This window comes from Mytilus edulis, chromosome 4 (assembly GCF_963676685.1).
Source record: "Mytilus edulis chromosome 4, xbMytEdul2.2, whole genome shotgun sequence".
Taxonomy (NCBI): Eukaryota; Metazoa; Mollusca; class Bivalvia; order Mytilida; family Mytilidae; genus Mytilus; species Mytilus edulis.
In genome coordinates this window covers 64,940,284-65,084,462 of record NC_092347.1, presented here as the reverse complement: position 1 = coordinate 65,084,462, position 144,179 = coordinate 64,940,284, and the positions used below count along the sequence as shown (strand labels likewise).

Sequence of the window (144,179 nt, the reverse complement as noted above, 5' to 3'; positions counted from 1 at the left end):
GATGATTATTTTTCGATCACGTTTATTAATAACACAGCGTACATGAATTACGTTTTGAAATAAGAATTGAAACAAAGCTTGAATGAAATGCATTGGTTTTTCAGGAAATTATAACAAACAAAAAAAGATTGTAAAGTAATTGGGCGCAGATGGTTTAATAATCTCAAAATAAGAGATTTTTTTTTTTATCGTAGATGAAATACTTGCAAGGAATGTAAAATTGCATTTTCAGTTTAACAAATACATGTTATCAAATTTCTCTTGGGTTTCAATCATTCCAGCGTTAATATGATTGAGTTAGTATGATCCAGATCTGCAATGACCTCTTGTCGATTATATCACTTCTTCAATTTTTAGTATTTATTTATTCCACTAAAGTCAAAATATTGGACACTTCATAAGCATCTAACCTTTGCACGTTTTTTTCCCCCAATCTGTAATGAATAATATCCTAAACTATGGGAACATATTCATTTAAAAACGTACTTAACATATACACACTGTGTACATTGTAAATAAATTTGAAATTGTTATGGCCAAACCGGTTCTTGTGGTGAACACTCAATTTTCCAAAAAATCTGAAGTCCTGCGAGACGACTTAATTTGTTTCAAATTGGTATGGACGAGTACTGCTATATCTAATGCAGGACAAGCTCATGTTGATTTTTCAGAAAATGTATTGATTTTCAAGTTTCGGTTAATTTCATGTATCCAGGTGAACGAATATCGAACGTACAATACAGAAATTGGACAAATATGCCATTAAACATATGTATGGGACAAATCAACATGAGCTTACCCTGTATTACATGTAACAGTATTAGTCCATACCATTTTTAAGCAACATAAGTCGGCTCGCAGGCCTCCAAAAAAAAAAACAAGAACCGATTTGGTCACAACATAACATTTCTAAGTTTATTTACAGTTTACACAGTCTGTATATGTTAAGTATGTTTAAACGAACATCTGTTCTCATAGTTTATGACTTTATTCATTATAGATTGAAACATACAGGCAAAATATAGATGTTTATGAAGTGTCCTATATTTTGACTTTAGTGGAACATTAGAGCGAATGTTGTACTAGTATTGAAACAGGAAAAGAGATAGAACACCAAAAGACATAATAAAAAAATATTGCCAAAATGCATTTGATGAGTGTTGATTGGATCGCAATTGCATCAATAAAAAGGGAGCTACAAGTTAATTAAATATGAATACTAGTATCGAATTGTTAAAAACCCTGATTCCGACAATATATGAGAAGTATTCCTTAATGTAAATTACGTACATCAACAGAAGGTTCAGACACGTTTATTACATATTTCAAAATTCAATTTAGAAAATAATAAGTATCTAAATATATTCTTTATGTTATTCCATTCCGAACTTTATAACAAATTAATCAAGATGTATAAATGTATATAGCATGCGTTTTAATTCTGAGTTGCTACAAATAAATATAATTACCTTAAATCAATCACAAAGTTTAAACTTAATATCTTCTTTTTAAATAAAACTTGTATTGCTTTGGTAAATAGTAAATTCAAACAAATCAAAAAGTAATGTTTTCTAGTAAATAACATAACGATTGTAAGATGGTAACCTTTATAAATTGAGTTCATTTGTCAAACTTTAATGTTCGAATACCAGTTCTATCTATTGTAAAGTACTTTCTTGTAGTTATTTTCATACATACATGATTTGTTGTTTTTGAAAAGAATAAAATGAAGAGTTATTTAGAAATAAGAAACGAAGTACAAATATCTGTTCAATTCTTTTTAACTTCAATTAATACTTTATAAATTTGTTGTATACGAAACGCTTTTATGGATTTACATTCATAAAGAACGCTCATACCAAAACAATGAAAGTCATGGATATTTTACTACGTGTACGTAGGACTATACGATTAATAGGGGATTAAGATGACATAAATCCATCAAAGGTCAAATTTGCCTGAGTAACAAAATCAATCTTATTCAACTTTTGATAACAATTGTACGGTGTTAATAACGTTGTTTGTTCCTGCTGAATTTATATGAGGATCGTTACATAGCCAGACTTCTTCAAGATGTTCCACTTGCCTGTGATATCATTAGATTCAAGCATCAATAGTTTATTAAAGTCTTACCACTTGTATAACATTATACATTCCAATATACATATAAAACATTGCGTATAACATGAAATATTGGAAAACATATATAAAACATATTGTATATTAAAACTAACAGTAAAATACCGTTAGCTTATAAATACTAAAACATATACAAGTGCCATTCTATTAAGAATTATGAGAGACTAATATTAAAGGATTGATTATATACAATATTTTACATAATTTGAAAACTATATATATCTAAGATTTGAAATACATCATTAACTATATACAAATAAAAAATTTGTTCTTCTTCATAAAATATTAAAGCAGGTTTTAGCAACTACCTGACATAGTTCTTTATTACTGAATAAAAATATAAGTTTTTCGTCAATAGACAAGTTATAAAATTGATCGTTATGTTTTACTGCTTCATTATACAATATATTTCGAAGGTCTGCATATAAAGGACATAAAGTAACTACATGTTTCTAATCTTCAATTTCGTTTTTACACATAAAACAGCATCTTTCATTTATTGGCTCTTTCTCATATCGTCCTGTTTCTATTTTAAGTGGCGCAACGCCACATCTAAATTTTGCATAATACCCCAGTCCCACTAGGCCACGATCTCACTACGATCTGTGAAAAAAATGTAAATTTTGATGATCGTAGTGCGATCGTGTAGATCGCAGTAAGGTCGTATCGCGGTCGTGGTGAGGTCTTCAAGATCGTGAAGAGCGTGGCCAACTTTGAACATGTTCAAAAAAATCGTGGTGCGGTCGTGGCGAAATCAGGTCGTAGTAGAAGCGTAGTGAGAGCGCACTAAGATCGTAGTAAGATCGCAAAGGTCGCTGTACGATCGTAGCGAGAGCGTAGCGAAAGCGTGATTCTATTCGGAGAGACTGCGCTACGATCGCAGAGCAACGTTATCACGACCTCGCTACGACCATCACGTTCTCAATGCGACCCAACTACGCTTCCACAACGACTATACCACGCTGTTCACGACCATAGTACGATTCTAGCACGCCATTGCCGTCCTCATCACGCTCTTCTTACGACCTGACTACGTTCACACTACGACCATCATTCTCATTGTCATTTTCACATAAAATATATAAAAAAGCTCCCTAGATTTCGTTTGTTTGAATGTAATTATCCATTTCCTCTAACGGCTCAACCATGCTTCTCGTTTTTATATAGATTAGACCGTTGGTTTTCCCGTTTAAATGGTTTAACACTGGTAATATTTTGGGTCCTTTATAGCGTGCTGATTGATGTGAGCCAAGGCTCCGTGTTGAAGGCCGTACCTTGGCCTATAATGGTTTACTTTTATAAATTGTTACTTGGATGGAGAGTTGTCTCATTGGCACTCATATTACATCTTCCTATGTATATTAATACATCTATGTCATATCTGCTATCGTTCACTTAAATATCGTCATTGAGCTTTATGGACCAGCAATAGGTTGTAATTTAGGTTGGATTGGTCGGTCCGACATCTCTGCTTGACCAGGATTCGTTACTTTGCTCCCTCTGCCTCTACATCAACTCATACCCACGTGTTCTGGTAGATTTTGGTAGCATGACGGTATTGTTTCCGAGAAATCTACGATTTAATCAGAAATAGATGGAATTGAACTGTATTGATATAGAACACGATATTGACGTTATTGCTGAGGACGTAGTAAGATCGTGCTATGAAGATCTATGAACGTAGTATAATCGTGGTAAGAATGTGTTATAATCGCAGTAAGCTCGTGTTGCAATCGGATAACTCGTGGTATGGTCGTAGTGAGAACGCGAAAAGCGTAGAAAGATCTTGATAAGCGTAGTGAGGTCGCAGAATAAGTGCTCACCATATATTTTATTTTAATTTTAATAAATTTATTTTAATCGCAGTGAGCGTGGTGCGATCGTAGTCAAGTGGGACTGGGGCTTAAGCAGTTCTAAATTTAATAGATATATTTTGTTTTAAATTTAACTCTGTTCAATATTGTGATTTATATAGCTTATAAGTACGAAGCTTGTTACCATTACTCTGTCACAAAATTTTCGTTTGCCATTCTGCAATATATTTATTAAATAAAACATTTTCAGTTTGTAGAACAAAATTCTTATGCAGCACACTATCAATACTAGTATACAAATCAAAGTTACAATCTTTAAGTTTTTTCATGACTCTATTACACCAGTTTTTCTTATTATTTACAGCATTTTCATGTGACCATTTGAAAACTTTATAATTTAATCTGTCATTGAATGAGGATTCTCACACAATCAATGTAAAAACTAGATATGGAGCTAAAGTTACTATAAAATTGACACAATATCAATTGATTCGGCTTTTCTTAACTTTTAAGTATTATTGCTAATTTTAGATTGAAAGGCAGCCTACAAATTTTAATTAAACTTTATCAGTCTGCAGGAATTGTAAACGTAACGTACAATTTTGGTTGGTATTAGACGTGGGAATTTGATCAAAATTACATGTTCTAGGTCGAATAACAAAATATCGGATATGTTCCTTACGTCGTAGATACAATCCCCTTCCCTTTCATGAATGTGACCTACCGAATTAGACTGTTTACCGGATTTGTTATCGCATGGGCAACACGACGGGTGCCACATGTGGAGCAGGATCTGCTTACCCTTCCGGAGCACCTGAGATCACCCCTAATTTTTGGTGGGGTTCGTGTTGTTTATTCTTTAGTTTTCTATGTTGTGTCATGTGTGCTGTTGTTTGTCTGTTTGTCTTTTTCATTTTTGGCCATGTCGTTGTCAGTTTATATTTCTGAGTTTAACTGTCCCTTTGGTATCTTTTGTCACTCTTTTCTGGAATTAAAAATATTAAAACGCAAAAAATATTGTCATTCCAATTTGAGAAAAGTGTTTCGATGGACTTTTTTTTTTAAAGCGAGACGCACCTTTTGTATTCATATTACTTACATTAAGCTCATTTGAATGAACAAGTGTTGACGGTCACCAATAACGGTAATTGCAATAATTTAAAACCAAATTTTCTGAAAGGTTGTTTCACTTACAATGTTGACATTCTTTTCTTTTAAAAACTGTACACACCTACTTCGTGCGTAACCCATCTTTAGCTAAAGGGTTCAAAGTTAATACAATTTTAGTAGTCAGCATTCTGTGTTGACATGAATAATATTGATACGATCATAGTTGTAAACTCTTAACAAAACTTTGGATTTCCAAAAAGTTTTTTTTTACCCTAGGAATAGATTATTTCAGATCTATTTGGCAAAGAGATCATGCTATTTGGTCCCTTAAATCTCGTCAGTTTCGCAATTTATTAGGCGTTCAATATTAATTTTTTATTTGGGACGGAGCGATGAGTATTATGTAGACGAAACGCATGTCTGACATACAAAAGTAAGGTATCTATGCAAAGTTTATTTGTAAGAAACGACATTTTATTCAGCATAGTATGATACATTCGGAGACGTAAACGTCAACCAGTGACTAGAACAAGTTATTGGTTGTAAAGGTAATAATCCTAAAATACTAGATTTTTAGTACAAGTATTGGATTTTAGTACGCTAGCTACAGTGGAAAAGAAATTCCGTTGAAAAGGGGACATTTAAATGCTGTTGCTATTATACGTTCAAGTACAGAAATTGTTACATTATTTATAATTCAAAAGTTGCTAAAACTTCCATAATTTTGAGACAATTACTTGAAGTGCTTATTTTTAAAAATAAACAAAAGTTACATGTTCCAATTCAAGGTGCCAATAAAAGATTAAAGCAAGAAAAACGAAAACAACCATGACGACATAGTAACGGGTAACTAATTAAAAAAATGAACGACACAAATCAGAGCAAAACACAGGGGCTGACACAAGTGTTTCAGTAGGGTTGTCTCTTACTAAAACTATATGGTATACATTCCTTCTGTTATCTGGTTAAAGTTACTGGGTTTTCTGATAATTCAATCTTCATTTGTAATGCCGCTATTAACTTAATAAAAATAACATTCATGAGTTCAGAAGGAAACATTATATTTGAAAAAGATTTTTTTCGATACGGATTCTTGAAGGAAAAATACAATTTTAGATTATGAAATATGTTTATGACAAAATACAATTTTAGATTATAAAATGTGTTTATGACAACATGTAACAAGTGAGTAATCTAGGTTAAGAATGCTATATCGGAAAACTCTGTGGAATTTCTGTTAACATAATTGGCTTGAATTTCCTCAAATTTACATTTTCTGTCAAGTACAAAGATACTGTTTTTTGGAAACTTTTTGGAATTTTGGGTCATCAATGCTCTAACTTTATACTTGTTTTGGCTTTCTGACTATTTAGATCTGATTGTAACTGATGAGTCTTGTGTAGATGAAACGCGTGTTTGACGTGTTGGTACCTTTGATAAATATAAGCATGTCGAAATGTACTTTTGCATTGTTTATTTATTTGTGTATTTCTTTGTTGCTTGCATTTATTTGTACTGTAGTCATGTGATGTAAATTAATGTTGTCCTTTTAATGTTATATTTATCATTGCCATAAAAGAGCGAATTTTGGATAGCCACAAAACCTGGTTCAACCCACCATTTTTCTTTAAATGTTATGTACCAAGTCAGGAAAATGGCAGTTGTTATCTAACAATTCGTTTCTGTGTGTCGTTTTTTTTTTTTTATACACTTAAGTGTTTCTGTTGTTTTGTTGTTTTCCTCTTAACGGTGATGTGTTTCCCTCAGTTTTAGTTTGTAACCCGGATTTGTTTTCTCTCAATCGATTTATGACTTTCGAACAGCGATATGCTACTGTTGCCTTTACTTTTTGCTGTGAACAACGTTTCCTTTTGATATATGTACAAAATGTCATGTCTCTTGTATGCAAAATGTTTGCTGTGTGTGTTTTGTGATATAATTACACCTGGAAAATTTCGGAAAACACAACCTTCAGAGAGGTTCATAAACCTTAAGTAAATTGTTATGGGTTAATCAAATTTAAATATAACTCACAGTTTAATATTCTGTTATCATTTACATTAGATGACGCAAAATGATATGATAATCTGTAGTGGACAATTGATCTGTTACACGGTGTGAAATTAAAACAAAACCTGTTATATAATCCAGGTAGGAATGCCGTCATCTGAATTAATATTGCTTTGGATTAAATTAAAATGGAATCGTATTGCCTTTGATCTTCTTTTTTATGAAATCTAGAGATATAGAGCAAAGAAAATAATATATAAAAATCGTTTTTGTATTTTTTCTCGAAGGATATATCAAACGCTTGTACCAATTGATCTTTTATTGTGTAAGCTTCTTTTATTCACCAAAGCCATCACAGATGTGCTATAATGACTGAAAATACCAATACCATTTATAGTATTTTGTGTCATATGGTTTTTCTAGAAAGCAGTTTATTTCCGTTTTCCAATCTAAATGTTAATAAAATATTGTGGTATAATCCTTCCACTGGAATCATTGTCTCACCCTTGTACCCTTGGCATCAATCATTTAAATCTTTCCAGGCAAATAGTAACTTCTGTATTGAACTTTTCTATTAATGTATATACAGTGTAAATTACTTTTTTGCCTTATATTGTCTAGCTGTCGAAATTAAACGGAAACCATTACTATTTTATGGAGCTTCAAGAGTTTTGGATGACAGTGGCATACATATGACTTCTTTATATCTTGATTCATGATAAATATATATACCTTGCTAAAGTTAGAAAAATAGGCGTCCAATTTGGTGTATCTTTTATTCTTTTTTTTGTTGGCATATAATTGTTAGCATTTTTAGGTTCTCTATTTGTGTATCATCATATAACAGACTTCTGGGCTTACATCTGTAATTTGGCTTTTAAATCTTGAAGAATATGGTCTCATTTAGAATATGTCGACATCAATCTAGTAGACATATAATGATGTTGACGTAAATAAGACATCAAGTTACAAAAAACAGAAAAAAATGAAGAATATGCCGACCTCATCATGTAAATCGGAGTTTTTCCCGACATACATCTATGTTAATGATTTGTACTGCTTGTATACAAGTTAAACACATTAAAGTAGATGGTAGATCTAACATTATTTTTAACACTTTCAACCAGGAAATTTCAGTAAGTGTTTGCTATTTGTATCAATGATAAATAACACTTTAAACAAGAAATGGTTGGAATGGGATACTCAAAAACAAAGTCCCAATAACTATAAATCCTAAGGATTATAAACCCTATTAATTATTCAATTTATCTGAAGATCCCATGATCATTACTGCAGATTTCATGTTTCTATCAATTACTGTTCTCAAGTAAAAGTATCTTTTGAAAATAAAAAAAATGAATAACATAGGGTTCTATGGTAAACACCTCCCTTATTTTGATCCCGCAAGTATCCATCTATAAACCCCATTGATTTCACCACTAGACATGAAAGTCTAACATATTGCGGAAGCCTAGGTAAATCTGACTAGAAGATTTAAAATTTGAATGACTGAACAATTTGTTGAGATTAATGACAGCCCAATATACTATACATACAAACCGAGTATTATTACTTGATAACTTCTGATGAAATCTTGTGTACACTTGCAAAAACGATGGTCAACATAAAATTGATATGATACCTTTAATTGCATTATCAATTTCATAGAAAACTGAAATGAAGGGAAAATTATTTAGGTAGTATAAATGTAAAGTTTATTTTCGAAATCAGAAACATTAAAAAAGTGAAATAATTGAACAGATTCTGATGTTCAGATTAAATCCAGGTTCATCAAGATCTCATTGTATTAACAAAAGAGGATTAATCAAAACCTAAGAGTCTACTAAAATACATGCAAGATTGTTATGCTTTTACTTTTCTACACTGGTTAGAGGTATAGGGGGAGGGTTGAGATCTCACAAACATGTTTAACCCCGCCGCATTTTTTGCGCCTGTCCCAAGTCAGGAGCCTCTGGCCTTTGTTAGTCTTGTACTATTTAAATTTTAGTTTCTTGTGTACAATTTGGAAATTAGTATGGCGTTCATTATCACTGAACTAGTATATATTTGTTTAGGGGCCAGCTGAAGGACGCCTCCGGGTGCGGGAATTTCTCGCTACATTGAAGACCTGTTGGTGACCTTCTGCTGTTGTGTTTTTTTATTTTGGTCGGGTTGTTGTCTCTTTGACACATTCCCCATTTCCATTCTCAATTTTAAGAGTAGGACTCATAAAAGTGCTATTGAAGGGACACATCTCTATCCATGAGGAGTGCTAATCTCCCCTGCAAATAAGAGTGAGAATGACTCAACACATGTTTCAGGTTAGTTGCCCAGAACTTATTTACCACTGTGACATTTTATTCGTAGCGATTGGGCTTAGTCTTGATGAATTTTAATAATTTCATCCTTCTTGTCTTGTTCGATGTTTTTTTTCTGATGACTTGATATGATTTTTTTTTCAATAATGCTTAAATCATCCTTTAGTTATTACAATTCATGCCTTTTGAGACATTATTCGTTTCCCTAATTTTTCCTGTCACATTACTAGTATATGTTCCGTCGTTAAGAGCCATATTTATTCACACGTAAACATAATTTAATGGATTTTTCGTACTTGATGTTAAGTAACATGGAATTCCACGAAATAAGGTAATCAGGTATAAATCTCTAGTGGTTACTAGTTTTCAGGCAAGACTAATTTGACAAGGAAGTTCAGGCCACTAATTTTCTTTATCAGCAAGTCAGCAACTTTGTAATCTTTCACTAAAGATAACATTAATTTTTCATATGTTTTACTTAAATCGTTTAACCATTTGAAGCAAAACTAGGTTTAAATAAATTATTTAACTTTTTGCCTTACAAAATGTTACTTTTACATCTGACGTGTAACATTGTTCAACATGCATTTCACGATTCAAATATTTCACATAGAACATGAACCAAACGGATGAAAAAATCGGGTCAAAATCAAAATTGGACATGCAACTGAAAAAAAAGGTCACTTAACATTAAATTGCAAGATATTGTGACTGAAACGTCATGGTAAACAACCTGCACCAGAAACATGATCTGTTATTATCTTCTATTACATTACTTTGGTCAGTGAACCGTATTAACAGTCATTTTTGATATTTTACAGAAAAGTTCACATCATAATAGATATGTATCTAGTGTAAAGTGATGTGACCACACTTAAATGGTAAATTACCATAACAAAATCCTTAACATAATACATGATGAAATAACTAACACACATACTGTTGTCGGGGAACAAATTTAAAAAAAAAGTAAATAGCAAAAATTACAACACTCCTAGGAATGTTCAAAACGGAGAGTCCTTTATCAAATGGAAGAATCAAAAGCTCAAGCACATCAAACAGACGGATAACAACTGTCATATTCTTGACTTGGTACAGACATTTGATTATTTTGAACATGTTGGTTTTAATCTGTTTTTTTAGCTACCTCTCACTGATGTGACAGTCGCATACATTTTCATTACATTGAAAACAATGTGTGAACAAAACAAACAGACATAATATGTTAAATGCAAAAATTGGTATACATCAGTCAAAATTGTGAACACGTCCTCCAAACGTACACAATAAGTTGTCAATCGGGGAATTAAGCATTTTGACAACATTTATGTTTGAATCAGAGTGTTTTTATTTTTTCAAAGTATGATAAGTCAATGGTTTAATACTATTGCAAGAGGAAAGAGTCTGGCATTTGTATAAACTCTAACTTATCTGTGGAATGTTTAAAGATTCTTAGATTAATTTAGACCGCCTTTAGTGATGTTTATTTCACAGTAACTATGAAGTCCGGCTCTGATTTCTGATACAATTGATGTGGAGCAGGATCTGCTTACCCTTCCGGAGCACGTGAGATCACCCCTAGTTTTTGGTGGGGTTCGTGTTGTTTATTCTTTAGTTTTCTATGTTGTGTCATGTGTACTATTGTTTTTCGGTTTGTCTTTTTCATTTTTAGCCATGGCGTTGTCAGTTTGTTTTAGATTTATGAGTTTGACTGTCCCTTTGGTATCTTTCGTCCCTCTTTTAGAAAAAGGTTAGTTCAGCACTTGAAAAACCCAATTATATAACATTTACTAAAAAAATCAATTTTAGTCTGAAACGATAATTTTGGTCTTAACAGCATCTGAAAAGTCTAAACAGTTATTTTTTAAGTCATATTCATTCTCTTGGTCAATGGTAAAATTCACTACTGTTTGGATGATTCGCTTGCAGTCAAATCAGTACAGAACTGAATTTATCTCCGAAAATAAGTGTGAAAATTTACTGGAAAATTGCAAATGACGTAATCATGTATTTGCCAGATGTTTAAGTATTGTTCAGTTCAAAATGACCGTTTTAGACCAAAAGTTGGTCACTAGTGATATGTAGCTTCAAAAACACTTATTTAATTTTGTTATCAATAAAAATTGTGAACAATCTAGTTTTTATTCTTTGATTGAAATTCAAATGCTATATACAACTAGCATATAAGTATTTCGGATTTCCTCTTTACAACTGCAAAATATTGTTGGAGGTACATGTTGAGTTCACAGTTAAATTGTCAATACCTTAATCCTTTAATGAGCAGTTTTTGTATAATGATTTACCCTAAAACGATGTTGTTTAGGCTTTGGGTTTTATCTGTGGGGACAACAACACATTTGCCATGTAGGTAGGCATGGTGCTCAGGAACATCTTTATCTGTAAAGATCGATGTAGCATGTTCATTTATAGACCCATTCAGTTTTAATTATGTTTATATCAACAATCTCGTTGCTTTCGCCGATTCGGAAAAGTATCTATGTCTATTCTTTGCGTTTAGCGAATTTACTAACAAAAACCTCAATTGAGTCCATCAGTACTTCGCAGTTTCCAAAATAAAACATAATCTGAAGAAGGAAAAAATTGTCAATTTGATGCTTAAATTTTACTGATCATGCGCCTTATGGGATGTCTTCAGATTTTACAGACATGACAAACAAATTAAACAGAGCAAAGTGAAAGATCCGATTTGGATCAAGACTGTTTCTGATAAGAAGTTTAAACTTGTCACTGTAAATTTTACCAATTCTGCAGCAATATTGTCAGTAATTGTATACATCATGCATCGAAATAGCTGGTAATAGTTCGATGCAAGTTTTTGTTTCTCGAAATATTTTGTTGTAACTTCTCCGATCTCAATTCCTATACAATAAAACCTGTCATTGTCAGAAACAAGAGAATCTGGAGATTAAAGCATCATAGTTACATTGAATATAAATGATCCAAAGCGTGTATAGTACTGTTCCATAAAAAACACCAGTGGTGTTTGTTACACAACAATGACTTTTTTCATTATTAATATACACTTTACTGTTATTTTAAAGAACCTTTTGTCATTATTCTATGATTTTTAATTACTCCTTATGGGATGTCTACAGATATTACATTAGTGACAAATAAATTAAACGGAGCAAAGTGAAAGATCCGACTGCAATCAAGACTGTTTCCGATAAGAAGTTTAAACTTGTCACTTGAAATTTTACCAAATCTGCAGCAATATTGTCATTAATTGTATATATCATGCATCGCAATAGATGGTAATTAAGTTATGTAATAGATGCAATTTTTTTTCCTCAAAAGATGTTCTCGTCATTTCTCCAATCTTAATTCCTATTCCATAAAACCTGTCACTGTCAGGTCGTCTCATCAATGAAAAATCTGTAAAGAAACAAGAGAATCAGGGGATTTCAGCTTCATAGTTCAAGACTGTTTCTGATAAGAAGTTTAAATTTGACATTGTAAATTTTACCAAATCTGCAGCAATATTTTCAGTAATTGTAAACATCATGCATCGCAATAGCTGATAATTTAGTTATGTAATAGATGCATGTTTTTTTTTCTCGAAAGATTTTCTCGCCACTTCTCCCATCTCATTTCCAATACCATAAAACCTGTCACTGTCAGGTCGTCTCACCAATGAAACAGCTGTAAAGAAACAAGAGAATCAGGGGATTAATGCATCATAGTAACAATGAAGTATAAATGATCCAAAGCTTGTATAGTACTGTTCCATAGAAAACACAAGTCATGTTTGTTACACAACAATGACTATTTTCATTATTAATACAAACTTGACTGTTATTTAAGAAACTTTTGTCATTATTCTATGATTTTTAATGGCCCCTTATGGGATGTCTACAGATATAACATAAGTGACAAATAAATTGAACGGAGCAAAGTGAAAGATCCAATTTGGATCAAGACTGTTGCTGATAAGTTTGAACCTGTCAATGTAAATTTTACCAAATCTGCAGCAATATTTTCAGTAAATGTATACATCATCCACCGCAATAGCCGGTAATTCAGTTATGTAATAGATGTATGTTGTTGTTTCTCGAAAGATTGTCTCGTCACTTCTTCCATCTCAATTCCAATACCATAAAAACCTGTCACTGTCCGATCGTCTCTTCAATTAAAAATCTGTAAAGAAACAAGAGAATCAGGGGATTTAAGCTTCATAGTTACAATGACGTATAAATGATCCAAAGCTTGTACAGTACTGTTCCATACAAAACACAAGTATGTTTGTTTCACAACAATGACTTTTATCATTATTTATATACACTTTACTGTTATTTCAAAGAACCTTTTGTCATTATTTTATGATTTCTCATGACTAAGAGAATAACAACGATTACGGATACTTCTATTGATTTTATCTAATGATGTTTTCAAAACGAATTGTTAGACTCATCATTCATAATAAATTACTAAATTATCATAATTCTCGCCCTCAATCAGTTTTAAGCACTAAAAATGTACGATTATAGTATATTTTTTTTTAAACTGAACGGTATCCTTGTTTTAGTTTATAAATTCATGATTTAAGAATTAACGTTGATGCATGCCATTTCAGTTCTTGTCCAGTATATGTCTCGACGTTATAATACATAATGCCATTCACTTGTTTTTATTTTTATACAAACTATCTTTAATATGTTCATACAATGATTTGTGTATATTGATTGATTGATCCTTGCTTAACATCCATTGGCAAATGTTTCGTGCATTTTCAGGACCAGAACAAATTGAAAATTAATATGAAATGTACGTGTAGTTTTAGGAAAGTGGGCCGACCGAGACATTATGGCATGTTGGATATTGGCAGATGTTTTACCGGCAATTGACCATCTACTGACCCCACAACAAATTGCTATAAGAGTTTTAAAGTGCACAGACTATGTCACTCTTCCTAAATGAAACATAGAATTTAACACGGAAATCGTAATGCATTTAAACACTATTCAATACTATTATTCTTTATATGAAAAAAATAATACGTTAGCGGTTAAAGTCTTTTTGAAAACTTTTTTAATGTAGTGATTACACGGGCTTTAATGTCTGCGTTAACATGTCCACTTGTAATTTGTTTACAAGAACTTATTTGACATAGTATTACCAATGATTTATATATACACTTATAGTAAATATTCGTCAAAATGAATTCCTATACAAGAATCTCTTGGGTATTAATAATTTACAACTATTCAGTTGCTAACAAGAAACAAGGGACGCAAATTTGACTTTTAGATGACAAAATAATGTTATCGTTTAATCATAATAAACTCATCATAGATACCAGGATTAAAATTTTATATTAACGCCAGACGCGCGTTTCGTCTACAAAAGACTCATATTTCCCGTGGTCGTCATTTAATATCGACAAATGTTAGACTATTCACATAAAAGATCAAACAAAAGATATTTAGATATACAATTTTAAATATTTAATTAGTCTCGGCATCAGCGTTGTTCCAGTAAACGGTATGAAGTGCTGTTTCACTTTAGAAGGCCATAGACATTATACTGTACTTTGGAACAAGATCATTTCAGAAAATTATATGCATGCATTTGTGAGGAAATAAAATCCCAATCCCTCTAAGCAAAGTTTTGCGCAGAGAAGTCGCAACCTCTATTTCATTTGAATACAATGTTTAAATGTTTACTTATAAAGAATAAATATTTAAGTAAAATTCATTTATAATTGAAATCCATGTCACAAAAACTGGCTTTTCCCTGGTAATAATCATGTCTTTAGAGTAAATTTTTTGACGAAATGTCAGTCACAGAGACTAGAAGTTGACCACCTTCGATTTGTATTTTTTGCAAATAGCATTCTGTCTTCAGAAGATAATTTCCTTACCCTAGCGACCCATGCATTTTTACCTTCGTTCGACTATTAGTTTTCACAAATATCCTCCGTACGTTGTATATATTGTAAATATTGTCTGCATGTATGTCTTATGTTTGTACTTAAACTAATTAGCGTTAAAGAGAATTCCTTAATGTCCGAGTTGTCAATAAAAGGGATTAACTTTCCTTAATTTGAGTTGGTCTATAACACTTGAGGAGCATGTCTAATTATGGTATGGCGATAGCAAATGAAAGTTCGATTTTCTCCCCCGATAATGAAGTACAAGGATGCAGAAATATCAGGGTTATATATCTTTCTTTATTATCTACCCTCGTTAAACCTTAAAGCCATCTGAAATCTTAATATACGCCACTTAAAATATACAAGAATGCGGAAGTATATCTTGCTTAACTATCTAGTCTTTAAACCTCTAAGCAATGCACAATCGAAATAAACGCCATTCAAATAATTAGCTCCTTAAAGCCAACTTATAAACTTTAAACCACAATCCTAGATTAGGGAAGGTTTAACAATATTACAAAGTTACCATGTGAAACACCTCTACACCTTTTATCTGACTGTCCTAATTCTGTTGTTGAAAATTGTTGGTCTATTAGATATGTGAGTGTTTTTCGTTTTTTGTTTTATCTTTAACCATGATACTTTGATTTTCCCTTTTAAATTCTTTCATATTTTGTAAAGTTTATATACGCTATGAAATTTGCTCATTGTTAAAGCCAATAGAGTGACCCGTAGTTGTTCACATTCTTGTCTTTAAGTTTTTGGTGGATTTGTGTAACACTATCATATTGACAATCATACCACATTTTTGACTATTTTATTTTTTACATTAAAAAAATCTAAGCCTAAAACATGGAATATTTTAGAGATTCTTGCAATATTACATTATGAATATTATCAACATACTTTTTCATAAATTGAAATTACGTTTGCGTTAAAACCAATTAATTTTTCGAAACCTTGCGTTAAAACTAATTCAGTTTTCAGAAAAAAAGTATAATATTTATCTGATCACATCCTTGAAGATCCATGGACGCTTACAGCAAATATTGTTGTATGTTTCAAATTTAATGAGTAAGATATAAACAACACAATTCCCAATTTTACTTTATTATTTTAAAACTAAAATCATTTAATACAAGTGTACACTTTGTTGAACGATATATGGATCACAGACTAGCATTATCCGTTCAACGAAGTTTAATTCAATTGTTTCCAGTCAAACTCAACTTGAACATTCAAAGAATAAAGGTTTAATCAATCACATTGGTAGCTTTTTCAATTCGCTTGGGTCATCCAATGCAAAAACTTCCTTCTACATAATACATGATTGAGTTGAAACATAAATTTCAATTTACACTTCCATACAATACAACCTAAAAGTAAAAAATATAAAACTACGAAAGAATAACGGATTCCATTAATTTTGTGTCACAACAATTTTGGATGATATTCCATGAAGTATTTGCATGATTATGTAAAGCAGTTTAATTTTATAGTAAAAAGCCATTTATATATTGTATGAAATAGAAAGATTAGATTAATGGATTAAATATATTCATTAAATAATGTGTTTCTTAAAGGGGCACTAGCTGTCAAATTCGTGGTCACCGATTTGACTCAAATTCTCATATTTATTTATAACAATGTAAACCATTTTTCCAAACTATCAAAAGTCTAAAATAAACAATTTACAGGACATTAGCTCGATAAGATAATTTATGTAACTTAGTTTCGTGTGTATTTTAGTCTAGTCGCCATCTAATTAACTACCGAGTTGACCTCTAATTACCATATAAGCGATGAAAACATAATTATAGAAATAAATAGATTTAGCAACTCGTGCAATTTGATTTTTATAGGTCTGTTTAATTTGATATTATAGAATTGAAATATATGTTTCTCATCGTTTTCACCTATAAAAGAATGATTTTTTTGTGGATCGAATCAGTCAATCAAATGAGTTACCTTTGTTTCACTTTCAATGTTGACATTCTGTTTCTTTAAATTCGTTTCTTTAAATAACCAGTACAAGAACAAGGCATAAATACGGATTTAATGAGGTCGAATTAATCCCTTGCAAGTGAATAATTCATCATCAATGTTTCTTAGTTTAATTTGACAAAATTAAACCATTTTGGCTGCTTAAAGCAAATTATTATTTTACTATTTCATTCATTAATTGCTGAACGAAAAATATTATACTTTAGATTTTTTATATATCTCGTAGCTAGTGCCCCTTTAAATGGCATTATAAATTGCAACTCGTGAAAATAAAACAAATGTTGCTTCGAAATAGATTAAATCAATCAAATTTCCTTTCGGCATCTCATATCAACTTGTAAGTACACACACACTTTCGGCATCTTATATCAATTTGTTGTGTAAGTACACACACACTTTCGGCATCTTATATCAATGTGTTGTGTAAGTACACACACACTTTCGGCATCTTATATCAATTTGTTGTGTAAGTACACACACACTTTCGGCATCTTATATCAATTTGTTGTGTAAGTTCACACACACTTTCGTTATCCGTTGCATAAAGACTGTATTTATCTTAATAGGTTAGCAATTTATATATATTTACTCTCACATCTACAGATAAAATTTCAAAGTGCATTAGTGACAATTGATCAACTCTAACACGCACTGCATCGATCATCTTGATCCTTTATTTTCTGTTTAAAACTTTTACTTTTACAATGCTTCAGTTTTTAATTACAAGGCTTTAATTGATTACAAGCATTAAGGAGTTGACACATATATGACAAAAGACGTATTAGCTCATCCAGCAGTTTATTCATTTTATACAGAACTAATCTATTCCGTGTTTTGCCAAACTGAAGTCGTTAAGTGGAGACACAATTGTATATCATCAGACACATTGTAAATGAATAAAATCATCTAACCTGCACACGATCAAATAACATGTGGATCTAGTATACTAATTAGGGTGACTATTGTCCAAGTATGTACATGTTATATTTGTCGATCGACATTCAGCCTCAACACTTAAATCATCCATGATACATTGTATATATAAAGGTTCACAAGTTAATATGATCATAAATATAAGGAGGAATTTGTGTTCAATGTCAACGATTATTTGCATGTATTAATCAAGACGAGACCGTTTTATGTGTTATGAAGTAGAACTTTCGTTTTACTAGTCCAGAACGCTGTGCTGGCATTGTTTACGTTCCTGTTCACAAGAAAGAAAAAATAGGCCGCAGACAGACACATCATCGTTTCAGAATAAACATCCCGACATAGAAACTCCCAATCTTTGTTCATATTCTCGGACGATCGCCATCACATACTTGAGGCGTGCACACCACGAAGAGACCAATTAGACAGTCAAGATATTGCGTTTATTTAAAAAAGAAAAAAAGAAACAAAGCAAAGCTGGCCAGATAAGTTTGAACTTCAAGTGAAACAAATGTCTAACCTGCCTCCACACTGTCCCATATAGTCCTGGATAGTAAGAACATCAATATAATATTTTTTCTCTAAACGTTAAGCACCAACCGTTGAACCAATAATTGAAAACATTACATTAATGTGCACATGCAAAGGCCAATATTAAAACAACACTCACGAATAGTGTACGTCAGACACAAAGGACAAAATGATAAAACTATCGTATGATACGCTTATTATTTTAAAACAGAACTAAAATTGATTCAAAATCACAGTGACAGTTTAACAGTTATCAGTTTCTGTATACACTGATTTTTTTCATAATGGTTAAAATTGAGAATGGAAATTGGGAATGTGTCAAAGAGACAACAACACGACCATAGAGCAGACAACAGTCGAAGACCACCAATGGGTCTTCAACGAAGCAAGAAACTCCAGCACTCGGAGTTCATTGATAATGGATGTCATACTAATCTCCGAATTATTCTCAAGAAACTAAAATTAAAAATCATACAAGACTAACAAAGGCCAGAGGGTCCTGACTTGGGACAGGCACAATAATGCGGCGGGGTTAAACATCTTTTTTCACATCTCGAACCTCCTCCTATACCTGTAGCAAATGTAAAAAAAAAAACCCACACACTTTTACAGTTCAACAAATACTAATTGTATATTATATGTGAAAGTAGCATATTGATAAAGTTTGAATATTGCAAATTCAAGTACAAATAGAAAATAAAACATTTCAGTGAAAACGTTCACCTATCAAGATGTCCAAACTGAGCAGATTTTGCTATCATCCATGTTATAAATCCATCATCTTTGATAGATTAAAATCTACTATAATGTTAAGTGTGAATACAAAGATATAGTCAAATCAAGCAATAAAGTTAAATGGACTAAATTCATGAAATTTCACTTTTACTATCACCTAATTCGTCAGTTAATTGCACAATCACATTAAATGGACAAAATGTATCGTAGATTGTTGCAAAATATTGAATTCCATAAACATTCCTAACATGATCAAATCATGAAAATTGGTAAATGAACTGTTCCATTGTTACATTTAACATGCATCATGAAAGTTGAAAAGTGGAAATACCTAAACCGTATTCAGCAGAACTGTTACAATTGATGCTTTGTGAAGTGACATTGATATATGGGTTGCTTAATTTGCCTTCTGGGCTCATGTAAATATTCAAAGTAATAAAATTTGCTATAAAGGAAGCAAATATTATTAAAACGTTAGTTATTGTTAGATTTCGATTAATCGAGGTTTTGTGGCGTGCCATGATTCATATTGAAATCTTTCTTTTATTTTGCAGTGAGCGCAATAAAAGAATATCAATGAGGAATTTTAATACACTTGCTAAATAGCGTTGCACGTAATACATAACTCTTACTTTTTTGTATTTGGCACATGCATTGTTAATGGAAATATTAAACGAATGAAGCATGTTGGTAAATGTCAAACAGAAAGAAATAAATAACAACACGAACAAGTGTTGATAATATTGAAAGGCAAATAACAGAGAGAGATCGAAAATCCCACTCACGAGAAACTTTACAACTGTCTAAATTTCAACTTATTAATGGATTCAGTCAGGAAATAAGTAGAACATAATGAATTACTTCATTACAATATTAAGAAAGACATGCTATCTTGTAGTTTTGGTGAATCACTGTAATTGTAAGACACTATTCTCCACCTCCTCTTGTTAGAAGTATTTACATGTATGTTTGTGACATGCTTTCGTTATTGTTTAATATATGCAAGAATTACAAAGAACTTTACAGAAATTCCCACACATCTTAAATGTTTGAAAACCGTTCAGACTAAAACGAAAGTTTTCAGTATGAATTAAATGTTAAATTTGGACAAATGTTTATATAATAAAAGAGAGGGATATTTTTTACCCTGTTAACCTGTCTGTAAATAAAAAGTTAAGGCAACAGCTAACCGATGTTAAAAGACATATGAAACACTGGGGAAGTCGTAGGAATTCAAAAATAGATAAGACTGCGAAAATCGACAGGATTCCGTGTAATTAAGAATGAAAGTCAATTCTACATTCTCGTATTTCACATTTTTTTTTTTAAATTCTAGAAAAAAGTAAAATCACAAAAATATTGAACTCCCAGGAAAATTCAAAACGGAAAGTCCCAACTCAATAGTAAAATCAAGGGATAAAACACATCAAACGAATGGACAACAACTGTCATAATCCTGACTTGGTACAGGCATTTTCAAATGTAGAAAATGGTGGATTGAACCCGGTTTCATAACGCTAAACCTCTCACTTGTACAACAGTCGCATCAAATTTAATAATATTGATATAAATGATGCGTGAACAAAACAAACAGAGACAATAGGTAAACATGTCACAAATAAAGGTAAAAAGTAAAATTCGGTATGTCGTTAAACATATTTATTCCGTGCCTTTGCCACAATTATCAAAGCTCAAACGGCATCGCACAGCTTTGAAAAGGCCGGCAAAGCAGTAAAGTGTCGTGGTGTCAAATAAATACCACATGGAAGTTCTTCAGAATAACACATATTTTCTTGAATGTTTCAATCAAGCAATGCAACGTATAAGTGGTGTTTTCTTTTAATCTTACTTGTAACTGACACAAACAACTATAAATTTATTAAACAAATCCTTTTTTTCGTATACTTGATTACTCGTTTGACAAAAATTATAACATGGGACCTTTCTACAAAACAGTACATACATTGTACTTTACTACAAAATTATGTTCATTTACCTGTGAATATCATTGTATATGCGACTTTTTGTTCAAGGCTATTGTTGTTTTTATTAGAACTTTTTTAACATCTCACAGCCGTATACTACTGTGGCTTTTATTTATTCACCCCTTATTTGATTGATTTTGCATTTACATTGTATCATAGATCAAATTTATTCATGCAGTGTATGTTTTCTTGTGTCTTTGTATAGAGTTAATATAATAAATGTGTTCTGATATTGCCAATAAGACAACTATCCACACGAGACCAAAAAACACAGAATTCACCACAACTATATGTCTTCGTACGGCATTCAACGATGAGCAAAGCCCATACCGCATAGTCAGCTATAAAAGGCCTCGAATGGACAAATATTTTTGTTTGTGTTTTTTCTCCTCATTTTGGCAGCTTTTACAGAGTTCTGAAACACATGACTAAGTACAACATGTTAATAACTTTGCAATCAGTGATTATATATTAAACATGAATTAACATTACTGTGAAGTAAAAACAAAAAATCTGAAGAATAATCTGATACTCGTTTGTTACACAATTGTTTTATATTGATTTATTGTCTTAATCGACTGATTAAAAATAAGTTAATGGAATTTAAAGATATACAACATCTGGAATGAACATGATGTATAATTGTTTTGTCGAACCAAATTAAATTTGTCTTTTTGTCATTGAATCAACTTTCTGTTGCCTTAAATCATTCATAGTTAAGACATTTTTAGATAGGATTAGATTTGTTATCGACATTCTGTTCAAGAATACACTTTCTGTCTTTTTTTTAATGTGTTACATATTTGTTTTTTCGTTCTTTTTTGTACATAAATAATGCCGTTCGTTTTCTCGTTTAAAATGTGTTACATTGTCATTTCGTGGATTTTAATAGCTGACTATGCGGTATGGGCTTTGCTCGTTGTTAAAGGCCGTACGGTGACAAATTTAAAACAATTCAGACTAGAAAACTAACAGCCTGATTTATGTACAATAAATGAAAGAAAATCAAATATGTAACACATAAAGAAAAACTACCACTAGTTTACGTGCTCCTGACTTGGAACAGACACATACATAAAGAATCTGGCGGGGTTAAACATGTAAGCGGGATCCGAGACCTCCAACTAACATGGGACAGTGGTGTCACAGTACAAAATTAGATCGAACTATACAAAATATTTGGAAAAGACTAATTCATCAGAAGGATACAAATAGAAATACATCTAACAAAAACACAAAGTACACGTGGCTAACAACTAGTTTATACCAAGCAAAAAAAACCCACTAAGTAGAGATTTGAGACTACACGCATCTACTGACAACTAGTTCAAAGCCAATAACAACTACTAAAAAATAATCATGTATCTAAGACTAAATTATCAATCAATACACATCCAACATGTGTTGTTTTGTTCACACATCGTTGTCAATATAATAGATTCCTATGCGACTGTTATACAAGTGAGAGGTTTAACTAGCTATAAAAGCAAGTTTTATCTGCCATTTTCTAAATCTAAAAAAAATGCCAGTACCAAGTCAGGGATATGACAGTTGCTGTCCATTCGTTTGGTGTGTTTTAAGCTTTTTATTTTGCCATTGATAAGGTATTTATCGTTTGAATTTTCATCGCGGATCAGTGGTTTTATTTTTTTCAATTTGTTGATTGAAACTATCATGTCTATTCAGCAATTATATATAAATATAAGAAGATGTGATATGAGTGCCAATAAGACAACTCTCCATCGAAGTCACAATTTGTAAAAGAAAAACCATTATAAGTAAAAGTTATATACCCTACTTAAACACAATTTTGTTTACATTTATTTCTCAAATATTTGATGTGCTTATAGGTTTTTTTTAATTTTGCAGTATTTCTTTATTTTACAATGACGTTATTCATATATATTCCTCTTCTAGTGAGGATTATTGTCTATAGTTTATCAGATTGCACGGAATTACTGATTTTTTTCATACGATTGTAACACGTATTTTTACTGTTTGCAAAAATATGAATTATTTTAAATAATAAGGATGGCAGACAACCTTAGCCGTATAAGCCAAACTTTTTGGAACTTTTGGTCCTCAATGCTCTTCAACTTTGTACTTGTTTTGGCTTTCGAACTTTTTTGATCTGAGCGTCACTGATTAGTTTTGTGTAGACAAAACGCGCGTCTGGCGTATTAAATTATAAACCTCATACCTGTTGATAGCTATTATTCGTGTGTTTCTCTGTCCTATATGGTCTCCCATTTATTTTTATTGTAGTCCTGTCATGTAAAGTTGTAATTTTAATGTTATATTTAACATTGCCATAAAAGAGGGAGGTTTGTCTAGCCACAAAACCAGGTTCAACCCACAACTTTTTTCTTTAAATGTCCTGTACCAAGCCAGGAACATTGCCATTGTTGTATTATAGTTTGTTTCTGTGCGTGTTAAATTTTAGTGTTGTGTTTCTGTTCTGTCGTGGTTCTCCTCTTAAATTTGATGTGTTTCCCTCAGTGTTACTTTGTAACCCGGATTTGGTTTTTTCTCAATCGATTTATGAATTTCAAACAGCGGTGTTCTACTGTTGCCTGCATTTACCATCGGAACATGATAGACATAAACATAAAAAAAACATATGTATAAAGCTTGTGCATAATGCTTTACATTATGTCACAATGTAGTGTGCTTCAGATGGTATAAAGAAGGGGTAAGAGAGTAATATTTGCTTTTAACTTCTATTCGACTGGAAAAAGTATTTCTAATTTCAATTTAGATATTTTATAATCTTTTGCTGGATTGCTATTTTCTATATAAAACATATAATATTACATAATTTGAATTCGGAATTTGAACTTGTGTACATAATTGCTAGGACTAATATTGTATAATGCATTTACACAATATCTGTCAGCAATTTCAGTTTATATTTATGAATTCATTAAACATTCAATCAAATTTACTCCTCCTGTCTCAACCTTTAATTTCATCGTTCAATTTCAATATCACTAAATTCCATGACAATAAAAGTTATAAAACGGAACAATGGAAAACCTTGCTCTATTTATCTTTCCATTATGAAAGATTCAGGGTCATATGTGGTTTACATTTTACTGGTCCTAACCTCTTTCAGAAATATCTTTTAGTTACAATCATACTTTTCGGTTGTATATGTATATATAGGAGGCTATCCGTATGCATTATTTTTAGGTGATAACCGAGAAAAAGGGCTTAAACATGTGTGGTTCGCTTTTGAAATTTACAATGTTATTGCTGAATTGATATGTTTACACATAATAGATTGAACAATTTGAAGAAAACACCGACATATACAAAAAATTAATATCGGTTCTTGCAATCAGAAAGGTAGTTAGAATCTAAATCTTGATAATCTATTTTATGTTGTTATACAGTTAAATGTGTTGTTAAACAGTTAAATATTTTGTTATAGAGTTAAATAAGTTGTTATACAGTTAAATATGTTGTTATACAGTTAAATATGGTGTTTTACAGTTAAATATGATGTTATACAGTTAAATATGTTGTTTTGACAAAAAGGGTTAATGATTACCTTGCGTTTCTTTATCTGCACGTATAGTTTATACTAGAACACACCCGTGATATCACGGGTCAGTGATTGAATTAAAGTATATAACTATGCGCAAGCCTTATTTTAGTATTAGTATTGTCATCTGTTAAAGTCATTTAACAGTTTTTCTCTGCTTTCAAGTCTTTCTGTTTGAACCAGTCGAACTGGAACTTATCAATTATTGGTAATATTAATTATTTGGAAAACAAAAGGTCCTGGAATGGAGTATTTTTTAATCAACAGCATTGTCCTATAATTGTACCATTGAGGAAAATAGTACATTGAGGGTACTATTTTCCTCAATGAATTGAATTCTATGAAATTTCTTTGGATTATTGTTTTATATATAAAACTATTCAAAAATTAAAAGATGAACTTGTCTGAAAAATAACTATGAATAATATTGTATAATGATCCGTCACTAACCTTAACGATATAGAAAGAAATCAAATGTAAAATGTACTGTCCCAGTACTAGTCTTAAACTTAAATTTCATCTTTCAATTTCAATATCTGTTATTTTCGTGACAACTTACTGTTAAAAACTGAACAATGGAATATCTTGCTTTATTTACCGTTCCGTTATCAAAGAGTCCAATTCATCATTTATAACATAAATAGTAAACTTGTTAGGTCGTTGCCTCTTTCAATCATTTTTAGTATTAATATTACATTTCGGCTGTATATCATTTGCTTGTGTTACAACACATACCAAAGTCTTTTCTCCTTTTCTCAAAAAAAGATCGTGAGGAAACTTGTTTAAAGTAAACGGTAGAGAATAATCGAGATAAAGTTATTAAAAGAATGATTTTATTTTGTTTGCTATCTATTGAATTGTACAATTATGTCTTTGAATTCTAGAACTATGTCAGTACTGAATGAATATGGTATACATAAACACAACGTAGAACAAGTTAAAGAAAACACCAGTTAAAGAAAGAAGACAATAACATGTCTGCAATCAAAAGGTAATTAGAATTGAACATTTAATAATCTCCTTAATGTTGTTCTATAATGAAACATTTGAACTTAAAATCCAAACATCATCATCCTAGACTGTTTCCTGAGTCAATTAAGATGGCCAAAACATGCGTAGGAATAAAGTGTCAATTTCTTATGTTAACAACACGATTCTATATCAGACCAGATCGATGTCGAAGTATTTTCTTGGAATCGACTTTGCGATGGAAAACAAAACTGTCTAATTATACACTGCAGATACAAAAAAGAACCTTGGTAACTTTCTGGTCATAAATCTAGAACAGTAATCTTGTTTGTCACAACAATGGTTCTAATAAGAATATGGTTTAAAGAATATACCTCGTAGACAGAATCAGTTATCTAAAAAGCATTCCTTTTGGGAATATTGGTCAGCTCTTTAGCCCGAAATTGAATGTAACAAAAATACAAAATTAATCTTGCCAAGAGAAAAATTGGTAACGGCAGACAGTATGGTTCATTGTATGAATGCTTTATGTATTGAGACTTCTAAGGTAATTTTATTGTTCAGAAATATTCTCCCAAAGAAGTTCCTATTTCAGGTCATTTGGAAGGATTGATTGTCATAGAGAAAACTCGATAAATAAAGATGAGAAGTGTCTCAAAATGTTTGAAACACAAAGTTACTCGAAAAAGTGAACTTTATAATAGATGATAATTATAAAAAAGAAGATGTGGTAAGATTACAAATGAGACAATCTTTCACAAGAGACCAAAAGACACATAAATTAACAGCTATAGGTAACCGTACGATCTTCAACAATAAGCAAAGTCCATACCGCATAGTCTGCTATAAAAGGTCCAGAAATCACAAATGAAGTTCTTTATCAGGACATTCATGTACGACACATGAAAACACAAAGAGAGATACAAACAATCAAAACGACTAATATATCTCAGAAATTTGATAACTTATGTATCCCTGATTGATTCTAAAAGGAAAACGAGGCTTCTGTTTTTTTAATCTGATAACAAAGTAAGTATCAAGTCAACAGTAGTCAGTGATGACACAAACGTTTGTTGTCCTTAGGCAAAAGTTGATAATGAAATGCTCATGTGTGGATAACTTTAGATATATCACTTGCTAAGATACCAGATCTAAGAAGAGACTCCCTTTTCCACCTGAAACTTAAAATCACTTGCACACTCTTTGACAAGTACTACCCTATTTTCTTTGAATGATTTACACTGTTCAATGCTTATTTGAATAGGAAAAAGACATCCATTGTCATCACGATTTGATTGCATACAAACTTATGACATACTTATAAGTAAATTATGTCTGTTTGTTTTTGATTGTTTAAATGATTTGAACAGTATATTATTTAATGGAAAAAGGTCGTCACGTATATTATCCACCTTTGTAGTTTCTAAAGGTTGATTTGAGGTATGAGACATATTCAACATTTACAATGTATATGACTGCGTTCTTGTAGGTTGTTATTTTGACAAAACGCTTTAATTTTACCTTTTGTTTTTTTTATCGTTTGAATCTGCACCTATAAGGTACGTTGCTCACCTACAGTGATACTTTACCTTTCAGTACTGAGATTTTAACCCTTTTAGTATAATTATTGCAATTATTATACGGTTGTTTTACAATATGTTTCATGGCTTTTACATTTTGTCATTGATCCCAAAAATAAGTTAAAAGTACAACAGGCAATCTATTTATCTTCTGAAATTACTCTTAAATCAGACAGTTATTTACATCTTAATTTTGATACTAGTGTCAATTTTCGGAAAATCCATTTGACATATCAGTCTTATTTAAAGAAAATCTGAAAAGTACTTAAAACTAAGATTTCGTTGAAACAATTATATAACACTGGATGTTTGACAAACATGTACTTTCTTCGCCTAATTCTTGTCGAAGTAGAATAGTCAGTCCCAACTGATAATTTGTAATTGCACAGTTTCATAGAAATCGAATTAACTCATTAAACTATCATACGAATAAGTTACCCCCTATTGCTGAAAAAATTAGTACGAAGTTGCATTCAAGTTATCAAGTACTATTTTCATTTATTCTCGTGTGAAGCCAAAAACTATTTATTCAAGTTATCACTGCTTTCATTAATCTTTCATGAATTTAATTTTACGCCATCGTTTATTACCTCATTTGTTCGTTATGCCTGTTGTGTACTATTGGTAATGCAATATCATGTAGATATTACAAATTAAAACAGAATATGTCATTAAGTAAAGTAACTGAAATACTGGCTTGCCGAAAAAAGTATTGGGAAATCCTTTCTTATAGACAACAACATGTATAAACGCGTGTGTCAGTTCTATTTTTTTTGTAACGTCATCAAATAGCTATATAGAGCCTTTGAATATGAATATAAATTAACTCATCATAGATACCGGGACTAAATTTTGTATATACGCCAGACGCGCGTTTCGTCTACAAAAGACTCCTCAGTGACGCTCGAATCCAAAAAAGTTAAAAAGGCCAAATAGAGTACGACGTTGAAGAGCATTGAGGACCAAAATTCCTAAAAGTTTTGCCAAATACAGCTAAGGTAATCTATGCCTGAGGTAGAAAAGCCTAAGTATTTCAAAAAATTCTAAATTTTGTAAGGATTGAATATGAAGTATCAATAAACCAGGAACTAAACGACACAAGCTGAACTAATAATGAAAAAGTTCATTAATGAATTGTTCCGTCTACAAATGTTACACCCTCAATCACAAATAACCTTTCACTCGTTTTAATGTACATGTGTATTTTATGTCATCCATGGTTGCTCATGTAGGAACCAAGTACGCACTTTGCAATTTTTCATATCGGGTCTTTTTAAAGCTTGAGGACCAGCGTGTTTTGTCATTATTGCTAGTCGTAGGATAAACTATCGTTGCTCAATGTGCCGCATTTGGTATAAGAGTTATCAGGTACCAGGATTAATATTTAATACGCCAGACGCGTGTTTTGTTTACATAGACTGATCAGTGACGCTCATATCAAAATATTATAAAGCCAAACAAGTACAAAGTTGAAGAGCATTGAGGATCCGAAATTCCAAAAAGTTGTGCCAAATACGGCTAAGGTTATCTACGCCTGGGACAAGAAAATCCTTAGTTTTTCGAAAATTCAAAGTTTTGTAAACGGGAAATTAAAAAAACAATTACCACCTATTTGATATTCATGTCAACACCGAAGTGCTGACTACTGAGCTGGTGAATCCCGCGGGAACGAAACGTCCACCAGCGATGGCATCGACCCAGTGGTGTAAAAATGTATTTCTGATTGGCAATCCTTCAACATATCTTATTTTAATATTGGTTTATGGCTAAGCGAAGTTTCATACTTGATCACATTTTTTACTCATACTTGAAATTTGCTTTTTCATGCTATGATATTATACAGTAATTGGCATGCATCCAGAAATTAAAACAACTATTCAATAATTATGTTTAAATGATTTTTAAAGGCTAATATGCATTGTTTTTAATTCAAATTGCTTCAGGTGTAAGGACTATTGTTGTAAGCGAGATCGAGGTGAAATAGTTGGCGAACAGTTCCCCGAGACTACTTATTAGTATTTGGGCTGATAAATGATCTGATGGCGGTCAAAATAGAAAATCGTTTCTGACACAGGAACCCAACAGAGATAAGTATCAAAATGTTTAGTTTCAAGACACATTTCACAATTATTGACTCAAATCAGTTCAGTAAGGGAGATGCCAGATGATTATTAAGTCCGATTCAAATGGAGAAATTAAATGATGTCAATCCTCTACCAATGTATTCACTCTAAACTACTCACTTAATGAAATATTCATTCCGATTTATAAGATTTTTCTTCCTAGAGTTTTTCTTCAACGTAGCTTCTTCAACCTCAAAATCTCTTTTCTCACCTGACATTAGCAGCACGATGGGGTTGTATGACGAAGTGTCTTTGCAGTTAATGGAACGTAATATACTATTTTATTAAGTTAAAATTGCATTTTGTTGGTCATTAACAACACGATAACTGTCTCAAAGTTCTCTTAAAACAGCCAAGTCATTTATATCTCATCTCATTCGTAATGAAATAAAATTATTCAGCATATAGTGGGCAAATAAATGTTAAAATAATCAAAAATATTGTGCAATGGCTAAATATTTCCGCAGTTTTATACCATAAAATTAGATATGACAAAAGACAATGTATTGCTAGCGCGTTAATGTCATGACCATTCAAAGATTTTTCGAGACATTTATTGTATCTTTTAACGACCAATTCATTGCATTTTTATCTTAGTACGAATCGGTACTCACAATGCTAAGAATCACGCGATCATTGTTATTCATTAAATGTGTTTAACTAATAGCCGTTACATAACTGATCCCTTAGCAAACTCTGATAAATATTTGAGGCATCATCGCATTTTGTTGTAACTTATTATCCTTTGTATTGAAATTATACGTACATGTAGAATACTAATATCTAAAAGAATTTTGATAAGCTTAATAAGTAATTAGAAGGAACTGTAATTTATACTATTCTAAATGTTAATGAATTGCGAATGACGTATCCAGGAACGAGTTTAAGGTTTAATAAATATAAATGGAATTTGACATTTAAACTATAACCACGAGGGATTTTAAAGTGTGGAAATTTCCTCATCGAGATACCTTTTTTCCACTTTTTAACCTTTGTAACATGTTTTCTCTTATCTCCTATAGATTTATAGTGATATGCTTGGTTAAAGGACTACACGTGGTGACTATGTGTATTTGACATAGGGTGTCCTGGAAAATATATAGGGTTAGTTACCATACATGGTAAGTTACTATATAGGGTAAGTAAGAAGTTACTTCCTTTTCAAAACAAAAAAGATGCAACAACCCTTTATAAAACAGCACGGTGTCGAGGAAAAATCTGAAAGGCTTTAACAGACGAGGAAATTGATGATGAAAGGTTGAAAAAAGTTCATAAAATACAACTAAAGCTAACTAGTTGTTATTGTTGGCATAACGAAGTTACATCACTTTCAAAACAAAAAAGAATTCTAAAAGGATTCAACAGACGAAGAAATTGATACATGCAATGAACGATTGACATAAATTCATAAAACAAATTTAAAGCTAAAACGTTGTTATTGTTGGCATTTGTTTTCTGTATAGACAAATGGAAGAAGGATCTTAATTATAAGTATTAAAAACATGATCACTTTGATAGGACGCTACTCTAAATACCACATGAGAAGATAGTTGGTAAGATACCTAATACGATATATATAGGGTCAGTAAATTCCATATGGGGATTCGAGATTCGCTCTCACTGACCCCATACATATATCGTGTTAGGTCTCTATATATAGCTAACACACCATGTAACTAATTATATGCTAAAGGGTATCTATATATACAGGTAGCCCCGACACACACTTAGCGTAGTCATCAGACAATAAACATAAAGCAGACTTTTTTCTTTGTATAACGAATCGAATTAATTAACAATTAAGAAAATAATAAAAAGAAAATTAGATTGATAGATTGGTTTTAACGCCACTTTACTACTGTGCCCGGGGAGAATCCACTGACCTTCCGACAGAAAACTGAAATCCTTGAAAATTAAAGGTAACAGTATTGATATCAGTGATAGAACAGAAACTTTACTGTATCTCAAGCTTAACCCATATGAGAAGAAAGATTGCTCATCCTTCCGAATCACATGACATCACACATAAGTTTTAGTCTGGTTGGTGAATATTCAGTCTTTAGTTTTAATGTTGCGTTGTGCATACTTAACTTCTTTGTCTTTGTCTTTTTTGTTTTGTATTGTATTATTGGCATTGTCAGTTTTATTTCGACTGATGATTGTCCCTTTGGTATCTCCCTGTAAATAAATGAGGTTAATATAAGATATTAACCTTTTCGCATGTGTCGCTAAAATCTTTTGGATTGTTACAATGTATTTCATCGGTCATCTGACATTATCTTTTTCACAAGTTTTTCTTCCATGCAATTATTATTCTCTATGTACAGTGTAACATGTCTAGTTGGAGTTGTTAGAACTATGATTTGTTCCAATAACATTGCTTTCATTCTAAACAAAAAAAGACCTCAGGAATTAGTTCAAAATTGGATTATAATAGTCGTTTTAATTTTTGTTCTTAAATTTTGACTTTTTTGTTAACTTATTCAGTCTAGATCGTTATCAGGACCAAAATATTATGGTATTCATAAAAGTAAAATATACAAAATCCCGATTACATCATGTATATTATTTTTGACATTGAGATGACAAATTTAGAAGACATCGAAGATTATATAATACTTAGAACTCTTCTACGTAATTGACATTAATATAACTGTTCTAGTTCATCATTTATCTTTCATGTTTTGTTTTTTCTTCTTAATTAAGTGTGTTTTTCTCTATAATATCGTTTGAAACACTGATCTTAGGACTTTGTATCCTTTACGATATTAGGATTTGTATCAAACATATTTTTTCTTCTAGTTTAATGAATAGAAACCACTGAAGGCATTAAAGATCTAAGATCTCCATCCGACCAAAATGCAAAATAAGTTTAATATGTTTGTCTTTGCATATTTATTTTCTATTGATTGTCAATAATGAGAACACGAAGACGATGACAAATACGGTATTAGAAACTTTATATGTAATACCTTTTTAAGTAGATTGGATTACTTCATATACACTGTAGATATATATAACATTGTTGGTTAAATATACGTGAACTTGTCTTCATACTAGAAGGATTGGAAGTTCTTAAATACATTGAGTAGCTAGGATTATCTTTTATACAATGCAGGCAGAAATCACTGTAACAGACTTGGTGGAATATACAGAAACTAGTCTTCGAAACTATACAACATGCAAAAAATGCGAAATGTGACCGAAAAAGGAAACACATATCAAATTAAAACATAGTTGCTTATGATAATATGAACATTTAATTGTTTAATTGCCTTTTGAAATGAAAGCTTTTATTGGTTATTGATGGCATGTTTGATTAATTGTTTTTATTTCGTAATTTTTCTACAATTTTTAAAAAATTATATATAATTGGTGAAATAGGATGCAAAATAGATAACAAATAGGAATATTTTACGTCTTACAATCTGGTTGATCGTTTAAAGTGGTATCAGTAATATTGTCTTTAAATGTTGACAGTATGGATTGACACTTCAATTTATGGTTTGAAATGATCAGATTTAGTCAATTATGAGTTTTAACATTTACTATAAACAGTTATACTCTTTCGACAAACAGGAATTAAGATTTGTTCAGACTAATATTTATAGCTGTTTTTCAACCATTGGTTTTCGATGTATCGATATATATTGCATTGGTTTTGATAGAATTTAAAAACAAATTATTTGTTATGCCCTTCAAATGTGTTATACAGAAATGGGAACATCTTATGTTTTGTTCTAAAATTTAAAAGGTTGAATAAAATTTAGATATTGGGTCTTATCACGTCAAATATTTATAATTTTCTGAATTGCCTTATTAAGTATTATGCATTGCAAATGTTGTCTGGCTGGCGACACGATGGTTTAGAGACTTCTTTTGTGTAATTGAAATCGTCCTAAACATTTACATTCATTTGACATATTATTTATGTAAATTGTCGCTCATGTTGTTAAGAATTTATATTGCTACACAATAATACAGAACTCTCTCGTGAAAAAAAATCCATACGCCATAAACTGATTGCGTAAATTAGCACTGTAAACAAAGACAAAATATTTGAACGACATTATAATCTGTGATACATTTTGTATCTAACAAGTGACTTTTATCGTTTTCACTACATTTTCCAGTTAAATGATGTTAATATTTTAAGTAACCTTATAACAGGTTAGTAGCCTAATGAAATAATATATTTATCGACTTATTTTTGATATCAGTTCTAAAAAGTAAAATCACAAAATACTGAACTCAGAGGAAAATCTAATCGGAAAGCCCGTAATCACATGGCAAAATCAAATGACAAAACACATAAAAACGAATGGACAAGAACTGTCATATTCCTGAAATAGCAATAATGTACAGCAAAGTAAAACTACTGGGATATATTCATAGGTTCTTTAGATAGAGATAATTGTAAGCAGCAAGAATTTTCAGTAAGGTAAGATCTACAAACTCATCAACATCACCAAAACACAATTTTGTCATGAATCCATCTGTGTGATTTGTTTATGATATGCGCATAGACCAAAGTGAGCGACACAGGTCTCTTTGGAGCCTCTAGTTATATTTTAACAAACTTTACATAGAGAAAAAACTGAAAAGAAAAAGATTAAAAAGATTTTTGTCATCAATTCTATTTTAGATAACAATGATGCATATCTGCAATTGTGGACGAAACACATATATCTAGATAAGCGACCCGTGCTATTTATAACCAGTATTTTTTTGTATTAACCACCAGATTAAATCAGATTTTCAATAAATATAAACATGTTCCCTAGTAACGGTAAAAACAAGGAAGCACACGTTTTCGTACTGAGCATACCCCCATTCGTAGTTCAAAGTATCGACAAACGGGTAACTGACACAAGTTATAACTGAACACAAATCAGCTGCTGACCAGATAAAAACAAAACAGTTTGTGACATTGATCTTACTGTACCAAGTCAGGAAAATGGCAGTTGTTATCTTATAGTTCGTTTCTGTGTGTGTGTGTGTGTGTGTGTGTGTGTGTGTAACATGGTCGTTTGGTGTCTTGTTGCACTTTAGTGTTTCTGTTGTTTCGTTGTTTTCCTCATAAAGGTGATGTGTTTCCGTCGGTTTTATTTTGTAATCCGGATTTGTTTTCATTCAATCAATTTATGACTTTCGAACAGCGGTATACTACTGTTGCCTTTATTTATTGTTCAATGGCACAAACGTTGAGTTATATTTACCTGGTTTGGCCTTTATAGGCTATGTTAAATTTTTGTATCATTGTCTTTCGTTTTTTGCTAATGTGCTTTGTCGATATGCCTATTTGCTTTTCTTTGTAGACATATTTGTTTGTTTGACTGCTGTATCTCTAATTTTTTTTATCAATTATGTCGGTTTGTTTTGTTCACACATCGTTATCAATTAATGTTATGGGATACAATTCGACTGTCATACCAGTGAGAGGTTTAGTTAGCTGTAAAACCATTTTTTATCCACCATTTTCTACCTAATGAAATGCATGTTCGAAGTCAGAAATATGACAGCTGTCTTCTTTTCGTTTGATGCGTTTGTGCTTTTGTTTTTCCCATTTACTTAGAGACTTTCCGTTAAATATTTTCCTTGGAGTTCTGTATTGTTGTTATTTTACTTTTTGTCGGTAAGTCTAACATTCGCGTTTATTACACCTCACCTTCCGTTACAACTATGTGCAAATGAGTTGAGTACTAAACTCTTACGAAAAAGGCAATACATTTTTACAATCTGGGGATTATTTAGAGGATAGTGTGTTTATTTTTTCAATATCTCTATTTACAATAATTGAAGGTGTTCGGCTTAGAGTTTCTAATTTTCAAAAGAAGGTAGAGATATTCCCTCCAATTGATTATATCGTTCCCACAAGTACAACTTATTTGTAACAGCCACATAAGGTCCTCTACGCATCTTTCATCAATAAATTACTTTACTAATGATGACAGTCCCTCATCAATAATTAAAATGTAGAACACTATGTTATTGGTTATAGGAAAGAGTTTTGTAATTTACAGCTTTCTTGTCGAGTTTGTCAAATGAAATGACTCATGTTATTCGAATAGCTTATTCAAACTGACAAAAAGCATTAAAGAAATGGCATATGGATTAAAATAATGCGTGTTTTATTTTCTTCAGGAAAAGTAATTGTTTGTGTTAATACATATTGTTTTATTTGTGATAACAATGTTATTGTTTGTCATGTCATAATTAACAGTTAGTGAGTAATCTGTGTTGGAATTTGTAAATTTTGTACTGGGAACTAAAAATAATGCATCTAATCTTGTAACTAGAGCTGAATTGGGGAGACTTCATATAAATTTTATATTAAAACACAAACTTTAGTATATGTAAAGAGATTTAAATGCTGTAAGTTAAATCATCTTTTGAAAAAAGCTTGCATGCTTAACAAAAATTGAGACACAGAAGGAGTATACTCCTGGTTGACATATGTAAAAAATATTATAGGTGAAAGTAATATAGATATATCACAAATACAGCAAGATACTAGTTCAGACTTAAAAAGAACTAATTCATTTAAACAATATATAAAATTAGCTCTTAAAAGTATTTTGAAAATTTGATTCATAATAAGATACAAAATATTGATGAATTTTTTTTATTTTTATATTTAAGAACTTGACAAAAATCTATTTTTTGAAGACTATTCAAGATCATCAAACTTTACTTACAGAAACTTAATAACAAAACTAAGAATTAGTGACCATTATTCAAATACAGAAAGACATTCTAATATTGCTAGAGAGCAGAGATAATGCCTAGCATGTAACATATTAGAAGATGAAAACATGTTTTATTAGTTTTTTTTTATATTAAATAGGGAACTTAGAAACAACTGTTTTGATAATTTGGAATTAAACTTCTCTTTTAAAGATTTGTCTGATGGATAAAAAGATTTATATAATCGATTCATCAACACCATTACAAGTAAATAAATTAGGTTCCTACATCAAAAAGTCATTAGAACTGAGGACAGGGGACACTGGACTATTTACTGTAATTAAATGATTGTTTATCACCAGCCCACGGCCAGTAGTCAGCACTTCTGTGTTGACTTGAGTTATCATTGATATGTTCCTACTATGTACCTGTTAACAAAACTTTGAACTTTTGAAATACAAAGGCTTTTCTACCTCAGGAATAGATTACCTTAGCTGTATTTCGCAAATTTTTGGGAATTTTTGGTCTTCATTGCTCTTCAACTTTGCTCCTGGTATCTATGATGAGTTTATTATATATATTATTATTTGAATTTTAGTTATACTATCTACTTATTTTGTATTTGTCACAAACTTAATATTGATAAAGTTTATACGGCAATAAATATTTGAAATTGATGGTCTATGTCTGTACACGTATTCAATGTTTCAAACAATATTATCGTGCAGGATTTTATTTTTAGCGACCACTGAATGTAATATCGAAATCAGAAGCTGATGGTAATGTCCGGTCAGGGCGTCATCTATTTTATTCATTTCTATATGATTGAGAGTTTATTTTCTTAGTAGCAATATGATATTTCTCACAAGATTACATATGTATTTAAAATTCTGTCGCACACAAAACGAACAAATCTATTTTTAAGAACATTCATCACAGCGGCTGCTGTGGACATCATCTAATTTTCAACTTTTAACTGTCATATTCCTTTATTATCTCTATATAAATAGATCTGAATTATATCAATTTAATCTTTAGACCGTAACTATTTCGAATGTGTTACTAAATAATTTGAAATTGTTACAATTTATACAATGGTCATCTTACATCATCTTTTTTATTTTTGCCGTTTAATCATGTAAACACCATACTCTATAAACAGTTAAACATGTTAATGGGTACGCCTTTAGGGTTTTAAGAACAGTTAGCGACTCCATTTAGAGTGGTGTTATTCGTATAATATAAAGTACATTGCAAACTGTTTAAGCTTGGATTAACTTTGTCCATTTTTTGTTCTCACAACTTTTCGTGCATCAAGCAACCTTACATCGTTAACAGGACCAACTTTCTTATTCATAAAGGCTAGAATATACAATAGTCCGATTATATCTCGAAGTGTTGAGTTTGCAATATCCTGACATAGTTAGAGAAATCGAAATTTAGATAATTCGTAGTACTCTTATACATAATTGACATCAATATAACTGTTACGAATAGTATGTATGTCTTTCTTGTGTGTCTTTTATCTCATTTCTGCGTGTTTGTTTTCTTTAATTACGTTTGATAGACGAGTATACTTACTGTACTTCGTCTACGATATAATCATTGTTATCACATAAACTATGTACTTATATTGTACTTATATTTTAATGAATTGGAACAACTGGATGCAGTTAGAATATACTGTCTGCATCCAACCAAGATGCAAATAGACTAAGTATGTTTGTCTTTACAAAAAAAATGCAATTTTTGTAATCTAATGATAGGCAATCTGAAGAAATCATTGACGTAATGATTGTCTTATATGGAAACGATAATGAGAAAACGAAGTCGATTAGACACACGGTATTGAAACTGCTATCTTTAATACCTTTTAAGTAGCTTGGATTACCTCATAAACAATGTGACAGTATTTGTGGCATATTCATGTACTCGTCTTGACACTATGACGACCCTATTCATATTACAGTTACAGTAATAGTTCGTCAGCAACAAAGACTGATTGCATGATCATGATATCTTTCTGATGCTTTCAGTGAATGATAGAAACAACTGAAAGATGATACATACATTATAGTTAAAGAAACCATCAACATTCTAATATAATCTTACCAGTAAGAAATGACACATCAAGGTTAAGCAGGGATTGTTTCGTCTTTTTCAAAGGTTCAGAAACTTAAATGTCACCTATATTTTCTTCTGTATACTTAACAATTTGAAATGTTTCATATAGTCTTATAGTTATTTCATGTAATCACTTTAATTAGTTTTGTTTTATATATTGTTTGTCTTTTCTTTGCTTCTTACTTTGTGATGTCAGTTTGTATTCGACTTATGAGGAAAAATCTCCAAGATCTAATAAAAGGATCTCTGCTAAAAATGTAAGACTGTTATACGAGCGGCTGGAATCCATTTTCTATTCAACCCATGTTAAAAAAAATAAAGACCGCCAATTTGATGTCGTTATTTACTACTTCTGGATTAATCCTTAACAGACACAGTTAAGGGTGAAGGTTTGGTACGATTATAATGTTTAAACCCGCAGCAATTGTATGAATCTGTCATAAGACAGATATTTGATGTTCAGTAGTTGTCGTTTGTTGATGTGGTTCGTAAGTGTTTCTCGTTTGTCGTTTTTTTTTATATAGATTAGACAGTTGGTTTTCCCGTTTGAATGGTTTAACACTAGTAATAATTAGGGCTCTTTAAAAGCTTGCTGTTTGTTGTGAGCAAAGGCTTCGTGTTAAAAATCGTACGTTGACCTATAATGGTTTACTTTTATAAATTGTGACTTTGAATGGAGAGTTGTCTCATTGGCACTCATATTACATCTGTCTATATCTACTCTTTGATTATTGAATTATTATGTAGTTTCAACGCATCAAAATTTAGCATGGACTGATTGAAAAAGTTACAGGATTGACATATCAAATAACGGATTTCCGTGATCAGTTTTACACCTTATGTATATTAAATGCCACAGTACTCATACAACCAATAGGAAATTAAAAAAAAAAAGTTTTGCCTTTCAATATTTTATACCGAAATGGTGAGCATGTTATGTTTTGTCCGCAAATGCATTTAGCTATTCGTTTAAGGCTTTATACATTTTGTCTTGTTGGCGACAAGAAGGTGTAAAGACTTTGCATAACGATTATTTTTTTGGTTCGATTAATATTGTTATATACATTGCTCTAAAATTTGACAAATTATTTCTGTTATTTGTTGCAAGTCTTAAGAATGGACTTTGCCACACATTTGTCCGACATTACTGAGGAACACTGTCGTGAAATAACCTTATCATAAACAACAATAGAGTCCATTAACTGATTGGGAATTCGGAAATACAAACATAGACAAAATATATGTTACAAGAAAAAATATGACCATCGTAGATATAAGTTATTTGTCGTAGGGAGATATTATTCTTGTCTTTTAAAACAAATCACTCTGATTCTGACAAAAATTTCCCTGCAACTGACATTATTTAGATGTTTGATTTCTTGATTGCACCATATTTGCATTTCATTTTGAGGAAGTGTTTTTTTAACAAACAATCATCAATACTTTGGAAATCAACTGCGGTCCTATTCCTACTGATTTATTTATAATTACTTCTGAGGCTGAGTTCATACAGGAGATTTTCTGGAAGAAAGAAAAAAAACCCCAGCGTTATCCTTTAACTTACGTTCCGCTATGTAGATGTCTCTCACAAAATGATTTAAAGTTTGGTGACAATGATGACAGCATCTACTCCTTTCAAAATTGAAAAAAGGACACCAAACAAACAGTTAATACTGCCTTAATCTAGACTTGTTTCTTAAAGTGATAACGAGGGTCGGTTGAGAACAAAATTTTACGACAAAATTGATGATTTCAGCTTCCAAATAGTGAACTTTACATCCAGCAGCGCCTGCATTCATACTATATGTCTTCGAGTTTATAAGATATACCAGAGCCTGTATTTTCTTATTACTTGAGAGAGTATTGCTGCTTACACGACAGTTATTAAAACAAGCTTTAATTCAGGTTTCCAAGTGGTTCAGTTGAAATAATCCCTTCCAAATTTCAACGGATACCAACACGAGTTAAGCGTTATTGATGGAATATATGTTTCACAGTTAACGACATCCATGTTCCGTAACACCTGAGACCTGAGAAGTTTTTGTTGGGGTTCGTGTTGCTTAGTCTTAGTGTTCTACGATGTGTCTTTTGTACTATTATTTGTCTGTTTGTCTTTTTTTTAGCCATGGCGTTGTCAGTTATTTTCGATCTATGAGTTTGACTGTCCGACACTATGGTATCTTTCGTCCCTCTTTTGAAATTATCGGGACTACATACACGTCCTCTTTTCCTACAGTATGTGACTTTTCGCCGGTTTTGTTTACACAAGCACTACAACAGAACCAAATGCAGAGCAGGATATGCGTACCTTCAGGACCACCTTAGACTATCACAATTATTTTAGGGGGATTTGGGTTGTTCAGTCTTTGTTTTCGACCTTTGAGTTTGCGTATTTATTTGGTATCTTACAGCTATACTTTTCTACTGTATAAAATATAATGAATGTTATATCTCTTTGACAGTTTAATACAGCCTTATCTATTTTTACAGATGTTTATTCGATTTAGTTATTCGATTTATGTTATTTTTTCATAAATTTCATGCATTCTATTAACCAATTAATATATCGTTGTTTCTTTTATTTCTAACTTATTTAGTCTTGTTGTTTTTATTTTAGTTCTTTAGCTCTATGAACTTGTGAGAAGAAGTTACAAAGATCATTTTCGCCTTGTAAATAGCGTTTGAAGAATTGTCTTTTTTTCTATTTCGAACCACTTTTATGGCTTCGTGGTAGCGTGTTCGCCTCATGTTGGGTAGGTTGATTTGAAATCGGCCGAGTCAAACGAAAATACTTTAAAATAGATTAATGTTCTTGGTAGGGCAAAACGTCATCCTACAGACTTAACTTTGTGAACTAAAAATGAAGCACGTTATATATGGCTTCGAGTGTTTGTCGATTAAAAAGGATTTATACCCATTTAACAATATTTTCCCGTCCTGAATGTGCACTATATTGCAGATAGACATTAAACAGCCATCCATTAATCCATTTTTAATGTCCCCCCCCCCCCCCTATACCTCGAAAACTGTAACAGATAGTCAAAAATTCTACACGTAACCATTGATCGATTGGATAACTCCAATATGCTATTATAACTGAGAAAAATATCGACACTTGATAGGAGTGACGACAAGATGGGTTAGAGAATTTATTTTGTTTGATTGTTATCGTGATATATACATTGTAGTATAAATTGACAGGTTATTTCTGTTATTTGTCTGTACGGTTAACACAGTTGTCAAGAAATGATATTTCTACATCGAAGTCGCATTACTTTGAAACATTGTCGTGAAATAACCCTATCATAAACAACCATAGAACCCATTAACTGATTGAGTAATTGGGAAATGCTAACAGGGACAAAATATTTAAATGTTATTTTAATCTTTGAAATCTCAAAAGCGATTATAATTTTCTAAACTTCATTTGAAAGTTACTGATATAAATATTATCAGTTACACAATACCAGGTTAAGACCTCCAATGATAAGTAATTTTACTTACATGTACTTAATAAAGTATGTTTTTACATCAACGTAAAACCTATCAAAAAGTGGTCTGTTTAAATATAGTCCAATTAGGGCTATTAACTAGATTTAAAGGTTCAATAAACAATGAAAGCCTTTAGGCAAGCATATAAACCCAAACATTGTGTATGTGCCTGTGTGTACCAACAAAAAACAACAAAAAAAATAAAAAAATACCGACTTCAAAGTAAAGTTCAAATATGGAAAGTTAAAAAATCTGACAAAATCAAACATCAAATAACGGAAAGAAGTAAAACAACTGTCATATTCCTGACTCTTGTGTCGTTTTTAACTCAGATTTGTATAGGGTTATTAAATACATAGGTTGAATACATTACTGTTCCATTATTTAACTAGTATATGTATGTCTTTAAAAGTAAACGAAGACAGGCGTTAAACATGTGTCCATCGAATTTATGGTAACAGAGGGGCGATAGATACCAAAGGGACAGTCAAAGTCATAGATCGAAAATAAACTGACAACGCCATGGCTAAAAATAAAAAAGACAAACAGACGAATAATAGTACACATGACACACCATAGAAAACTAAACTTAACTTTGCATTAAAAGTGCACCATTTTTCCTTGCATGACTTTTTATTTATTTAAAAATTGATGTTGATTTCCAAATTTGCTAATCAGTATGAGGCACACAATCATCTTGTATGAGTATTTTTTTTAGTTTCTTTAGTTTATCTATGTTGTTTTTGTTTTGTATACTGTTGTTGTCCTTTTGATCGTTTTTCGTTTTTTCTCATTGCATTGTCATTTTTTTTACGACTAGTGAGTTTGGATATCCATTTGTAATTTTTCGTCTCACTTTAAGCAGTGTGTATATCTGTACTAATTGTTTACTTTTGAATTGACTAAATTATCATCATGTAAATAACATAATAAACTCACAATGAAAATAACGTAAAGAAAAATCGAGTTTATGAATTTACTATTATATAAGAAAAACGTCCTCATTTTAAAATTGATGGATGAAAGCACAACTGTTAGTTTAGATATGTCATGAGTTACCAAATATGCCTAAGTGACCTGTTTTAACCCTTCTAGTTAATAAAACTGATAATGGAACAGGGAAGTGGGAAAGAGCCAGCGATCCGACCAAAGGCCACCAATTGGTTGTTAATACAGCAAGTAAATCCAAGAGGCAATATATAACCAAACATGTATGTTCGATCAGATATAAGTTACTGAAAATCAAATTGAAGCATTTATTAAAAACCTCATTAATTTGTCATTAACCCTGTTGGTATTTTCAAATTTTGTTTACACGTACCAATAATCAAAACTGTTTGCCAGGAACGAGGCATCATTACTATTAAAAAGCACAGGATAACAATTTATCTAATAGATGTGTTTTGTGTAACTCCAATAGTTCACGAAATATAATGTTTTGAGCTAGATGATTCCATTTCTATGTAGCAACATTCCAGCAGCACCTACATACGGATTATATATCTCCCAATTGATACGATATTCCTGGGCTTGTATTTCTTGTATTGATTTCCTTGATAGAGGATTGCTGCTCATAAAGAAGCTATTAAACCAAGAGTTCCAAATGGTGAAGTTGAAATCTTCTTTTTTTAAATTTTACGGACGCCATCACGAGTTGGTTGCCCGTTATGGAGTAACCGTTTCACAGATGATATCGGACATTTTCCTTATGTCGTAACTACAATACTCTTCCATTGTTTACGAATGTGACCTACCGAATTAGACTATTCACCGAATTTATAATAAAATAAGCAACACGACGGGTGCCACATGTGGAGCCGGATCTGCTTACCCCTGCGGAGAACCTAAGATCATACCCAGTTTGTGGTGGTGTTCAAGTTGCTTAGTCTTTAGTTTTCTATGTTGTGTCTTCCATTGTTTTTCTTCTCTACTATTATTTGTCTGTTTGTCTTTTTATTTTTAGCCATTGCGTTTTCAGTTTATTTTCGATCTATGAGTGTGCCTGTCCCACTGATATTTTTCGTCCTTCTTTTGCATATGCAATGATATGTGGATGTTCTCTGCGTTTCACTGTAAAGCAATAAGATTTTTTTTTCTATATACAAAAGATTGATATTTTTATTAATAAAAGGTCTCATTCGTTTTAAAATACTGTTGAATCTTCCGAAAATGAAACGCGTCTGCTGTACAAAATAATAAGAATGATATTATTGATGTTTTTTTTTTTTTTTTTTTTTTTTATAATAAACAATTTTGACAACCGACAACACCGCACAAAAAGTTTTACTTTTAATTTGTTATATTACTTCAAATCCGGATACCAATAGGATTATTTTCTAATATTCAGTAATATGTGAATTTGAATAACAGAAGAGTTACAAAAACTTGTTGGAAATAATCCATAACAACATTAAAAGCGATATTTCTTTGCTTTTTGTAATATTTTTCTTTTTTATTATTCATGTTGTATATGTACTGATTTTGTGTCATGAATAGATACACCATATACTTTGTTTTTCTATTATGTTTACTTATATTACCTGAAATCAAAAATTAAAGAATGATTTTTTTCTTCTTCTATTTGATGCAACAGGGAAACCGTTCTCAGCCTAATGTTAAGGTTACTGATTGACAAAAAAAGGAAACTCAATGCATCTATCAATGTCAAATCAAATGAAAAATAGACATAATTTCTGAATTGTGACAGGCTTTTTTCGTGAAAAAGAATTTCTGACGTCAAACTACCCACTTACATGAGAGTTATTGAGGTTTCCAAGCTATCTTATATTCAGTAGAAATGTGTTTCCTTCAATGTGTTTTATACCAAAAAAAATGTACCAAAGTTTAAACATATTGGCTCAGTACTCGGTGCTTCTGTACTGATAGGTTTATGTTTCTGTTGTTGTGTTGTCTTCTTCTTATAAAAAATTGAGTTCAGTAAATAAACTCATCATAGATACCAGGGCTAAATTTTGTTTATACGCCAGACGCGCGTAACAGCATATTGACCTGTTTATGATACCTGTTTATATACCTATTGACCTGTTTCCTTCGGTTTTGGTCTGTGACCCGAATTTGCTTTCCCCAACCCGATTTATGTCTATTATACAGTGGTATACTACTTTTTCCCTTAGATATAACTCATATTTCTAAAAACTATAAATAACGTTTTATACTGTTCATGCGTCCGACGCGATTTTTTGGGATTAACTGTCATCAGGAATGTTCAAGCCGAAAAATTTGAAAGCCAAGTATGTATATGAAACAAATCAGTTAAAGAGCTACAAGTGCATGACCAAAACATGTTGTTAAAGGCTGTACGGTGACCTATAGTTGTTAATGTCTATGTATTTTGGTCTTTTGTGAAGAGTTGTTTCATTGGCAATCATACCACATCTTCTTTTTCATATTTACAAAAAATGCCAGTTCAGCTCTTCATTCATATCGACTTTGAGTGTACTTTTTTAAGGTCAATCTAGAAAAGCGGTTTGGATGCATGAAATTTAAAACAAATCGTGATCTCCATTTCTTATTGTTCTTAATTTATATATTTCAGCTGAGATACTTAAGATACAATGATTTTTTTAACGTCAATTGAACACAACTAACATATAAAAAGTAAAATCACAGAAATACTGAACTCCCGAGAAAAATTCAAAACGGAAAGTTCCTAATCAAATGGCAAAATCAAAGGATAAAACACATCAAACGAATGGACAACAACTGTCATATTCCTGACTTGGTACAGCCATTTTCAAATGTAAACAAGAATGTGTCCCCAGTACACGAATGTCCCACTCGCACAATCATTTTCTATGTTCAATGGACCGTGCAATTAAAGTAAATGCTCTAATTTGGCATTAAAATAGGAAGATCATAGCATAAGGAACATTGTACTAAGTTTGAAGTCGATTGGACTTTAACTTCATCAAAAACTACATTGACCAAAAACTTTAACCTGAAGCGGGACAGACGGACGGATGAACGAACGGACGCACAGACCAGAAAACATAATGCCCCTCTACTATCGTAGGTGGGGCATAAAAATGGTGGATTGAACCTGGTATAAACAGACTATAGAGACAAACTCTGGTCATTTCAATTGCTATGAGAAACAGCGCTTTTCGGTCAAGTAGAAGCTAAAATTAGAGCAAATAAGCACTTGTAATACACATATCGTAGTCAGCTGTCAGTTGAAAGAATCTGCACTAACTCTAGTAATAGACATGTGGATAAATGGAGAATCAATGAGACAGAATCTTTACACTATTTGTCTTCTATTTAATCTATATTGAGTATTCTAAACCCATTTGGCATTTAAGCATGTTTTTCATTTTTGTCTCAAATTCAGACCTGTGAGTGGGAGTACTGAATTTGAATAAATGATTTTTTTTCCTTCTAGTTTTTGGTTTTAACATTTTTCTATTATTTTGCTTTCAAAGGAAATGTCGAACATGCATGTTTGAAATAAATCATTGCTTATAATCAATTGAACTAGTTTCCGTGAATTTTAAATCAAAAGATTCAACGCATTATGGACTACTAATTCGTCTTGAATTTATGGAGATTTTAGATTGAAGTTTGCATTATGTAAATGATTCCATTGACTTGAAAAACTTTAGAAGAATTGCTTTTGATCACATTATCCTTATTTTTTGTGTTACAGTCATGTGCATAATACAATAACAATCACGAGTTTATTGGAAGTAATTAGTATGTCCTATTTATCATCGTAGTTCTGCTTGGCAGATACTTTATTTATACTTTCTGCTGTGTTGTCAATAACTAAATAGGCCGAAGTGTTGTGACACTACGATCACCGGATATGTGGTATCAATACATGACACAACATCAGTATATACACAGCGAAAACCACGAAGTGAAAGACAATATACAGGCAGTAAAATTCCTTATGTTTGCCAGATCCTTGAATGCTAGGCGATTATGGCTCCAATCTTAGAACAGGCAGATGTACGACACAAAAAGTTTAAAATAGTCAGATTACTATCCTCAATGATCTGCCGTACATGATTTTTACAGAGTTCCGTGAAGCAGGAATGGGCTAGATAGGTCGATCTTGTACTCCCCTTAATAAGGAGTGTCCCTTAACATTTTTGAAACTCGGCCGAATTGTCAAATTTAATATCGTCACATGTCGTGACAGACTGTGCTGTACCGTAACAAAATCCTGCGTTTCTGAAGATTTATTCCTAGTTGATTCGCAAGAGTTGACGTTGTTATGATTCGGACATCTACTACAGCCTACCAGTGCGTATCACTTGAATAAAAAGTAAAATAACAAAAATAACGAGCTCCAAAGAAAAATTAATACGGAAACACCTTTGCTATACTAGTTTACTGAGGTTTACATAAATATAACTTCAAATAAATATTTTTCGAAATGTATGTTGTACTATATTTCTAGTTTGCTAAATGATGTCCAATTGTAAATAATTTAATTTTGGATGTAACGCGTCTTCTGATTGGCTGACATTATTTCGTTATCTGGCCATAGACATAATTTAGTCATGTGACCGTAACGTCGTCAACGTTTTTTCATGTTTTTCTACGGTTTAAAATGGAATTTAGAATTAAATTATAAGAAATGACTGTAATATTTTTTCTGTCTATTCGAAATAACATAAAAAATGTGTGCACACTGTTAAAATAACCCGCTTCGCGCGTTATTCAGTGTGCACCACATTTTTAATTCCTTAAGTGAAAAGTGAAGATACCTGTAAAATGTGTAAAATTGTTGATTTTTTTATATAAATAAGGCCGTTAGTTTTCTCGATTGAATTGTTTTACATTGTCATAGCGGGGACTTTTATAGATGACTATGCGGTATGGGCTTTGCTCGATGTTGAAGGCCGTACGGTGCCTTATAGTTGTTAATGTATGTGTCATTTTGGTCTCTTGTGGATAGTTGTTTCATTGGCAATCATACCACATCTTCTTTTTTATATTTGTTCTGTCCTACAATTGTTGAATAAGTATGTTGAATAATGATTTATTTCCACTATACTTACGTTTTAAAAAGGTTAAAAAATAATAATGATACATTTCTTTTTGTTTCTTAATGTCATCTGATCAACAAAAAAAAGCATATGTAGACTACACCTTTTTCAATTATTTATTATCAGTTTGAAACACGACATTGAAGTCGGAATCCTCAAATTCAGTAATTGCCCTTGGTCTGTCATATTTGTCTTTTCGTATTATTGTTCAATCATAATTAGGTCGTTGTCTTTCTCGTTTAAATTGCTTTACATTTTCCATGTCGGGGCCTTATTAAGCTTTCTATAAGGTATGTGTTTCACTCATTGTCTTGTAAAAAGTCGCATTGTAAATTCTAGCACATCTCATAGTTTTTATATTTTACCTTAAAGATCATTTTCTGGAAAGAACTTTGATAATCTGCCTTCAATATTTTTCTCATCAATGATAGCCAAATTACATTACAACTCTGAAATTGTATTTCACGCAAAGCTTATTACAAAATATAGAAATAAATTTCCTTATTAATATTCATTAATATTGATATTAAACATATTACTGTATTATATTCTTTTGTGATTCAAATAGATAGAAATGAGACCTATAATTGATAACATTATATAATGGAATCATGTATAGTCTATCTATTTAGCTTCCAACCAACTCGAGTTATATTTCTTTGAATCTTTTCAACAAAGTACTGTTCCTAAGTATTTAGATAATAATATCGTCATATAGTTTTGCTTGGCTACAAATATGACAAGGTCCGGGGTATTGTAGTGTTTAATGTTTTCATTCATGATCAGATTGATTATTTGTCAACACTAAAATGTTCTTTCTCTAATACAGTACCTTTTTGGTGTTTCTGACAAAGATAAATCCTAAGTACTGTGTTCATTTTAAAAAACAATTTAATGTATCTAAAAAGAAGCAAACTAAAACACGTATGACAAGATATATTAGTACAAATGAATTATAGAAACTACTGAATAATACTCTAATAATATTCTAAACATGTGACTTAATTGACATCACATTAAGTATCTAAACTGTATTCAAAATTTCAACAATGATCAAGTCGGTTACCACACAAATATGAGTAAAAAAAAATATTGTAAAGTTTTAATATCGGCTCAGATTAAAATTGCCGTTAATCTACATGATTAATGTACTTTATAAAAATCTAAATTGGTACCAGGACAATCAGTTCATTTAAAAAAATAATTCCCATCAGTCAACTTTTCCATGGTTTGTCATTATTTTGTTTAGAACATACCAGATAAAAGTTAACACGACAGGTGTCATATGTTAAGCAAAATCTGCTTACCCTTCCGGAGCACCTGAGATCCCCCCCCAGTTTTTAGTGGGGTTCGTGTTACTTAGTCTTAAGATTTCTATGTTGTGTCTTGTGTACTATTACTTGTCTGTTTTAATCTAGCAAAATAGCATTTGACCTCCATAAAATTTCAACTTGAATATACTGGTAAATCACGTTAAAGCATTATCAAGATCATCACTCTGAAATCTTTTTTTTTTAATTGATTCTGTATGTATGCTTACGGACATTAAAGATCCACATATATTTGCTTGTACTAATTGACTGTTTTGTGAATCTTTCTCCATTTATTTTGTTTAATTTCAAATAGATATCAGACTGTGTACAAAATGTTGAATCCCCAATATCATTAACAAGTTTAAAAGAATGTCCTTGAAAAAAATGTTAAGAAATAAAAAATTGTTTCTTCTGTATTTGGTTTTAAATCTAATACTCAATCCATATAATGAATGTCATTTCCAAATCGACATGAGTTTAAGGGTAAATGTTTCTAATGCAGGGTGAGGAAACATCCTTCCGGAATTCCACGGAGGATAGTTTAAAGAAAGCGACAAGAAAGTATAGTCATTGATCATCTCGTATTGGATTTAAAGAATATTGTTGGTTCACACAGATAAATTTATCTTTGTTTTCCAATTCATATGTTGAATAGGTAAGTTCGATACAAAATGTCTATTGAACACAAAATTTCAGATTCAGGTTTTATTCCATTTTTCGTCAAACTAAGAGCGTACAAGACTTTATTAGTATTCCTTACACTCTGTTATTGATTCTCAGAATCTCTATATAAATATAATTCGTTTGAATCACCGATCAACAATGTTAGATCTGTAAATTGGCGGAAGCAAATGGTTTTTTTTATTACCGGGTTTGAACTCATGCTACTTAGATACCGTGGTACAAATTCGACTTGCACTATGCGTGGCGCGCTAGACCACTTAGGCTCGACTAAAACTTCGATGGCCGGGTGTTACCTTTCCTCGTCAGTTTGTTTAATCTAGCGTCGTAGCACAGTACATACTATATATGACATGAAGATGGAATATTAGAGGTTACCTGCATTATCTGTTGTAGAGAATCTTACAAATTAATGTAGGATGCAGTCACAGAAATAATTATATTAGAATTACGTATTAATTAGTGACAACTCTACAACATATTTTATCCATCGGTTCACCAGTGATGTTGATAGAAGAATGAAACACACATTCTGTATATATAAAAGGGACGAAAGATACCAGAGGGACAGTCAAACACATAAATTGAAAATAAACTGACAACGCCATGGCTAAAAATGAAAAAGACAAATATAAAACATCTAAGTAAAAGCTCAACAATGTTAGATCTAGAAATTAACGGAAGCAAATTTTTGTTCTTCCTTGTGCGGGATTCGAACTCATGCTACTTAAATCTCGTGGCATCAATTCGCCTTGCACTATTCCAGTCCCTAGATCATTCGACCACCTAGGCTCGACTTAAAGTATTGTGGTTTTATCAACAAAGACAAAGGCCCGGAAATCTATGGGCATGTAATCTAAAAACAAGACGAGCAGATCCATTCACGGCAGAGGAAATTGATGTACCTTATGAGAAGATTATTTTTTGGTCCAGGGAAACAGTCAAATTTCTATTATATTGAATTGTAGAAGAGTATATGGGGAAATATGTGTAGTGTTAGTGTAATATAATATAGTTTTTGTCTGTTATCTACTCAATCGTCACTTAAACATTTGCTATGCTATATTACAACTTTGTACCACATGTATGAATCTATGGTAGGTAAATTAGTTCATGGAAGTACGCTTGTATATATATAATAGTTATCAAAGGTACCAGGATTATAATTGAGTACGCCAGGCGCGCGTTTTATCTACATAAGACTCATCAGTGACGCTCATATCAAAATATTTATAAAACCAAACAAGTTCAAAGCTGAAGAGCATTAAGGATCCAAAATTCCAAAAAGTTTTGTCAAATACGGCTAAAGTAATCTATGTCTGGGATGAGAAAATCCTTAGTTTTTCGAAAAAATTCAAAATTTTGTAAACGGGAAATTTATAAAAATTACCACATAATTGATTTTCATGTCAACACCGAAGTGTTAACTACTGGGCTGGAATTACCCTCGGAGACGAAACGTTTACCAGCAGTGCCATCAACCATATAAAAGTCTGTGTTGTTTATAAAGGATGTTTACAGTTACTTTATTTCAGGAAATGGCAAATCGTAGATTTGAACAGTTTAGTTGAACAACAGCCTGCATTTTGGCTTAAGGTCTCGTGAAAAAAAATTCTACACTACGATGGAATAATCTGCAGACGAAATCCACAATTGATAGGCTTCAGTATTTGGAGCACATCTAAAGGGTCACCAAGACAGACGAGAACTGGTACTGATGCCAGGGAAACAAGGGTTTTCCAAACAAAAGATGTTGCAGATCGAGGTACATACATATTTTATGTATTGTATAATGGCAGTATTCATGTTTTGATGTATGAAAATAATATTCATGAATAATGTGCTATGAATACCACATATCAATCTTTACACTGTAGATATGCAAAGGTTATATGATCTTTGTTTGTCAATTGTTAACATATTCTGCAGGGGCGGATCCAGCCATTTAAAAAGGGGGGTTCCCAACCCAGGACAAAAAGGGGGTTCCAAGTGTATGTCCCCATTCAAATGCATTGATCGTCCAAAAAAATGGAGGGTTCCAACCCCCGGACCCCCCCCCCCCCCCCCCCCAACTGGATCCGCCAATTTTCTGTATCGATGGATTTCCATTTTTACATGTTGTATGTATACAGATGATACATTCAAATGCAATACACACGTTTCATCGTTTGAGTATGCTTTCTATATATATATACCAATTCCAGAATTAAATATGCATATTTTTTTTTAGGAAATACCAGATGTTCAGTGGAAGTTTATAAGCAGTATAATAAACACTGACCTGAAGATATGTTGGAAGACGATGGTCCTTTTTACTTAGATATTAACAGGAATATAAAAGGAGCACAAACACAGAGAAGCAGAAACACATGGCAGCTAAGTGGGCACACAAATATTCAGTATATAGATTCTAATAGTGTTGCCTCACTAGAACAACAACAAGAAAAGTCCAACGTTTTGTAAACCGTTGGAACCGGTATGACCGCTGAATAAAAAAAAATGTAGATTTAGAAAACATGATGATATTAACATGAATGTAATTGTTGAATGCAAGATGGTGAGGATGAAATATTGATGTCCACTTCTTAGGAAGCAGAGTTAGATACTGTCTTAAAGGACATTACAAACTTTGATAAAACCGTAACTGATAAGTTAAATCCTGCTCAAATGTCAAATTATATTCCGGAGATTATTTATGATAATTATAAAGGGAGGGCAGTACAGATGTTTGCTAGGGCGACGGTCACAGGAAAGGGTACTATTAACTTTCCAGCATAAAAACTTATACCCACATTTTAAAAATTGTTAAAATCAAATGTGTTAAACTAGTTTAAAATAAATTTAAAACCATGACTGTATCATGACCCAATAACATAAAAATCCCATTTCATCCTTTTTCGTATCAGGCAATGAACCAAAATTTAACTGGGACATTATTAAAATATATGATAAAAAGATCATAACATGTCATTTTTCATATCAAACCCCTTATCAGCTTATGACAATATCATCTCTCGAGCCTGGCAGTCTCAGGCTGATATCATGACCTAGGGCTTATAAGTTATAAGGGGTCTGATCAAATAAAAATCCATGTAATTATATAAATATATACTGATGAGTACGTCTCAAAAGTGACAACTCTATGACAGACCCTTCCATTGGATCACAAGTCAATGGGATACATGGATAAAACACATATTATTTTCATAATTAATATAAATATCAGCACAATAATATTAAAGCCATTTTAGTTTCAAATCCTGATAATTGAAATATTTTTAAAATAATTTTCTTTAAAAAACATTTGGTCGCCATGAATAGAGTTAGTTTCAAATCCTGATGATTGAAATATTTTCGAAATATTTTTCTTTGAAAAGTTCTGTCAATATGGCTATGGCCAACAAAAGATGAAGACTAATTATTAGAATGCATCTGATGACATTTACATCCCTACCAAATTGAATCAACTGAAAAGTTTATAAATTCAATTTCACAATGAATTACTCGAGAAGTAGAATATTGTAAGTAGTTATTAGATTTAATTAGTCTTTGGTCATCTTCAGGGAAGGTACTTAGTAGGAAGTAAGGATTAAAGTTGGAAAAAATCGATTTTTATCTAATCATGACATCCATTTAGGTATATAGTAGACATGACCGTGGACTTGTAATCCAATTATTGAGTATGTATGGCGTTAGTAACAACCATCTATAAAATGAACTGGATTAGACGTCTCTATGCGGCTACATCATAAGTCATTTATTAAGACGTTATTGCAAGGTCATGTTGGTATCCAATCCAATTTTAACAAACATTTTCACAAGATATTTGATTGGAATTTTGAATTTAACAATTCAGTTTCCATAAAAAGGTTCTATCAAAAACTTATAATGTTTTGTTAGCGATTAATTCCATTTTTCCTACGCGTACACCATATCGGAATCAGAGAAAATAGTTATCAAAGGTACCAGGATTATAATTCAATACGCCAGACGTGTGTTTCGTCTACATAAGACTCATCAGTGACGCTTAGATCAAAATAGTTATAAAGCCAAACAAGTACAAAGTTGAAGAGCATTGAGGACCCGAAATTTCAAAAAGTTGTACCAAATATAGCTTAGGTAATCTATACCATCTGCATGCCTTATATATCATGTACTGTTTTTACGACGCTAGATAAAACTGACGATGAAAGGTTAAACCCGGCCACCGAAAGCTTTATTTTTGTGAAGCCAATGTAGCCGAGTGGTCTAGCGCATCGGATACAGTGCAGGCGATTTGGTGTCACGATATCTCAGTAGCATGAGTTCGAATCCCGGCGAGAACAAAACATTTGCGAAAGCAAATTAACAGATCTAACATTGTTAGGCTGATGTTTAGACGAGTTGTATATTATAATACAGAATGTACACAGCCAAGTATCACCATCAATGCTGATGATCCGATGGATAAATCTGTTGTAAAGTTGTCACTAGTTCAGACGTACTTATATATATATATAGTATATATTTGACAGTATCCTATTTTACAAATATTTTATTCTTTGAACCATACCAATGCACTAGTGACATGGACATATAATAAATTCGTCTTTCATTTCCACCTTCAATATGTGGTAACATTTGTAAATGCAAGAGCTTGGAATTAGATGCATACGGTCGTCTGAAGTTCAGAGATTTCAGACGTATTTTAATGTAAAATGCGTGTTATGCTATTCGAATTGACAATGTTGATGGGATAGATGTCAGCATAATCGAGGGAAGAATCTTTGTATTACAAGGTCGGTCCCTGGAATGATTTTCCTTTGTGTCATACACATAATGTTGCATTGTTGCAGATCCTATACAAATACTTTTTGATATTATGTCATAATTTGCTGTGCAAGGTAATGAAATATAAATCAAAGTTAATCATGTTCATCTAGCGATCTACTCAAGTACTTAATCCACGTAAGTTAGTACAGAGATACTTTTAACAAACTTAATTACATCGTGATTTACAAATGTGCGAATTGTATAGTTTAGGCCATAAAAAAGAATAGGTTTGTTTGCCCAAACCCTACCTACCCAGAAAAAAGCTGCCTACTCAAATTCTTTTATTGTCCTGATTTGAAGAATTTTTTTTTAATCAGATAGACATGAAGACTAATAAACATCCGATACGTAAATTTCTTTTAAAAAGAAAATGCCCACCTACCTAACCACTTTCTCATCCTTGGGTAGGGTTTGGGCAAACCAGAATATTTTTAATTTTGGCCTTATTGCCATGACTATATAGTATTATAGTATTAGGTAGTATGCCCTTTTTGTATGTATAACTCTTTTGTATTCGGTATGTCATGTTTTATCTAGTTGTATTCTGTCTGTATTAATATATATATATATACTGAGATATCGTGACACCAATCAGACGTACTTAAAAAGATAATTATATCTGAGACTGTATCTTTTCAATTAATTTGTAGGATCCTTTACAATAGATAATTCAGCTGATCTGTAACAATACCATCTTCATGCCTTATATATCATGTACTATTTTACGACGCTAGATAAAAACTGACAAAATTAGGTTAAACCCGGCCACCGAAAGCTTTATTTTTGTGAAGCCAATGTAGCCGAGTGGTCTAGCGCGTCGGATACAGTGCAGGCGATTTGGTGTCACGATATCTCAGCAGCATGCATGAGTTCGAATCTCGGCGAGGGAAGAACAAAACATTTGCGAAAGCAAATTTACAGATCTAACATTGCTAGGCTGATGTTTAGACGAAATGTATATATACAAAATGTACACAGCCAAGTATCACCATCAATGCTGGTGATCCGAAGTATAAATCTGTGGTAAAGTTGTCACTAGTTCAGACGTACTTATATATATAGTATATATTTGACAGTATCCTATTTTACAAATATTGTATTCTTTGAACCATACCAATGCACTAGTGACATGGAAATATAATAAATTCGTCTTAATGTATATATATATATTAAAGCATACAAATGAAAAATGATAGAATGTTGACGTATGAAAGATCTTTTTTAAGATAAGCCATGTACATGTATATTCGATGAGTTTTTACGACGACTCTGTGGTTGCACTGCTGTTGAATGTTTTGTCTTTGATGGTATCGCCAGCCTAGTATTCAGACATTAAGTATTGACATGACAAAACTTCTCATTGCCTTCTAACCGCATTTGGTACAACTTTTCTGAATCTTTTATTTTAATGGACATCTGCTTGCTTGATTTGCTTTTTTAACTTATTTTATTCAAGAGCTACAAGTGTGTTCTATCCAGATAAACGACCGCCTGACATAAAAAAAGTTTTTTTGCTATCTAAAGGTGTCATACCACCAATTACTCCCTCAAATTTAGAACGTATGTGAAAGTAGGCCTACTCGGACAAAAAATAGTGCATTTGATGTCATTGTTTACTCAAACTAACCAACAAATTGGCAGAAATGAAACTGTTGGTGAAAGAGAAATATATTAAGACCATTTTGAGCTAAAATTTACTTGTTTATGAGTTTGCATTCAAAATTGAGGATTAAAACACTCCATAGTATACTAATTTAAGATATCAAGAAAACCAGGGGTTATTTTTAGTGGTACCTCCATTCGGAAGACCTTTTCTTTTTTATATGATTTTAAACATCTGTTGAAAATTGGCATGTAGAAAGCTGATACATGTACGATTCAGGATATACCTGGTTTCTATGAAGTTAAACTTAAGGTAAAATATTTAGAAAGCTGTGAAAAATGTAAAATTTGGTTGAACAGATAGGAACTTTTATATGACACCTAAATGAACGGACAAAGCTGTAAATCATTACTTAACAGAGAAAACATTAACACATATAATGCATTGATATGTATGGATTATCCTTCGTATCTCGCAAGAAAAATTGTTATTTGCTTGAACTTGAATTCTGCTACAACAATGCTATTTCATCGACATTATTATTCCAGAAGAGATTATTTTACTGTGAAATTCCTTCTTTATACTTTGTTTTACTTTAAAGCTATCAATAACGATTAATTTCAGATTTGCATCTTGCTTAATTCCTGAGTATTTGAAATTGATTACATTCATTCACGGTAATTATTTCTTTCAATAATAAAACTCTTGTTTATATGCTATCAATGATTGGATAATATCTTTTAACCTGACAGGAAAACTCAAATTAAAGAAATAACTGATTTTTTCGATTCTGGTAATTCCTATTAGTCACAGAAAAGTTTGAAACGACAGCGAAGATTTTTTGTTCATGCGAATAGTTTATAAAACATATATATTCGAAAACTTTTCCATTTTATGTTATAATATTACACTGCATAGCGAATTTAGTCTGAACTGAAAAACACAGAACAAATGGGAATAAAAATACAATGACGTAATCACACTCTGGAAAAAATATACCAGCAGATTTGTTATTTATTTAATATACATTATTCTCAAAGGAAACGTACAGAGAGAACTAGCTTCACCATAATGCTTTATGTTTGTCTGCGCGGTGTGCGTAGCTGATAAATTCTCAAGCATTTTGTTGAGTTAATTTATTTTATTATCGCCTTATAGTCCTTTTTGTACAATGTAAAAACCAATAATCTTTGAGAGCACGCAAATGTTGTTACCTACAAGTTAGTTTTTCTTTATATTCTTAAGCTAGTAACTGACAAAACACTATCAAATAAGAAAGTGCTCATTTTGTAGTGAAATTCGTCCAAATATCTAAAATCGACAATGAAAACTTGGAATATGTCAAAGAGATAACAATCTTACTAAAGGGCAGAAAAAAGCTCAAGGCCACCAAAGGTTCTTCATTACAGCGAAAAATCCCGCACCCAGAAGAAGTTCAAAGAAAATGGACATTACATTAAACTCCAAGGAATATAAAACTAAAATGAGCTAGGACAGGTGCTAAAAAGCGACGTGGTTGAAAATGTTTTGTGAGATCTCAACCCTCTCCCTATACCTTTAGCCAATGTGGAATAAACAAACACACAGCACTCTAGAATCAAACTTTATAAAAGGATTATGGTAGGATCTTCAGACGAAATATGTTTTTTTTTTATCTAAAAACTTTAATGTTTAAGCTTCTCGTATTTGGGTAACAACTCCTATAATTTAAGGCGACAGTAGTTTCCCAATGTTCAAATCTAGTAAATCGATTAAGATATTACGAATCAAGGTAACAAACTAAACAAGCAAAACTGATGGACCTTAAAGAGAACGAGACGGGATGTGTCAACATATTCCGTCAATTCTCTTTTTAAACTTGATTTAAAAAAAATAACACCTTATTGTTTTATTCAATATACCGTTATTTATGTGTAATACCAGGCACCATTGATTTTCCCCTATTAGTCTTTGTTAAATTTGCACTTTTCAAAAAAATGTGCAGAGATCTTAGTTTCAAATAAAGAAATACTTGGCATGAGTAGTTTTATCCTGTCCAGTACTATAGAAAATATTTCACATAACATTTCATTGCATATAAGAAAATAACCATCACTGGAAATTAACCAATCAAATTTCTCCTCTCATTTAACCTGTGTACAAGATTTAGTAACCATGTAACCTCAAGTTTACAAAATATTCGAAGACGGCTTCAGAGCTCCAGATAATGCCTCTCTATCAAGTCTAAAAAATATAATAGTTATTGTCCGTTCGTTTCATTGGTTGATATAAAGTGGAGCATTTGGTTTTGTCAGCTTTTATGGACCATCTTCTTTTAAATTTTCCTTGGAGTTTTGAATTTTCGATACACGTGTTTTGAACAATGATACGTAACTGTCTGCGAATCAGGTAATCCGACGTAAAGTAAATGATGGAAGTTGTTTCATTAAACTTAGCTTGCTTCACGGCCAATGTAAATCTTCTTTTCCATTGGTATTCAGGGCGAGAACAAACTAGCAATCAATAAAAAAAGTTCGTTTTCGCAAGGTTGTAGATAGGAATGAAGGGTGAACATTATGACTGCCTCTGGAAACTGAGGTCATACTGGAAAGAGACGAGAATGCTAATGCATAACGTCATGCCGATAGTAAATACCAAAATAATCAAACTTATTAAAAATTGCATGCATTGGGTTTGCATGTTATCAATCAAATTATAAAGTTTGAGGTACAATTATGGACATGCATTGGCAATTGATGCCGATTTTGTCAGTTCTATCTAGTTGATTTGATTTTTCTTAATTTTATTTCATAATTATTACGAAGCAAAATTCCTACAGAACACTCGATCTCAAAGACAAGAAAAAACAAGCAAAGGTCTTTGATTTCACTTTGGCAAAGAATGGAAATATTGTAAACTCACGACGTTTTAATTGATTTACAGTCAGTTGTATGTGCCTCCTTGGAACACAACAACCGAGGATATTTGGTTCAGTCACCAACCTGTTGGCAAAACAAACTGGGAAATAGGATGAAAACTATGGCTTCACATGCAGAGATAATGGAAAGAAACCATTACACAAGAAGATATGTGTGTCTATATTATTACAATCTGCCAGACTCAACACGGAAGTAGCTCAACATGCATGAGGCTGGAAAAGTGTCTCGACATTAACACATCACAATGTACCGTCCGTGTGGTAACATAAATTGCCTTCTTAACTAATTTCAGAATATCTTCTTCCCGGAAATAGTGAAATCCCACTTGAGATGGTGGTAATGCTTTTAATGTCCAAAAATCTGTTGAATCTGCAAAAGTTAACACGGGTAAAACTCAAATAATATACATGTCCTTGAATAACCGATACTTCATTGTTCGTAATTGATCATTTTAATGTTGCTTTGGAGAAAAAAAACTATACCCATCAGGCTCACATTCCAAAATTACTTATACATGTATTTCAAATTTGGTTGAATACAAGTAAATGAACCAAATAACTTGTGGGGCATCCATTAATTGGAATTTAATTAATATTAACATTTGTGCATTTACATTTGTATGCATTATTATATTATTTCATGTCAATAAACATAAACATGACATATTAGAGTAACTGAGATCCTTTTCTTATTCCAATAAAACTAGAATAACACATTTTCGTCCAGTATTCGTTGGATAATTAAGTTATACATAATGGCTCTTTAAATAGACTCTGTCACCACGAATTCAATTCTATGCTTTTATGACATTAGGTCTGTTTAACCCTTTCAATTTTTATGCTTAAGAGAGGAAAAATACCAAACTGGAGAATCAAATGCATGCATCGTAGAGGGACGTGCCGCCTCGGTGGTCTCATGGTAGCATGTTTGTCTCCAGTGTGAGGGGTTAATGATTTGAACCCCGATTTGTCAAACCTAAGAATTGAAAATTGGTATTTGATAATTCACTGCTAAGCGCAGGGCATAAAAGAGTAAACACAAAGAGTCAGTGGTTGACTCAAAGTCAGAATCATTTGTCTGCATGGGTAATATGACAAGTGTTCCTGTGAATTTATAATCTAGCATGCTAAAACTCTAGCTCGGCATGTCGATCAAGTATAAAAGAGTCTTTCTATTCAACTTATGATCACCTTTCAGGATTGGGTCAGGAATACGCATTTCATTTTCCGCACTGGACATTAAACAGACATCCATCCAAACCAACAAAAAAACTTAATTAATATGGCTTCACAATTTTTGATCTCAAGTATTCCTGATCACGTTTATTCCAAAAACACGTGTCAAGCGCACTGAAATCGTTATCGCAAGGACATATAATTTACTATATATTGATTTATACTTTGTGCTTTTTGTGGCTTATCGTCAATTTTATGTGAAAGTAATGCGACAAGTTAATGAAGATTGTATGGATTTTAGTACATACTCACTTATGTGCAAAATTGTTAAGAAGGATTAGTAGTAAGAGTTCATGTACTGTCGGATTCTATTCATTTGGTTTCGATGGAAACAAAAAGTGTTTTTCACATTTTTGCTTATTTACAATGGTTGTATAATTCTTTTTTTACTGCTAACGTCTTTTGTAAAAAATACACTTGCGTGTATTTAAGATTTTCTTTTTCTTACTTGTAATTTCAGAAACAAACAAAGCACGAAATCTGTTTTCTGCTTTCATTTGAATTTACATACAAATTGAATGTAATCAATGAAAAAACAATAGAACATATATATATATTCACAGTACTTTTTACAATTAATTCAGTTAAGCCTCGGTCACACCTTACGGATAGCTGGAACGGATGCCTATAATCAACTGTTATGGCCAATTCATCCGACAAATGTACCCAGTACACATACTTAATTTTTTATCTTCTCGATCATTTGACCAATTTTGCTTTTTAAAACATAAACAAATTCGTGTTAACTTAAATAGTCAACGAAAAAGGAAGCCAATACATTATTGGAACGAAAGACTGAAAATCTACACCTTTGATTCATTGACAAAAATATAAAAAATTCAAAAAACTTGACCCATACACTTTGATATTATGATAATAGCAGATTGACAAACACTTATTTTGATCATGGAGAAGCTTAATGTTTTCCTTATTTTAGAATTTGATTAAAACGTTCAGTTGATTTTATAGAGGTAACACCTTGTAGTGTTCTGCATCGCATTATGTTAACGAAGAAAAAGATTATTCGAGCAAAGAAACTGGATATGTTAGAACAGAAACACACATAATCATAGTCAAGGTAATTTGAATCCATTAGATTAAACCTTTTCAGAATGTATCATTCAACGAGATGGAAACCGGAGATGTGTCAAGAGACAACAAGCATTCCAAAAAGCAGAAAAAAAGCCCAAGGTCACCAATGGGTCTTTAATGCAGCGAGAAAAACCCCACACTAGATGGTAGCTTCAGCTAGCCCCTAAACAATAACGTATATAGGTTCCTTTGTACATTGTATACCTCCCACAAAATTCAACTTAAAGTATGACCTACCACAATCTTCTAATTAGCATTCTAAAATAAAATACAATTCATCGCTGAATCTACAGGAAAAAATACCTGATTATTTCTTTTGATTAATTTATATTATGGAATGCAAAATCAAAACGAGTGGAACGAACACTTTCATCCTTTGATGGCGGTAGTGTCTGTTTTGCAATGGGTTCATTAAAGAAAACACTCGCTTGATACATAATGAATAAAACAGATTAAAGACGTAATACCCATGATATCAAGACATTATTCTATTTTAACGATCTATAATATCCAGAATTTTTTGTTGATACTGCTCATTCTGCGTTTTGTAATCTCATCGAAGCGAATGCAAATATATACATGTATGTTTACTTATTAGCTATATACACAGAACAATTGGCTTTTCTTACGTTTAGAATGATTTACTATTTCTGTAAGACGAATTTATAAAACGTTTCTTCTGGACAATATTAGATGTATATCAATAATATACCTTCATTAATGTGCTATGATATATAAAACAGATATTAGTTACAACATTTCGAGTCCGCTAAAGCGTTTCTTTCCCTTTCGACAAGAAAAGTCAATATTCAACTTAGTACTGAATAGAAACATTCATTTTTACCTGTCAACATTCGTTGATATTGATATCAGCGTGATTTGTCGCAGTAGATAAAAACTGTCTGGAACTTCTCATATTTGCTGAAGTAATCAAGGTAAGTTTTACTTATTTTATATAGCATGAAATGGTCAGACATTTTTAATATAGTATTTTCGTTTTAGTCTCTTATATTAAGATATTATACTATGTGCGATGGGCTGTCACAATCTCCGACAATCTTATATTTTCCATTTATTTTCTGACTAAGAAAAACTTATTTTCATTGATCCCGGTTTGACTGTTGATTTTCATTGTGTGAGTTCCTCCCCTTGTTTGGAAAGTAGTTCACAGTATACAAGGCCAATGTTTAAAAAAAAGTCATTTGCCGCTCATGATTTCCCTTCTTATTTCATTTTTATTTGTATTCAATATTTGGTTTGGTCAAATAGAAAGTCTATTTACATTTAACAAACGTAATCCATTTCAAGTGTAAAAGTGACAACCTTAGTGTATAAAATGAAAAAAAATATGTTTATATTGTACTGCTGATTTCTAACCCCCATGGTAAGCAAGTTTACATGCACTATTTCTATCCGGCAAACATCTTTTGAGGGCCCTCAGGTGGTCCAACGTACGATAAAATATACTTGTATATGTCCCTAACTAATGCCCTTTCTTTTCTTGCTTGTCTAATTTATCCCACATAGTATTGAATCAAGTGACCTACATAATGGATTTATTGTCATTTTCTTTTCGTCCAGAAAAATATATTCACTTCCCCTTTCATATAATTCATAATAAACATATTCTTTATAAAAAAAAAATCAATCAAAAAGAAACCAACAATTTCAACAATATTGATTTGATTTTGACTTTTTTTTGTATTTTGATGCCACTTTTGGGCTAATTCGTGGAGGCCAGTTTTTGTTGGTGGAGAAAGCCGGAGTGTCCGGAGAAAACCACCAACCTTCGATAGGAAAACTGACAATCCTAGTCAAATAAGATTGGAGTCGTGTACACTCGAACAAGCGGGATTCGAACTCACCACCTCAGTGTTGACTGGATATAGTGATTTCAATAGTACATGTAACTACATGTACTTAGACCACTCGGCTACCGAGGCTCCCTCAACAATATTGCGTTGTGCACGAAAAATCCAATGAAAGGTGTCCCCAGTGTTTTATATTAACTACCCGGCATTCATGATTTGTTAAGCACAACATGCACAAGCAATATGTATGGTATCTTTACTTGTATATGAATCTTTCTTTTTACTGATTTCATAAAAATATAAATCAAATTCATCCATAATTTCATTTGCATTTTTTTTTTAAAGTGAAGGCGTCTTCTTTAGTGTACAAAGGGCGACCGGAAGATAGACAATTGACCCATAATTTGTTTATTTGTCATATTAAACAAGTACAAATTGATAAAATCATAACGTCTGTGTTCATATACTGAATCTAATCCATTAGTTTGCAAACATTTGCATTACAGTGTATGACTATTTGTGATATAAAAGATATCTCTTAAAAAGTCTTGACTACCACAAAATGTTATATCAGAAATGGGTTTATTTAATGCTTTTTAATCCAGAACGGACATTTATTTTGTATAATTTAATCAGTTGCTTCGGAATGAGAACTATACATAAATGGTGGTAATACGTATTTTACAAATGTTAGAAGATAATAACACGTAGGAGTTTGTTATTTGATAAAACTAGAAATCTTTTAAAGAATTTATTGACAAATATTTTGTACTGATAAATCTGATAAAAACATTGATCTTGCTGTTTTAGAGGTCAAATCGGAGATAATCAAATAAAAAAAAATGGAAATGTGTCGCCCAGCTTTTTTGAACACGCATTCTATACATAACTATTGTAATGCTTATTTACAAAATACAGAATAACTGATGCATTTTCTCTAAACGTCTGCTTGATAAAAAGAATTTATTATATACTACTAACGGTTAACGAGGCCGGGATAAGGTACCGGTATTTGATGTATCCACTAACAAATGTGAAAAACTATCAATAAAACATGATTTACCTTAAAAAAAAAAAAAAAAAAAAAAAAAAAAAAAAAAAAAGAAATAGATTAAGTTAGGAAAAGGGTGTGATTCATTACCTATACATAACATTTCGAAGATTTGTGATCTTTTATTTTCTTTTACGAGATGAGTAAAATCGAATTTCTAATGGATCTACTGACAAAAAAAAAATATAAAAACAAATTGCTTTGTTATAGCAATAGCAACTCTTAATATTTAAGTTAATGTACAAAATATCGGCTTTTTCATTCATTAAAAGTTTTGTGTTCATTTCGTGCTGTATCGTCGGTAAAGTTGATAAAAACAGAAAAGCAATTGCTTATAGTATGCGTTATTATCGAAAAATATATCACTAAAACACACTGAAAACTACAGTAACTGATAAAATCATTAGATAAAAGATACTATTAGTTTTAATTTCTGTATTTATTCGATGAATAACTGTCATTTAAGTGGGTGTTACTATTTCAAATTATGTTATGCATCACATTAAATCCTGTACACTTTCGTTGAATGATAACATGCTAGCTATTGTGATTTAAACACTCTTAAAAAAATTGCTGTAAGAGTGTATAAAGAATATTTGAATACTCATAACAACAGGCAGACAATCAATATAACAAATTCGACCTTTGATTTAAAATTTAGTGATGATTTTGGCATGTACATGTATATGTATTATAGACATGACACTTAAAACTAACAGCGTAGCTGCATGAAAATACAAAATTAGTTAAAATTTGCCACTTTAATCACGCACAGTAAATATATTTTGACATTTATCCATAGTCATTTATAATGATTATGGTCAATTACAAAATACTATGTTTCTGTAATGTTTCAGACTGTATGATACTTATACATGTAACAACAGATGATTAAGCATGAACATATTATGTATATTGTATAGACACGGTATTAATATAACAGCATAGTGTAGCTGTATGAAAATACAAAATTGTTTGAAATCTACAACCTTAAACATTAGTAACAAAAAGTTTTCGTGAAATTTCACACTGTCCATAAAGCTACTTTAATGCATACATGTAACAACACATTATTATTGGGAGAACGTTTGTGTCTTCCGAAATATGTGTTGATAAAGTAAGACATATTACTGTCATAGTGCATCACATCGCGGCAGTTGTAAACAATGTATCAATTTAGACACAAAACTATGTGAGGAACTGTAGTTTCCTTTGATTTCGTTCGTCATAAGTATTTACTATAGATCTATTAACTTTAAGGTGGGTGTCCTCACTCAGGGTGCTATACTATATAGTTTATTGTCCTAAATTGTAATATTTACATGTCTATTGAGTATAAATATAGTTATGATGAGATCCTTCAGGCTATGTATAAAAAAAAAAGCCCGATGTCATTTAAATTTTAAAATTTAATCTTCAGATTTAGCATTTTGTCATCATCCATTGCACCCAAATAGTTTTTGTGTGTGAACATATAGATCTAATTGGTATCATCCACGTTATTTGAACTTTAGTGAATATACATGTAGCTGTCCCATTGCCAGTCATAACACATCTCCTTATTTGAATATATTTTTATATAACGACATTTATTTCCAAAATCGTTTAACCTTATGTTAGAACTTTCTTTTTAACCAATCCAGACACTGTATATTACTTTTATCTTAAAAGTTTGATTTGCTAAAGGTAATCAAAATGGAAAAAAGGATGCAGATAATCTTATATTTCATATAGTGTATATGAAATAACATGTACAACTGATTTTTTCAGTGGTCATTGATATGAATAATATGAAATATTTTGATCATTGCCTTGACACAAGGCTATCTTATATCAATTCGCCGAATCAACACTTAATAATTCGGTCATCGGAAAATCAAAAACCTTTTGGTGTACGTTTGCACAATATTACAATGAATTTATGAAATGATATAAATCTTAACTATTGTTTATCTTGGAGTATTTCAGTGTTGCCTTTGGTGTTTACTATTGTTTAATCTTGATATTTATTTTTTATCTGTCCTTCTTTTATATCCGTTGCTTCTTTTTCGTATTACACAGACATACATGTATTCCGTGGCGTTTTTACAGTTTATTTTTTTTAGGGCGCAGTATTCATCGTAGGTGTAAAGTAAATAACATTCAGTCCATAAAAATGATGTGGGCATTAGATCGGATTTTTGTTAATTTGTGCCTGTTTGATATAATTTATGAGATCATTACATACGTACTGTTCAGAAATTCGTACACCGCAAGGAGACACACGTAAGTTAAGAAATGTTTATTCTGATTGCTAAATTAAAAAAAAAGAGCACATAAGAAAAAACGAAATCGCAAAACAATGTTTTGGAACGCATATATCTGACGGCAAATTAATCAATAAGTTATGTTCTTTAAGCACTCATTCTACCAAATTTCCACGCAATGTAAAATAAATTGACATTTTTATTACGTTCACATATCGAATTGTTTTGCCTGTAGAGCAATTAAGAAGGTTCATATACAGCTGCGATACTTGAAAGAACGTCTGCCTTTCGTGTTATCGTTTGCAAGTTTGACACGTGCTATCGTCTGCTGTAGTAATTTCCCTTCTGTCCCTTTATATCGCTTTTCTTGTACATGCAAACAATTAGGAATTACAGTAACTGTTCTTGATCGCACTGACATTTACTGCAGCTTTTTGTCAGTTTAGTCCGAGATCACATAACTATGATCTAATTAGAATGAACTATATTACATAAGTATATATACAGAATATATCTGTACCATGAACGCAAAACATGTGCACTACCCATTAACCCTCTTTACTCACATATTAAAGTTAGATCTCTATCAAAAACCATATGATCAATTTTTTTAAATTGCTCTTCAAAATGAAAAAAAAAATCAAATTAATTATATATGAATATTATATATTTCTAAAGTAACATTTTACCGCAGTAAACAACAGGTAGTAATCTGTTTTAAATAAGAGAGAAAATAAATGTTTCCTTTGAGAGTACTTTAACCTGCTGTCAAGAAACATTATCACACTTCAATGACATAAACTTAAGTTATTGAAAAATTTTATTTTCATTATTATAAATGGCCACCTACCAATTTAAATGACCGACCTTATTTTATATAAATGAATCTATTTCTAATTAAACGGCTCCCCTGGAATTTGCTATGTACGTAGGTGATTTTTTTTAGGTGACATGCTCTACTAAGAGTGGTTGAATAGTGTGATTTATTTATACTTGAAATACTCAAGTGGATATCGAAGTGATGACTTTTCATAGTCTATGAACTATGATATCTCTATATTCGATAAGGTAGGTGAAGACTTGTGAATATTTTCTATGATCCTTTATCTTATCATAAATTCAAACGTGAAGATAGATTTTTAATATCATTTCAATCTCTACTCCAAAAGGTAAGCCACTTTAATATGATTTTCAAACAGTTAATAGAAAATACATACATTGTATATAACCGCATCATTTCAATCTCTACTCCAAAAGGTAAGCCACTTATGATTTTCAAACAGTTTAAACATAAAATACATATATATCCGTATTGAATATTTTCAGTTATTTCATAATATGAACATGAAGATACTAGTCAGTCTAGTATGAGCTAGACGAGGATAGTGATTGTACTTTCATACCTAAAGGCAATACGGGGATCCGAATGGAACACCACATTTCATTTGCCGTTAATTGTACATGTACATGTAATTACTTTTGTTCCTTTTATTGTTTGACCTGTGTACCCTTTTCCAATACTCGTAAATTTATTATTTATACAGTCATGTACATGTGTATGTATATTCAACTGCAAAATAAGCGACTATATCGATGAAGAATTTGTTTTGGGCAGACTACCATTGAAGGACAAATTAATATAATTAGAGTCACAGATGATAAATTTTCAAAAATTATGGTTGCAAATTTAACCATTATCATCTACTTGTGATAACGGTGCCTATGTTGTAAGTAAAGATAAATTCATAGCTTCCAATATATCCGACGAAGTGCATTTTCTCCCATAAAAATGAAAGTTATCTGATCTGAGATTCAAAAGTACGAATTGTTTTAATCTGTGAAAATATGCACTTTAAATTGGCCAATCAAAAGTTTACGCGTACGTCCCATAGCATCAATTGTCAATTGATGCCATGTAAGAAAGTGACGTTATCCAATCAAAATGAATGTTACAAACGTTGTTGCATTAGAATGTCAATTGCATGCATGGACGTCTCAAATATGTCATACAATTTACAAAGCATCATTCTGTAAAGATACCATCCTTCTCAAAATACTAAATCGGCCGTTCCTGTGTGAACTAGATGAAATGGGGCACAAATATTCAAGAATGCCACAACTTAGTAAATTTATCATTTCCAAAAAGTTCAATGCATCATGTTGAAACTAAGGTTATACTGACTATTTACACAAGACCCTTAGTTTCGTAAGACTTCGTGTAAATGTTTCGCGCAAATCAACAGATTTGTCAAATATTTGATATGCAGTGTAAGACCTTGACATGATATAGTCTAATCCCACTTTAAGATAATTTAAGGCCTTTAATTTAACAAACTTTTTTCCTTTTTAATAAAGCGAAAATAATAAATCACTGGTGACTATTTTGATAAAGGATTGAACAATGATTCTAAAGATCAAATAAATATTTGTACACAGGAAAATTATCGCTAGTTATAGACTGTCTAATCCCTACTTTCAAATCCGTATAGAAAATCACATTTCTCTTTGATACCCGTTTTATTCATTTATATATTACTGAAAGTTCATAATACTTGAACCTTGCTGCTACATAAATCATTCCTTCATATGGTAGTACTATTACATGTATACCCCTGAGTCAATTTCATACAGCAACGGTATGAACGATGCAGGCAGACAAGATTTTGTTGAATAGAATTCTAATACAGAAAAAGAAATTTAAAAAACGTGTGTGTTGTGTCCATTCTTACTTAATCTTATTGATTTTATTACCCTCTCCAATATAACTTGTATGAAAGAAAAGTTCAAATGACATTTTTAAACATTAAAAGCCAGGTGTAATCATTTCCCCCTATATTCCATCGAGTAAAAAACATAATTATTCTACAATAGAACTTTATAATTGTCAAAGTCTACACCAAATAATCTTAATGAAAAACATTTAAGTTATGAAAGTATTCGTTCATTGAAACCTGAGATCCTACAGCAACACACTCGTTTGGAACAAACTGATTTAATATGGTCATAAATATTGACACATTGCTACCTGAATCCTTATTCTTGTCTGTTGCCATATAATATTTGAGTTTTGAATCTTTCGAGCCCACGCTTAATTAAAAAAAAAGAAAATTTTAATATATTTTTTTTTTATCTTTTCTCTGCTTTTTATCATTAATTTATTAACTCTAGAAATTTTGACATCTTGTATTCAATATTATGATCCTTTATGTGAACAGACTTCTGTTACAAAATCCATAAAGTCGATATATTCAATGCATTTTCTGCTTGTTTGAAAAAAAAGTTTCGATAGATGATATTGAATAACCATCAAAAACAAAAGTTGAGTATTAAAGTAGATGCATTTATTTTAAAAGATTTTTATCCATATGCTTTCCGGTAGTACCCTCCCCCTCATATCTGCATTATTCACATCAGACATCAGACTTTTTCTACTTGAATACAGTATGACATAAGAGACGACCAACCTCTTTATAGTAAAGTTATTTATACTCTTCTGCACAATGGTCTTTGAAGATGGTAAATGGATAAATGCATTATAAATTAGCAAGATATGGATTAAACTTTCAATTTCATTTCTCGATATACAATGCAGATGCCTTAACAATAGTGTCAGACCTAATTTAATGGGTACATTATCATGCTTAATGAATCAGAAAGTACCATTTGCCATTCCCATGAGATGATACGGAGTCAAATATAACAGATTAACATTATGAAACCAATGTTTAATTATCAATTATTGAATCGTGAAGATGATAAACACGTCATGGATATCATTTTAGACTCTATAAAATGTAATAGTCATTGCAATATAATCCAATATCACTCTTGTTTACCATATAAAATAGTATGATATTGATGATTTATTTATGTAAATAGTCTTAAGGTTCGTATAAAAGAAATAAATTTACATGTCACATATATATGTTGGTTCCAAATTACAATTGTAATGATAACGTAAAAACTATTTGTTCCAACTACTTAGCTTGGCATGTCAAAAACAACCAAAGTAGTAAAAAGTAAAATCATAAAAATAGTTAACTCCGAGGAAAATTCAAAACTTAAAGACCGTAATCAAATGGCAAAATTCAAAAAGCTCAAACACATCAAACGAATGGAAAGCAACTATCATAATTCTGACTTGATACAGGTATTTTTTATATAGAAAATAGTGGATTGAACCTTGTTTTATAGCTAGGTAAACCTCTCACTTTTATGACAGTTGCATCTTATTCCATTATATTGACAAAATTACGCGAACAAAACCAACAGATATAATAAGTAAAAATGCCAAAAATTAAGTTGAAGTTGAAGAAAAAGAAAAAATTGACATTTAAGAATATGAAAAGATTTTACACTAAAATCGGGAATATTGTCAAGTGTAGTATATCATATTGCCCTAGCTTGCTGAGAGGGATACCATTTCTGAATAATAGTCATTGATTCTTTCATAATATAGTTCAAAATATTCCAGCAACATTGATCATATTTCTTCCAATTCCCGCGTCACAGATGCTTGCATTAAGGACGCAATGTACATCTTAGTATCTTGTGTTTGAGATTAAGATTTTTCCATTTTTTTGATAAAGGACTTTCTGTTTTGAATTAACCTTGAAGTTCGATATCTTTTGCTATTTTATTTTACTTTATTCCACGCGTTCTTATTCATAGTTGTCGCATATATGTCTAATTGGCATCAGACAACATGCACTTAATAAATAACTATTCAAAGGCATTTCTTGGTTGTCAGTTACGCTCAACGGAAATACAATGGCCGTTGTTAGCAACGTAATGTAGCTATATCGGCAGTTGGGGATTAACTAGTATACATGTACGTATTTTAACAGACAGTTCATGCTCAAACGAGTGCACAACTAGCTTCTTATCACAACGATTTCGTTTTAAAACATAAAATAAGAGAGAGCTGACACGTATATGTTATCTGCTTGTGACCTTCACCCAAATGTTATGTAATATTCAGCATAAACCTTCTCATATCATAACCTTTTGTCGGAAATCTATACAGTTAAGTATATACTCTGATCCTAAGTTTGCGTCGCTGTGGATACGCTATGTAAGGGAATCCCTTAACGACATAAGAGGGTTAAAATATACTAGACGGTAATGTACAGTAACTGTTCATAAAAAAAAAAGGAAATGTGATGTGATTGCATACGAGACAACTATCCAGAGTTTAAATTGTTTGTGTAATATATTTTTTTCTAATTTTATTTATTTCAGCTTTCATTCACCGGGTTTAGTTCTTTTAGGGGTTTTATCTTTTTATTTTGTCCAATAAATAATGGCAGTTGCTATTTGTCCGACTAGCCTGACGAATAGTACCAGGACTATTTGTCCGGCCAATACAATGCGCATGTCACTATTTGTGTGTGCGTGTAATATTATCGTCAGCAGCACCAGGGATAGCATATGTTTGAAATCTGTATTGTTAGGGCCCAATCTTGTTACTGGTAATTGAAATAGTTATTTTCTTCATATTACTATTATATAATAGTAATTATTATATATTCCATATTTATTACTTCATATTTGGCTTTACATTGTAAGAACATAGAAGAAATTACTTGTAAATTAAGGCAACAGTAGTATACCGCTGTTCAAACTCATAAATCCATGGACAAAAAACAAAATCGGGGTAACAAACTAAAACTGAGGGAAACGCACCAAACATAAGAGGAGAACAACGACACAACACTACAATGTAATACACACAGAAACGGACCAAGCATCAGACAAAATCCCACGAGAATAACAAATATAACATCAAAACAAACTCGGGTCATGTACATGTACTCCTACAAATTAATTTAGTGCATTTGTTTTTTAAAACAAAATTTTCTAAATTTGAGCGTGTCAACCCCGTCATGCTATTGATCGAAAACAAAGGTGAGAGATTCAAATTGTAGAATCAGTCGCTGGACGTTATAGAGTTCTATCTATTATTTAATGATAATAAAAGACTTTTGAATGTAAAAGTATGATAGAAATACCTTTAGTTTTTTGAAATTACAACTTTTTTCATCAAATGATTTTTTTGTTAAACTGCTCCAGAAATATGTTTTTAGTAATCGTCAGTCCATTGCCCTATTTCATAGCCTTTTATCAAATACCGAAAAAAAAATAAAGGAGAAAATATGGGAAGAATTAATGTTCCCATGGTTAGAATAAATGTTTTCAAGGGAAAAGGGTGTTCCCATTGGAAGAAAAATTCCCTTGGGAATTTTTTTTTTATCTACTTCAGTTCCCATGGGAAATTGTAGTTCCGATGGGAACTACTAATATTCTCTTTGGTATATTTAAACCCATGGTAAATTTACAAAAATTCCCTTGGGGAATTTAGAATTTCCCATGTGAAGAAACTATCAAGTTATGTTCCCATGGGAAATTGTAATTCCGAAGGGAACTTTAAAATTCCCATAGGAAAAGTACTTTTTCTCATGGGAACTTTTAATATTCCCACGGGTATTATTAATTTTCCCATGGGAAATGTACTTTTAATCAGCTATGGCGACAAAAGTGACAACAGTGACATGCTTTGAGATATGGAGAAATTTGTATTTTTTAATTATCTTTCTCTTGGCCAAAAACTATTTTGTTATCTTGCAAAACAACAAAGTCAGTTTTGTCCATTCTGGAATGGCAAAGGAGTAGGTCCAGTAAGACCTCTTTTTGGCCCCAAAATATGGCAGTTTTACAAAATTGTTAAAATGTAAACTTTTAGTTATGTATTGGACAGAAGAATGTTTCGGCTACATACATATGGGCTGTTTTTGACAATACCATGTACATGTATCGGGTATTATCACATATTTTGTACTGATATGTACGTTTTTGCATGGCCAATAATAGCCGGAAGTCAAGGTTGGTTATCAGCCCTCGGGGCCGATATCGATATTAGCCCTCGAATTCCATATCAAGCCACCGAGTTTAACTTCTGGTAACCTGTCAATCAAAGACTATTTGTAAACAAGTTGAACACAATGAAAAGAAATTGAGAATGTTATGAATCCGCTGTAGAAGAAAAAAGTAGAAATCAACAGTGAAAATCACAAAAATGTTCGTAAAATTTTGACTTCATAAAGAATTTAGAAAATATATGAAGCCACACTGGAATGAGTAGCGATATAGGATTCTTCTTAAGCATTTTTTAACATTTGTAATGTAACACTTTAAAGTTGTTTAATATTTGCAATTCTTAGAACTAATGTATTTATTGTTAATTATTTCTGAAACTTTTCACAAAACGTTGTTTACCTACTGTGATACGAACTTTTTTTTAACTCACAGTGATACATTTTTTTTTTTCGTTTAATTTCTTTTGATTTTTGAAGAAATATCAAACATAATTTGGTGTAAGCTATTTGTTTTCTCTTGCTTAAAAATATGTGATAAATAGATTATTACATGTCATTTTTCATATGGTCCATGGTATCAGCCCTCTGGCTTGATATGGGAGTCTAGGGCTGATACCAGGGCCATATGGAAAATGCCATGTAATAATTTATAAGTAGCACCATTAAGTCATGCTAAATTACTGAAATCTTCACAATTCTAGCATTTTATTTAATTTAAGACGGTTTCCGCGTAAAACGGAAGTGGCCGCATTCGTGTTCATCCTTAATATTGAAATGTAAGTTGTATTTGATGATAATACATAACATATAAAGGTTGAGGATGAACACGGATGCGGCCACTTTCATTTTTGACAAAAACCATCTGAAAGGTGACATTTTTCGGCATATTTGGTAGATTTTTCATATTTATCGTTTTTAATGACTAAATCAGTTAAAATCTTTCACATTAACGAATTGTATCAAATGAAATAGACACTTAAGTGTTTAAAAAGTGGTCAAAATCTTTCGTCAGATGAACCTGAAATTTGAGGCCAAAATCGGTCCTTTGTCCAGCACAGTGTTAACGCCTGTCATATTCCTGACTTGGTACAGGCAAAAGGGGCTTATCTCTGCATATTTGCTATAGAAAGCAGTCGTTCAAGTTCAAGGTAAATTCAACTATTACATATTCACCATATTTCTAATTTTTATAATGTATGTCCTTATAAAAGAAGGAAGTAATTAAGAAAATATTTAAACTCCAAGAAAACTGCTAAAACAAGACACAATTACAAGAGCAATGTCTGTGAAAGTGCACCATAATTACAGGGATTATTAATGGTATTTGAATAAAGTTTTAATGGATTGCAAATCATAAACAACACAATCATCGCATAAACAAGTAATTATATTTTTATATTTAACTAGAGGAAACAATCTTAATGCAAGTTTTACAAACCCAAAAGGCAAATATACATGGGTCTTTAATATAGATACTAACATGCGTACACTAGAAGATTATGCAGTTGTTCATTGTAACGGATACTGTTTGCAGCGTAAATATGTAAACACTAGTTTAAGTATAAACAGTTGGAGGCGGTTGGGGAGGGCCGCTGCCCTTATGGAGCTATATATATATATTTTATTGTTAATGCATAGACTTATTACAAGTCCCACTCCTTAAAATGTCTTATTCCATCCTTCCCTTTTCCAAATTTTAAATCCGCAATTTAAAGTGACTTTTTAGTCCGATAAAATAGCATATACATCAACAAGCCACCCGACTTTGAAGAAATACCAGTACCAGAGCTTTCCTAAATAGGTTATGAAACTTGTAGATACATTTTGTATATCATAGATTGATAGAGAGATAGAGTGAGAGATAATCAGTATCAGGATAAGAAAGACATTGTTTTGAAGCAACATGCGATTGTAAGCATGCATGTTTATTAAGCGGAGATAGTGATGTGCACTTTAATAAAATCTTGTATATTACAACAATAAGATGTTGTATGTTTCTTGCATCATAATGTCAGGGTTTTTATTCTGAGCCGTCATTAATCATGTTTATCAATGATAGAACCGAAAAAGTCATCATTGGGCGTAATTCTGTACGGCTTGTGTATAATTAGATTTTGTTATCGCGGACAAAGGAAAATTGCATTTCTGATCCTAAAGGAAATTTTATGACTGTCATCCTAAATAGAGTCCAATAAATCATAACCCTTTCATCTGCATCCATGCTAATAACGTACATAAAGATATCACGAAATACCAATTGTTGCCAAAAATAGTATAGACGATTTTGAAAGAAGATATTAACCAAATCAAACGATATTGAAATCTTAAACCAAATGTGAAAAGTCGTTCATGTAATGGACATTTTAGATTTACTATACATCACCGATTCCAACTAAATCCATATATAGTATTGTTATTGAGCGTGAATAAAAAAAATGTCTAGGGGAAGTTTCCCTTAAAAAATACATTCAGAGTAGAAGTTGTCAATATGAATAAAATACCAGAACCAGACCACCTTGCAGTTTTAAATCATTTAATCAAGTCTCATTGGCCTCTTGGGTAAATTAGAAACGCGTGATTTTTACCTGCTACGGTTCCAAGGGTGTATAATGTTACATTCATTTTGTACATTGCTTTATCGTTTTCAGTGTAAACAGCTAGATACGTTTGCATATCTGTAATTATTAAAATAAATGACATTATGTATAAAGTAGTTCGATGTGTTGTTAATGGGGTTTGGTTGTCCAGTAACGAGCTTGCTTTTGATGTAATATTTCTTTAATCTGAACCTAGTCTAGACTTGTTGAACTGGTAATTAGCGAATACATGTACACCGTACGGAAATTAGGTAGTAAGTTACGGAAATAGTGTACCGCGTTACGGAAATCAGGGGATTATGTTTTATCAGTCGCATTAAATGTAGTTTGTTTGGCATGTTACATTAAACTATAAAAAGATATACATGGTGTATAAGTTAGAAGGTTTTTCTTTAGCTGTTAAATTCATGTTACATGTACCGTTTGACTCAATTGTTCATGTTTGATTTATCATATTATACTAATTTAAAAACGTATATCCAAATCACAAAAAATCGAAAATTGATAATTTACAATGCATGGGCTCGTTAATATGTATTAACATTGTGTGTGTATTTTTGTATAGACGTCTTATTAACTATCAAGAAGACCTCCGAAGAATGACGACGGTTTTATAACCCGATAAAATGTATAAACATAAATATAAATACAATGTATAAACAATTGCGTCAATGTGCAATTAGATTTTTCTAGGTCTGTTTGATTTCTATATGTAGGTTGAAAATAGTTTTATCGTCGTTTTTACCTGTATAAGATTTTTTTTAATCAGTCAACTAAATGGTTTATGCTTGTTTTACTTCCTATGTTGACATTCTTTTACTTTTAATTGTGGAATACATGCAAGTCCCATCTCCAGGTAAGGAATTAAATTGAAAGTCGGATTCTATGAGGTCGAATAATGGAAATGAATAATTCATCAGCGATGTTTTGGCAAAATCGAACAAAATTGGCTGCTAAAAAAGAATTAGTATTTCACTATTTCACTTTCATTAATGATTAAACAGGAAAAACACAATCATATTGTTTTTTTTATTATCTCTTACAACATGTAGCTAATGACCTTTTAATGAGACATGCATATAGAAGGCAACATAAATTGTTCAACAATTATAGACAATTATTGTTATTTTCTTGCTAATTTTGATACCATTTGTCAGAATGATACATTTATAGCAAGCAATCTGTTCACTTACCATTGCTATGCCTCGGAATAAAAAAACATGTTTTCCTTAATTTTGACTTATAGAAACCTAGCATTTTGCGCTCAACATATACACCATCGTGTTAACACCCTCAGTTTACAGGGTATGTCCAGGAGTGGGAGCAAGAGTCCCGCTCCCAGTTATAAAAATTCTTATCTAGTAAATGTATAGATCGTTTACAAGAATCACTCCAAACGTTTGCTTGTAAGACCCCTTTTACAATCCTAAATCAACATCTAAAGTGCTGCAAATATGTATATCGTGCTCACATGAATAGGACTACACCTCTACTATTAAACCGCAAACTAACTGTTAGTGTTCATCCAATTTCAATTCAGCGGTTCACACATAATTCTCAATTATTAACATAATGCACTTAGTAATCTTTCCAGATGATGTCACTTTAGATAAAAGAGACCAAAAATATGTTTAAAGTTCTCCCACAAGCATTCCTCTTCATGGACAACCACCGATACAGTGATTAAAAGTACAAATGCATATAACTCTACAGGTCTCAGAAATATCAACAGATAACCATTACATATTTTAATTAAAATCGACATTAAAAAGCTATTTATTTAAAAACTAGTATGTTTATTTGTATGTAAAAGACGTTAATCCACTGTTTCGGATGTTACACAAAGTACAATATGATTTCTGCTCGAGTTCTTTTAATAATCGTCATGATAAGCCATTCAACTCTGTAACTACATTACAGGATCAAAGTAAAGTTGTTTTACAATAATATAATAAATTATTTTATTAAAGTGTCACAATAATAAAGATAATAAAGTACGACCACGTGACAGATAGAGAAAAGGAAAGTTTATCAATGCCAAGAAATACTACATAAAATCCATTCTGAATGAACTTTTTATATGTGTTAGAAAAGACATTCATCTTTGAAATGACACGACCTCATGTCGATTTAACAGTATAATATTAAACACTTAAATGCAGCATGTAAATGACATTTTCCAAGGCCATGTTTAATTCCAAGATTATGCATGCATGAACAATATACTGACATATCAAGTTAATTTTGGTCTTTGATGTGTATGTAAAACGTATAGTAATCTGCAAGGAGAATCATACTTGCATTCAATTCAAACATATCCAAAACTAAATACATTTTAGTATCATAATGATTTCACATATTGAAAAAAAGTTTTCACTTAATCCTAAAAAAATCTGTTCTCATATATTTGTTATTGCAAGGAGATGTAAATAGCGGTAAGTGTTGTCTTCTAGAACGTCCAAGGTTTAAGGTGTTTTTTTTATATAATATTGCAGATTCATATACTTTTGGGGACGCATAGCCAATGTACAAATTCGTTTGTTGATTGAGAAAAAAATCTATGTTTTGGATACAAGTAGATATATTTGATTTCGTGGTCGTGTCAAAGTTTGCGTGCATGTATATTGAAAATATGTACTTTGATTAACAATCAATTTCGTGGTTTTCCTTTTCTCACAAAACCCACGAAAATTTGTATATGATCACGAATACAAATGATTCCACAGAAATTAATGATAATTATATAAACAACTTCGCTGTACCTCCATGTACTAAAACAGTTGAATATGGTGTAGTATGAATTGAATCAAAAGTTAGTACCATTGTCTTGCAAAAAACTTGTAGACCGATCGACTGATTGAATGAAAATATTTGTGTTTGTTAGAGTGAAAAATATACTAAAGCTTAATTGAAATTATTTCTATTACAGATCTTTCATGAGCTTACTTCTTTGTTTAACCCGTTTCTATAATTCTTTAGTCGATTCATACTGTCCCCATGCGGTCGTATGTTTTTATACTCAATGTGTGGATTCGTTAAAATATCAGTTCTTCATCGGTCATTATGACGTCCAGTTTTCTTGCTTCTACATGTAGCTTTACACAAAACTTGCTATTGTGAAATAAAGCTACACTGCTTTTTTACAAGTTCACATGAAAAGAACTCATATTTTTAAGGGTCGTTGAAAAAGAAAGATAAAATTTGTCAACTTTTACATATCATCTGTGAAACAGATTCCATCGCCGAATCTCAAGCAAAACGATTTGTCTTAACTTTTAACTGTAACTCTTTAAAACACTCGACAAGCTTATAAAAAGTCGAGTAATATCGTATCACACACGATGCAGTGGTTTGCAGGTTCACATGAAAAGAACTCATATTTTTAAGGGTCGTTGCAAAAGAAAGATAAAATTTGTCAACTTTTACATATAATCTGTGAAACAGATTCCATCGCCGAATCTCAAACAAAACGATTTTTCTTAACTTTTAACTGTTACTCTTTAAAACACTCGGCAAGCTTATAAAAAGTCGAGTAATATCGTATCACACCCGATGCAGTGATATATTCTGTATAAATCAACAGTGGTTACAACACTTCTCACTGTAAGATGTTACTGTAAAGATAAAAAGATGTGGTATGATTGTCGATGAGACAACTCTCCACCAGAGACCAAATAACAGCGTTTCGTTGAATATTCGCAGCTTTGCAGTATTTCTATCTGGAATCGAAGGAAATGATTTATACTATTTCTTATTTAATTTCTGAGTTCATGTTATTGGAGATGGTTTTATAGGATATTTGCTCAGAGAACCTATTATAATTGATAACAATGAATATATTATATAAGGTTTTGTATTCATTTGATATAATTTTTGATAAAAGTGACGCCCTCATTCTCAAGTCTTACTTGACAAATAAGAAAGTTCAAAGAATGAATTGTCATAAATTTAAGTAGTACCAGACCCGTGATAGCAAATAGATCCATATATAATAAAATATTTGCGATAACATCATCTTGAGCAGAGTTCCCACCTTATAGTATTGTCAAAATAAAAGTTTCCACCTTCTTATATATCTTAAGTAAATAATAAATTCTATTGAATATGGAAATCTCTTCAATTAATGGTATTACTTATATATTATAGGGAATTACAATAAACATAACACATATTTCAAGGGGATTATGACAATGTATTGACTTCTTTATACTTATAAGTGGATTTCTATATGAAATTTACCTCACGTAGAATAATGTCGATTACACGCTTCTAAAACTAATATTGATCTAAACAGTATGGGATTTTTTTAAACCATGATATCTCGCTGTAGGAAATTGAAAGGAATTATGCAATTTGAAAGGTATGTGTATACATTTATTGCATTATAATATTAATAAGTATAATTGTATGCACATACTTAAGAAAGTATTATATGTTTTAGATTGAGTTGAAAAAAGATAAGCTATATAGATTACTTTATAATAATTTTTGAAAGTTTTAAATGCGTTTGATTTACAATATACCTGTAATTTAATAATAAAATTAGTTGGACCTGGTTCAGCCAGAACCAATTCCTGTACCTATCTGGTACATGTACCATCCGGTATTTTACAAGTTTGTATATCACGAAAGCATACTGAATATTTGAAAGAATCTCTTAAAGAAGATTGCCATTCTTTTGAACTTCTGTGCCTGTTTCAAGTCAGAATGCTGTAGTTTAGTGGTTGTCGTTTGTTGCTGTATTCCAATTTCGTGTTTCGTTTATTGTTTTGAACATAAACCAGGTCGTTAGTTTTCTCGTTTAAATTGTTAAAATTTGACTCATGATATTTCAAAACTTTTAATAGCTTGCTATGCGGCATGTGTCTTACTCGTTATTGAAGTTCATACAGTTTATTGCTTTGAACATAAATCAGAATCTTAAGACAGTTTCGATAAACAGGTATCCAGCTCGTTAGTTTGCTCGTTTAAGTTGTTAAAATTTGACTCATGATATTTCAAAACTTTTAATAGCTTGCTATGCGGTATGTGTCTTACTCATTGTTGAAGTTCATACAGTGACCTAAAGTTGCTTTCTCGCTATTTGGTATCTTGTTGATAGTTGTTTATTAGCAATCGTACCACATTTTCTTACTTATACCCTCATTTTCCAGTGGTAGTCCAAATTTCCCCGACCATCATCCCAGATGGTCTCTAGTATGACAAGACCTACCTATTGTATTTATTGTGAACTTGTTCTCGTCCTGAATATGCATGAAAAATTTGCCACTGGACGTTAAGCAACCAACAATCAATCAATCAATCACATTTTCTTACTTTTTATTGCTATTATTTACACGTGTCTAGAACATACTCGATCAAGACTGGATTGTACTCGACAGTATCTTTGATCAGAATTGACTAAGAACAGTTCAAATGTTGTTGTAATATTTTTATGAATGTGTCGAGTGCATTATGGGAATATTCAAGTAGAAGATAGTTTTGGTATAATTTTGATGAACATGCAAGATTGAACGAAGTGGAAAGGAAAACTTAATCATCAGGAAAAGTACCCTTAACATATTTTTATTTGTGGTTTACAATCACCTCCACTGTATGATTTATGTACAATGAATTTTATTTTCTAGATTCTAGCGCACCTTGTTTTGAAAAAAAAAAGAATTTAAGAATATTTACAAAGCTTCGAAACTTTTGTTAATTTTATATGTGATTTTGTTTTGTTTATTTAAAAAAAAACAATATCATCAAATTTTGATACACGTTTTATATCAATTCATACGGGATCATTTTGATGAAATGCTTTTAAATACTGAACGAAAATATTGCTACATTTACATAGAAGTGCATGCTGATTTAAATGTTTTAAGCGACAACATCCAAAGTAGGACAAACTAGTATCGCAGTGTTGTTCTATGTACCATATGGTATAGTTTACATATGGAATTAACTTTACTTTAATAAAACCCTTGTATTTGATAGAATGCAATTCCCTATGGCGTAGAACAGAGTACACGGATTTAATAGTAATTGTTCGATATTCATTTTAACAATTAGAATAGAGGCTGATTCTACAGTAATATTGCCGAAAGTAAAAGGTTAAAATTTTAACGATCATCTGCAATGCAATGACTTACAACCATTAAAAACACTATAATTATTTTCCATCCAGATGAGTGTTATTGAGCGCTATAAGTAAGAATAGGTTTTATTATTGCAGATCTTCATTGCTGTTGATATTGTCTATTCGTAGAACTGAGGACTAGATTATCGCTATTCTCTTTACAGTAATACCGATACTAAATAGGTGGCTACGCTCACTAATATATATAGATTAATGTCGAAATTTGGTAACTGTAGCTAGGGATATAAAGACATTGGTGTGTTTACAATACATGTATGTATATCTCTAAACCAGACAGTTACGGATGAAAACTGAATTCTAAAGTTTTGCCATCAACAACCACTGTCATGACAAAACACTTTCAGATCATAACAAAAGACACCGTTGACGAGATAATACTGCTTAAATGCAATCTAATTAAAAACCGATCTCTCATCGCTCCTGTTTCTGATATATCGCGTGGGAGATCTAACGAAACCGGCTTTGAGGTCACATGTGAGTGAACTAAAAGTTATGAATTTATAAAGATATGCAAATGAGTTGACGACCTATTAATAAGCCAATCAAAAAAGTTTATGAATTATTATAACTGACGATTTCGTCGTAAATAAAATGAGTTACATCCCTTTGCCTTACGTTAAACTTCCAAGATCGTGGAAGACTCAATTTCATTGGTCGAAAAAGACACACCTACGAGGTCACTCACATGTGACCTCAAAGCGGGTTTCGTTAGATCTCCCACGCGACATATCAGAAACAGGAGCGATGAGAGATCGGTTTTTAATTAGATTGGCTTAAATGTTCCCCAAAAATATTTGCTAAACACAATTACTATTGTCATACTGAGGATTCTGTCATATCCTTGCTGGTTTCTATCTTTCTTACGCTGTATTACAACCATAAATAGCAATAATGTTAGTAATTAAGGAAAATCATTTTACCCCTTCTGACGGAAACGAAATTAGTTTTTATAGAAACTATTAAATTACTAATATATATTATAATCTCGTGGTGTTTCGCGTAAGGCGGTCTGTTTTTATTGTATCGTTAAATTGTATAAAATTAGTTCAATTTTCTGTTCTTATTAAATGGGTATCATTATTCTACACAAAATGTTCCTATTATTAGTTTAATTCTACTATGCGATAAAGGCATTTTACAGATTTTAATTAAAATGTTTTTCCTTACAACATAGCCTTATTTGATCATGTCTTTGTGAAATATACTTATAAGCAAACAGAGGAATTTGGTTTAGGAATCATAATTCCAAAGAGAAAAGATTGGAATATCGTGTCTGAATTCAGGTGGCTAAAGAATTGGACTTCAAGAGGAAATTTGATGCCACACGGTATGATATTTGATTTAAAATCACAACAGTATAAAATTCCAATCCATCAATTAGGCCAAACATAGACATATATCGTGGATAATATAGTTTCAAAAAATGAAAAGTTTGAATGAAAATGTAAATGCTATTCTTTCTTTCTTTACTGTGCAAAGTAAAAACAATACTTGTATGCACCATACCCGCTTTTCAAAATTATTATATTTCTCGGCTTTTGAGCTTGCAACCAAATGTTGAAAATCCAAGCGGTAAAAGATAGTATATACATGTATAATAGTGACTGCTCAAGATTATCGCCGCGTATAATGATATATTAGAATTACTAGATAGAGAAAAAACACGCGCGAGCGCGACTTTAAGACTACTTGAGATGTTTATGGTGATATACAGCCTATAGGTTCGTGTTTCTCAAACTGTTTTTATGCCCTGATACATTATGTTGATATTTCTTATTAGTTTGTCATTTAGTCTTCTAATTACTAGAACTGATGAAATAACTCAGAGAAGAAAAAAACAATCTATAACACTGATGATAAAAACATTTTGCGGTGGTGTTAGGTTGTAGTATATTTTTTCGAAGGGTGCGAGTTAAGTTCTTTGTGATACGGGTGCTCCAAGAACGGAATAAATAATTCAGAGTGGTGCAAGTTTGAAAAAATGTTGCAAGTTGTAATAATAAGTAAGAGTGTTTTGAGTGGTGTGAATTAGTCGTGGGCCGAGGTGTCGGGCAGTATACGTATAGACTGTACATGGGCGAAGACAAGGATCGATCACGGTCTCAGAATATGGATCTTTTTCTAAAAATATTGTCGTTTTCTGTAGATAAATGATTGTTTCAAAGCTTATTTAGGAACCTCAAGTCTATACAAAACACTACATTGATACGTCATAAATCGGTCTTTATCTTTAGTAGTACAGATTCAAAACAAAGACACAACCATCCAACAAAGAAACCATAGAGAAAAAGTCGTCCACGCATGAGCCGAATCTGACCCCATCTTACATATGAAGGAATGCGCCAGACTATAACTTTAACATGTTCTCACAAATTTTGTTGTTTAAGATTCGTTGGACTTTGGGCAAACGTACATGTACACGTCCACAACATAAAAAACCCCAAATATGTATGGTGTTCTATTCTGACTTCATCAAAATAATTATTTTTTTATTTTTTTTAAACTACCTGAAATTACAAAAATGTACATAATATAATAGTTGATATATTTTATATTTATTCACAACTCTGTGTCCTTTAAGTGTTAGATAAATCTTTCGGATTCAAGCTAAATGATAAATTCTTAATTATTCTAAGAAGCTGAAGAGATATAAAAAATTAGCACTGGAATAATGGTCTTTCGTCGCTGTAGATAATACTTCCAAAGTTTGGGATTAAAACAATAAGTCAGTGTAACCAAATAAAAGAGAAACTGTCCTGTTTTGCTGAACATAAATACGATTTTCTTCATTGAAAACGGTCCATAAACACAATTATTGTCACATTGACCAGCTAAAACTACGAACATTATAACGTTATATTCGGTCCTTTGGGATGGGATTTCATGGCTTAAAACCATTATGCGGTATCTAATTGTGTTTTGAATATTCTCACCGATTTTTTTGTTATCCTAGCGTACTCTTAAGACTTTTAGAATTGCTTTACAAACTAAGGTTCGTCTTTGTTATACCATTACAGTGATGTAATAACTGTAAACTTGGAGATTCCTAATCTAATCGACACAAGACATAGATTGTCTTTAAAATAAGGAAGGGTAAAATACTTTGTGTTGATATAAAAAGAACTGTTTACATTTTGACCTAACATTTATTGACTCTTGTGTCGGTGTGTTTTACAGAAGAACCCAGCACAAACGGCCATTTGTGTTGTAAAATATACAAAACACTCACGTTCGTGAGTACACACACATACACAGATTGATTTTTGCCTTTCAAACACATCTAATGGACGTATTTATGTACAAAAATATTAAACTAAAATTAAATAAAAGAAGCTGGGCAAAAATGTACTTTAAATGAGACATGCACAGAAACCGAACGAAGTTCATTTTTTAATGAAAAATATCATGTATTATCCATTGTCCTAATAATAATTTGACAGGTCAAATGCCTCTTTTGGTATTAACTATATATATATACATCATTTCCTAAATGTTCAGTCTGCCTATCAAATATATTGTGCAACCTACATTGTACATGGATATAAAACACTTGCTTTTCTTGCGGAACCTGATCAAAATGTAAGACCAAATTCAAATGCAAATTAATAGCGCACGTGGAAGGTGAGCTCGACTCCAATCGTAATTGACTGTAGTCAGTTTGTTTAGCTTTCTAACCAGATGTCGGTGGTTCTCTCCAATGATACCGCCTTCTTCCACCAGTAAAAACTGACCGTCAGAAAGTAGCACAACAGTGCTAAAAGTATCGTTAAAACACCAATTTATCAATTAATATATATATATAAAGTGTCCCTATATTTCTTATAAATAATATCTTTTTGTTTGCAAATTAACACAACAGTAACAGAAATCATGTTTAAATCGTGAAGTATTTAAGATATGTTCCACAAATGTGTGATCATGGTTACGATATGACAAACCTTGTTATTTCTGATCTAATATATAACGAATGTGACTTAGCAACAAGTGTTAGCTAAAAAGAATCTTAGCATTGATTTAGTTACTGTGTCAATCAAAAGTATACCTAGTATTGTTAGTCGGTGAAAGTACACAAAACTTATGGTAATAACAACGTTGATACTCTAAAGATTATGTCAGTATTCTATGCTAAACATTTATGGTAAGTCAATTTTATTACTTCATCTTTAATATATTCAGTATATTACATTTGATGCTGTAGTTTATTTATTTAAATTTATTTTTTCTGTGATTTATGATACTAGATATTGAATTCTATTCATTTTCGTTTTGTTCTTATTAATGTCCTATAAATTTATCGGACATTTATATTATCAATTTATTTATAGGCATTTTTTCAATACCGTCTTTTTATTCTTTAAGTTTCGTAAACAAAACGTTTATTATTGTGTTATCAATGACATTGCCATAAAAATCGAGAAAAAAAGATAATTGATCATAACTCGCATTCTATTCTTTTTAAAGTCTTTTAAATAGAGAAGTAGTTTTAAGCTAATAAAAACAATAGATTGACTGGGTTTTATGTTAGTTTCCACAAAACATTTCATTTCTATAATTGCATTAATGTATCCACGCAAGCATTCGGCGCATCAACACCTTTTGCATGTTATGTGGTAAAATTGAGATTGAATAATTTGTAGCATGGATAGAATTTCAGATGTTCACACATTTGAAAAAGAATATCATTGGGGAAAAATAGGATTACAATGGAAAATTAAGATGTGTTTCCAAATGGATAAATGTGGGTCGGGTTAATATATGATCAAAGTACTTTATATTTGCAACTTTTACAATTTCTGTGCATCTGCTATCAATTTTGAATAAGCCTTATCAATAAACTTTTTGCCAATGTGGGAAAAATTATTTTTTCTCGAATACTTGACTAAAATATAAACGTTATGTCTATAAGAAAACTATTGTAAAAGGATTCTTTTAATTAGACAGCTACAGTGGAGATCACTTCTAACCTCTCATTAGAACTGTCAGAATATTCTGTCATAGAACTGTTCTAACCTGTCCTAGAACAGTTCTACCATAGAACTGTTCTAAGTAGAACTGTCAGAATCAGTTCTAGGTAGAACTGACACAATCAGTTCTAGGTAGAACTGTCAGGATCAGTTCTAGGGTAGAACTGTCAGGATCAGTTCTAGGTAGAACTGTCCAAATCACTTCTAACCGTAGAACTGTCAGCTGAACTGACTTAATCAGTCAGGACTGTAGAACAGTTCTAAATGACGTCACTGCAGTAAGGGCACTTTAGAATTTAGAAGAAATAAATCACTTCCAATTACTTTGCTATATATTTTTAAAATAGCAGATTTTCTATATTTTTTACTGATCAAACGACTTTTATTACGTTACATGTACAAATATCGAAGTGAATAGAAGGTTATCCAACTCATCGGAGATATTTTTATAAGATTGCATACGGAAACATGTGCATTTAGTGTCATTGGTTTGTTATTTTCTTGCAATAAAGAATAATGGATACTCATATTACTTGTTGTTTTTTTTTTATCTACACACAACTATTCAAAGTATTGTCAATTTTAAGAAAAAATAAATTGACTATATTCGATATTACAAAAGAAAAACAAGTGTAACATGTGTTATAGAAGCCTCTGATGTTACCTGAAAAAAATACAATTAATTATTATTATATAAACACCAAACACCAAACAAAAGATCAAACTACAAAGACCTTGTTGATAACGTAACTTTAATTAATCAGGGGTCGTGTCAACGAAGCTGTCCTAGGACTAGGACATGTCTTAGGATGGTCTTAGGACACATCTTAGTCCTAAGTCAGGTTAACGAAAGTCTCCTAAAATAAGATATGTCCTAAATTTGGTCCTAAAGTTAGGACATACAAATAGGTGTTTTAGGATAGTCCTAAAGGTTACAATGTCCTAAAACGTAATAAAAAACAACAAATATGGCATAAACTCAATACTAAAAATACATATACAATATTAAACAATCATACTGTTATGAGAATTAAATTAATACAACAAATTTTTTTTTTTCATTTTTGTTAAAGATTTAATTGTATTACATTAGATTATTTCGTGCTGCCTTTTTTGAAGCCTAAAACATACAAGCATTAAAGCAACATTTTTGCGACTAATTAAAAACGGTGCAATATTAATTTAAAAATGGGGAAAATATGACTTTTTTTTTTAACTAATCCTCATTCGATACATGTAATAAAATCGAGTGGACCTAAGGACAAAACTAGTTCATCGACTAAAATTGTAGCACGAATATCGTATCGATTTAAAATAGTTCTTTAACTGGTTCTTCAATACTTCGTTTACCTGTTGTGATCCATCATCGACACTTTTTGCAAATTCCGTTTATACAGTTCAAATTTGTCACAAATTCCTCCATATAGTGAATATAGTTTATTCATATTTTATTATGGGGCCGGATCGACTTGTGGCCGGATCGACGTGGGCCGGAACGACTTGGGCCGGATCGACTTGGGGCCGGATTGACTTGGGGCCGGAACGACCGGATACCCGGAAACATCATTGTTTACGTTTCTTCGTTCCCCGTTTTTAACAGTCTCCTAAATAAAACTCTACATTTAATTCATGGAATTTTAATCGCAATTTACCTTGTTTGCCTTGGATTTACATTCATTTATAATTCTGATTGTACAAATGTTCAAACGAAAATTGTACAGTGGATGAATTATGGGATATTAATGAAAAAAGTGTTGTGTAACGTAAAAAAACTATATATACATTTGCACCATCTCGTCTTAGCCAAACTTATCCATAACGATTATATAAATAAATGATATCTGGGAGTCTGGAACTCAGAAAAATGTACTGGATCTGAACATGAATGAAACATTTGGCCCTGGACGTTCGGCTACAAACAAAATCATGCATTTTTCTTTGCCTTCTTCAAATTATATTAACAGTATACTATTCCAAGAAGAGAACTTCCCATACATGTACTTTTTATTTTATTTTCAAAATAAAGTATATATGAATCAGTCATGTGAGTGTTGGATGATGCCATTAAATAGTTTTGTTTAAAAAAAAAAACCATCACAAACTACTGACTTAAATATGTTAAAAGGTCACTTTAGCATGTTTAATGACGGTTCATTATTATGGATACAGAGAGGAAATAACGGCGCGCTGAATTCTTAGATATGGTATAAATACACCTTGTCGCAATTTGTCTGCCATTACTGGATATCACACAGGTTCCCGTAAAATTTTGACGTCATAAAACAAAATATCTGACGCCACAATAAAAAAGTCATTGTTGTATGCTTCAAAAGTTCAAGAGGCCGGGTCAGCCAGGATTAGCAATAAGGTGTATTGTGTTTCAAAGTTGGTATCATTTTTATCATACGATCCGTCCTCACATAGAAATAACATTGGTTTACCATGTTTACAATGAGGCCATATACATGTATATTTACATGATAAAGTGTAAGTAAGTTCAGTTTTGGTTGATGCGGTCAAATAATTTTGTTAAAACAACTCTAACTCAGTCTGATATATCGAAACCACTGAAATTTGTTTACAATTCAATATTTTGAATAAAAAGAGGACTTGCTGATATTCTAAATTGATGTGGAAATTTTTTTGTAGCCAATGTGTTCCAATATTCATTGATATTGCTGTCATTTGAATTATACAATCCATCGTTACCGGTATATGTATTACTATAAGTGATTTAGTATGCGGCTATATATATATATATTAAGATTTTCATAACAAAGTGTAATTATGGTCAGTTTTGGTTGATGCTGTCACATATGGTCAGTTATGGTTGATGCTGTCAAATATGGTCAGTTTTGGTTGATGCGACAAATAATTTTGTTTATATATTCATGAGTCAGTCTGAGATATTAAAACTACTGAAATTAGTTTACGATTCAAAATTTTGATGAAAAAGAGGACATGCTGGCACTATAAACTGATGTGAGCATAATTTTATTTTCCAATATTGCTTTCATTTTTATTAAACAATCCATCCTGATATAAAAATATACATGATTTACTTTGCGGCTATTAAGATTCACATCATGTTCATAATAAAGTGCAAATATGGTCAGTTTTGGTTGATGCGGACAAATTATTTTGTTATACCAGTCAATCTGAGGTATGAAAACTACTGATATTTGTTTATGATGCAATATTTTGAATAAAAAGAGGACATGCTGGCATTCTAAATTGATGCAAATGAAATTAGGTAGCATTGTGTTCCCATATTTCTATCATTTGTATTTTCATGATTTTACAATCCATCTTTACATAAAAATATTACAGATTTACTATGCGACTATAAGAGTTACATAAAAAAGAGCAAATATGGTCAGTTTTGGTTGATGCGGTCAAATATGGTCAGTTTTGGTTGATGCGGTCAAATATGGTCAGTTTTGATTGATGCAGACAAATAATTTTATCACATGATTACATGTTACTGTCAGTCTGAGGTATGAAAACTACTGACATGACTGATATTTGTTTCTGATGCGATATTTTGAATAAAAATAGGAAATGCTGGCACTCTCAATTCCAATATTGTAGTTATTTATATACTACAGTCCCTCTTGACCTAAAATTATAACTGAATTACTGTGCAGCTTTTTAGATTTACATAAAAAAAATTAAAGCAAATATGGTAAGATTCGGTTGATGCGGTCAAAAGATTTTATTATACTACTCAGTCTGAAGTATGAAAACTACTGATATTTGTTTATGATTCAATATTTTGAATAAAAAAAGGACATGCTCATTGGCTGATCAAGGGGGGGGGGGGGGTCAGGAGTTGGAGCCCCCTTTTTTTTTGGACGATCAATGCTTTTGAATTTGAACATATAGTTGGAACCCCCCCCCCCCCCCCCTTTTTTTAAATGGCTGGATCTGCCCCTGCATGCTGGCACTATAAATTGATGCGAACAAAATTGTTTTCCAATATTGCTGTAACTTGTATAGTACAGTCCCTCTTGACCTAAAATTAAAACTTAAGTACTGTGCAGCTATATAGATTTGCAGAAAGACTGAAGAGCAAATAAAGTCAGTTTAGATTGATGTGGTCAAAAGATTTTTTGTTAAACAGGTCCGTCCGAGGTATGAAAACTACTCGTAAACAGATATTACATTTGGTTAATGAGGATGATTTTGTTATGTGATAACGAGCCATCCTGACTCCCAGAATAAAAAATGTAAAACAATTCAAATAATAACCCCCCCCCCCTAATACTAATTAACGGCTTAATTTATGTTCAAAAAATGAAAGAAAATCACTGAATTACGGACTCCTGACTTGGAACAGGCACTGACATACATGCAGAATATGGCGGGGTTAAACATGTTCTCTTGCCGATTATAAATCTGAAATAAAACCGGCAAAATAGCAAAACTCTATATAATATTAATCGCTATTTTGCCGAAGCCTTTATATTAAGACAAATATTTCTTAAAACTTATAAATCAATTCTAGCCGTAGAATTTATAAATCAATTTTAGCCGTAGAATTTATAAATTAATTCTGGCTGCAGAATTTATAAATCAATTCTAGCCGTAGAATTTGAAATCAATTCTAACCGTAGAACTGTTCTAGAAGTAGAACTGACCAAATATTTGGTCAGTTCTAGCTAGAACTGTCTAAAACTGTTCTAGGGTAGAACTGTCAGGATCAGTTCTAGCTAGAACTGTCCAAATCAGTTCTAGCTAGAATAGTTCTAACCTAGAACTGACTAAAAGGTGTCAGGCTGACAGTTCTACATACTGTTCTAGAACAGTTCTTGACAGATTCTGACAGAATTTATGAAAGGTTAGAACTGATCTCCACTGTATGTGACTATTTCGACTTCTAATAGTATAAACTGCAATAGACTTAGTATAAAAAGTTTTCTTTTTATCAACCATCTAAGTGAAAAAAAGCTACATAACATAAAAACCAGGGCTAGTTATTATCAGACTTGGCTATTAGATTCAAAGTTGAAACATCAATATCCATGTGCGGGCAAATCAATGTAAATACAATAAACATATAATAATATGTCAATTCAAATTTCTATTTATAGTAACAACCGCGATATTGGTGAAACAGAGTTATCGATCCATTGAACAGCATTTAAAAAAAGATGACTTTATATAAATTTATAACGTTCCCAAATTTGTTTTATAGTTACTAAATGAAAGAACACAATCATTTGGTCTAAGTGCTGTACACATATATTTGTTATCTGTCATATGAAACATGTGGTGTGCATATTAATGTGCGTCGCTTGAACTAGACACTTATGCCACGTTATTTTTAGTGTACCAAGTGGGTAAACTTTAAATATGTATAGGCAGATTATATTTTCCATTTCCATTCTCAATTTTAGATAAAGTTAGTAAACGTAAATTAAAGGAAACTATATTTATTATTGTCCCTTTGAACACTGCAATACGATCATAGAGTATTGTCTCTATAGGTACCTTCATTGATACGTGTCCTACATCCTGTCTTTACTTGGCATTGCACAAGGTCATATGGTTTTCTCAGACTGTTTTATATGTATTTACTTTAAATCTTTTGGATGTAAACTGATTAATGTTTTTGTCTGGGTAAACATGATTTATTTATGAAATTTAAATGTTGTAATTGGTTCTCAACTTCCTTTCAGTAACTGCGAGTATCTTGCATCGGTTTCTTTTTTATAGTAACTACGGCTGTTGTGTAAAAATGCTCCGTGCCGATCTGATGTGACAAACCCTTTCAAACAGCTTGTTCGTATTTTGTGCTGTTTTTATGCCACTGTCCATGGTAAGGGAGAAAGCAAACCTGTTTTTCAACCCAAGTGTTTGTCCCTAATCAGCAGACTGTAGTTCAGTGGTTTCAGTTTTTTGCTATTGGGTGCATTTGTTTAACGTTAATTTATTTAACTTGAAATCATGCCCTTGGTTATCTTGTACGATTAAGTTATGTACAATTACTCTGGTCTACACTCGATGCCTTTGGTTTTTAAAACTTGCTATACAGTATGTTATATTCGTATAGATGTACATGAAAGCCTTACGGTGCCCTAAAGTTGTTTCATTCCATTCTATGTTTTTCTCTTGTGGATAATTTTCTACAAGACAATTTCAAAAATCTCTAAATGTTTTTCATAAAAGTATAAGTCTAAAAGTTTAAACGTGTTTTTTTTTAAATAATAGTAACTATTAATAAAGAAAATTCACTCAAACCTCAAATCGATATTTTCAGTTATGTTTTTTTGAAGTGATTTTAAAGTGCATTTTAGAAAGACAAATATGGAATAAACATTGGGGGATTAAATGTAAAAAATGATAATAAATAGAATATATTCTTAATCTGGTTTAAAAATTGCTTTCACAGGATGTAAGAATGTTCCAACACTTAGTAGCGTTGAAGTTACAAGCTTCTAATTCAAATAATTTACGTTTTTGGACTAATTGCATTCAAATTTTGTTTAATTTTACAAGATTTACTGAAGAAAGATGTAAATCGTTTACATAATAACGTTGAAATTAAGTATTCTGCACTCAGATTGAATGATGTGCCTCGTGATGTGCACGGGATGTTTAAAATGAGATGAAAAATGCCAGAGGGCAATAAGTTAAGGGGTTTACGGCATTAAAATCAGGTTTACGGCATTAAAAATCTAATATCTTGGAATGATTCATCTTGCGTTCTTGTGACAACGAACATTCGAAATACAATACTATTATGTTTTTTTTTTTTTTAAATGTATGTCTCTGATTTCCGAAGATAGTGTAGCCTGCTGACAACCTGCAAGAACATTACTTATTACGATCTGGTCTTTTGTTTTTTTCTGATTTTGACTATGGTTTTATATCTTTGACTCCGAAATCTATTTGCTTTCAATGATCTATTTGAACGCCCTGGAGTCTTGTGTAGACGAAATCACATACCAAGTATCATTGGTGTGCTTAAATTCAAAATATTAAAAAGGCTAAATAAAGTACAAAGTTGAGGAGTACCGAAGACTCAAAGGTTTTGACCAATACATCTAAGGGATCTTTTCTTGGCCAAGTATCAGTAAAACGTGTAATGTAGAGAAAGTAAGTTTTTAAAGTTAAGTGACGTTACGTGCGATGTTCGTACCTCATCGGGAAATCGGTGTAGTTAGCAAGATGCAAGTCCAAAATATATAATTTTGTGATATCATATTCATTGCTAATTGTACGTATTTTAAATTAAAAAATTATGTTTTTTAAAATAAAAACGAAAAAAAAAATTGTTGAGACTATGTTTTATGCTGCATGCGACAAGCTTCATTTAAAAAAACCCGGCTATTTCTAGGTTGTCCCGCGTAACATATTTCATTAATTGTAACCACTAAACTATGATTTTCGTCTAAACTATTTAATATTATGAAAAACGTTTTTTTCCATTATTGAACAGAATGGTTCCTCCAGTCTTTTATGCATTTTTTTATGACGTTATGATGACGTCATAGAAAATAAAAGCGTTCCATACTACAAGGGCAACTCTGTCCCACGGAAAAAAAATGGGATTCCAGATTTGAGAATCAAATTACATTTATCTAAAATGGAAAAGTTTAGTATTTGTATTTACTACATCAATCTTAATTTGCGTAATTTTATGAATTTAAAGACAAATATCCTGAAAAATGATATATGGTAATTTATGAGCCATTTATCAAAGGCTTACAAGATTGTTGACGTAAAAACGAAATCAACTCAAATGTATGTCAATTGTTTGCATATCAGTGCTCTTATAATGGTAGAATGTTATGATTTTTTAAAATGTTATTTTTCTTAATTTTTCAAAAAACTAAAATACATCAATTTTCGATAAGTAGTTAAAAAGCACCGTCGATTTTGCGGAGTCTTACTAGAATTTCGCACTTGCTTAAAAACAACGTTTCAGTCGAATTTTTGTTTGAACGTTACGAAATATTCGCTTATATATACGAACATCGCGCGTAACGTCAGTGTCATTTAAAATCCGTACAGTGCGATCACACTGATACTTATAACTATTTATAATAGCTTGTCTGAAGGATACATTTTTATGTTGAAGATGAACATCGCGGGGATTTACTCAACTATTGTCTCTTTGCTTCAGCAAACTTTAATCTAAAACAAACCTGGTAAAATAATGATAGAAAAGCAATATCTGACGTAATATTCGATGTAAACTTTTCACCGACCAGTTACTGCTAATTATACTTCAACGCTCTAATTCAACATGTGCGCGAAAAATAGCTTTGATATAAATGAACGATACTGGTTTTAGTTTTCACTTGTGATATATTTTAGAAAGAACTTTCAAATAATAAAAACTTTAAAACAACATAGATCATGACCAATAACGGCCTGAAAAGAATGCCAACAGTCTTTATAGTCTTTTCCCTGAAGAACTAACAGCTTCTTAAAAAGCCTGAAAACAAATTATAGTTGATACTGGGAAGGTGTATATCAAAAGTTACCCCCTTATAGAGGGTTGATAAAAATGGGGAGCACTGTTAAAAAACTGATAGACATGTCAATAATAACTGTTTTTCTCTAGAACGTAAGTGGTATTTGCAATTCTTGAAAAATTCATGTCTTACTTTGCTTATATTTCGGCGGGATTATGAATAACTGTCAAACTGGAAAAATCAAATACCCAACATAATTTCAGTTCATTATCTTTATCTGTATAAACGTGCTGACAAAAAAATGAAATTAATAAGTTTTTTCGCTTATCTGATTATTCATTTTTTTTCAATTTATGTAAAGGGCATCGTGTCAGGATGCACTTTATGTAGAAATCAAAAATACATTATTTTGCATTCATTCGTTAAACATTTCACGAATGTTCGTAACGTATAATTAGCAAGATTAATGACTAAATATATATCTTTGAAAAATGAATATGCAACGTTGTGGAGATTTCATAACATAATAATTAATGTTTCACTGAGGTTTAGCATCTCCGATTGCATGGTAAAGTAATCATTTTGTATAGGCATCAATGCATCTGGAACGGAAATAAACATCTAGGTTACAAAAATGTAGGTCATATAAAATATTTCTTTAATTTCCGAGAAAGCTTTTATTAATTGATTGATTAATTGGTTGTTAAAGAGGACCAGAGGCCTTTGACAGAAAACTAGCAAGCATAGTAATTTAAGTCGGAGTCGAACGCACCGCTTCCCGCAAAGAACGGTCAAACTCTCAACCTCAGTGTTGACAGGATATATTTGTATTTTAAAATCACTGCAGATATACTAGAAAGAACTTGGATGTCTTTTGAATACGTTTACTGAAAACACGATTTGAATTATTTTTTCCCATAGTAAAAAACTTAATTCTTTTGAAGTGAAACATAATTTTATTTCGTTTAAAGTCTAAGGATTATTAACAAGAACTATAAATTTCGAATTCTCTGTGTATTCTTATAATTGATAATGAATAATGCTGCCTGAGAGTGGATTACATTTTAGAAATTCAATTCAAACTTAGACAAATTTATGATTTTTCAAATCATGCAACTAAACTATCATATCATATTACTTGTACTGTAATTCTTACTTTCCCACCAAGAATGATTATGCAACTTGTATATTTATTATTAATTATGAAACCTCAAAACATTTAATTATTGAAAAAAAAATTGTATAGTTATACAAAATGAATTCGTCATGAATGACATTAATTGAAAAATTAGTAAATAAATGAATAATAAAGAACATGAAGTACTTTAACAGCGTTTTCGTACTAATAAACAAACAATCATTTATTATAGTATGCACAAATATAAGTAATAAACATTGCACAACACAAATATTTATGTATTACTTTCGATAGAAACAGAGAAACGTGTTGTTAAAGCCGTATGATTTAAAAATGTTTGCCTATTACAAAAACGGAAACATACTAAATGAGAGTATTTTACTACACTCGGGGTTATATGAGTGTTTATGTGACCATCAAAACGTTTGAATTGTATTGTTTTTTTGATGACGCGATTTTACTCAAACATAAAATTTGAATATATTAAAAAGGTCACTTAACCTAACATTGGCAGTTTTAAAAAGATATGTTTCACAGCAATAGTACAAATGCAAAGTCATTCCTCATAAACTACATTAATAACTGTATTAGTAAAAATGTATGATACAGTAAAAATTGCTTTTTATAAGTGTTCTTTTGAAAAGTTCAATTTATATGCACCTCACTGTACAGAGAGATCTGAAATAAATGGTCGTATAACCAAGGATTTTTTTAATACACTCAGGTGGTTTTTAAGGCAGATTGTATTAAACGTATACAATGTCATAGAATGAAATTCAAAACAGTGTGGCTGTGGCCATTGATTGACACATTAAATTCATCCATTGACTGGGACAATTTATGTGAACGTTTGTATGTAACGACCACTGCTCACTATGTACTTTTAAAGACACTTAAACTATGGGATCACCAAAGGTTCTCAACACCTAAATAAAGTAATTCGAAAAATTAATCAGAAATAACACGATGTTTTGATTTATATCAATTATATAAATCAAAACATAAAGGTTATTCCTGATTAATTTTTCGAATTATTTTATAATTAAAGGCGTTAAGAAACCTTTGGTGACCCCACAGTTTAAATGTCTATCGTAGGTACGTCGTGAACAGTGGTCGTTACAGACAAACGTTCACGTAAATTGTCCGAGTCAATGGATGAATTTAATGTGTCAATCAATGGCCACAGCCACACTGTTTTGAATTTCATTCTATTCAAACATAATCGCGAAAACAGAGTTTTGTACATAGATTAGGCCATTAGTTTTCTCGTTTGAATTGTTTTATATTGTCATTTCGGTGCTTTTTATATCTGACTATGTGGTATGGGCTTTGCTCATTGTTGAAGGCCGTACGGTGACCTATAGTTGTTAATTTCTGTGTCATTTGGTCTCTTGTGGAGAGTTGTCTCATTGTCAACCATACCACATTTTTTTTTATATTTACAAGCCACGGTGACTTTATAGTTATGGTATGTAATATATTTTATATTAATCAAGTATTGACATGAATTGAGGCTGACGATGAAACGTAGATTCGGATATAGAATTATCCGTATGATAGAAAGTAAAATCAGTAGCGAACTGTCTAGTGAAAGGCTCGCTAATGAAAAGGATTGTGGTCCTGTAATTTCCGGAAATAAATATTTGATATAGCAATAGTATCGAGATTTGTAAAGAACAGCAAGGTATTGTCTATCAGTTATCAATATTAATTTCAACCAATTGATCAAAATTGTTCATAACCAAATAACTATTGTTTAATTATGATTCCAGCTGACATGTGTTGGACAATGGTTCGTTGACTCAACAATGCTATGTTTCAATATGATTCATTGTAACAATAGCCTATTCTGATATGCAAATAAGGAGAAAATATCCGATCGTTCCTGATAACTTCATATTTGCTAATTAATGCTTTTATTCTTTTAATTTGCAGATTCATCGACAAGTCAAAAATGAGTCATCATTAATTTATAAGCTATGAAGTTTTAATATAAAAACGTGAAGTCCATCGCACCATGAAGCAAGGATTTAAATTAATCAATGAAGTTCTATGACTATAAAGTGTCCCTGTAATTTTTCTCAGTAGATGTGTGACGTATAGTGACAAGGATGCTTATGTGTCATTAGTTTTGATGAATATGACTATCTACTAATTTTACTTTTGTTGCGTTTGATCTTATAAAGTGTTAATCAATGTTGTCATATGGCGACAAAAAATTCTTTCGATGGATTTAACCAACGACATGGAAATAGGAGTTATAATTCATAAAAACATTTATGTTCGTTTGGGAATAGTTTTATTACTTCACCTTATGAAAGGTAAGTTTCTGAAAATAACATTTATTTTATGAATAGAAATTATGTACTGATCTATACACTGCATTGAAAAAAGGTTGTGAAAATATTATTAAAAGGAATAAATAAATACATAGAGAGTTTATATGTACCAAATGATTGAATATAAAGTTTGCTTCCCTAGGGTTAAATACTTTAAAAATCATTGTAACTTGCCAGAAAAGGGTATTATACAAGCAATGTGTAAATTCACCAATGAAAAAAATTTCATCAAAAGTATTTGATTATGTTTTTTAAGTAAATTTATTTACGAAACTTATTTTAACTTTGAACTTTTATTTCATTTTGGATTACTTTTATTACATATTTATACCTTTATTATTATAGTGCGTTGAGTTTATCTTTTATCTACATGTATATCTTATATATAATAACAGTTATTATAGTTGTACTGGGTTATCTGAACATTGCTTAAGTATAAGTGGTATACAAGACAATGTATCTGTACTGAACGCTATTATAGGCACAGTCTTGTTATACGGAAACAACCGCATCGCGAAATGCATGCTTGCACCAACTTACGATAAACAGAGCCATAAAGCATTCGAGATAATCATGTTATTTTTGTAAAGATTTTGTAGGTGAAGAAAATGCGGAATGCATCGTCTTAATTGGCAATCGCTTTGATTTGAAAATGTTAATCCAGTTACATCATTCTAAACGACTTAACAACTGCCGTGTAATTTATTTGAAATAATTTAATAAGAGTGTACAAAGCAGTTGTTTATTTAATTATATACTACGCGAAAGAAATAATTCTTTGATTTGAGAAGTAGGTTATACAGAACACGCAAAAAATGTTAAACATGTGACAGAAACTGAATGTCATACTTAATAAATATCAAACACTCAACGATTTCCAAAGTATGCGTTTCTGGAGGTTTGTACATTATTTGCTGCATTATTACGTGCAGAGATCGTAAATTGGGATCATAGTTTTTTTTATGTACAAAGACATTTGATAAATAAACGTGAGGCAGTGTGTGTTCCTCATTTGAATTAAATTTCGAATAACATAGAGGGTAAAGGTCAAAATCTTTGCGTCCAGTGGCAAGTTTTTTCATATATGTTCAGGGCAAACAGAAATAAGCAATACACGAATACTAAGGAATAATAATGATTGCACAGTTGCCCGAGATTCAGGGCGTGTCTGACAACTGGATTTTTACTGGATAAGAAGGGATTGTTTTATGTCAGTGTATACATGACACCCGAGGTGTAAATAGTTTCAAAGTTTCCTTTCCCTTGACACAAAACTTTTTTAAATTAACCAAGATCATGAAGATTACAAAAAAAAAATATGAAGGTTTTATGAGTTTCTGGACAAAAACTTAGATACAAATTATCTCCCTTGTCTTTATTTTTGATAATATTAAGCATAAGTTTAATTTCACACGCGAAATGTTAGTAAGATAATCAAATGTTTTGCAGATAAAAATATATGTATATAGAAATAATGAATTACGTGACTGAATTGACAAGAAAACATGCATTAAAGTCAATAATACATATACAAAACAAATAAAAAGACGATAAGTGGAATTTATGGGAAAAGTTAACTGTTTTATCGCCTGTATGTCAGATCCAGTGTAACCTATTGATTCCTTCCACTATGCGTTCGCCTTTCAATTTTCAAAAGGGCTTTTGTCGTCTGAAAAAAACTAAGCAATGGAATGAAACATCATGACTCAAATTTGCCTACGGACAAATGAATCACGACTACGATTATAGTCAATAAAACTAAGATAAAAACGGAATTCTAAGCTTAAATGGCTACAATGTAGCTCCGCAAGTATTTAGCTGATTTTAAGGACAAAAAAAAAAAAACGTGGTGCAACTATACTAAAGTTCAAGAATTCGATAATCAAATGAGTATTTTATATCATATCAGATATGTATCCAACAATGCAATTCTGCTTTTAAAAAATGTAAGTGGAATGGTGTTTGCAGATGCGATGATTTGGAGATATTTCCTTGTATATAAATGAAGTAAAATTTGTACAAATGCGAATTTATTTGACACCATGTTTAATATACTCATATATTTTTTAAAACAAAACCGAGATGAATGCATAATGTTCGATTTTAAGTTGAAGTTCAACAAGAAGTAAGCGAAGTCCTATAACAATCTGCGACATAGGCTGATGGATTTCTGTTATTGAAAGCAAGTCTGCTTCACCAGATTCAATCAAAGATCGAAACACAGTGATGAGAACTACTATCTGTGTACTGACAAGGTCCAACATTGACACATTTGTTGTAAAAACACAATACTGCTTATAAATACTATTAAAATGGTAGTATTTGCTTAAAATATAAGAATATTTGCTCAAATCCTTCAAATCTTACCAGAATGATTGGAACATCCTGATAACACAGATTCAGTTAATTCATAACCATTCATAATTGTCAATTCAAGAAATTGCCCCTTAATATAATAAGGAGACTAGTAACTATTTTAGAATTCTGCTCAATAAATTGAGTATGTTTTAACAAACTATTTCGAAATTGGTAGGACCCACTTAACACATGCAGATCAAATACACATTGAACACATATTACGTTTGCCGTTTTACTGTATCATAAATATAGCCAAATCGAGGTCTACTTTTATTAACATAAAAATAACACAACACAGGGTGTGTTTCATACATTACGGGTTCGATGTTCCAAAAATAAGATATAAGACATGACATACATGTACATGTAGTTCCAGATTGCTACCCAATAGTTTGTCTTTGCTTCAATACAAGTTTGTAATATAGTGCTAGTCCTCCTGAGCCACCAAATTTAGGTCGACTTATTTTAAGATATTCAAAAGAACTTTATAATTCCAGAGTTATGTCCCTTGAAAATATGGGAAAATGACAATATGACGATTTACGCATTTCTCATAATCATTTATTTCGCATTAGTATCAAAAATGATTTGTTTTGTCAAATATAAATTACCATGGAGACCTTCTGTTTTTCTTAAATGGGATTCCGTTCGAACTCGACATCTTTTGGTGACCGTGACATTTTAATCGTACATTTTTTTGTAAAAGTATGTCTTCAATCAGAGTCTTGTTAGTTTATAAATATTATTTCTAGATCTAATTGTACGCTATAAGGTTTGCAGGATCTAAATTTTAACAGCATGGATTGACAATATTCAAACTTAAGCAATACAAGAACACATTATTATAAACAAACCGAAACGGTATTACAAACCTTGAAAGCGTATTTTAATTACAAAATGTATTTACGGATGTGCTGTCGACAAATATGAATTGTTGTCATGGTAAATTAATTCTTTTGACATATTTATCCTTTCCATATTTTAAATAATCTTCTTGTAAAGTAATTATATTTATTGACGTCCATATTTTATCAATGCATCTGTCATAATTATTGATACTTAAAATCATTTGATATCTCCCATCTGTTAGATTTATTTTCACTCATCTTAAGAAACCAATATAGCCGATACTAAACGTATAATGTAATATATTACCATTAGCAAGATTATAGTCAGCATATTACATTTGTTGAATCCTTTCATTTGTAACGTGTGGTAGACTATTGAAAAAGATATAAGATATATTAATCTTTTTAATATACCAAAAATAATGAGTAGCAGAGTATTGAAAAGAAGCAAGATGTATTAATCTTATTAATGCACATAAACATATTGAAAGCTTAACTGTTGTCAAATCAGTAAAGATGGGTTATCGCCATTTTTTATATTTCGATAACGTGTCTATCGTCATAAATTAGGATATGAATATACAAAAAGTAAAATCACAAAAATACTGAACTTAGAGGAAAATCAATTCCGAAATTCCATAATCACATGGCAAAACCAAATACCAAAACGCATCAGAAACGAATGGACAAGAACTGTCATATTCTTGACTTGGTACAGGCATTTTCAAATGTAGAAAATGGTGGATTAAACCTAGTTTTATAGCGATAACCCTCTCACTTTGATGACAGTCTCGTCAAATTCCGTTACAAAGTCTTGAATGTAACGTATAATCAATACAGAAAACCACAAACAGGACCAAGACAGTGCAACTAAAAAATTACAAGTAAAAATCGAAATAAGCGATTTGCCCTGCAGACCTCCAAAGTATGAACGTATTCAAAATGTATCAACACGAAGTATTCTACATATTGTACACGTCGTTGCTTTAAGTATGAAAGAGATCATTCAAATACTTGCGTTAGCTTCACTCTTTAGAGATTTTTTGTTTAGTATACTCCGTACATGGAAAAAGCTTTTAATAGCAAAACCTTGCATCATTTTTTCTGTTATATATTTTCATACTATTTGCAGTATTTTTTGCTAATATATAGTGTCACTTTTCATCCGATCTTTTTGTCGACACTAAAAGGTATGTCACAAATGAGGCAACAAGTCCATTTCCTTAACAAAACTAACAAAACCTACCGACATATACAGCAAAACATAAAATATTTGAGTATACACGCATGTGTCGGAGTTCTAGAATAACTGAAAATAGAAGGCAAAATTCGTTAGAAGTGCAATAAAGTAGGGGAGTGGGTTAATGTGCAGAATAAAAGTTAGGTGGAATTGCACTCATAGTAATGATTAAATCTTGATGTAATCCTTGACAAACATATTAATTCAAATATCAGTTGTTCATCAGACTGTTATATAGCCACCTAACCGTACCGAATATTAAGTCGCTTTTTTTGTGTAGGTATTGTTGTTATTTGTTCTTTTACACGACTGTGGCACCGTTAAAGTCCACAATTCCTCTAAAGTCCACAACACCGCTAAAGTCCACAACAATTTTCCGCTAAAGTCCACAACGCCGCTAAAGTCCACAAAATTTCCGCTAAAGTCCACAAAATGACCTCCGCTAAAGTCCACAAGAAAACACCGTTAAAGTCCACAACAACAAGTTCCGCTAAAGTCCACAAAAAAGCACCGTTAAAGTCCAAACATTTTTTTTTCATTATCAAAAGACAATTTTCTGTTTTTTACACCCTATATTATAGATCTTATTAAAAGCATGGACTTTAGAAAGTATTTCTTGTCAGCATAAATTCTATTTTAATTGATGAATGAAAAAATTATAGTATTTGCTTTATCGATTTTTATGCAATTTTCTATCAATCAAACAGACAACATTTCTGAAAAGTTATCTAACTATAATTATACTCTTTTTATTCTTTAGTAAATATTTGTTCATCCACAAGAAACTCCAACATAGCGTTCTCTTTACGTATATATGCTGGAGACAAAATTTGGAGCCTATATTTGATATTTAAATTTCCTTTGCAATATCTATAAAACATAAGTAAGATTTTCATTCAGTGTCTGTTAGGTTCCACAGCAGCCAAAACGGTCCGTAAATCTCAAAAAAAGACTTGGATCCATCATGTTCTTTTTTGAAATCAAAATAATGATAAAGAATACCACACATTCATGCATTTTGTGGTGCTCAGCAGATTTCCATCACTCTTTGGTTTGCATATATAAAAAAAGAAGATATGGTATGATTGCCAATGAGACAACTGTCCACAAGAGACCAAAATGACACAGACATTAATATAAACAACTGTTTGTTTTGTTTTCAAAAAGGAAAATGAATTTGTTTCAGAATGAAAGATGAATTGAATAAATTATACGCGGATGTGGTTCTGTATTGTGTATTATCCATGATGAGTACAAGTATAAGTTTTTCAACAATGCTACACGTATATATATATATATGTTCCAGAAAATATGAGTATATCTGATTTGAACCCTTACGCGTACAATGTGGACCATATAAGTATACCTGAACGTATACTAGTACCGTATGAGTATACTCGTATGGTTTAGTATGAGGTCGACCATACATGTGCATTTGTCAAATTTATCAAGAGTCAGAAAATGAAATAAAAACTTTAACCAAATAAACTAGAGTCTATAAAGAGCCTGTGTCGCTCACCTGTATTTACTGATCCTTTGGAAATCATGTAAAATAAGGTTAACATCATAATTTATAGTATAAGATATCATTAGAGACTATAATAATATCTAAGATAATAGCAAAGAACTCAGGGACAGCAACCCAACAACTGGTTGTCTGAAAATTTCAGGGCAGATATATCTAAATCTGATGAACATGTTTGCCACCGTCAGATTTGCTCTAAATGCTTCAGTTTCAGAGATATAAACCAAAAACTGATTTTACCCTATGTACTATTTTTAGCTATGTCTGCCATCTTCGTTCGCGGGCAGGGTCACCGGACACATTTTTAAAACTATATACATGTACTCTTATGATGATTGTGGATAAGTTTATAGTTACACTTTGTTTAAGTAATTTCAGAGGAGAAGATTTTTGTAAAAGTTAACGACGACGACGACGACGCAGGACGACGCCGAACGCAAAGTCATGAGAAAAGCTCACTTGGCCCTTGGGGCCAGGTGAGCTAAAAAGTGACGCTACATTTTTTAGTATGAAATTAAGTTCAAATGCTCAAATTGCAGTTGAAGTTATGGAAGTACATACATGTATATTTTGGAAGATAAGTTTTTAGAACATTTAGGAACGTTGTACTTCAAAAACCGATAAGCCAGTAAAGTAAAATGGTCAAAAGTATTTGTCACCTATAATTAGTTGTTATATATATCATGAAATCTACGGATATTTTTCATAACAAATATTTAGGAACTATTTCATGTAAGATTTTAATCAAAATTAGTACCAACAGAAGCAGACCTCTCATAGGTTTATTTGTTTATTTGGTAATTTATCTATTTTGAAGCGTTAATTCTCAATTTCTGATGATATAACACAAAGTTTATATCTTATCCAAAAATTTGATTTACACCAATAATGAAAAACAAAACTAACCGAAGAAAAGTATGACCAACTAGATTTGTAATTGCTAGCAATAACGGATGGCACCCTTCCCCCATTGCCAGGTGAGCGGCAGCCATTTTGAAAATTCCAAAGTAGAGGGTGCCATAATTAAAAAAAGACTTGCCGACGTATTTGTGTGTTGAGAAATCCAGAACTAATAAAAATAAGTGTCTATGTACGGGGCGCCGAATAGGACTCTTGTGGTTTTGTACTCAAAATTCAATTTTGTACGGACAAAAGTGACTTTTGTTCAACAAAAATAAGTTCAGTTTAACAAAATTTGTATCATACTACAAATTTAAAATTTTGTCATACAAAATTATCTATCAGCGGACAAAAGTCACTTTTGTCATGACAAAATTCATTTTTGTTACACAGACTTGAATTTTGTTACCTAATTTGAAAATTGGGCGACAAAAGTCAATTTTGTATTCAAATTAGTTTAGTTTGGTTTCTGTGAACTAATTTGCATACAAAATCGACTTTTGTTACACAAAATTGACAAAAATGAATTTTGTCTCAACAAAATTGACAAAATTGACTTTTGTCTCAACAAAATTGACAAAATTGAATTTTGTCTCAACAAAATTGACAAAATTGACTTTTGTCTCAACAAAATTGACAAAATTGACTTTTGTCTCAACAAAATTGACAAAATTGACTTTTGTGAGACAAAATTGACTTTTGTCTCAACAAAATTGACAAAATTGAATTTTGTCTCAACAAAATTGATTTTTGTCTCACGAAAGTCAATTTTGTCTCACGAAAGTCAATTTTGTCGTCACAAAAATGAATTTTGTCATCACAAAATTGACTTTTGTCTCAACAAAATTGATAAAATTGACTTTTGTCTCAACAAAATTAACAAAATTGACTTTTGTCTCAACAAAATTAACCAAATTGACTTTTGTCTCAACAAAATTGACAGAATTGACTTTTGTCTCAACAAAATTAACAAAATTGACTTTTGTCTCAACAAAATTGACAAAATTGAATTTTGACTCACAAAATTGAATTTTGTCTCACAAAAGTCAATTTTGTCTCACAAAAGTCAATTTTGTCTCACAAAAGTTAATTTTGTCTCACAAAAGTCAATTTTGTCTCACAAAATTGAATCTTACCTCACACAATTGACTTTTGTGATTTAATTTCCATATCAGGTAACAAAAGTCAATTTTGTATGCAAATATCTTATATGCAAATATCTTATATTTACCTTTTAGACAAAATTGACTTTTGTCATGACAAATATGAATTTTGTCATGACAAAAATGAATTTTGTCTACACAAATGAATTTTGTCATCACAAAATTGAAGTTCTCACAAAACAAGTCTGTAGCACATAGTTTTGTAAGACAAAAATGATTTTGTTATGACAGAATTGAATTTTGTACAAAACCACAAGAGTCCCATTCGGCGCCCCGTACTATGAGCATTGGAGGGTGTGGATATAGGATAAAGACAGGATGTGGATATAGAATAAAGGCGATAGGAACGTTCATCTTGCATTGAGCCCGAACACCAACAATTGTTGAACTATCCTATAGTCATATTGATTGATAAAATGTACGTCACATCAAAGTTCACGGTATCGCTTTCAGAGTTAATTTCGTTTCTTTATTCTCTTTTAAAGATACTTTTTTTAGTATTTTGAAAAGGCTAAATGGAAGACTAGTATGAAGTTTTAAGCTGAAACTTTTACGAATTATATAATATCAAAGAATGTTTCTGTTCTTTTCAATACAATTTTATTGGTTTAATACTGTAGAACAGATTTAGTGTTTTGTGGTTTATAGAAATTAATCTTGTGAGTAATTTTACATGTGATTAAAACACTTTACCAAGATAAACAACTAGTGTATGTATATTTTCTTAAGCCCCATTTATGGGCATTGGTTTTTCCTTTTGAATGGTTTTACACTTGTAATTGTTGGGGACTTTTATAGCTGGCTGTTCCGTGTGAGCCAAGGTTCCGTGTTGAAGGCCGTACCTTTTACCTATAATGGTCTTTTATAAATTTTAACTAGGATAGAGAGTTGTCTTATTGGCACTGTGACTCATACCACATCTTCCTATATCGATCAAATCAGGTTTTGTTGTGACATTTTGGTAGAAACCCATTCAACGCATCGATATCTGCTACTAATCGATAAAAATATAACTTAAGGATGTACTTAGGTGAGGTTTTGGAATTTGCGTCAAATGTTCGGACTCCTTGGTGTTTTTCCATACAATACAATGTAAAATATTTGCCCCATAACACCAATTTATTTTTTCATATAAGACTTAATAGCTCATGAAAGGTCATTTACCAAAATTTTAAAATATTCTTAATTTTCTTTCTTTTGTTTTGAGACCTAATAATACCAATGCAAATATAAGGTAAAAGTCCGAGTCAGCCTTTTCTCGCCATATTTTAAATCTCAAATATCTAGAAAAAGAGGTCCATGACCTATCAATATTTTAGCTTATTGTTATCCTTAATTGATGCTCTACCAGCTTATAGTATCAATTTTAACTTCTTAATTTATTAATTTTCACCTAACCTCACCTAAGTACATCCTTAAAGCATAGAATATTTTCTTTTTTATTTGGAATTTATCATACTGGCTTCATTTTTCCGTTCTGAAAATCATAACAGAAATTAATAACGTTAAACGTTGGTTAAAAGTTTTGCGACAGGAGACCTTTGGGAATTCATAAACTTAGTATTTTTTTTGTTTAATGATATAATCAAGATTGTTGCATGCCGTTCAAATGTTATAGATTAGGAGGCACATTTGCTTTGTACATTAATTATGTCAAAAAGTGATTATATGCAAAGAATAAGAGAAAAAAAATACTTGTTGAATGCAGTAATATATAATAAATAACGAATTTACAAACTTTTTAGAAATGATGTCCAAATTGGCCATCAAGATCAAAATTGATAGAACAAAATCATATACCGATACTGTACTTTTTTCATGTATCAAACTGATAAAAAAAATACTACCGAGAAGAAAGGCCAATGCTTTGTATTGTACTAACGGGATAAAAATAACGAATAATATGTTTTTAACATTAAAAAAATTGGTGTGGACTTTAACGGTGCTTTTTTGTGGACTTTAGCGGAACTTGTTATTGTGGACTTTAACGGCGTTTTCTTGTGGACTTTAGCGGAGGTAATTTTGTGGACTTTAGCGGAAAGTTTGTGGACTTTAGCGGCGTTGTGGACTTTAGCGGAAATTTGTTGTGGACTTTAGCGGTGTTGTGGACTTTAGAGGAATTGTGGACTTTAACGGTGCCACACACGACCTACATGTAAAAAAATAAGAGGATATAGATGGGGGTTCATCGAATAGAGAATATTGAGAAAACATATAAAGAATAAAGAAAAATGGGACAAAGATATGAGGAATTGAGAAAAGGGAGATTTAAAAATATAAAGAATACAGAATAATAGGCAATAAGTATAAAGATAAATGACATAGCAAATAAGAATACAGAAATGAAGTATTTTAAAATGATATTACGGATCATAAAACACAAAACACTTAAAAATAAATGAATCGTTGCAAATACATATTTATATTTAAAACGTTATAAATATTGTATACGTTTTCCTGTTTGTTTTGCATCGTCATTTCGTTATCAAAGATTTCTATTTTAAATTTGCTGGTTGGTTGTTTTCTGAAGATTTTGTATAATAAAATCATAAAATATTATGCACAATGTTATTTGATATTCAAAATAAAGCCGTTTTGTTCTTAAATAATACATACGGCACTCTGTTTGAACTTTCTTGTTTTTATTCTATGTGTATTGATCTGAAACATGTTTTCTGGATGAAGTTTCTATTAAAAAGTATTAAAATTTCACTTAGGATGACATGATAAGTAACGATTCTCGATTAGTATGTACAGATTGTTCTATTTGCAATGTTCTCGGAATTATCAATAAATAAAGAAACATTCCGGAAGGATTATTGACAAAAACCGGTAATGCCATGTTGTTTTGACAGCAAAGTCAATCATACATTTACCACCTTCAATAAGTAGAAAAAACGTGCACTGGTAACACTACAGTAGTAACATAGTCTGCAGCTTTTTAATAACATATCTGTAGCAACAAGTTCCACGAGCACCTGGTCTATGTTTTTCAATAGTCTGAAGTTAATTAACCCTTTCAGTAGATGTTTCTGACATATAAAGTTCATTTGTCGCATTATAAAGACATATATTTCGTTCTATAGGCGTGGTTTGGAAAGAAAGAAAATCTGAATTTGCATAGGGATTTGCAGCTTCATGAAATTACGAAATTCTATTTCATAAACCTTTCTCATATAGCTCTCCAACTGTTTCGGTTCTTATTATCATTAGCTTTTTAAAAAAAGATGAACCTGAAATTTGAGGCCAAAATCGGTCCTTACCGGACCTACTCCTTTGTCCATTTGACTTGGAGTTTCACAATTGTATGACATTATTTTGGATCTTTCAATTTAAATATAAGTGAATATCGATAGGGGATGATTAAAGGAATCAAAAGAGTAAAAAAATGTAGAGATCAATGTGCTTGATTTCGAGATATTAGCCATTGAAATTTTGGCTGGAAAATATTCTCTTGACTTTTCGTAGCTATTTCATTGACAAGTTTACATTCTCAAAACTATCAAAGAATAATTTGAATTTAATAAGACTTTTACAGATTGCTTAATATCATTATACATGTAAAATATTTATAAAAAGATAAATGGGGGTCAATCCCTTTTTTTTTTTTGGTATTCAAATGAATAAAACCTGAGGTTTCCGAAAATCTGACAAAAATCAAAAACCCTGACAAGCGAACTGCAATATACCTTAACTAACCTCTGAAGCAAAACCCAAGTTATAGATAATCGATCTTGTATATATAAAATTTCTGAAAAAAAAATGATTCTATTTATAATCAGGCTCTCCGACCAAACATAATCTTTTCAAGAATCTACATGTATATCTTTAAAAAATAAACCTACCACCCCACCCCACCCCACCCCTTTTCTAACCTTCCAACCATAACATTACATTATATATTACATTTGTTGAACCTTATGAAATAAACAGAATAGACTGTAAGTGAAGCAAAGCAGTCATATTCCAATTTGAAAATAAACACCCTCTATTTAATATGTATTTATTACATAAGTTTCTATTTATGCAATTTCAGAGTGGATGTTGCTATGGATAATATGTGTTTCCGTGGTAACAATTGAAGTCAACAACACTTGTAATTTAAAGTTTGCATTAGATTTTATGTATTTTTCTTATCGGTTATGAAAAATTCAGGACATTTAAGCTCTTAAACTGCAATATTCTGCAAATGAAAACTCCGTTTCCAAGGAAAAAATCGGTTGCTATGGTGATAAAACTAAAAAAAATCCCACACATTTTTCTATTAAATTTGTTAAAGTAGTATTCAAACTTCATAACTACAGTGCTAACTATTCTGTACACATTTGCACTTTTCTAAAAAAACACCAGAGAAAATGTGGTAATTCAGCAAAAATCCCATTTTCAGAAAAGTTGAAAATATGCATTTTTTCACAAAATTTTACAAAAAAGTTACAAATTTGGTTGACATGCAATCTTCACCAAAATGAAGCTTAAACCAAGTTCTATCAATGCTACATATGAAAATTAATGAAAAATGCACGATTTGATTTATAATCAGGCTCTGAATTGTGGTGATTTAGCTGATTTTTGAAAGATTTTTCCTTGCTTAACAACCAAAAACTTGTGTGTCCGTTACCATGGCAACCACTCATATTTTCCCACTCAAAATTATTTTTTGAGCATTTTTCATTTATTGCTTCTACTAGACCAATTATAGAAAAAATCTGAAACATTCATGTATCGCACGCTGCCTGGTTCTTACAAAGAGCTGTACTTAAATAACTGGCTTTCAGTTCGACATAAAAAATTATTCAATTTTCAATTCTATCCTGAGGAACCTCTTTAGTCTAGTTTGCGCTATATTTGGTGACAAGGGTATCTCATTGAAATCATGCACTCGTTGTTGACTACCATGAAGCTTCAACTCAGCCGTAGACACAAAAAAGCTGACATTTCTACTTATCAACACACTTATAACTACCTTTTGATCTATAATACAATGTATGTAAATATGTCTTTCAAACATGCAGATCACAAGAACATTCTTAAATGTGTTGAGCTGATAATTACTGCATTGACGACAACACTATGTCCTTATTCATTAACAGAATGAGAGATACATGTATTGATTCAGACTGATGTATACCTATATATATATAGAAATAGATACTGCAGATTTCAAATTATAACGTCTTCGCTGATTTCAGAGGTCATTTTTGTCAATAGAATACTAATATTACGATGGACACTGCTTGGTCAATTCTTCGTGCAAGGTTTTATCTTTACAAGTATAAAAAGGGATATTTTTTTAGCGATACTGTGTTTATCTGATAGGCTCCGTAAACAGGTATCTAGTAGCATGATTTGGAGGAAACACAGTCATGCATTTTATATGCATAGATCTATGTATTTGTGTCGCAGACACGCGCCTTTTCTTACTTTTTCACAATTCTTAAAATGAATTTACATGAATGATAAAAAAAGACGATATAACGTAAATAGTAAGCATAGGTCAACCTTTAATCTCGAAACTACTTCGGAGTTTGATTTTTTTTAACATAAAATTTCAAGACCAATGTGATAACCTTTTTCATAAAAGTAAACTTTACTCCACACCCGTACTGTACTACTTTACTCCACACCCGTACTGTACTACTTTACTTATGGCTAAAGTGAACTTTACTCCACACACGTTCTGTACTACTTTACTTATGGCTAAAGAAAGTAGAGTATATCTATTATTGAACGTTTAAAAAGATAGGCACATCTACTGTAGTAATGCTCACTCAGGCTATACTAGATTGAAACAATACATTTACAAACACGGTTACTACACCATAATGAGAAGAGTCTGGTGTTTCCAAGTTTAAATTCAGGTTCGTTCCTCATACATAGATGGTATTAGCTGCATTTGACACATCTTTTGGAAATATTTGGCTGGAAAAGCTTTTCAATAACTGGTTTCATTTGGGCCTTTCAACTTTTGCATCAAGCGCCACTGACAAGTCATATAAATGTAGACGTAACGCCTATGACGTAACAAATTAAGAGCATGGTACATTGTACCTTTGATGAGTTTTATTTTCTTAGTGCTTTCAAACTTAACATTGTAATTATAACGAATTAATTAACCGAGTTGCAGCTCCATCCTTTCTACATCATATACATATAACTATCACAAAACGCGATCTCTATTTGAAACAACATTTAACTCTTGATAGTGACTGCAACTCAAGCATCGTCTCGAATAAATAAAACATCAATGTTATACCACTCATGATATAACAGCAAATCTCAGTGGAACATCAGATTTAATTTCCGACATATCACGAATTTATTCTAGCTAATAAAAGTATCTGATTCTATTAAAACAGGAAATTCAGTATAGTACATTATGGTTTAATTCAAACGGATATTTTAACTGAGCAATTTGTATACACGAGTGACATATTTTCAAAATGTCAGCATCCCATTACTTTACTTTGTCAACACTGGTTACTAAAATATCTACTTTGAAGAGAAAGAACAGTGAGGCTTTTATCATTGAATTAAGATAATGTTACTTATACAACGCTGTGTTTGAACCAACAGACGGTAGAAACTGTCTACATTGTCGACAAGCACTGCATGGTATCTGACTTTGCATCATGGCTTATTATCTTTTGCATTGTCTTGGAAAACAATTAAAGACATAACTATAAGCTTTGTTTTGTACAGTAATGACGTGTAAACGGAATAATTCATACTAAGTTGTAATCATCCATCAACTGTCAATTGCTTGAACATTATACTCCAGAAATCAATCAGTTACTTACAATAGATAAATAACTTTTGACATTTTTTTTCAGTTTTTGCCTATTGCATAGTAATTAAACTCGATATATTAACTTTTTTTCGTATGATTGACAAGACAATGATCGCTGAAAAGCAGCATTTGATATTTATCATACCAAAAAAAAATGATGTTTTTATCACTACTTTCAGAAAAAGCATGTACAATTAATGACTTGGTATCTATCTCTATATTTATAAAAATAAATACTGGTAATATGTGTCCATGTAAACACCGATGGCAGTTAACATTGTTCTGATTGCTTGTTTTCTGCATAACTGGAAGGAGATTAGGGGAATAGAGCAGCAACACAATGACCAAAACGGCCTCTACATACATGCAGGTCTATATTATATTTCCTTGTATACGATGAGGCATCAATCGAATGACACCAAAAAATCAAAACATATATAGTACGAAGTTAACGTAAGGCCCCCATCAATAGACTGCCAGGTGTCAATACATGTACAATATGTCGAGCAATTGTATGTCCCCGAATCTGAATCTGAAATGAAAATATAATATCAATTCAACAGACTCAGAAAGACATATAAAATCAACTAAAAATTCCCTAAAGTACAAAATCATTAATATATGATATGATTTAAAAAATCTACTGACTTCGAACGTTCGTGTGCGCGACTCCTATCTTAACAGACTATAGGATTGTCAGTTTTCCTATCGAAGGTCAGTGGTTCCATCCGGGTTATTTGGATACCTTCACCAATTCAAACTATACGCCATGAAATGGCACGATAGTGTCAAAGTGGCGTTAAATATCAATCAATCATTCTATACAACAGATTTTTTGAGGTTACGGTATACGTCTACAAAAAGTGTTGGTATTTTCAACACATTGTGTTTTCCATTACAGAAACTAATAAAAAAAAATCAGGCTTGTAATTTTATAAGTCAGACGAGTTTCGTCTACAAAAGACTCATCCGTGATGCTCCAAGCAAAGAAGCTGAAAGACCTAATAAATGTTCATTTTGAAATTTCGCTTTTTGCTATTAAGTTCCAATGATATTATGTTAGCTATGACATTGTTCTTGCTATAAACCATGAGTGTGTCTTGACTTATCGGTCATATTACTGTTTTGTGTAAGGTTTGATATGTTTTGAAGCAAGGCCAAACCTATCTATAATTCATTAGTAAGAAGTTATTAGAGTACATGAAGATTTGATTGACATACAAGTTGTTTGATTAATGTGTTGAGTTGGTACTTCAAACAAACACATTCGTCAAAAACGATAGATTACAGAAATCAAAGTTGATTACTGTATACTTACATTGCAGGCATTCTTAATCAAAATACTTAATACCAAGGTACCAGTACAAGACTGCGTGATCAAGTCAACTCGACATTGTATAGCAAAAAATACGAATATCTTTACTAGTAATATTGAACAGAATGATTATCATGTTATGGAGGGGTATTTGCGAAAAACCCTTTATATTTGTGATGTGTATGCTGAATTTATTGGAAAAAAAAAGTTATATGTGCTTTATGATTTTTTTTCTGAAAGAACATGTAATATATAAAACAAATCAGGGGGTTACTGAAGTATACACACATGGTCATTTCTTCACTTCTTTTAAAAGAGGGACGAAAGATACCAGAGGGACAGTCAAACTAATAAATCGAAAATAAACTGACAACGCCTGACTAAAAAAGAAAAAAGACAAACAGATAATAGTACACAAGACACAACATAGAAAACTAAAGACTAACACAAAACCCTACAAAAACTAGGGGTGATCTCAGGTGCTCCGGAAGGGTAAGTAGATCTTGCTCCACATGTGGCACCCGTGACAGTAACACCATTAGTCTACACCAAACGAAACTAAATCCCGCGATTGAAATAGGGAATAGGGACATCACAACCGAAGCATCAACAGGTTGAGTGCTATACTTCTGTTTTTGTTTTAATGTCAAATGATAAATCAATAAATGGATTCAAACAATTCATATAATATCTATTAAAACAATACACTTGTGTATATTTCCGCAAATAAGATAAAAAGTACGTATATATTTAATTTACTTTGTTTCAATAATATTCAATCTGAAAGTTTCAAATATGTAAGATAAAAGAATCAATTTATCAAAGTTAATCATTTAGAATATGAAGGAAGTTGGTATCTGTTTAAATTATTTGTGCAAAAAAATGTAAGAATTGACGCCACACAAGGACTGCTAGGCATCCCCGACTTTTATGCATAACTGAATTAATACGATCAAATAGTTTCCAAATTGTAAAACTGAATTGAATTCATTCATGGTTCTGAACGAGAATCAGTTCAACACATTATTTTTGTGACGTCTTGTTTATGCTTTTTGTGTTTAAAGAAAGTTATGGAAATAAGCTTAGATAGACATTTTCTATTCAATGATTTTAACCCAAAGGTAGACTAGCGGGACAATACATATACTAGTAAAATATTAAAATAGTATGATAACTAGATGTATATAGTCTGGTATCCGGACTCCAGGGAGGTACACGTCGGCTTAGATTGGAAGTAAAAGTGAAGATTTTAAACCACTGAAGTATACAAAAGTTGGCAACATTTACACTTTACTATAACTGTCCTTGTACAGTGCAATAAACTCTTTATTAACCGTTAGGGTTTTAAAACTTTATAGGCGATCTAGTTTTATTGCAAAACGTTTTGTTATCCAAATTTAAAATATACGCTTTGAAAGACACGGAAAAGGTACCAGGATGCATTAAACATTAAGTGAAATGTTTACAGCTTATCAACTTTAACTACATTATTCTTCACTACGGAAGTCATTGAATTACGTATATAGTTTGAGGCCATTCAGTGGAGAGTAATCAGTTCGCCAGTCGATTTATTTGCAATATAAATTGTAGAAATGGACTTTTTATTACCTCATTGAAATTATCTAGCTGGTCATTACACATTATTTACGTACATATCAATCTGTTTTATTCTTATTTAATCAAATTTAAAAAGTATGAATATTGTAGATATTCGCATATATCATTTATTATAAATAGATAATTGATAGGGTCTATCAAACGTCCATTTATAGGAATAGAAACAAACCTATAAGCACTTACAAAGCGTTTTAGTATCGTACAGGCTGACACAGCAGCCAAAAATGTTGGCATGACTAAATTCTCAGTTAGTTGCGTTTGCACTAAGTAGCGACCTAATGAGCAAAGCTCCTTCGAACTATATGTTCCTATGCAAATGTTTAGTGTCATACTACTTACAGTTATTGGTTAGCTCTCACAAATATGCTTAGCACAGCCATGTTCTTTGTGCTCCTGTTTAAAGTCAGATGCCTATAGTGGTTCTAATTGGTTGCCGCCTGTCATCATGATTGCATATTTCATCTAATATTAATATATATAATCCATAGTTGTTTCTATATTGTTAGCCATTTTGTTATAAAGGGCCTTTTACAGCTCACGGATGGGTTTTGATCAACGTAAAGGTCGAACGGTGACATGAGTTTTTTTTAAGTCCCTGTAAGTTTGGAAAATAGTTGCCTCATTGCCTGACAATGATACATCTCCGTATTTTTATAAATCTAAAGTTGGACTTGTCCGTTGTATCAACGCTTTTTATCATTGGTATTGTTAGTTTTTTTGTTGCCTTTTGTGGATGGAATTTGCATAAAACATATTTTAAATATGTTCTTTGGTTGACTGATTGTTACCTCCTTGGCAACGTGTGGTTATAAACTTTTATGCATATACAATTCTACAGTATGGTATGATAATTAAGTAGGTAAAATGTCAGAAAAGTAATAATTTTGGAAGCTTTGGTAGATCGCGAATCTTTAGTTTGGGTTTCAACTGGTCATCTATGACTTTATCAAAAGTATAAGAGATAGTGGCATTCACTAAAGACTTGTCCCATGACTTAATTCATACTAAAACATTGCACAGATCAACCGTAACAGCAATCTTTCAGCATTTGTCTTTATTACAGTATGATTTCCAGTAGTGAATGATATCTTTGCTCTCTGCTCAGGAGGCCAGGCTAATCAAATTTATGCCTCTAAATGTTTTTAAGCAAAATGTGGACAATATCTCTATTTTCATCAGATTGGCGTTGATTATGTTATTGATGTATGAATATATAATCATAAAAAAATGAAGAAAAAATCAGTAACGTAAGTTTTTACTTTGTAAAATGCTTATAAATTACGGTCGGTTTCAACTTTCCGATTTTAATCTATTGGATTGAACAAAAATTGCAAAACAAAAAACCCACGCCATAGCTTTTTTTGTCCTTACAATTTGTAACTTTTAAGAGCTACAATATACATATTATTCATCACTACTTGTTAATGCTGTGTCCTAATTTAAAGTAATGATTATGAAAAAAAAACATCGCATTAGCTTGTTCGATATCGGTTGTAGATTTTAGCCGTTAGTCGATCTCCACAATCTGTAATAGCTAATTTTTATTCCATTATTAACAATTTTCAATATAAAACTTGTGGTCCCTTTATGTTGCGTCTAGCTTCTTGTTAAATGTCAAACTGTATCAATATCCGTAAATATATTACGGGTACTTTAACTCAAAATGATTCATGTCATAACACACTTAAAATTCTGCAGATAATGCTTCTTCGATTGTTACTTAATTATGTTTTATAACTTTGTCGGTTGTCAAAATTAACAAGATCCATGTTATGAGCAAATATGCATGATGGATTTTGTTATAACTGTCAAGAGTGATTACATGTACACACATTGAGTGTCTTAAATACCTTTAATCGACATAGCTTTAAGATCCTTTGTACTCTTCTAATAAGTTTCAATCAATTACATTGGAAGTCTTTCTGCGAAAGCACACCACGGAATTAGACATTCTCATATATTTTGTTTCTTTCGAGTTTTCTCATAATACATCGAGTCTTTGTGTTAACACAGCGATAGTTTATCTTCTGTTTACGATTGGTTCGGTCTTATACCATCCTATTTAATTATTTATTTTTACTTATTAATGATTGGTCATGATTGACTTATTAATGATTGGTCATGATTGTGTATGCCTGGTTTTTTTTTATAATGTTCTGAGCTGGAAAATATTAAGATGAGGTTGAAATACCCTCAGACAAGGTTACCTCAGATTTATTTTATCCTTTTTACTCACACAAAATTTCATCTTTTAAATTCACCGAATTATTGCTGCTTTTGAGACGTTTCGTATTTAGGTAAATGCTAAAATACCAAAATAAATAAATAACAATCCACATTGGTAAGTGATACACGTGTTGCCGAATAACCTCAGCTATTTATGAAGTAAGATATGTTTTTTTACTTCTTAGATGGCAGATAACTTGAACTTGAAAAACCATATGTATTTACCTCTGATTGTAAGTGTCAACCTATAATGAGAATACCTCGTAAAGCAAAGGGTTTGTATGAATCAAATCATATGTGATCCCGTTTAATCGGTTTGCAGTAATAATACAGATGACCGTAATCATGTTATTGACCTGGTACAACTACAGGGAAAATGTCCTGGAATAAATAGAAAAACAATCATGACTGTATTGTGTACAAACAAAATCTCATTTAAATACTTTGTCAAAATGTTTAATAAGAAATGCATTTATTTCGAAGGACATAAAATAAACTTGTTTCCTCGGTACCTATCAATCATAGTTGAATAAATCTTGAATCTTTTAAATAGTCATTAAGCCGAATAATACTTAAAAAAATTAAAAGAACGGAGTGAGGCTGTGTTGTAAAGGAAGCTTCCTACTCTATGTTAGCATCCCAAGATACATTTATAGCTGTTATTTTCAATTCTTCTATTGAATTTCTGGCTGCGAACAATTGTGCATGCTTAGCATTACAGTGATCACTAATCCCATGCCATTTCCGAAACGTGGGCTAGGTGTCATAAACGGTTTATAGAATCAATTTAAAGATAGAGAAAGACGCCTTTTTACTAATGGCTTGTCAGTCTGTTGCAGAGTGCTAGGTACAAATGTACTATCAGACAAACGCGTTACACCTTTTCATTATAAAGTAGCACAGAAACCTAGACATTACTATCAGTGTATTTGTAGAAGTTTACCCTTTATTCCAATACAAAATAAGTAATACCATGTCAAAAGCTGAGAATATAGGTAAGATAAGACATTAATCCTTATTTGTGATCATTCTTTTTACGAAAACTATATATAGCCACTGGCGGATCTAGAAATTTTCATAAGTGGGGGCCCAATGACTGCCTAAGGGGGTGTCCGCTCCAGTCACGCTTCAGTGATTCCCTATATTTGCAACCAATTTTTTCCCAAAAAGGGGGGGGCGGGCCCCCTGCCCTCCCCCTAAATACGCCTCTGATAGCTCTACATGAGTAGTTCATTCTAACTATTTTACACAACGTTAATGTAAATATATAAGTAAATTCCTGTATTTGCAGTACATGCAGTGGATAATTTACGTTCAATTATGAAATGAATCATAACTTGAATTGCAAATAGTTTTGATTTCATAAAGTCATGAAATCATTTGTTCTTACATGTGTCTCTCGACCTTTTGTATATTAGGGGTATAATTGCACTATTACATAAGTATTACACGGCAAAAATTAAAACAAACGAAGGTACAATGACTGTATAACATTTATTATATTTAGCTATACTTACCTAATCATAAATTTCAAATGATTCGAGCCAACGTTTTAGTTTATAACTGTATCATATACCGTTTTTACGTATTAAGTCACATCAAATGTCGTTGCATAAAGAGTGTCGGTTATGTATTATTCAAAAATAGAAAATAAAACCTTTAAGGATGAACAATTATGTAGAGTCATAGACATTACATGATATTAACAAAGCTAACAAAAATTTTATGTTTCCGCCTAAATTATACAGATCATCTTCGCTAGCCAAGGGTTACGATCTGGCACCTTCTCAACATTATACATTTTACGCATTACAAAGTTAATACATATAAAAATAATGTATCGACTGAATTCGAAAAAAAAATTACATGTAATATGTCACAATTGAAAACCTTCATTTAAACTTTTTTCGCAGCACAAGCAATACGATATAGAAGTCCATATTATAGTACAATCAAAATCAGCTTTTAATTTGAAGTTTGTTAAATTCTTAAATGCTCGACTTGCTCAGAAACTATTTTTAACTTTCATGAAATGATATGAATATGAGATATATATTATATAGATATCATGCTTAAGTAGTATTGAAAATGAATTAGCAAATATAACTGTCAATCAAAAATTTGTCATTAAATAGTTTTAAGCGATGACTATTCAGATTGTTAAACACTTTAGTAGTCACATTCTCTTGAAAAGTTATCGTCATTATATTCATTGACAATACTTTTCCTCCTCAATGCGGAATTTCAAAGCTAAACGGATGTTTTATTTTTACAAAGTTTTGAAAGCAAATTTAATTATTATTCAAAGCATTAAATACTATATTTGATTTAACGATTCGTTCAGTAAACGTTTTCAGCAATCGGCATTGTTAATGTCCGTTAGATCATAACTTAATTTATTTTGCTCTCTCGTGGGAATAATTATTAAATATTTTGATGAGATTTTTTCATTCTTATACATTTCAATTAGAATTAATGGTTTGATTAGAGTGTGTGTGTACAAATGTATCTGCAATTATTACAGCTGTGTTTTTTTTAAATGTATAGATGTTTAATGAATAAGCACTAGTTTTCAAACGTTAAATACATTACATATATTTTAAACATTCGCACAATTCTGTATTGTCCTCAATATTGTACGCTGAATGATCTAGATCGCACTTGAAAAAACATGCCTCTTCGGCTATTTACGCATTAGCCCAGTCGCATGCACTAGTAAACATCAAGTGCATTTCACATAGGAATGCAACAGTACATATGACACGTGCATATTGTAAAGTCCACGAATGTTCATATGCAAATTGTTAAATATCATTACCGGTACATTTCTCATAATAAAATTGAGAATGGAAATGGGGAATGTGTCAAGAGACAACAACCCGACCATAGAGCAGACAACAGCAGGTCACCAACAGGTCTTCAATGCAACGAGAAATTATCACACCCGAAGGCGTCATACATGTAATTCGAAGTGAGACATTTTTCAAGATTTATCAAAGTGTTAAAGTGAAACTGGATGATTACTAGTATCTATATAAACTTCCCAAAGGATACTGAAGCATTTGCCGTTTATATAACATTCTAGAACATAGAAAGTGTATACAGTTTTTGAAACGTACATCCGTCCGTCAGTCTTCTTGGTTTTCGGATGCTAAATCAATACTCAGTACCGGATTGCAACCTCACTATTACATGTATGTATAGTTTGATATGAAATGAGAGGAAGATCCCTCTTTATATCATAATTTCAGGTCACCACGCTTAGATCGGCGTCGTATTCACTCAAAATAAACCAAAATTAGGTAAAAGTTGTTTCCGGGTCCTTTCTCAAATCTTTATATGGGATGGCAACCTTATACTTATATGTATGATCCCATATCAAATGTGATTAATCCCTATTGATCTTGAGGTCACAACGTCTAAGGTCAAGGTCTCAGCTCAAAATTTATGCAGGAAAGTTATATTACCCAAAATTAGATAAAAATTATAGGAAAGCTATTCAGGGTGTTTATTTAAAATCATTGTATGGGATTTCAACCTTACATATTATAAATATATGATCCCATATATTTGGGAAAAGATTTTGAGATCACAACGTCTACGATAAAGGTCATACTTACTAAACACTGCCCAACATTTATGCAGGAATTTTTTTTCGCGATGCTAATTCAAATGATTATATAGGATTGCATCCTAACTTCATATATGGTCATATATCTAACGGTCATATAGGATTGTAGAAAGATCCCTCTTGATTGTAAGGTCTGAAGTCAAGGTTCAAGGGTCAAGGTCATATTTACTAAAGATTTTACCGATTATTTGTACATTAAAAAGGTGATTCCGGGTGATAAATAAAAAAAATCAAAATTCAAAAAGGATTGCAACTTTGGTAAAAGAAAAATTCATTAAGATCCAGTTGCAAATATGTCATGAATGTTGAAAATTCAATAATCAGTCATTATATTTACTGTTGAGCAGATGAACCGAGAAAAGGTCTGGAATATGAACTGAAACTGAAAATATAGAGTACACGACTTTTTTGACGTATAAGTTGGCTAATGCGGTCGTGAATTTGTAAATTTCGCACAACGAACGGTGGCCACCCCCTTTTTCAGCTGATCATATTACTGAGGTTCGTGTCATGATAATAACTAGATGTGAATATACAAAATGTTCCAATTAAAGACAGCTGTTCTGGTATAAGAAGCCCCTTAATTACAATGCTACATGAAACGTAACAAAATAATTGATTCGTGAGAGTTAGAAGAGAAGAGACTTGCTTTTTGTCTTCTTTTTTGTTTGAACAATCCTTAAAATAGCTATAGGCCTAATTTTTTTAACATTTGACATTATATTTCTATAATGATGAACGAAAAGGTTAGACGTACTTCTTTCTGGTTTGTTTGGAAATATCATTAATTATTCTAATACAAATATGAAGCCTTATTAATTTCTACTTCTCTGGTTTTTTATTCATTTCATCATGTTCATGCATACAAGAAATGCAATACAGTTGCAGTAAAGTGGAAACACTGTCTCAGACAGTCATAATTCATCTAAAAACAAAATGTAAAGAGATTGTTGGCATTTCTTACATACAAGAAAACATATATAGTTCGGGTCCTGTCAAAATAACATTAATTAGAGTATATAATAATCTTTTTCTCCAAGGACTTCAGTAAAATATTTATCTGTTTTCCTGTGGCATAGAAGAATTTTATTAGTTAAAAGATACTGAAGAGTTTACAGAACAAAATATATGCAATCAATATTTATTTAGAATGGCCACAGCTTTCACGACTACGGTCATACATGTAAGAATACAAGACCACAGATATTTGTAATGTATTTTTCAATTTGTACCAGTTGTGTCCATTATTCTTTTTTTTTGAGAATTTAAAAACTAGAATCAAATGGGTATCTCGCTTTTGTTGCAAGCGAACCGCGGGTTACCTCCAATTACTGTTAATGTCACAGTTTATCTTAGTGTCATCTTCCCAGTCTGTGCCTTTTTTTAATGAAAGCCCGTAAATTTTAAAAACGTAAACATTTACCAGTCACAGTTAAATTGTACATGTTTACATCTGTCTTCTTTACTTCTTTAGAAACATCACTAAATGTAACTATTCACCGAATGAACAAAACGATAGCGGCAAACTGTAGAGCAGGGATCTTTCACTCTTTCGGAACACCTGCGTTACGTTAATTTGGAAGATATCATGTTGATCAATCATAAGCATTCTGTGAAGTATTTTGCGGAATGTTTTTCTTTTAGTCAGTCTGTTTTTATCAAAGTTTTGGTTTTCATTGCTTCCTTACTTAAAGTATATCATTTTCTTTCAAACTATATCTGTAAAATTTTTCAAAACTTCGAATTTATAAAATCATGCAAATTAAACACGAAATTTTAACAAAAATCAATAAAGAATGCATGTTGAAGACCGTACTTAAACATATAATGGTTTAATTTTACAAATTTTGACTTGGATGGAGACTTGTCTAATTGGCACTCAATAAACATCTTCTTATATCTATATAAAGCTTCTGTCGTCTGCATTTTATCCGTTGATCTAAACATGGATGTTTTTTTTCTACAGTTTCAGGAGAGGTTGTGAAAAGACAGCTTATACCGAGTTTCATTCCAATTATACCAAGAGATCAGATAGTCCACACAGGAGACACTGTTCTACTAAAATGCCAGATCAGAAACTTGGGTCCTAAATCGGTAAGTTGGTTGTATAAATGTTAAATGAACCAGGACAACATAATCTGGTTTTATTAACAGGATTTTGTTGTAATGGTGCTCAGCAATATTATTCGTCATTCCACTGAAAATATTTCCTGTGTGATATGTGGATGTTATAACTCATTATTTCAGGACAAATCTTTACTAAAAGAAGAACGGTCATTGTTTCTAAAAGTTTGGCATCTTAATTTTTTTTAATTTTCGCATTTTATTCCATAATGGTGAACCATCTTGAGATGGCGTCCGTATAATTTACGAACGAATGATTTCGACCGACTATATATAGGATTTAGATTTAAGACCAATAGTTCCGACTTGATATGGGTTTGTTTGTACTTATTCATAACGCAATCAAACAGACACCATTCGTTTTGTATGGGTTTTACCACCAGATGGAGGAATTCCATTAAAGACCATATTTTGTACCGTATTCAACTCTTTGGGTGATATTTTTTGGCATCATATGCATGAGCGAATGTGCAAAATGTAACTGATAATTGAAAAGCATCTAGATATTGGATGCTAATGATTCTACATTAATTGTTTCATGACAAAAGTGATATAAAACACACATCAATTCCCTTGTAATTTTCTAAATGACATTATAATATCCATATAATTATTGGTAAAGCATACATATAATTGACCAACATAGCTATTTGCACATTATAGCAATCTGTTTTTAAGAAGTATCAATGATTAGCATGTTCTTCATCGCTTTATTGTCCTGCAAAATATCTCATTGCCAACTTTCCGATAATTTTCAATTCTTTTCATTTTAGGTGTCATGGCGTAAAATATCCGAGGATTTCCCATTGACTATAGGCGACATGATGTATGCGCCGAATCCAGAAATGAGTGTCGATTTTGTGCGAAATGGTCGTATAACAAACAATACTTTAATTATAAAACGTGTAAAACCGTCACACTCAGGGACATACGAGTGCCAAATAAGCTCTGCGAATATCTATACATATCATGTGAATTTAGAAGTTTTAAGTAAGTATTGTATTACTCACGTGCACGTAAACTCAATGGCGTATACAAATGTCTCGCAAGGAAAAAGACGTCTCAGGAAATTTAAAATCTGACTGAGCAAAAAAACAAAGAAGCAATGTAACGCCCCTTTTCCATTTTTTTCATCTTTTAGTCACAATGAGGCCTTCAACGAAAAAAGAGCTCGCACTTTAAAAACAATATTTGGTATGATCATAATGCAAACTACATGTATTCATGGAGCATGTATTCCAATACTGTGAAATCAGAAATTATTGCGTGCATTTATTATTGCAATGTTTGAACTAAAATTGACAGATGCTCATCCTAGTCGCATTGTTCGCATTGATAAAAGCACCGCAATAATTTCTGAATTTGTGTATCTTGTTACAGGATAGACACTTATTTTATTTTAATACTGTGGATGTGGTCTACATGGCTTGCGCAATCTGTTTAAGAGACGGTGTTGTCAGTTATGCCCCAGTTGCCGTGACACGTGAAAGTACTACTAAATGCGTTTACTTTTCTACATTGTCTAGAGGTATAGAGGGAGGGTTGAGATCTCATAAACATGTTTAACCCCGCCGTAATTTTGAGCCTGTCCCAAGTCAGGATCCTCTGGCCTTTGTTAGTCTTGTATTATTTTTAATTTTAGTTTCTTGTGTACAATTTGGAGTTGAGTATGTCGTTCATTATCACTGAACTAGTATATATATTTGTTTAGGGGCCAGCTGAAGGACGCCTCCGGGTGCGGGAATTTCTCGCTGCATTGCAGACCTGTTGGTGACCTTCTGCTGTTGTCTGTTCTATGGTCGGATTGTTGTCTCTTTGGCACATTCCCCATGTCAATTCTCAATTTTATTTTGGATATCACCTGAAGGTACATGTCAGATATGACACGTAACGCAAACTTGTTAATCAAAAGACACTAGTTTTCTAGTTTTTATCTGAAAAAAAAAAATAACAATACGTTAGTTGTATACAGGTAGACAGCGAAGCAAAGTTTTAAGCCTGGCATCCGTATAGTGATAAAATTGAGAATGGAAATGGGGAATGTGTCAAAGAGACAACAACCCGACCAAATAAAAAACAACAGCAGAGGGTCACCAACAGGTCTTCAATGTAGCGAGAACTTCCCGCACCCGGAGGCGTCCCTCAGCTGGCCCCTACACAAATATATACTAGTCCAGTGATAATGAACGCCATACTAATTTCCAAATTGTACACAAGAAACTAAAATTAAAATAATACAAGACTAACAAAGGCCAGAGGCTCCTGACTTGGGACAGGCGCAAAAATGCGGCGGGGTTAAACATGTTTGTGAGATCTCAACCCTCCCCCTATACCTCTAACCAATGTAGAAAAGTAAACGCATTACAATACGCACATTAAAATTCAGTTCAAGAGAAGTCCGAGTCTGATGTCAGAAGATGTAACCAAAGAAAATAAACAAAATGACAATAATACATAAATAACAACAGACTACTAGCAGTTAACTGACATGCCAGCCCCAGACTTCAATTAAACTGACTGAAAGATTATGATTTCATCATATGAACATCAGGCACAATCCTTCCCGTTAGGGGTTTAGTATCATACCATCATAACATATATGAGAAGAACATAACCCGTGTCATGCCAACAACTGTTTTTAGAATAAATGTGTTTAGTTCCGATGCAAAGACCTTATCAGTGACTCAATATTAACGCCAAAATATGCAATCTTTAATGACTTGACAACAGTATCGTAATTATATTCCTTCTTAATAAGTCTATTCAAAGGTTTTGTAAGTTTCTGAGGTGAATACTGACACCTTTGTGCTTTATAAAGAATATTTCCATAAAAAATTGGATGTGAAATACCTGAACGTATTAGAAGTCTGCATGTTGAGCTATATTTACGAATGATGTCTTTATACCGATGATAAAATTTAGTAAATGTTTTGACTAGTTTGTGATATCGAAAACCCTGGTGTAATAATTTTTCAGTAATACATAAATTTCTCTCGTTAAAATCTAAAACATTGTCACATACACGAGCGAATCGTACAAGTTGAGATATATAAACTCCGTAAGATGGTGACAAGGGAACGTCACCATCTAAAAACGGATAATTAACGATAGGAAATGAAAAATCATCCCTTTTATCATAAATTTTAGTATTCAGCTTTCCATTAGTGATATAGATATCAAGATCGAGAAAAGGGCAGTGGTCATTGTTAGTATTAGCTTTATTTAAAGTAAGTTCAACAGGATAAATTTCATTAATATACATACTGAAGTCGTCATTATTGAGAGCCACAATATCATCCAAATATCTAAAAGTATTATTAAATTTGTTTATCAGATGTTGTTTCGATGGGTCTTTGCTTATTTTTGTCATAAATTGTAACTCATAACAATACAAAAACAGGTCCGCAATAAGTGGTGCACAGTTAGTCCCCATTGGAATTCCGATAATCTGACGATATACGGAATCCCCAAAGCGAACAAAAATGTTATCTAGTAAAAATTCAAGGGCATATATAGTATCAAAGCATGTCCAATTAACATAGTTTTTTTGTTTATTGCTACTAAAAAATGACCTAAAAGAGTTTGAACATATATATTCACATTCTGATTTTTTGAATGCCCATTTAATTAGGTGTGTGAATTTTTTCTTATAAATGAGAATGTGAGGCAATGTGGTATACAGGGTAGATTGTAAGGTTTTGATTTTTACTAACAAGACAAAAATTATGGTTCCGTTTCGTTCTGCAGTAAATTACAATTTCGTGAAAACTTTTATTGTATAAAAATTTCTTCGTTTCGCTTTACATATTCAAATATTACCATATTATCAAATTCTCAGTGAGATTTGATTGACCTCCAATAATTGCAATTTGGACTTATTATTGATAATACTCAGTCTTGGAAATTATATGCACTACATGTTGGACTTTATTAATCCATAATGTAGAGGGCTAATTGCAATACTTATTATTTCTTAGAAGCCAACAACAAACATATGGTGGTCGTGACGTAAATAAGCCTTTTCTGTAAAATACTGCTGGAATAAATCATTCCCCTTTGTCCAAGTTCAAAAGAACAATTAAAAGGCATCAAGATTAACTACACTGGTGATAATTCTGAGAAATATAATTATTGTCTTCGTAACATTCCGTCTTTTCTGTGTCTTGATAATAGCAATGCATCGTTTTATTGTCTTTTTTATATTCTCATTTTGACATAAACAGATGTAATTAACTCCCCTGTCAGTGATCTTTTGATAAATCGTTACCTCCACCTTGTCTCCGATACAATCCTTGGCACAAAAGAAAGTTACATTTACATTTACCAACGCCTGTTGAATCCTGCGACGTACATAAAATAGTGTCAAAACAAAACGAGACTTGTGTTTTCCTTTTATCTTGATAGTATTTTACTAACATTTGTAGTGGAATGTTTCTGAAAGCTGACGCGTATTGCTAAGCAGAAACATATTTCTGGCACTCTGAAACTCTGTAGGTAGCCATGTCTTTTCGACACATTAAGGAATTTTATCAATTATTGTAATGTAAAGATATTTGCCAATGCAAAGACTACCGGCGAATTTTATTACGTGCTAAACGACGCTGCCAGCCAAATATAAAGATGTCAATATTCACAAATGTAATAACGAAACATAGGTTTTCGTTTTTTTGGTAATTTATATTTTTATATGTACCAATCAAGTAACTTAGTTGTTGTTAACATTTTGCTAATATATTCCCCATGCTACGCCCACTTCTTTAAAAAGAAAACCTTGAAAATTATAGGTGTTTGTGTTCATTTGAAATTATAACCAAAATTAAGAATCATTTCCTTTCACTTTACTGGATAACTGAATTCTATAAGTGTCATAAAAAAAATATTTTACTGCGTCTTACAAATAAACTAACATCCTCTGAATCGGGTATGAAAAATGAGCTGAACAGCTACATTTATTGGCAGAAATGTCTTATATAGGGAATGCTTGTGATATGTTTAGAACATACATGTAAATAAAATGATGAAACTTTAAGTCTCATTCCTTTACTTAGTATAAGTATTCTAAAGTTCTTAAAGACACACGAAAAAGATAGCACTGGAGGATACAGTAGTTTGATAATTTTCAATTCTCACAAATCTATTAAGAAGATAAATAAAACCAGAGCAACCGAGAGAACCATATGAACTCCAAATAGAGGAAAACCGAGTATAAATTGGACCAATTTGTTTCTAGAAAAGTTTCTGAAAGTGACTTAATGCATTGAGCTATAACTGATTTGTTTTGCGTAAATGAAAGAGTGATTATACGCTCCGCAGACAGATTCCCGATCTTAACTTGTTTTCAAAATACAATTCAGATAAGGTAAATGTATTTTTCAACATACAACTTTAACTTCAGTAAGAACAATGCACGTCTAATCAACAACTTGTTGTTTTATGTGTTTGAAGCCGACTTCATCCAAAGGCTTCACAAGAAGAAACATACATCCTTGAAGTTATTTTTTCACGAAATAAGTGTTGTCCATAACTGAATATTTCAAGTTCAGTGAACGCATATACATTGTTGAATATTAACTGTAATGGGTAACACTCGAGTGCCATTATAAGACCGTACTGGTTTTCCTTTATAAATTGTGACTTGGTTGGAGAGTTGTCGCATTGCAATCATACCACATCTTCCTATATCTAAATACAACAATTGTTCATCCCTGTATCCTTCTGGTTTGCTTCGTGTTATTCCGTATTTTTATGTGTTTCGGTTTAGTGATTTGTAACTGCGGTTATGTCTTCTATACTATTATTTATCTGTTTCACTTTGTCTTTTTATTTTAGCATGGCGTTGTCAGTTTATTTTTTCGTCCCTCTGTTAACTATTTTGTGTTTCATTTTATGACAACAATGTTAACTGTCTATTTTAATAATCTGTTGAATAAGGAAACAGTTTTTACCCTTTGTAATTACAAATATTTATGTATCTATTTGTAAGTATAATGTACATACTAGAAATACTGTAAAAAAAACTATTTATTTATTTCAGATACAAGACGTTATACAGAACCATGTAAGTTTTTTCTCAATTGTTAATTTAGTTATTCTCCTAAAACGAAGGAGGTTATACAAGATTTTGATATAACCCTCTTGCTTAATACTATAAAACTTCATTTTATTATTCTCATACGTAATAATGTGTTTAGTAAGAGTATAATCAACATTCTTTAAATCTCAAGAAAGGCATACAATAGTTACACCTTTCATGCTATAGACCCAGATTTCGTAAACAATTTAAACAGTCAAATAACAATGGACAGCAACAAAATTCAATGTTTATGGATAGCCAGACATGGGACAACCATTGAAGTTCAGTTAGAATGAGCAGCACTATCACATCCTGATTCTTTTTGTTCAAACCGAACACGTTTCAGTATGACTATCAACTGAGTTAATTACATTTAATTTATTATCTTTAAAACTATTTGTATGCTAACGCTCTTAAAAGATTTCGTCGTACAATGTTAGGATCATAATTAACTTCGATTTTTAATTTAAAGTTTGAAACATGTTTAACGAGATTGAATAAACGAATTAGCATAAAACATTTTTTTTGTAGAGTACAAGGGGCTGTATGAAATTTTCTGTGCATATCCATTCGAGTTGCTTTTGTTGTGTAGTGTTTAGCTATGAAGCAAACTGCTCAACAAACATACAGCATATAAAATCAAACGAACCAATAAATAAAATAGATTTGCTTTTCTTTCAGCGATAACTCTTGACGGGACACTGTATCCAAGTCCTAACCAAAAACTTAATCTCACGTGCAATTCGACTGGTCATGATCGTTCTCCTGATAAAATAGACTGGTTCCATAATGGAAACCTTATAGCGGAAAGTAAGCCACGGTGGAGAAATAGAGCTGTTATTGTGAACTATGTCCCAGAGGTACCAGGTGTATCGTTAATAAGTCAGCTTACAATTGATAAAGTCGGAGCATCAGACGCTGGAATATATGTATGCAGAAGTATGACCCCTAGCGAGGGCATGACTGTTAAGACGACCAGTGTTATGGTCAATGTTTTAAATGGTAAGCATTATCATATTTTGTAATTTCAAAAACTGATTTTTTAAAAAGAAAAGAAAAGGTTTTTTAAAAGCCCAAACTCGCACCGTTAGGACTCGCGAACAATGAAATAAACTCGTTTGTTTATGTGTTACATATTTGTTTTTCGTTCATTTTTTTATATAAATAAGTCCGTTAGTTTTCTCGTTTGAATTGTTTTACATTGTCATATCGGGGCCTTTTATGGCTGACTATGCGGTATGGACTTTGCTCATTGTTGAAGGCCGTACGGTGAACTATAGTTGTTACAAAATGTAATGTCTGTGTCATTTTGGTCTCTTGTGGACAGTTGTCTTATTGGCAATCATACCACATCTTTTTTTTATATCGACTTCTTCAAAATGTACTAAGTTTGTCATGTCAGAACTTTTTATAACTTGTTATGCGGTATTGTTTTTTGGCCAGTTGAAGGCTGTAGGGTGACCTATGTATATTCCGTACGTGTACGCCATTTGGTATGTGGTAAAGAGTTGTCTCATTGACAATCATACCACATCTTCAATTTTTTATAAGTATTTAAGTCGTTGGATATATAAGAAATAAATACAGTTTTTCCTATTATTTGGCCTATTAAACATGTGATGTAATGACGAACAACACAATCGAAAATTTTAAATACAAACAAATATTTTAACACATAACACTTCTTCTTCATGCAGTGCAACAGTTTCTTTGACATTATTTTGTAAAAGACAACAGCTATATTACTTACTAACTTGTCAGACTATGCTGAAGTATAAACACAATTATAAATATTATATAAATATAAAACATTGCGTACAGTGATAAATTATTTTGTATCTGGGAATTTGGATAAATATTTTCAATGTAAATCATTGCCTTGGATTTGAATAATACTAAGCATCTGGATTTCACCTTATCTTTCAAAAAACCAATACAAAACACATACTACTCCAATTAATAATGCTTTCTTTCAGAATGATATATCTACCTTTCATTTGTACATTGTAAATCTTGGCATCTATCATGATAAATAAATTTCGAGCTGTAAACCCTTTTCTATGAATAGTAAGTTTGACCATTTATTGAAAATAATGTTAAGGTGACGTCGGTGATGTTTCATTCTTTCCTATTCTTTGGTTCAACATTTTTGTTGTTCTTTATTATAACCATTCATATTGTTGTTTGAACTGTACAAATGTCTGTTCACATTCACACCATAAAACTATTATTTATTGTCATGGCAAGATTTTTCATACCTGTTTAATTTATGAAATCTGTTCAGATCACCATTCATTGTCCATAAATTATATATTCTGAAATGCACCCATTACCCAGACACCTTGAACTCTTTTAGAAAGCACTTAAAATATCTGTTGAAACATTGAAATATATTCACTATCCATAACATATTCCTTTCATTTCAGTCGTGATCTGTTGCTGTCATTTAGTTAGTAAGTTAAAACAATATCTATTCAATAGACTTTTACCATTCCTAAAATGTTATCCTTGTGTGTATTTATATTTTATTTGTTTTCATTTTCATATTGCAGCAGAAAAAGATATTAAAAAGAGAGAAGGTTTGTAGATTTATTTTTTACTAGTTGAGTTCTATACATTTTATTGTAATTAGCGTGTGCAGAAAAACCTAGTTTATTGCCTTAAACTATCGTATACTGTTAAAATCAGTTTAAAGTTTTGAAAATGAGACAAAGTTTTTATATTATCAAAATTGACGTATACTTGATTTTAACTACCAAAGGAAAATGAAGAGCGCACTCACGTTAATCTATATATTCCATCTAATTTGCCCCCCTAATGAAAAAACTCTGATGTATTGGCCGGATTTGGCTATCATTTTAGGTCCACTATAGTTTGATCAGTACTTCAGCGTTTGTATAAGTTGTTTTTTTCAAATATTTTGGCCTTGAGCTCCACTGAAGAAACATTTATTGTCGATATGCGCACTTGGTGCAGTAAACTTGGTACGATTAAATAATGTTATTAACATTCGTATCAAAATTGCAATCATGAAACACTCATTCAGATGAGATACAATTTGAATAATACCCTTAGGTTTTTCACAATTAAATGCCCAATAGAAATGCATGAACATCTATTTAAGCAAATTGCAACCAAATAATAAATTTAATGCTATAATGAATGAAGATTGGTCTGAATATTTGTTTTAATCAAAGGGCTTTGATTTGTATCGTATCGTGAATTGGTTCTTTTTTTCTTTTGTGTTTCTTTTCTTCTTCTTTAATTAATCAATTATACATTAATTTTGTACCTTCTAAACGGATCTGTAACATTTCCAACGCTCTAACTACTACATAATAAATGTGATATACAATGTATTTTATTATTCTCTAGTAACGATGTTAACTTTAAGTAGAACGCTCATATTTATAAATCAAATATTGTATTCTAATATTATTTTATTAAATGTTCATAAGTGTGGTAATATCAATGATTTTTTTTTTCTGACAAGTTAGGGGTCAAAAGTACATTTACATGTAAAAATTGACATGTCTGACGGAGGTCAGCCAACACGTTTTAATGACAAATATATATAGACATACGTTTGGTCTTTATTCTTCTTTTTTTTTTATTAAACCGTCTAAACAGATCATTTATCTTGTTGTAGTGAAATACAATACACAATTCTCTAGTGCGTGCGATATATATATAACATACACGGAACTTAATATTTTGAGTTTTCCTATGTATTGATGCAAATTTTATTACAAATTGTTTTCCACTTTTGCTTTATTGCAAAGTGAAGGTTTACAGTGGCGTATAATAACTGAATGAAGTGCAAAAATGAAAGTTTATATTCAATGTGATTTTGTTAATTTTTTGTAACCATCAACAATAATGTTATAATTGCCATTTACTCAAAATTTCAGACGGTCAGTGTTATAATTGCAATTTACTCAATATTTCAGACGGTCAGTGTTATAATTGCCGTTTACTCACTATTTCGGACAGTCTGTGTTAAAATTGCCGTTTATTCAATATTTCAGACGGTCTGTGTTATAATTGCCGTTTACTCAATATTTCAGACGGTTTGTGTTGTATAAATTGCCATTTACTCAATATTTCAGATGGTCTGTGTTATAATTGCCATTAATTTTACTCAATATTTCAGATGGTCATACGCAAGATACGTCACATAAGTTATCGAGACAGGACAGTAGCAAGACAGTCAGACTTTCAAGCTGCTTTTACTTGACACTGCTTGGACTATTATTTCAGATCGTGAAATGATAATATCTATGTGATATGTATTACTGTGCCTTATATGGGCGAATGAGAAAGGTTTCACCTTGATACCATGGCAACTAGATCATTCATGAAATTCAATGGAATAGGATGTTAAGTGTTGTGAATTGCACTTTTGTGATAAAAGTTAACAATAATGCCACAAAACTCGGACAATGGTCATATTTTGTACGACAACAATGTTCATAAAATCACATTTCATTTCAGTGTTGTGATCAGTTATATATCTGAAATCCATATCATACAGAATCTCACTGATCATCTATGCACGTTTGTATGTTTATATAGGTAAAAATAAACTAACATGTAAATCATATAGTTCTAGCTTAATGTTGCATTGTTTTAATCGAATTCACCGCTGTTTCATTTTAATCATAAGCTTGACACGTTGTAATAATAAACTCCAGCTTATATTAGGTGGGTTCTGCTTATTCACCCTTCACAGTAGACAGCCTGATATTACCAAATCAAGTATATATCTGAAATATTGATTTAAAATCAAAATACAATATATCAATATATTGTAAAGACAATAACAATCAAAACCAAGGAGTAAACAAAGACTCATAAAACCAAAAGACATTTAGATCAACAGTTACAAATAATAAATAAGAAACAACACGAACTCCACTTAAAACCGGGAGTGAAATGAACCGTATACGGCACCAGTTGTAAATGGCTATGATAACGATAACAAAAGAAACAGGATATCTACATACAAGAGCAGGCAGTCTTGAAGAAGTTGAACTTAAGTGTGGCAACTCCCACTATAGACAGGGCGAAAAAGTAAAATCCACCTCCGCAGTTTTGTGCCTACAAAATACAAGGGCCCTAACATGAGGCACTCATTGCTAGATTTCAAACGAAGTTCGTGAAACAATTCATTTCTCCATAATTGTATTGTATTCAAAATTACCAGTTTGATATCTCCAAAAAAATAAATATATTTAGATGCATTAGAAACTCGCATCAACTTGATTTTGACACAAAAATTAAGATATAACCATAGATGTTTGTTTTTTTGCACGTGTAATTATTTCTATCGTATTCATGTACATTCAACTACCCGTCTTCATATGTTGGCTATTTCACCGAAACATTTCAGGACAATTTCATGTATTTACCCAAACTATTGTTATTTTAACCACTAAAGCAAAGATACCGGTATATTTACATTGTTACCTCACTTCACTGTACATTTCTTTACCATGTCATATACATGTATGTTCTGAAGATATTATTTTGTTAAATTGTCAATTTATGTTAATAAAATTAAATTATTGAATAAATTGTGTACTATACTTTTTTTCTCTCCATATATTGAAATTGTATTATAAACATTTAATTTAGTATAAACATAAGATTTGATATTAGTGCCAATGAGACAACTCTCAACAGAGGACCAAATGATATAAAGAATCTCTATAATGGTTGTCGCTGCCTTTTTTTCTATTTACGTGTTTGGTGTATCTTGCACGAATTTTTAGAAGGTCGTTCAGATATATATTGTTTTTTAAGACTTACTCCGACTACGATTGATTTAAAAGATTATAAATACAGTGGTGGCGTTTTTCGATTGTTTAAGAAAAAATAAATACAATACAGTATTAAAATGTAATTAATTTCGTGCGTCCACAAGCGCATTTCTGGATTTACTTTTATCAGTGACGCTGAGGACTAAATAAAGGCAACAGTAGTAGTAGATGGATAGAAAACAAATCCGGGTTACTAACTAAATCTGAGGTAAACACATCAACTAAAGAGGAAAATAACGAAACAACAGAAACGACCATGCAAGACACACATAAACGAACTATAAGATAACAACTGCCATTTTCTGACTTGGTACAGGACATTTTAAGAAAAAAATGGTTGTATTTGTATTGCATTAAAACATTTAAAGACAGGGATGTATAATATTAAATACACGGAAATGGTAGGAACTATGTGACCAATAAAGGCAAAAGTAGTATACCGCTGTTCAAACTCATAAATCCATGGACAAAAAACAAAATCGGGGTAACAAACTAAAACTGAGGGAAACGCGTTAAATATAAGAGGAGAACAACGACAAAACACTACAATGTAACACACACAGAAACGGACCAAGCATCAGACAAAATCCCACGAGAATAACTTAAAGAGACAAACAAAGAATAGCAACATTCGTCTATACGGTCAACTTTACCTAAGGGAGTTATAATCTTATGTTCTGAGTAATTTCTTTTTAAGGCTGCATTGCACTGTGACTTATGTTGATTCTCCAATTTTGATTGGTTGAATCTCCTAACATCACGAGTTATTCATATAAATGGTATGCATTTACTGGAGGACTGTATATAAGCATTTAGCATCAGACCTATTTAATGTACTTTGTTAGATTTGAAACAACTTAAAATAAAAATGGTAAGTAACAATGCAATCTATAGAACCAAATGGGAGTCTTTTAATTTGTTTGTTTAAGCATAATGGTAGATACATGCATATTGATCAATTAGTCGAAGCCTTGTGCTACGTCACCTTAAGCGCATTAACGGTACATCGCGGGGATGCATGCATACATTCATCTGTAGAATTAATTCCATAACTTGGCATGCTCAAATAGACTACATGTATATCGGTTTAATCGGGCATGCGTTATTCTGCAAGTTTAATTCGTGCTGAATGCCACTGGCAAAACGCTGCATGATTTCTATTGAATGACTAATATAATTTTAATGAATTGAATTCAAGAGCACAGTTTTGCAATATTTTGCATGATTATGCAATGATTTAAATTCAGTTGCATAGTTTTAGAATTATTTCCACAATTCTACAATGATTAAAATCAAGTGCAAAGTTTTACAAATATTTTCATATACGGAAAATGTAAGCGGTCATATGGTTTGATAGAAAAACCAGTTATATGCAGTGGAAATAACTAATAAGAATGAATTCGATTAGAGAAATGTATTTGTATTGCAACGTTAATAAGATTTTGTTATTATTGGTTTATTTTGTTATGTAAATTGTATCAATCATTTCGTCTACCTAAATATTTAACTCATGACAGGACTAACATGAATTAAATGACATACCACACTAATTAGGCAACAATCCAACAACACGATAAAAGGCATTTATATTGGTCCATTAACGCTATAAAAATGAGATGTTCTATTATTACAAATGATATAACAATTCATAACAACCAAGGAAAAAGATGAGAACACTAACAGGTCAACATGAGGCAGTCGGATATGAGAAAACTTAATAGTTTTATTTTTTATGTTGTGTCTTGTGTACTATAATTGTTCGTCTGTTTGTCTTTTTCGTTTTTAGCCATGGCGTTGTAAGTTTATATTCGATCGATGAGTTTGAATGTACAAATGTACATGTACCTCTGGTATCTTTCGCCCTTTCTATTTTTAAACCAAAGGGTCGCGATATGACAAAATGTGAAACAATGCTGAAGAGAAGTAGAGGTCTGATGGACGTTTCTACTTCTAACTGGGGAAACGAATGGTTTATACAAAAATATTTCTCGTATACCAGAATTTGACCAAAACACTTAATATTAATATGTCAGTAAGGTTTCATGTTGCATTAATATGAAAAGATAAATTTAATGATTCAATATAGTGATTGAATAATAAGATGATGCAGTAATTTAAATTGTTACTTTTGGCATAGTTATGTTTGCTCATTTCATCTTCAAATTCTATTATTAAAATCAAAGCATTTTTATATACTAGTAGTCCTAATTAATTTGCAAAAGGGTGATTTGGCCAATGCTCACACCATTCATACGGTCTTGTCCTATAGTAAGGCAAATCATTCTAGAAAAAAAGTCTAAGTGCACTGAAATATGGCATGATCTTTTTATTTATTTCTTTTTGACAGCTATCCTATTAGTTTTGCGTAAGTCCTCTACATTTGTGTATCGTGACTACATAACTAAAACTAAAGTGCCTATTCATTTGCACTATGGGTACTGGTACATTGTACTTCCAAAAGATTTGCTAAATTAATACGAATTGAAGAAAGGAGGATTTTAGATATTTATTTTTAGTTAACAAAAAATACCAATCCTGAATATTTTAGATGTTGAAAATAATCGAGTAAATTTTTACTTTGCACTTTTTTTCAAGTGAATTGAAAAGAATATCAATTGACAAGTTCAACACGTTCACTGTTTTAATAAGAATAACTGATTCTTGGAAAAGTTCTACCTATCAATGATATCCGTCTTTGAAACTGTTTGAAAATTATATCCCATTACAAACAGAGAAACATTTGATTCCTTCGTTATTTACCCGAGAATCATTTAAAATGCTTCCTTATTCTGAATACGTCTACTAACAATTACACGTCTTTACGTGTCATATAATTATGTAACGTCTGACATAAGCCGTCTTAAAGTTCAAATGTATTAAGGATTGTTGACTGTTATATGGTTTCTGTCAGAGAAGAATTAACCTAAAAAATGTGGTGCACACTGAATAACCTGCGCATACGTAATGGGTTAATCTGAAAGTGTGCGTAACTAGGACAGAAAATATATATTCTTTATTATTCAATTCTAAATTCCATTTTTAAAAAGTAATTATAAATTGTGAAGAAAAAAACGTGGGTGACGTCACGGTCACATGACAAAACTATGTTTATGAGCTGATAGTCAAAACACTTTCAGCCAATCAGAAGAAGTGTAACGTCCAAAATTACCAAGACATCTGAATATCAAAAAGGTTTGACTGAAGTTTCAAACGCATTGTTACTACGAACATGGTTTCTCTCGTGCGGCAGTAAAACTTAATCTTCAGCGAGGTTCATGACTAGTTTTATGTGCAGCAAAGACTCGTCTGGTTTGAAAAGGGAGCGTTACATCTGATGCTTCTTTAAAGAAGAGGGCCATGCTTTCTTTAAAGCTTTTCGAAATAACAATATGTTGATCAGAAGGTTGGCCATAAGGTTGGCTGTTGCTAGACAACAGGTTTTGTTTTCCAGCATTCCTGCAGAAATCAATAATTAATCAAGGATATCAACATGAGTAAATTGTCAAAACAAGGCAGCAAGTCAGAACAATTTCATGTTTATAACTTCCATTATTTTCGTTTTGTGCTACAATGAAACATGTATATAAAATGTATCTTTAACCCCTGCATTGTGTTTTTCATGACTGTTGATGATCGTAAGAATAATTGTTCAAATTCATCGGAATGATTCCTCTTGGCATATTTAAAAGGAACTTCAAACTAAGACTTTCGCTCGTGTTTGAAATATAACAATATTGTTACTTTACCGTATTATTGACTTTCATCATTCATTTATTATTTAGCAATATATATTGTTATTAAAATGCATGTACATCAAATGTATCACTAAATAAAATTGAGAATGAAAATAAAATATGCTTTCTGATTTGTTCCATAATAAAATCCACATGATCATGATCTTATGTTTCCATCGCGAAATAAAAAAGTTGTCTCTTCTTATTAAAAATTTTTAAAGGAAATAACCATTTTTTTCTTAAAATGTCCTGTACCAAGTCAGGAAAATGGCCATTGTTATATTATTATAATAGTTCGTTTCTGTGTGTGTTACAATGAACATTATAATGTTGTGTCGTAGTTCTCCTCTTATATTTGATGTGTTTCCCTCAGTTTTAGATTGTAACCCGGATTAGTTGTTTTTTTCTCAATCGACTTATGAATTTCGAACAGCGGTATACTACTGTTGCCTTTATTTATACATAAGATTTGAGTAATTGTATTTTTGGAATCATTTAAATCCAAACGGAAAATGGAGAATCGCAAGGGAATATTCAGTTGTGATATTGGAAATGCTAATCTTCAAATGAAATTTTGTTCTTTCATGTAACAATTCTTGAGATAATTCCCACATGGATAGCAGGTATAGGATACGAACCAGCTATACAACAGCTGCAATAAGAATCGAAATCAAGATAGCAATATACGAACGACAATTATCAAAAGCATTATGCTGTTTCAATAATGTCTTTAATTTGCAACTCACTGGGAAGATGCCGAGATGTAGAATAAACGATAATTACATTATCTATATACTGGAATCTGAAATTAAAGGACTAGACTAAATATGTCCACACAAAAAATGACGAGGAGCTCGAGTTTAGAATTGATAACATTTTAACATCTATTACAAATACTTAATGAAAATAAAATATGTAATGCTTTAAACCAAGAATGTAAAACTTATAATAAAAGTAGGTTTATTTTTATTCATTGACTACAATATTAATTAATTGAGGGACAGTTTTATCTTCATTCTTTGGTAATATAATGGCGTTTGCAACTTATGCCATAATTATAGTACAAAAAATGTAGTACCAGTCAAACACAACGAGACACTACAAATGCAGTCCCAAGAAAATACTAAAGATTTTTTTATTGATATTAAACATTTACCAACTTGACATGATTTAAGGTATATTTTGAAAACAATTTATAATGTTCAGCAGAATAATACAAGATTTTTGCCGACACAGTTTCACTTCTACATACATTTTCTCGTTTTATTGTTCTAATTTTACATTCAAGGGAGAAAACGACAAGTTTAATAGAGAAACAGTCCTTGAATCCTGAAATATTTAGGTTCTTTTTATTCTTATTAATACCAAAAAAGGAAATCGGAAATATAGGAAACTTCAAGATACCAAGGATAACCATAAAGGGGCACTAGCTGTCAAATTCATGGTCACCGATTTGACTCAAATTATCATATTTTATTTATAACATTTTATGTAAAACATTTGTCCAAACTATCAAAAGTCTAAAGTAAACAATTAACATAGCATAGGGTCAATAATATGTAGTTTCGTTTCGTGTGTATTTTAGGCTAGACTCCATCTAATTAACTATCAAGTTGACCTCAGATGACCATATAAGAGATGTTAACATAAATATAGATATATATATAGATTAAGCCAACACGTGCAATTAGATTTTTATAGGTCTGTTTAATTTTATTTTATAGATTAAAAAATTATGTTTTTCATCGTTTTTACCTGTGGAAGAACGTTTTTTTGTGGATCGAATCAGCCATCAAATGATTTACCTTTGTTTCTCTAATTTTTTTTAAGCTATTTTCACGTTTCTTGACCGGTGTGAGAAAAATATTTATCCTCACTAGTGAAAAATCTGTTCTAGGCAAATAATTGGTTGAAATTTAATTGTGACGTTAAATTATCTTGTTTTCTTCCCAATTTTCTTATTGTGACGTCATGAAAAAGGGCGACCATGCCTGAATGACGTCACATCAAAGGTACACAACTTTCCTCAAATCTTGGAAAAGAAAGGATAAAAATCATTAGAGAAACAGGTTCCAACACTGTAACTCGTTTATTACGATATATCTCCACTCTCAACAGTTAAAAAATAATTATTTAAAAAGCTCGGCAAGCCTTGCGTTTTAAATATTAAAATTTCACTGTATCGAGTGGAGATATATCGCAATACTCTTGTTGTAGTTGTGGAATCTATATTTCACTTTCAATGTTGACATTCTTTTCCTTTAAATAACCAGTACACGTTCAATGCATGCGTTGTCCATCTCTAGTAAAGGGGTTAAATTGAAGTTCACATGAATATCGATTTAATGAGGTTGAATTATTCATTATCAAAGTTATTTAGCTTAATTTGACAAAATTGAACCATATTGGCTGCTAAAGGGAATTATTGTTTCACTATTTCCCTTTCTTTATTGATTGAACAAAAACAAAGCATACTTTAGATTTTTAATACATCTCGTAGCTAGTGGCCCTTTAATGGAACAAATGCAATAGGACAGCAAATTCATGTCGGAGAATGGTAAGTTGAACATGTTATATGATGTACCTTTTCTTCAAATAAGCGATTTCCTGTTTGACCTAGTATATGAGAATCGGTCAAAACCACGAAATATGTTACAAAAATATACAGATTGAAATGTGTATCAACCTTTTAAGTCTTGTTTTATCACATTCCCTCAAAACTGAGTACAAAAGTGTTAAATACAAATGTTTCTATTCTGAAATTTGAAAAATGTTAAATCCCCAAAATACTGAACTGCAATGAAAATTCAAACGGAAAGTCCGTAATAAATTGACAAAATCAAAAGATCACACACTCTTCACCAATGGATAACAAGTGTCATGTTCAGGCACTTGGTACAGGCATTTTCGTATGAATAAAATGGGGAATTAAACCTGGTTCTATAGGTAGAGTTAAATCTCACTTGAAAATTTCCCATTTCTCAGCAGTAACATACCCTCTGCCTCTTCGTATGGTGTTCACATATCACAATTGATACGTTATTCTCGTGCTTGTTCACACTATACGGACTTTATATACAGGAGTGTGCTCCTTACGCAGAAACTGCTCCAACAAAGTTATGAGGAGGACAGATTAAAATTGACACTCCGTAAATTTTATGGACGATCCATACGATGTGTCTTTGACCAAACTAGCTAAGGACATTTTTACCACATGGTAGATTGTGGTTTGTCATTATGTCGTCTAATCTTTTAATTACCAAACGTGACTTATTCCCGAATGTGACTGTTTTGCTGAGTGTGAATTCGCATTACTATAAGACGTGTTACGGTACTTGTCTATCCCAAATTCATGTATTTAGTTTAAATGTTTAATGTTATATTTGTAATTCTCATCGGATTTTGTCAAATGTGTTGACGTCTTTTCTATTATATTTATGTGTTATGGTAAAGAAAATTAATCACCGCATTCATTTATTAGATTTCATTTTGTTCAACGTAATTAGTACGATATTTTACGCTTGAAGTTAGATTCAAAACAAACCGGACATAGCTTTATAATATA

The 144,179-nt window shown here is 31.5% G+C and overlaps 1 protein-coding gene across 5 annotated transcripts; it reads left to right on the top strand.

Moving 5' to 3' along the window:
* Positions 1–62,211: 62,211 nt before the first annotated feature.
* On the top strand, positions 62,212–136,634 carry LOC139520236 (roundabout homolog 2-like). 5 transcript variants are annotated; one of them, XM_071312719.1, is made up of 8 exons: positions 62,212–62,597; positions 98,848–99,233; positions 124,828–124,955; positions 125,759–125,975; positions 131,020–131,043; positions 131,740–132,060; positions 133,611–133,637; positions 135,212–136,634. In XM_071312719.1, the coding sequence occupies exons 2-8, from the start codon at positions 99,140–99,142 to the stop codon at positions 135,328–135,330; spliced, it is 930 nt and encodes a 309-aa protein (XP_071168820.1). In that variant the 5' UTR covers positions 62,212–62,597; positions 98,848–99,139; the 3' UTR covers positions 135,331–136,634. The 5 variants fall into 5 exon arrangements, with proteins under 5 accessions (XP_071168820.1, XP_071168822.1, XP_071168821.1 ...); XM_071312721.1 differs by lacking the exon at positions 62,212–62,597 and adding an exon at positions 67,758–67,838; XM_071312720.1 differs by lacking the exon at positions 62,212–62,597 and adding an exon at positions 80,523–80,602.
* The last annotated feature ends 7,545 nt before the right edge of the window (positions 136,635–144,179 follow it).

Coding starts and splice junctions, on each gene's coding strand:
- LOC139520236 (XM_071312719.1), top strand. CDS start 99,140: ATGGATTTAACCAACGACATGGAAATAGGAGTTATAATTCATAAAAAC. Junction 99,234..124,827: donor ATTACTTCACCTTATGAAAG/GTAAGTTTCTGA, acceptor TTTTTTCTACAG/TTTCAGGAGAGGTTGTGAAA. Junction 124,956..125,758: donor GAAACTTGGGTCCTAAATCG/GTAAGTTGGTTG, acceptor TTTTCATTTTAG/GTGTCATGGCGTAAAATATC.